Below are 126,566 nucleotides of genomic sequence, written 5' to 3' on the forward strand. Positions count from 1 at the left end.
ATCTTTGTAAGTTTGAGGCCAGCTTGATCTATGCAGCAAGTTCCAGACCATCTAGCAGACACTGTGTTTTATATGTGTGTGTATATAATTTGTATTTAATATATATGCATTCATATATATAAATAAAATTGTTTAATATAATTTAATATATATATGCTTAACATATATCCTGTTCAGTATGCCAATATGTGTCGGCACGCAAAATAAACATACATAAAAACTTTAAAAATTCATTAAAAAAACCTGTAATGTTCTTTAATGTATGTTTGGCACATGTAAATAACATGTCAACATATTACCACACACACACACACACACACACACACACACACACACACAGAAGAAGGCATCAGCTCTGTGGAATTGGGAGTTAATTATTAGCTGCTGTGTGTCCTAGGGCTTGGACTCAGTCCTCTGAAATAGTACCGTGCTCTTAACTCAGCTACTAAGCAGCACTCTGGTAAGCACAGTAAGCATGGCAAAGGCAGTGGAACCCGGCCTTTGTGCAATGGGACCACAGCAGCGACTTTAGGAGACTTTTTCAGCCTATTTGGTATCATCCTGGTTTTGTTATTTTTCAGGAAATGCGGCTTTCCCGTTGCTGCTAAACATGTGATTATGGTTATTTTTTTTCTCCATCTTTATTAAATTGGGTATTTCTTATTTACATTACAATTGTTATTCCCTTTTCCAGTTTCCGGGCCAACATCCCCCTAACCCCTCCCCCTCCCCTTCTAAATGGGTGTTCCCCTCCCCATCCTCCCCCCATTACCACCCTCCCCCCAACAATCCCGTTCACTGAGGGTTCAATCTTATCAGGACCCAGGGCTTCCCCTTCCACTGGTGCTCTTACTAGGATATTCATTGCTACCTATGAGGTCAGAGTCCAGGGTCAGTCCATGTATAGTCTTTAGGTAGTGGCTTAGTCCCTGGAAGCTCTGGTTGCTTGGCATTGTTGTTCATATGGGGTCTCAAGCCCCTTCAAGCTCTTCCAGTCCTTTCTCTGATTCCTTCAACGGGGGTCCCGTTCTCAGTTCAGTGATTTGCTGCTGGCATTCGCCTCTGTATTTGCTGTATTCTGGCTGTGTCTCTCAGGAGAGATCTACATCCAGTTCCTGTCAGCCTGCACTTCTTTGCTTCATCCATCTTATCTAATTGGGTGGCTGTATATGTATGGGCCACATGTGGGGCAGGCTCTGAATGGGTGTTCCTTCAGTCTCTGTTCTAAACTTTGCCTCCCGATTATGGTTATTTTAAATCAACTTTAAAAGGAGCTTGAGGTGCAATAATACACAGTTAAAAACAAGAACACGTAGCAGGTAAAACGTCTGCTAAACACAGACCAGCCTAATTGTAAAGATAAGCTAATCACGCTGGCATGCTGTCTACATGGGGCTTTTAGATACTAACATATCAAGGAGTTGCTGCGATTCATAGGAAGCAAGATATGGAATTTAAAAATGAGACTGAGTTTTTTTTTTTTTGAGACTGAGTTTTATATTACTGTAGTAGCTATTTCCAGTTTCCTCAAAATATATAAAAATTTAAATTTTGACTTTTTTTTTAAAGATTTATTTACTTATTATATATAAGTTCACTGTAGCTGTCTTCAGACACACCAGAAGAGGGCATCAGATCTCTTTACAGATGGTTGTGAGCCACCATGTGGTTGCTGGGAATTGAACTCATGACCTCTGGAAGAGCAGTCAGGTGCTCTTAACCGCTGAGCCATCTCTCCAGCCCCTAAATTTTGACTCTTGAAAATGATCTTTGAAGACAGGACTTCTCTGTGTAGACCTGGCTATCCTGGAACTCACTCTGTAGACCAAGAAGGCCTCAAACTCAATGATGCCACTGCTGGGATTAAAGGCAAGTGCCACCACCACCTGGCATAAAATGATATTAACATAAACTCAAATACCACCAACAGAAAATTGAGTGAATTGCTTCTCGGCCTTTTGGCTAAGATCAAGTGCAGAAAACTGAGTGAATAAGCTAGCCTTGTTAGCTTTCAGTTTCTGTAACAAACCCCTGAGATAGTAAGTGATTTTTTTGTCCTTAGCTTCAGTTACTTCATGGACTACAAAGATGACTCAGTGGACTTGCTATAACTGATGGTGTTTTTGTACACTGCACATTACTGATTAGAAAATGATGCGATCACTTACTTGAGGGGTACACACCATCTACATACACACACACACAGGCACAAATATACACCCCAAACATGAAGACACACACCAAACACCTACAGACACAATGCACACCCACTCATCACACCACATACATCTACATATCCAGGTAACAGACTTCACGGATGAAATAATATTTAAAATGTTTGCTAGAAGGAAGGGATATTGGTATAAGAGGGAAAGGGATCTTGAATGATACAGTTACACTATAAAACAAAATTAAAAAAAAATATGCAGCAATGCTTGAAAACTGAAACGGACCTAAATGTTCTCCAGTTGCTGCATATAACATAAAGGAACTACTCAAACAACTTCAAAACACATTTTGTGTCTCCTTAGTGGGAGCTACCTTCAAAGACAGGGAAAATTAAAAAACCTCCTAAGCTATCCTCAGCAACTGGACAGTTGAGTGAGGATCCTGGCATTGTGTGACAAGCCAAAGTGAGGACGCTACAATGAAATAGCTGATGCTGTGAGGGAAGAAAGCTTTAGGAAGTCCTAGGGATCTTCTGTAGTTCTCAATTTTCTTGGAAGTCTCAACATCTCTCTGGCACATCCCACCACACAGGTCTGTGTACAAAGGTGCACTTCTGAGTGTTACGGTAAAAATCACATTTATGAGCAGACTTTGAAATCTTTATTTAAATCAGATCCATGCTTATTTTACATTACCTTCATTTGGAATTAAAATATCAATCTATAGCTAAATTCATACTTTTAGCCCTGTACAAAATATGTAGCTTTTTCTTTTAGTTTAAACCTACCAAGGATAAGAAAACTTGGACCAGCTTTTTTGTAATGAGAATGAGAAACGATCCCTAGAGCTTTCATGTCTATAATACTAAACAGTAGTAAAAATAAGACATGTTAAACCCACTTCTTAAAATTTGGGGGCTTTCTTTTAAATACTACAAGTTGTGTGCATTTAGAACTTTTTTTTAACTTTATGTGGATGGGTGTTTGGTCTGCATCTATGCCTGTGCACTACTGTGTGCCTGGTGTCTGAGGACACAGGAAGAGGGTGCTGGATCCCTTGGGATTGGAGATAGAGATGGTTGTAAGCCACCACATGGGTGCTGGGAATTGAGCCCAGGCCTTCCGGAAGATCAGCAAGCGCTCTCTAGACCAAAATCATGTGCTTTTTAATAAGCCAAATCAAACTTTCAATTAGTGAAATAATTGATGGGAAAAATACTTCCTAAATATTTTTTACATTTACTTAACTACAAAAACCCAAAATCTTCTAAGTCAGAAATCATCCACACTTAGACTATTTTGAATTGTAATGTCGTGGATTTGGTACATTCCACATGCTAAATGCTATAGAGTGTTCTCAAGAGAGGCCCAGCAGCAGCAGTCTCCTCTCGGCCTCCCAGGGAGGCACAAGGGTATGACACCTCCAAACATCTGGCCCACTTAACTCCAAGTACCTGGGGTTTTTCTTTTTTCTTCCCCCAAGAATGGAAGCATCTAATTACAAACTATTTTATGTATTAGAATATTTACTAGCATATAGGTAGATTATTTTCAATAATATATAACAAAGAAAATTAATTAAAGAACCAATGTTTAATAAGTCTTTTGCCACTTACTGGGTTATTTACAAGAAATTTATTCAGTGCCCCTTATCAACTTGAAGTGTATTGAAAGGTCTAAGTATATTCTAGACAAAATAAAAGCAGTGTGAACATCAGCTATTACTTTAGAGGTGAAGCAAATATAAATGGTTGCATGTCATTTTATGAATAAATAAGTTGAAAACATTTTAAGATTTTAAGTGTGCTGATTTTATTAATGTTATTAAGGACCAAGAAAAAATTTAATGTTAATATTATAACATTTAGAATTTAATACAGGAAATTTTAATTTCAAAATCTTTTCTCCACCACATTTCCCAAATTATTTGTTTAAAAAGTATTTTATATTTCCCAAACTACCAGTTTCAAATGCTTGCCAAGAATTTTGAAATTCAGGTTTCCTGTCTCTTCTAACTCTATATATTTATTGCTATTAGATTTATCATCTTGCCCCTGAATATTAAAACAATTTAAAGCTATGAAAAAGTTATGAGGCTTCTTTCTACCACTAAAATACGGAAACTTAATTTTATGACTGTTACTTTCACCAAAAGAACATTTATTCACGCTACAGATCTGAACTCCCACAACAGAAACACAGGAACACGAGATAAACACAAGGTCACTTGAATATTCCCTAAAAATTCTCCATTCTGCAAGATGGATACTCACAGCTGTGTTCTGGAGCATAGTTTAAAACGTAACTAAAATTAAGTTTTTACTTGAAGTCCTATCTTCTCATAGGGGGTTAGACAGTTTTGACCCTAGGTGGATGTCTGAAACATTAAAAGCTACCCAACTTCCAGCAAAATTGCCAATGTTGACGTTCATCATCCCAGTAGAGGAAGCTATTCTGGCTAACCTCTGGCTTCTTCACTTGGAGCCAGTACCTGAACAGGAGTGCATCCACCGTATTACAATAGACCAATAGCTGAGGTGGCACAGTGACTGATAAGGGCTGGGGATGGACGGACAACGGAGTCAGAAGTGAGACGCCAGCAGGCTGCTCTGAGCAGCATACACCTCGACATTTATCAGCTCTTTCTGGAATTTCCATGTATTTTTGGATTATTTTTTACCTTGGCTGGAACCACAAAAAGCCAAAAAACAGATAAAGAGGGACTGTGATAAAAGCAATTAAATAATTTTTAAGTAATAAAACCTATCAAAATATTTTACAGGTTTATAACACAACCTGATTAACTTTTAAACAAAGTAACATTTGGAAGAGGGAAAACCTATATTCTAAAGAATGTTATTCTATACTACTCTTTGCTATTTTTTCATTTGTTAAAGGTTCAAGGAAAAAATGTTAAACTACACAAAATTACAAAATCCCCAATTTAAGTGGACTCCTATTACTTTTATGTTTCGCTATGCAGATTGTTTTAAAACATTCATTTTTAATGTTTGAAAATATTGTACAAAACTAGACAAGTAATTTTTAAAGAGTAAATTGACTAATTTTAAAAGTAAATTTTGTTAATGATTTTATTATGTTAGATTCATTTAACAGTGTAGTAAAATATTTCAAAGTTATCCGCTACTGATGCTATCTATCACAATTTATTATAAGCAACATTTCCTACTACCCAATTAAGCCTAGTCAATGTTTATAGCTTTCTTTGGATAAGTAACAAAATGCATTCACATTTGTTCATACTTCATTGTGGAAGATACATGGAATAAATTTTCAAAACAGAGATATTTTTTAAGTTTAAATTACTCTTTAAATTTTAGACATGTCAGTGTGACTTCTGCTTTTAAAGGAAAACCTTAGTTTATAATTTAGTAGTCATAGGCTTAATAACCTTTTTACTCAAATGTTTAAAACATTTTTAAGAAATATGTTGAAGATTTCAATGTGAAAGATTTCAAAATTTCCATGTTAACATTACTCTGTAAATCTCTCAATATGTACAAACACATACAAATTAGATACAATACAATTAATTATGTATCCACAATAATACGAAACACCAATCTCCTTTCCTAGCTGTACTGATAAGTGGATAAAGTAATAAATCTCTGTGCTGTTCAAGGCACCAAAAAGAAAAAAAAAGCTTTAAAAAATAAAATTTTAAAGAACAATTTCAAAAATAAAATTCAAATATTACATAAAATAATTTAACTGCAAATATCACTATGTACTATAAAAGAATTTTTAAAAAGTTTTTTTTACAATCTACAGCAAATCCAAGTTTCTAATTCTGTAGAAGAATTTATTGTACGTCTGCATTTATATATAAGTGTTTACATTAGTGTGATGGAACACAAACTTCACAAGTTAGCTGAGTCTTTGTCTTAGAAGTTCATCTATTTGAGTTTTATACATATTTTTTACATCTTCAAGATCCAGGCGAAGTTCCTCTGCTTCTTCTGCTTTTTCTCCATACATCTGCAGAATAGTGTTGTATCTTTGATCCAAATCCTAAAAAATACATTTATATTTTTTAATGATCATACAAACATTTACAGTTGTTATAAGTCACTAGAAAAAGATTGCAGAAGTTGAATAAAAATATAAACTCGTCTCTTTTAAAAGTTAAACTCATAGCCAGTCTATCTAGAACAAAAAAGAGGAACTGCTATTAAAAGTTAGATGGACGCCTGAGGAGCGGGCTCAGTGAGGAGCGGGCTCAGTGAGGAGGAGCACTGGCTGAACAAACACGAGGACCTTGCTTCTAAGCCTAACACTGACATCAAAAGCCATGAGGCCTGTAACTCCAAACCTGGGAGGAGGCTCACTGGAGCAGCTGGCCAGTCAGCCAGCCTACCCACAAAACAGCAAGCTCCAGGCTCAGCGAGACTGTGTGTGAAGGAAAAAAAAGGGTAGAGAGTGGTAGAGCCAGACAGCTACTTATTCTTCCCACCTCCTAGCGTGCATCCTAGCACATACGTATATAACACATACAAACAGAAACACAACACACACACACACACACACACACACCCAGAGACAGACGGACACACACACACACACACACACGCCAAACCATATTTCTCCATGAATTGTACAATTCTCTCCAAATAAGATTTAGTCAGTCTCCTTCCCATGAATTTAAGTATCCTTGATGAGCCTTTTGTCTTCCTGATTAACTTGGGTTAAGTTGCTTGGCATTTATCCCATATGACGAGTCTCCCCTAACAGTCAATATGCTACAGTGATGGGATGAAACATACACCAAGTCCAATACTATAAAGGCACACACACACAGACAGTTTAGACAGACAGTAACACAGGCAATAGAGTCATCTTTAACATTCTCTATTCAACTACTAACGCCTTAATTCTCAACGAAATTACCAAGTCATCCATATGCATTTTATGTAAATTAAAAACAGGAAATTTAATAATTGAATTAAAATATCTTAGATTTATCCCTAAGTGAAGAATACTTACTCGCAGCTGAACTCGAAGCTTGGGTATCTCTTTCACTTTCTCCTCAAGTTCATCATTCTGATTTGTTAATTTAACTAGCTCTTCGGACATTATGGATCGAGTTTTTTCTAGGTTACTAATTTCTAGCTGAAAAACATAATCACAAAATAGTTTCAATAAAAACATACCTTGTTTAATGCTCTTACTAACATAAAAATACTCTGTTGTCATTTTTTGAAAACAAACATATGTCAGTATATAATCCTAAAGTAGTGGGAAAAGAGGGGGCCCCAATTTTCTTTAGAAGTTTATTAATTAGAGGGTTCACGAAGCAAGAAAGAAAAAATTCCAATGATTTGTTGCAAAAATGCAACCAGATTTTTCTCTAACAGTGCACATTTCCATTCCTCTATGTTATCAGAAGCAGCCAAAGGCATGAGAACGTACTTTAATGTGGTCCTCCCAACTGTGTAGGTCTTATCGCTAAAAGCTGTCACTACTTTCTGAAAAATCTAGGTGGCACTCTCAAGCACAGCAGCCTGGGCGAGCACATCAATCCGTGTTAAGACTGTGCGAATGAGAATGGGAAGAGCTATTCATTTTCAGTGTATAAAGCTTATCACTGTAACTCATGAACAAGACTTCATACAGCTCCCTCCTCTGCGCTGTTCCTCCTGTGTGCAGGTCTCTCATGTTATCCCATCCTTGAGGAGCACGTTAGAGAACCTGTTTCTGTGCACACACAGGAAGAAGACGCAAGCGTGCTGTTTCAGCACTTCCTTTTTTCTTGTTGAGAAGAAGGCTGGGAAGGAGGGAGCCATTCCTGTTCTTAGATACCCTTAGTCCTCTCTGGGGAAGGCCATGGCACAGGCCCCCAGCATGTCCTAGGACGGAGCAGATAAATCTACCTAATTCTAATTCTGGCAGTAAGTCGGGTAGGAGAACCAATCATTTGACTCTAGCTTTTATTATTAATACGCGTAATACACAATTGGGTTTTATATATTACCAATTGATATTATTTTTCCAATGTGCTCAAAATTCAGGTGAAATGAGGGCTACTACTACTAACTGGGACTCATTATTTCATGGACTTCCTCAGCGTACTGAAGTTTTTCAATACCTGTAAATGACTAATTTCTCCTTCCCTCAGCTTTAGCTGAGACTGAAGATTTTCGATAATGCTTGATCCGGCTCCCATCCTTACAGCTTCATAAAGATTGCTTCCACTGGCTGACGTAGACATTGGCCCAAATGAATGGTCGTGAGACTCATCCTATTCAGTTGAAGAACACACACACACAATTAACATGTCCTATCATCACGTTCATTCTTGCTTTTTGAAATGTCTCTGAGTTTTCTCAAAAGGAGAAAATCATGTGTATTTCTTCCCTTCAATTAGCACCACCCTCCCCAACAAGGTCACGGTGACAGTCCATCTGGCAACTGCATGTTGCCTTTAGCCTTACTCAAGGGTGAGAAATGTAAGCCATTACCTGAGATAGGAAGGATGTCTGCAGCCCTGCCATATCTACTCCACTTAGAGAACTGGATCGTGACATGGTGGGAGTACTAGAAACGGAAAACGGCTTGTGCTCCTTAGGGGGAAAAAAACTCTGTAAGACTGAGAAGCAAAAAATAAAGGAAGCAAGAACAATTTCTAAAATTAATGAAATCAAAGGTTTTACATTCTCCATAACATGTTACAGATATGATTTCTCAAAGCCACAAGTCTTAGAAGCATGAAAAGCATTTAAAAATTAGGAGCTGAGCTGTCAAGATGGTCATCAGGTAAGGATGGGCGCTGCCAAACCTGAACTGAGTTCAATCAATCCCATGACCCTCATGGTAAAGGAGAAAGAAACAGTTCTATCCTCTAACATGTTGTCCTCTGACCCACAGGGGATGCGTGTACACATGTACATACACATACACACTAAAGTACACATAATAAAAACATTTTAAATTAAAATTCAAAGCCTGGGATCTGGAGAAATGACTCAACAGTTAAGAACACTGGCTGGGGCTGGAGAGATGGCTCAGCGGTTAAAGCACTGACTGCTCTTCTAGAGGTCCTGAGTTCAATTCCCAGAAACCACATGGTGGCTCACAACCATCTGCAATTGGATCCGATGACCTCTTCTGGTGTGTCTGAAGACAGCAACAGTGTACTCACATACATGAAATAAATAAATCAAAAAAAAAAATATATATCTGCCAGAAGATAAAAAGTGTGATTTAAAAAAAAAATAAAAAGAACACTGGCTGATCTTCCGAAGATCTTGAGTTCAATTCCCAACAACCACATAGTGGCTTACAACCATCTGTAATGGATTCTGACTCTCTTCTGGTGTACATGAAAACAGAACACTCAAATACATAAAATAAATAAATCTTACAAAGCCAATAAAAATATTTTTTTTAGTTTTAAGCCTGCCTTGATCTATTTATATTGTAATATACTAGTCAGGTTTGGTTTTGTTTTAAATGGAATCAGAATGCTTTGGTTGAAAGCCTGCAGAAGCTAACCAAGTTATATAACATATTACCAACTACTCTTAAAATTGCTAAAATTTCTGACTTATTCATTTTATTTTAATGGCCCCCCAAAAAAAAAGAAAAAAAAGGCCAGGCAGTGGTGGTGCATACCTTTAATCCTAGCATTTAGGAGCAGAGGCAGGCAAATCTCTCTGAATTCGAGGCCAGCCTGGTCTACACAGTAAGTTCCGGGGTCAACCAGGACTACAAAGAAAGAACCTAACTTAAAAAAACAAAACAAAAACAAAATACCTGGGGGCTGAACAGCTGGCTAAGCAGTTAAGAGTACCAGCTTAGGAGAACCAGGATTCAATTCCAGGCAGGGACACAGTGACTGGAAACACCTCTAACCTGCTCTGGGGAATCTAATGCCCTCTTGTGGCGTCTAAGGATACTGTATGCATGTGGTACAAAGACATACATACACGTATACACATAAAATAAAAATAAAATTAAAAATTAAAAAACATCCAAATATATTCAAAAGGTAATTTCCATTTTTGTGGACTTATTTTAACTTACTGTGCTAACTTTCAGTTTGTTACAATTCTTTAAGAATAGAAAAGATGTTTTGTAAAAATTCCCTTTAGGAGCTAAGGAGGCGGCTTAGTGCATAAAGCATGGAGACCAGATTTCAGATGCCAGAATCCATAGAAAAAACAGGCAAATGTAGCAGCTCCCTATAATCCCAGTGCCCAGGGGGTAGACATGGGATCCCTGAGACAGCTAGCTAGTTAGAGTAGCTCTAGGTTCAGCAAGAGACTTGCCTCAGTAAAACAAAGTAGAGAGTAACTGAAGACACCCAATATCAACTTTGGACCTCCACATACATGTGCACAGACACAACTGCACATATGCAAACACACATACGCATGTTTCCACACAATACACTAACACACATGCAAAACATAAATGACAACAACAAAAACCTCACTACATTTACTAATCAGAAAGGTACAACAAGCCAATTCATTCTCAAGTTGCCTTCGGGCCATTTACTACATTAGTTTCAGTGAGACATCACAAAAATTTTAAAATTTCAAGCATTTTTAAAAGTGCAAATGTTTCTATAATTTAGAACCTAACCACAGACCAATTTGAATGCACTCAAATGACTTCAAATTGTTCTCATGGAACACTGCAGTGCTACCACACTCAGCCCAGAAATTTTACAAGGGGAAAAACTTAAGACGTCAGTACTACTAAACGAACCCACAGTCACCCACAACAGCTTAGCTATACAAATTAGCACAAACCACCACAACTTAGTACCTTTTCTTTTAGTGTTTCTTGAGTGAAAATGGTTTTCTTCCTTTCTTGTTCAACTTTCATTCTTTCCATTTCTAACTGACTGCTCAAAAGTGTCTAAAGGAGAGAGTACAGCGAGATCATTTTGAGATACTAGCCCATGGCACCGGCATGAGTCAACTGCAAAGCTCAGAGTGTCAAGTACAAGCTGCCCCTTCCCCACTGAAGACAAGGTTCCTGCTCAGCCAGCTTAACTCAGCAGCAGCTCGCTGCCATCCCATCCATCTAAATGCAAGCCCTGGGGAGAGCGAACACCAGGAAATACCTTTTCTTTCCTTGCCTCTTCAAGTGTTCTTACATATTCATCTTTTAGATTTTCTAATTCAACCTGGTACCTAGTAAACCAGAGGGAATTAAACAAAACAAAAAGACAACAGGACAGACTATTAAAACCTCTCCACTTGTCAAACCCCAGTTAGTCAGTAGTCATTTTGTCACCAGCTGAGCATTGAAGGCTTTTCAGCTGACTGTTCCAGATCACCGAGCCTCAAAAGTTCTACTCCCCCAACCCCATATTTTAAACCAGTACTCAGAAATTTAAAATAGGACATTTAAACAGTAATTTTAAGTACCACCATTCCGAGCTCAAATGTAACAAAAAAGAAAAAGAAAGAAAAAGCAGAAATCAAGGGTAAAAGTTTATCTATTATGACTTTATGTAATTTCAGATAGATGATTTTACAGGCCATGGTTTTAGGAGAATCCAAATACTTATTTAGAGAAAAAAAATGGAAGACTACAAAGCCACCCCCACCCCACCTTTGCTTTCGTTGGTGGCATTGGCCTCTTTTTAAAAAATACATATTGATGGGATTTTACCTGGAAAACCACAACATAAGTAGAGCATAGCATGCAGCCTCACAAGACCTACAAGTGGATCCTTCCCTAGCCTGACGCATGTCACAATGACCCTGACTTTAAATACTGCAAGGTGTTCACTTTCAGTACTCCATGCAATGACACTGAGACCCAAATGTCAAGAACCACAGAGAATAACACATAAATATACTCACCGGCTATTTTCATCCTCTAGTTTTCTTAATTTATTTTTCTCTGACTCTAGCTGGGCCTGCAGTCTACTGTTTTCCTGTCGTAGTAATGCATTCTGCGACTCCACTGAAGACATCTGGATTTTGTTGGCTAGGAGTTCTTCCGTAGCTGCACGTTCTCTTTCAACTGCTGCAGCCAACAAGGTCTGTGATTCACCTGGTTACAGAGGAAGAAGAAATCAAACACATACACCAGGGAAAGATCAGACACCAGGTCGTTTCTGACCTCAAATTTCTAGTGATTCAAGTTTCCAGACAAAGACAAGTAGCCAGCACTGCTCAATGCACAAGTTAGCATTCTCTCCTCAGCCTATCTACTTGAAAACACTGTTATTCAGTTATTTAGGGGAATGAGTCAACAAATAGCACTGGAGCAACCACATATCCAGACAAACGTAGACTAGTAAAAGACAAATAGAATTAAAAAAAAAAAAAGCACAACGAAAGAGAGTCCTTCAAACAAACTTCTGTGGCAGGTAAAGAGGAGAGGAGAGAAAGACGCATGGGCTAAGGATGGAGCTTCCCTGGTTAGTTAGCATGCATGAGGCCATGGTTTCATCCCCAGCACTGCATAAACCAAGGTTGGTGGTGTACATCTATAAACCCATGACTTGGCAAAAGAAGCAGGAGGAGTTCAAGACCATCCTTGGCTACCTAGAGAGTTTGAGGTCCAGTTTCAGATCATTTTGATGTCAGTTTGGCTATATGAGACCCTGTCTTATTTAGTTGTTTGTTGGTAATATAAAAAAGACAAGGTACAAATTGGAAAAAAATAAATGCAAGACACATGTAGGCTTAAAGTACAGATAGAACTCTCTAGTTTAAAAATGAGCGAAAGCTATGAGCAAGCAGCTCATCCTACAGGGTGGACAAGTGGAAAACAAGCACATGAAACAATGATCCACATCAGCTCTCAACAGGGAAAAGAAAATTGAGATGATGAGATATAAGAATTTATGAATGATAAATTACAACAAAACAAAACACAGTAAGAACAGAGAAGCGAAAATGCTACCAAGGCTGTAAATAAACTGGATTGCTCCCACAGCTCTAAGCCCTGTGAATGGAGCCTTTTTTCTGAAGACTCAACATGAATGCTCACGTGTCCAGTAATTGCATATTTGGTCCTTTATTCAAAACTGTGAGAGTCTTTACCCCACATTCCCTCCTGAAAGGATACTTACAGCAGCTTCATTCCCCAGACTCCTACTCTGGAACCACAGCAGACATCCTTCCCCAAGTAAGTGGGGACTCAACTACAGAACAGACACCCAGACTAACACTCAGAAATCAAAGGACTGCACTAATGAAATGTTTCTAACTTTTTAAAATCCTATGTGTGGGGGCTGGGGATTTAGCTCAGTGGTAGAGCGCTTGCCTAGCAAGCGCAAGGCCCTGGGTTCAGTTGCCAGATCTGGAAAAAAAAAAAAGAAAAAAATCTTATGTGTTTAGGCTAGAAGTATATGAATAGAGTAATATTCTCTATTCAGTAATTTCCCTCAGCCAATTTCAATGTCCCAAAGTTTAATTAACAGAACAGGGAAGTTGCCCTGAACTGAACTCAACCCTTTGGAGTGTTAAGTTCTTTGTGCATTTCAGAAAATAACACTTATCAACCTCTGCCCTCCACACACCTGCACATACATGTGGGTACATGAATTGTCACACATACGTGCACATACAAACACACCATCCCCACATAAACACAACAAATGAAATGGCGGGCAGTAAAGTATGTGACACGCTGTGTAAGAAAAAACATTTTAAAAGAGTCCTAACTGAGGAATCCATGAAAAGGGGGAAGAGACACACCTAAACATGTTAGACGCAAATGTCAGCATGAGATCAGGTGAGTTTCAATGTCATACCACTATTCTACTTCTACACACAAGACAGAAACCCCCTGCATCAAACATAAAGTACTAAGGAAGTTACCGAGCCGATCAGAAAGATTCTTCTCTAGCATCTCCCATGACGATGTCTGGGATCCTAGAGTTGCTTGTAAATTTTCTATCTGTCGAAGCAAAGGTCTTGTTGTTGATGAAACACTTTGACTCAGCTCCTGGTTTCGATTCTCTGCTTCTTGGAGTCTCTGAATCAAAAAATTCCTACTTTATTACCACTGACTGAGGGAAGAAAAGGCTACAAACACCAGCAAACCTAAGCTTCAGTTAAAATTTTCCAAGAAAAAAATTTCTAGCTATCTTACTTTAAAAAAGAAAAGAAAAACAATATTGAATATACAGCAAGTCTATCATGATAAAATTACTTCCTTTAAAACAAAATTAGATATTTTCCTATTTTTTTCCAGGGGATCACTTGGTTCACATAAGCTACAAAAATTCGTCCACTGGTAGTAATGCTTTTGACCCAGGAATACTAGCCTCGTGAGTGGTCATATTACTTCAAAAGATACACTATTGACCTTGTGCTTGGGAAACCATGACAATACCTGCTGAAGTTCACTGATCTCATGGCGTAAGTAATCCTCTTTCCTGGCAGCTGCTTGCTCTGCCCGTTGCAGCGCTAGCCTAAGGTCCCCAACCTGCCGGATAAACAACACTGTCAGAACATTAGCGGTGACTTCCAGCTGACATGTGTGTTGATTAAGTAGGACACTTCATGCTAAACAATGAGCACACATCCTGCTCCTTAAGCAATGCCAAGGCTATGAACACGTTCACTACCTAACCAAAAGCACTTTAGCCAAGAAAAGTATGCAAATATGTATAGCCCTGCCATACTATGAGAGAGAGGGGATCAGAGCTAGACTGATGAAACAAATACAAATTAGGTACTAAACTAGGGGTGGTGGCATACACCTGTGAGGTCAGTAGCAGCGTTTCGATTTCCAGGCCAGCCTAGGCTGTCCAGATAGCTTTGTGCTACACAGTAGGCCCTATCTAAACAATAAAACAAAACTAAAAGAGAAAGAGTGTGATGGTGTGCACTTGCAGTCCAGCTATTTGGGAGTGTGAAACAAGTCGAAGGTCACTTGCACAGCACTATCTCAGTACAAGAACAAGGAACAGGGTGTCACCAACACAGCTACACAGCGTGTAACTGCCTCAACTATCTAAACTCTTATTTAAATCATATTAAATAATCTATCTGGTCACTGCAGTCCTGAAGACTTAGTCTGTGGAGATGCCCTGGGGCATTAGCAAGCCTGGCAACAACAAGGTGAAGGCAGAGCTCTAAATGGTATCAGTGTGAGATTTGTTTTCAAATGCTCATACATGAACATAAGCACTAAACATTACAATCAAGGCCAAAATACTTATTTATCCTAACTGGAAAGACATTGTGTCTATGGTTATCAATTATTAAAGAAGATCCTAGAAGGAGATAATGTTAACACAGTAAGATACAAATCAGCAGTCCTTCTATACCATGGTGGTTTCAAGAATGACAAACCCAGGCTGGAGAGATGGCTCAGTGGTTGAGAAAGAGCATTGGTTGCTCTTCCAGAGGTCCTGAGTTCAATTCCCAGCAACCACATGGTGGTTCGCAATCATCTGTAATGGGATCTGATGTACTCTTCTGTCATGCAGGCATCCAAGCAAATAGAGCATTTATATATTATATATATAAGTAAATAAATCTTAAAAAATAAAAAAAATTTAAAAAGAATGACAGTCTCGTACCCTATTTTTTACTCCAATTTTTCTTTATTATTACAATGTATTTTTAATCTGAAGAATTTTTAAATATTAAAAAATTAGGGTATTCGTGTGTGTGTGTGTGACATATGTGTATGACATGTAATACATACATACATACATACATACATACATACATATATACATACATATATATATACACCAACGAGGTCAGAATTGGGCACTAGACCACCTGGAACTGAGTTAGGGCAGTTATTAAGCAGCCATGTGAGATCTGGGAACCAAACCTGAGTTTGCAAGAGGAGTAAATGCTCCTAACTGCTGAGTCATCTCTCTAGCCCATTAATGTAAAGTAGTAATATTCTGTATATACATATTTCCTTATATAAGGTGGCCTCTTGAAAGTGACAGGGTGGCAGAAATGCATGGACCACAGCAAATTTACAACGCAAAATATTGAAAGCAATCCAAACCCATCAAAAATATACTTGGAAATTAATTAGCAAAGGGATATAAAACTAAAACTCTAAGTTTTACTATTATACAACTAGCAGAACATCTTAGAGATAGCTCAACCATTAAAGATTAGGTGCCAAATTTAAGAGCCATCCAGTGGCAACACAAAGCAAGTTGTAAAGCAGTGCGAGAAGTCATCTCTCCTGTAAGAAGAGTGGCAGAGACACAAGTGTGGCTGATGACTCCATCAGAATGACTGTCTGTAGCCCTGCCCTTAGGACAGAAACACTGAAGTGAGACTGACACTGATAAAGTGATGATGCTTTGACCAGGAGGACCAACAGGGTGGAACACATTAGAAACCAAGCTTTCATCCGTAAGTCATTTATCCACCAAATATGTGAAACAAAACCAAACGTTAACTGAGGTTGCTGAGAATAGCTTTGCGTGTTTTGAACAGTGCTTGGAAAACTAGATGTCTGTATACATAAGACCTACTGTGCAATGAAGCTGCAGTTCAGTAGGGCAACACTTCCCTAGCACATAAAATGCTGCATTAAAAGAATCAAACAAAACAAAGTATAATGAATATTTATAGCAGCATTATTCATGTTAGCTAAATGATATATCTCAAATGTTCAATATGTATAATATTATGTTTATGTAATTAGTTAGTTCCCCCCCCCCCCCCTTTATGTTTTTTTCCAGACAGGGTTTCTCTGTGTAGCTATGGCTGTCCTGGAACTCATTCTGTAGACCAGGCTAGTCTCAAAGTCAAATATTCATCTTCCTCTGACTCCCAAGATCTGAGATTAAAGGTATGCACCACCACTGCCTGACAATATTTGACAATTTTGTAACCACAGCATGCCAAACTTTCTTTCTTCCTTCATTAGGTTCATGAACTGCCAGAAATGTTGTTACATATATGTCCAAGAGTCAATTATATAATACAGTCTCTGGAAACTGTGTTTTAATCATATGCACATATATTACTCTGGCAACAGGATACCTAGTTTCATAAAACTCTATTTCCCCTGGCAGTGAGGGTTTAGCTCTATCATCGAGCTACATCCCACAACACCATATACTCATAAACATGTAAAAAACCACAGAAAGCCAAGAAATAAAAAATGGCAGTAACACAGTCATAGAAGCCTCCCAGGTATACTCTTAGAAGGACAGACTCACATTTGTTAGCAAACTGTTTCACTCTGCAGAAACATGCAAATATACAAAAGTTGGCTTTGACTACCACTGCCTACCTGAAGTGCTAAAGTCTCTTGCTGCTGACGGGCTTCTTCCTGGGCCTTCTCCAGTGCCCCAGAAAGTTCTTCTTTAGCTTTCATCTCACGCCTCAGAGCAGCTTCTTGTACCTCACTGTCCTTAGCAGCGTTGGCTTTGTGAAGATCAGTAAGTTCTCTGTAAAAAGTAGATTGATACTTTTCATTTATTAATAAAATGCAAATGTAAACACATACCTTGCACTGATTCAATTTCTATGTACTATAGAAATCTCAAAATAACAGCCAGCACATCCGTACAATAACTCTTAAAATTGGACTTGCTTTGTCTAATAACAAACGCACTCATAGGAAAATCTATAAATGTTGCTAGTACCCAGATAACAGAAAAAAGACAAGTTGGAGAGAGCACTCAGTATTTAAGAGTAGCAATCTCGTTAGGAATGTGGTACACAGACATGCATGTAGAAAAAATACCAACGCACATAAAAACTTAAAACAAAATAGAAAAGAGACTTCTTCGACCTCCCACCATGATAACAGACTCTAGACACGCTGCTTATTTCGTACCTGTAGGCACTGTCTAGGGCAGCCTGAGTACTTCGGCTCTTTTCTTCAAGTTCATTCATGTCTACCTGAAGTCGGCCAAGATCTTTTTCCTGGCGTTCTACTACAGAATTTAGTTTTTTAATGTTTTCTCTATGTTGTTTCTCAACCTCTTCTTTGCCATCAAGGACCTATGTTATCAAAGCAAATAAGAACACTTTTCAATAAGTGATGTCATGGTAGATGATGTATTCCATGAATCTCTTCACTCTGGTTATAGCGTGAATAGAAAATGTGGCCCACTGGCACACGTGTCTCAACACAGCTCTACTCAAGGTAAGTTTTGGAAAGCTGTTAGAACCTTGGCTGGAAGAAATGGGAGAACAGACCTTCAGGGTAAGCCCAGCTCTGCTTCTCTACATTCTGGTTGGCACCAAGTAATAAACACTTGCCACACACTGGCACCACCACCTACCAAGCCTCTGTTATACCTTCCCCATACTGATGGAATCTCATCTTTGGAATCTTGGGTTAAAGAAAACATCATCTTCAAGTTGTTCATGTCAAGTATTTATCACAGTGACGTAAGAGAACATTAGCTACTCATTTGTCTATTAAACTGAAACCCTTTTCTTGCCTGACATCCCATTATCATTCTGACTGCTGCACACACCATGGCCAACTACAGGAAGTGAGATCAATGCATTTTCAGAGCACAGTGACTGCTGGTCACCTGTCTTAAATGCTGTAGCTCCTCTTCCAGCTCCTTAGCTTTTTTCTTCAGCTTTGCAATAACACTTTCATTGTCTTTATCCTTAGCTCTTAATTTCTTAATCATGTTGGAATTATGCAGCTGCTGCTTCGAAAGTTTTTCTCCTGGTGATTGTAAAAATACAACAATGACAACAACAAAACCAGTGAGTGTCTAAGAACCTGCATCCCTTCAATGTTAAAACTCATTTGAACAGGAATTATCAATAAATATTAAAATTACCATGTGACGGGATTCTAGGTAACAAGATACTAACAGTCTTTATTTGATGTTTAGCCTCAAACTCAGGATCCTCCTAGTACCACAGCCTCCCAAACACTGGGATTATAGGTGTGTACCACCATATCCAGCTTATAGCTATATTTCAGAATTGCCTATGTACCTATAGTTCCTACTAAAAAAAAAGGGGGGGTTTCTAAAAGACAGGGAAGTATCTCATATCGAGTATTGTACCAAATAATATCAAACATATTTACTGATTAAAGGAATTCTTAGTAAGTAAAAAAATCAAAGGTGGGAAAAAGTTAATTTCAAATTAAGTGACTGCTTCTAATTGTCCTCAAATTCTATACCTGCTCCAAAACACATTTACGTTCAATAACTTAGGAAATGTCCGCTCCACATTTGTAATATGAACATTTTAAAAAGATCTAACATTAACAATCTTTAAAATAACTGCAATCTCGCCATACAGTGAGCTTTATACAGCCATCAGTAATAGTATACAAAATATTTAATTCTATAGTGACATGAGAAGGCTGCACATGAAATATACAATCTTAACTATGCTTGAAGATGCAAAGATACACTGAAGAAAAACTGACCTCCAAGAGTAAAAAAAAAAAAAATCCAAATAATTAAAAAAACAAAATACAAAAATAGTAAAAGTCATCAAATGTTAAAACCTCATCGTACTCAGACCAGGAACTCGAAGCCCTTACAGACCCACAATCACAGCTTTCCAACGTCTTTGTTCAGTGATGGACTCTTTTATGACAGTCACAAACTTGTAAAGGGCAGCACAAATTTCTGCCCAGTTTTTAGAAACTTAAAAAAAAAGGGGGTGGGGGGTGGGGTTGGGGATTTAGCTCAGTGGTAGAGCGCTTGCCTAGCAAACGCAAGGCCCTGGGTTCAGTCCCCAGCTCAGAAAAAAAGAAAAGAAAAAAAACTCTTCCTAGAGCAAAAAGCTACACAGCGTATTTTTCTTTCAAGACATCTCATCCCAGTCTTCCATAAACTGTCACAGACACTTCCGCGGTGTCCCTTCCTGGCTTTTGTTTCCCTCTCCTCCATTCCTTCCTGCTCCTCCTGCTCCGTCCTGCCCCTCCTCTTCTCTCTCTTACTTATTCACTGTTTTGGTGGGGGCTGTTGTGTTACGTTTATCTTCGCCCCCTGCGCTCAGCAGATCCTTGGCTGTACTCAGTGTTGCAGGACTACACGTGTGTACCACCACACCCAGCTCAAATTTGCTATTAGGAAACATGTTCTACCTATTATATAGTAAGTATTTTTCCTTTTCTTAGACTATTTTTAATAATCAACAAAATACCCACCTTCTTCCATTAAGCCTTGAATCTGTTCATCCTTTTCCTTCAGAAGGTCTGCAGTCTGACTACTATTTAATCTAGAGGCAAGTTCTTCCTTCATGGTTTTCATTTCCTAATTTAAAAAAGCTGGGGTTATCATAATCATTTTCATTCTATGTATACTACATTTTCCAGCCTCCCCATTTGAAGAAGCCACCCACCCATAATCTCATTCCAATAGTAAAATCTGTCAGTTTAGTCAACTCACATACGTAGTTAACACCAGAAAGCAGCTGTGAATACCACATGAAGTCTACACTCATCATCTCTATAAGCAAGTTTTACTATGGAAGTAGGAGTGAAAACAACTCCCTATACCGTTGTCTTTCTGTGTCTCTACAAATGTAATCTATAGGTTAGGCTTTGCATTGGGAATAACACAGCAATACAGAACAGGAAGAGGTTTGTTGGTTAACATCTCAAGTCATTGTCAGTGTCTAAAATGAGCTAGCTAATTAAAGCAACCAAGCACGAGACTTCATGTTAGAGTTCATATAGAAAAACAGTAAACTACCATTAACCAAGCATATAGCTATTATGGTTGCACACTTTAAAGTACCAATACAACAGCAACCAAATTACCATTACCCAAAAAGGAGGAAAGGGGTCCTGTGAAGTGGACTGGCAGTTAAAATCACTTGCCACCAAGCTGATGAGCTGTATTTGATGTACAGGATCCATCCACATGGTAGAGAGAGAGAATCACCTACTGTAAATTCCCCTAACCTTCGTATGTGGGCTATGGTGTGCCAAGTGAGTGCACATGCACATACACACGTGCATGCACGCACTCATGCCCACACAGAGAAGTTAAAATGTAAGAGAGTAAATCATCCTAACCTCAAAAAGTTAAATGCAAGCAGCAAGTTATTAGTAACTAGGACTCACATGATAATTAACAACCACAGTTTTTAACAGCTTAAGTATGTGAGTGCTCCCAATTAGTTCCTTAAGAGGCATGGCTTTGCTCCCAAAGAGCATATGGCAATCCGTGCAACTAAGCAGGGATGGCCGTACTACAGTGACCAGGAGAGGCTGAGGGCACTGCTAAGCAAAGCATCTAACAGCAGAGTAGCAGAGCCCATAACAGAATTAGCCTTCTAAATGCCACGGGATCAAAGGTGAGGAATGTCGGCACTTAGGCTTAAGTGTTGCTTAATCTGATGGAATTACCATTTTTGGTTACCTTAATGGTCTTTGCAAAGATTCATATATAAGTTACATAAAAACCTGTTTCGGAGAAAATGTATGTATGCATGTGCACAACGGTGGAGGATGCAGCAGCCTTCAGGAACGTCTCTGATTACCGCTCCACATTAATTTTCTGAGACACGGTCTGAACATGGAGTTCATTGATTTGGCAAGGCTGGCTGGCAGGCTAAAGAGCTTTTAAAGCATCTACCTATTTCTGAGCTCCTCCCCTAGCACTGGGGTTACTGACACCTGCCATTATGTCTGGCTTTAACATGGGTTCTGGAGATCCAAACTCTAGTCCTCATGCTTGGCTGATGGGTGTTTCAAAGCCTGCTGAGCCAACTCTCCAGTCTCTAGATTTCTCTAAAATATCAAAATCTACCAACTTTAATATACCAAAAATCTACAATTTATCTGTTAATATGCTACATGTTTCTAATACCAAACTATAGCTTCATTCATGGCACTTGACAGTGTTCAGTTCAGTTACCTTCTTCGCAGTGTCTCTCTCTTTGCAGGCGAGTTGAGCTTTCCTTTCTGCTTCTGCGATCCTCTGGGTAAACTCATCTTTCAGGGAAGAAATGCTACTACTTTCTTCTTTTACTCTGAACATTTCACTAGGTTTAAAATATATAAGAATGAAGATACCGTTTAACAGTCTAGAGGTCATGAGACAGCATTTTTTTCAACATATACCATATTAAAACAGAACTGGGTGAGGTCTAGTCCCTTTAATTTTGCTCTGTTTTTAAGACAAGGTCCTACAATACAGCACAAATGTCCTCTCTAACTTCATCCTCCTGCCTCTCTTTCTCAGTTGGGATTATACGTGGCATGTATGCCATCATGCCTGGCCAGACAGTTACTGCATCAAAGAAAAACTACTTGCAAAATTAACTTCATATATTATTAGTGTTGCTCAGGACTGAAGCCAGGGCCATGCATGCTAGGAAAAACCTGACTGATCACAAACCCGAATCCTCAGCCCTACCAAACCAATTTTATGAAACCTCAAATAAAACCCACTGGCGAAAATGTCACCAATATTAGATGTGCAAATCTAAGACAAATTCTAAATCTTTCGTGTCACACTTCCTCAATGGTCTCAAAGTAAACCAATTCAGTATTAACTATATAGTTTCAATTTTCATTAAACACATTTAAAATCTCTAATACTAAAAGATAAGAAGGTGTGTGTGTGTGTGTGTGTGTGTAATATACACATATGAATGTATTTTTATAAAACATGGAAATGTTAAAGGTAATATGGTAAAATAATTTGAGAAGGAAAATAAACTTTAAATGTTCATAATTGAAACACCATATAATTTTCAGTGACTATAAACAAGTTCAACTGTAAAATGTCTTATAAAGATTTATTTGCGTTTTTACATACATACATATATTACATACATACACACACGCATACATACAAGCCTGGTACCCCTGGAGTTATGTGGGTGCTGGGAACCAAACCCAGGTCCTCGGCAATAGCAGCAAGTGTTCTGAAGCACTAAGCCACCTCTCCAGGTCCAAACTGTGAAACAGTTCAATTTTAAAGCACCCAAGAACAGCGGCCTGCACATGCTTTGTGCCTGGCACATGCTTTGTGCCTGGCACATGCTTTGTGCCTGCACATGCTTTGTGCCTGCACATGCTTTGTGGTACCACTCGTGTGCACGGATACTTACTCCTTCAGGTTATCATAAGCTTCCTCTAGAAGTGCCTTTTCCTTACTAAGTGACAATAATTGAGTCTCCCTCTTTTCTAGCTTCTCATTCAGAAATTCAACTGTCTGGAACAAGAGAACAAACACGAGTCAATGTTTGTGATGCAGGTAAAAAGCTGTAAGAGGAAGCTGTTCCCAACTCCTAAGGCAACGCTGAAGACACAGGAGACAGACGCAATCTAGTCGACAGTTAGGAGCTCACAAACCAGAGCAAGCATGGAACTGGTAGGACACACAGCGATGAACGAGTCTGGGAGGACAACCAGGCAGCATATACTTGATCAGCGACCTGAAAATTCCACTTCTAGGCATACCTTACAGGAAGCATATGTTTATATACTAGGCGATATGCATATGACCATTTAAAGCAGTTTGTTTCTAACAGAAAAAAATCTAGGATAATCTATCTGTATAGCCACTAAAGAGGAAGAGATATAAAGTTAAAAAAAAAAAAAAGTCAAGTTAAGGCTCTAAACTATTGGTTATGTTTCACATCTGAATTTAGTTGTAGCTGGATATCCCATTATATTCTTACTACTCTGTAACCAAATGCAATTGTTTTTTACTATTATCCTCTATACTTAAAAATAAAAATTAAAAAAACCCTTAAGCATTTCTAGGATGTGTCAGTACAAAGCTAACAGAAGTAATTCTGAATATCTCCTGTCTTAGGTCTTGCTAAAGCAGTGATGAACTCATCTGTAAAAGGAGAGAAGGTGCCTTTCCAGCTTCAAAAGTGTCTTGTCTGAGTCAGGACAGACTAAAAATCACTTACCTTCCTAAAGACACTAAAAACATGAACAGTATCTAGTGTTGCCTTTGGGGGATTCAAGATACCAGCATATACTCTATGATTGCTGCTGCTTGTTCAAAAATATAGCATAGCGTTTTGTCCCTGAACAATATTAAACCTAAGGAACAGAACCTGCTGCACTCAAAAATGTTAGCTAAGGCAACACTGAGCATTCGCAGTGCATTCTCCACGTTCTATAAACACTTCAGAAGCCTATTAAAGATGTTAGCTCCTGTTCATAAACTCTGGAAAAACCAAAGCTGTGGTTTAACATTAAAGAACAGACACCATTTTCTCTTGTATGTATTAGGAAGAATTCACTGGTCATCCCAGGTTTTACTTTTGCTCCTTGGGCATTTCATTTTTTATTCATGTAAGATACCTATTAAAAACAGATTGTAAAAGTAACGTAAGGAAAAACCAAGCCAAAACATTGTAAGAAGCATACTTGCTATATCATAAAACATCAACATTAGAATATTAATCATGGGCTAGAGAGATGGCTCAGCAGTTAAAAACACTGACTGCTCTTCCAGAGGTCCTGAGTTCAATTCCCAGCAACCACATGGTGGCTCACAACCATCTGTAATGGGATCTGATGCCCTCTTCTGGTGTGTCTGAAGACAAGCTATAGTGTACTCATATACATAAAAATAAATCTTTAAAAAAAAAGATATAAAGCTTTTATATTAAAAAAAGAATATTAATCACAGGAAAGCATCAACAGTATTCATATAAAACCAAAAAGATAAAATCTAAAATTTCCCAAAAATAGAATATACATGCAAAGCACTTTGATATAAAGTAGTACCATTCAGATTGATGGATATTACATGTCTATCTTCAGAAGAACACTTTGTGACATAAACAGTCCTTTGCAAACAGACAGAAGGATGAACAGAGCATGAAAGAATGTTAAGTGATTAGGAAGCAGCAATAAAGACAGAAATGGAAACATTTTGTATAATATCTACTTAGTCTACCATGGTTGCTTTGCAAGCATTTCAAATAATTTAACATAATCATTCATTTTAAAGTCCTTAACTGCTATAATTTAAATGATCAAATATCTAAGCTCACACATTCATGAAAATACCTGCAACTCTGAAACACATCCCAAAGCCCCCTTCTACTCTGTAGTTACCTTGCCAACATCTTCTTGCTCCAGCTGTGGTGCTTTTGGGTGGTTTTCAGCAGCTTCACCATCCTCAGCGGCCGGTCCAGAGGCAGAGGGCCCAACATTTACTGGTGTAGGAGAAGCCAATGTATCTGGCTGGTCACAGTTAACTGGAGTAGCACTTCGGCCACTTTCCTCTAATTCTGCTTCCTCAGAAGGTGCAATTAATGTCTCGTTTCCTTCCTCTTCTTCAACGTTTTCCTCAGTAGATTCTACTACTTTTGTCTTCGGGGCTGAAGGACTCACGACTATAGGTACTAAAGCATAGCCTCTACCCGGCAGTTCGTCGTCCGAGTTGATTTCACTCACACTCCGGCTATCCAGAGACTGCACACTAAACGAGTCTATTCTCTCAAAAGCATCCGAAGAGCAGCAACTCTCACTGAGCTTTTGGAAGTCATCTAAGCGGCCATACTCAGGACAAGCAGATGCAGAGAGAAGCTGAAATGAGGTCTGCATGAGGTGAAGACTTGACTTTGCATCTGAAGTCTCTTGCCTTGAACTAGCTGAGCTCTCACTTATTACACTTTCATGATCTAAAACTTCAATGTCACTGGTGGTGGAAGTGCCTGACGAGAAGGAGCTAACAGGAGGAGAAGGTGTGTTGCTTTGTCTGTCTTCGTGTTTTTGTTCTTTAGGCTCCAAAGCCATATCCTTCGTTTCGGTCGTAAGAGACTGAGTGGATGTGGGAGATACATCTTCTGCTGTGTTTACCTTAACTACGCTTTCAGACGCCTTCGCTCTCACGGTGGGCACCTTCCCCTCAGACTCTTCACTAGCAGTTTCTTCACGCTTGCCTTCAGGGACAGGTGAGGGAGTGCCCACGGCTGGAGTCTCTCCCGAAACACAGGCAGAGTCTGTCGCTTCAGACTCCGCTGTCTCAGAGGTTCTGGACTGGCCAGGAGACGATGGTTCTTGTAAACTGCTTTTCACTTCTTCTTCTGGTCGCTGTGATTTAGCAGGAGGCTTTGAGACCACTGGACTCTTCTGAATGGTCTGCACATCCGATGGAGAGAGAAAGGCACTGAAGAAATTTTCAGATTCATCTACTACAGTCCTCCGAACTGGCTTTGTAATTGCTTGAGAGGCTGTTGGTGAACTCTGAGGTTCAGAGCTTGAGTTCAATCCCCAGGTTGAAGTATCCCATCCTCCACTCACAGAGGGACTTATTCCTTTGACAAAAATAAATTAGTTCATTAAGTAAAGCATATTAACATTAAGATAACAATCATTATCAGAGGTATCAACTGGGAGAAAAGAGAGCTTATGAAATGTACCCTGTAACTTGGAAAAGTTAGACTCTTTCCTTACAGCATCACTAATTAGTTTCCACGTTAACTTTGGGTATAAAAGAATAAAACCAGTATGGGCTGACCTAAGAGGGTCTAACAAACAAATACAATACCAGGCTTGGCTTTGCCTAGCCAAATCAAGTATGTTAACCCCTCTGAATACATGCTTAAAGTAGTGATAAAGATTGTATAGCTGGTGAGAAATCCCACATTCAAGACTCATCTCACGACAACAGTCCAAATCTTCACTAACAGGCACATATATTCACAGCACCATCCAGCACACAATCATTTTATTCTTGTAACATTAGATGATAAAACTTAATTATAAGCTAAGCAGACAACAATGCTCAAAACTCAACCTGAGAGAGTAGAGACAAGTCTTTTTCGAAAATCATAATTAAACTGATGTGAACAGTGAGTTCCAGTGAATAAATTCACTTTTGTGTCCTTAATGGCCAGTCTGCAAGTTCCTCTCTCTTAAAACTATTTTTTCCAAAATATTTTTTCCACATTTTTTAAGATAGCAAAAATCATCAAAACTCTGTGCAATTAGAAGGTGGTAAAGAGGGCACACAATAACTAGGGACTTCCTGAAGAAAAAACAAACAAACAAGAAGCCCTTTAATAAAATTTACCCTTTAATATTAAAGAGCCCAAAGCTACCAGGAATGAGGAGTGTTGGGGAAACTGAACTGGGGACAGAGTTTTACATTTATTTGTTCAGTGTGTAAAAACCAGAAAATGAAGCTTAAAACAAGATTAGGTCTTTGAGGTAGTTAATTAGCATCCTCATGGATACCAGGGTTTAAGTCTGCATCTTGAAAAATGTGGTAGGAAATTATAGTTACCTCACATCCACTTAAACTATCCCCATTCTTCAGACCCACGTCGTTTTGTAATCTAAAACACAACAGGTGATCAATGAAAATAGCATTTAGAAAGCATATTCCATTCCAGACAACCTGCCCTTAAAAATAAATTATATAGCACTATTCATGTCTCAGATTTCGCGCGGGGCAGGGAATAACGAGTATCTTTATATCTGAAACTAAACCCACGTTTAGTAACTCCAACTCTGGGGTCCAACCACAGAAATGTGAGCTACTCAATAGCAAGGTAACATGTGAAATGAGATCCCGACATACGTACAATCAGACATAAACTAAGATATCAACGACTCGGCTTCGGTCTCGAGTTTTCAACAATGTACAACTAAAACCAGAAACCAGAGTGGTCAACTACTCTTTTCATCCAAAGGTCTGCACTGTGTCCGTTGCTACACGCGTAAAAATGCTCAAGAATCCCTCAGACTTAAAGACACAAGTAACCGAAACCATGGAAAGAGTAATTTCAGCCAATCCGAAAGACCTGATACTGGAAAGACCAAAAAAAAAAAAAAAAAAAAAGAGCTACAGTTGGGAACTCTCAGAGCACTCTCTTGCTACTATGCCCAGTACAGTCCGGGCCTCACCTGGAGAAAGTTAACTTAAGCAATGAGTTTCGGTTAGCTCTTCTGTAGAACACGGGCACTACCATCCGACTCGGTTGTTTTGACAAGGAAGCTTTTTGTAAAGTCGTTGTGCCCATTAATCGCTACTCGCAGGGCTCCCTGACTTGGGATTTACACAGTTGGGACCTAGGACGCAAAGGCGGAAGATGCGTAGCAATTAGGGATCTGAGGGTGTGCTCCGGCCTGACTCTGTAGGAAGGGCCTGGGGCCAGGACCAGAGCTCGAGGTGACACCAGAGGTCAGCAGGACCCGCACTGGGACCGCAGCATGCGGAACAGGGGTCTGACGGTAGGCAGGAGCGACACCCCGGGACCCGCTTACCTGGCTCACCGTACGGGATGGCCTCGGCCCAGGCGCTCGGCTCTTCCTCCTGGATGTCCAGGACCCTGTCGATGGACTTCTGGGCCTGGGACAGGGCCTGCTTGGCGAAGCTGGACAACTGCGAGGCATTGAACCAGCTCATGGCCCCTCCTCAGCGCCGGGTCCGGCCGGCACCGGCGGCCTCAGCGGTGGCCCCGGCCCACCGCCTCCCGCGGCCGCCCGGCGTTCGGAGCCTCCGGCACAGCTGAGCCGGGCTCCGCCGCGCATGCGCGCGCCCTTCCACGTACACAACCACCAGATCCGGGAGCTGAGTCCCGCCCACACGGAAGGACGCGGACGGTGGCGTGAAGCCACATCCGGGAGCCGAGGGTAGCCCTTAGTTACCCGCAGACTCTAGGTTTCATGGCCACCTCCAGCCGCCAACGGACCCTGTCTGCGCCCAGGCCCAGACCTCCGGGAACAAAAGAAGCAGTGCCTGCCTCGCTGTAAACACGACGGCTAGGCCTCACAGTAATTTCTCTTGGCACTCGAAAAAGAGTTGACCAGTCTCCGCCTGGCCTTCATGTCTTTGCCTGACTTTTTAGGGGCACCGTCCCAGGTTCTGGAACATTTACAGATAAAAATCCTTCCTCACACAGAGTTTTGTCATCTGAATGGTGTTCATCAGCACATTCCTATGTTAAGAGGTGGAGCTTTTAGGAACTTCCTGGGTCACGAGATGGCAACACCCTTGGGAAAGAGATAAATGCCCTAATCAGAGGTCTGAGTGCCTCCACCCTTCTCAGCATCATACCAAGGCCATGCCAGCCTTGAGCCAGAAATAGGTGCGCCCTCAGCAGCTGTATTCATCTTGTACCTCCCAGTCACAAGAACTGTAAAAATTAAGTGTTTCTGTAGCCTATGAGCCAGCACTTTATGGCAATTTGTAACAGCAGTTTCATTGTCATATTAACCCATCAGTACATACTGTATGTATACACTGCTTAAAAGATATAGCTTGTATGCTCTTTTCCACACATGGTCATGGGAGGGAATTTAAGTCGATGGCCTGTCTTGTCCAGTCAACAGCTGTTTGGTTTGGTTCTAATAATGCTAAAGAAAAAAAAATTCTACCAGCATTTAAATTTAATTCAAACATCCAGAGTTATATCCATCCCTTGTGAAAAGAGAATCCAATCCTACACAAAGAACCACAGCTACTTAAGAAATGCTGAAGCTAGGAATGGGAGAAAAGTCTTCCCCAGAGATCATACCAATTGCTTACACACTACCAAATGGTCAGCCCTGAAAACATACAGATGGATAGGGTTGTACTAATGTACTTGAGAATACATATGTATACACATACATTTATATACTTAACAGTTAATAAAGACAACTTAAAAGATCTATGAAAAGGTTTAGAGGGAGGAAAAGGAAAGAAGAAATGATGTAATTTTATCCCTAAAACATTCCCAAAACAACTACCAACAGGGTGGCTTAAAATGACAGAAGTGCTTTCATAGTTTGGAGCCAGAAGTCTGAAGTTGTTCACCAGAGCTGTCCTCCCTCTGAAAGCTTCATGGAAAATGCACCCTGCTTCGCCTAGCTTCACATGTTTGCAGGCAACCCTTTTGTCTCCTGGTTACAGATACATTACTCCATTTTCTGATTAGGGATGCCTATATCAGATTTGTGCCCCTGTATTTGAGAATGACCACATCCTATTTATCTCTGCAATGACCCTATTCTCAAAAAAAAAAAAAAAAAAAAAAAAGTAAAGAAGGAAAAGTTACATCCTTGAGAGCTTAAGGTTCTGGTTCAGGGATGGCACGGCCTTAGTACATTTTGTTTTAGAGGGCAATGGCACCCTTAGACCTCTAAATAGGGCACTAATCCTTTTTCCAAAGGTGTTACCTAGTGACAAAGAATAACTGAACTAAAATTTCCTTTTGACAATTATTTTCACACTTTACAATTTTCCATATATCTGACAACTCATTCTAAGAACTCTGTCTTATCTGTCTGCTCCCTGAGTATCTGCTTTACACTGCAAGGAACTAGCTATAAAAAGACTTTTTTTTTTTTTTTTACAAAAATAACTGTGGCAAGGTATGACCTTCCAGTAACTTTATCCTATTGTATTACATTTTTTTGAGCATGTTAGTGACAGGCTAGTGGCTAGAGGGTGTTTACGTTGAACCAAGGACCCAGCTCTTCGAAAACCTATGTGTATCTGAAAAGAAAGCAGCATGGGGGTGGGGGCTGACATAGAAAATTACATAGAAGAAAGAAGGCCGAAGACAAAGCTGAGCCTGGGGGGTGAAGCAAAATCGGGCAAACAAGAAAAGCCAAATTATGAAGCACAAACACAACATGAGGAGCCAGAGAGCAGGAAAAGCCAAAAGATGAGGAGGAATCACAGCAAGCTGAAGAGTGCCTTATGCCATAGGCTGAGGAGGAGCAAGAGGAGGTGGCTTTCATAAAGAGAAATGTACAGAGTATATTGCCACAAGTGGCAAAGATGGCAGCTGAAGGGGTTGAAGAGGGGGTGAAGGGTCTTATGTCCTGTAACTTTAAAGCCTCTGTCCTTGGTCTCTGACTTCTCTGATCAGAGTATCACAGGCCTTGCCTGCCTTGGTAGATTTTTGCAGGCCCTGTGTTTTAACCTTAATTTTGCTTATCAGTATCATTATCCCTATCAGAAGCCTCTGGTTCAAACATCACTCTGTCAGCACAGGGTTTCAACTCATTGTGCATGTACATTAAAGTATTCAGACCCATGGGAAAATATCTATGCACGTTTATACTAATACTTGGTAATTATACAAGTTGTATAATTGTACTAAATAACCCAATTCCTTTCAAAGAGTTTAGCTGAGTATGTAAGGCGAGTTGAGGCCTGTTAGAATTCCTGTCCCAATACTTCTAAATGCACAGCACTGGGCAGATGATATAAACCTTTCAAAGTTATTTTCCAAGCTCTATGATGAAATATTGTTGCCTTTAAAATTATTACAGCATCTTTATGAAGGAGGCACTCAGTGTTAATAACCTTCGCTTTTAAAAAGGTTCAGCTCTTGGAAGGCAAACACAGGCAGATCTCTTTGAGTTTTAGGCAAGCCTTGTCTACATAGAATGTTACAGGACAACTAGAGCTGCACAGTAAGACCCTGTCTTAAAAAAAAAAATAAAGGGGGTGGTGGGGGGAGGTCAGGTGCTTTGCAACATATCATTATAATCCAGTAGAGAAAGAGGCAGGGGAAGAGGGTCACAAGTTAAAACCAGCTTAGACTACACAATGAGACCTTATCTTATTTAAAAAAAAAAAAAAAAGAAAAGAAAGAAAAGAAAAGAAAAGAAAGGAAGAAAAAGAGCCTTATTGAAGATACAGCTTAGTAATGGAATACTGGCCTAGTACAAGGCTCTAAATCTGATACTAGAAGAACCATAAAGAAAAAACTGTGTTGGGGTTGGGGATTTAGCTCAGTGGTAGAGCAAACGTTTGCCTAGCAAGCGCAAGGCCCTGGGTTCGGACCCCAGCTCCGGACCCCAGCTCCGGGAAAAAAAAAAAAAAAGAAAAAGAAAAACTGTGTTAACTCTGTAGCATTTTGGGTAAAGCATAGAACTGTACCCTATGTGGTTTTATAATGAACTAAATTTGTCAGTAGGTAGCTAGAAACTAGGGTATAGCTCTGTAATGGAGCATTTCACTGCATGGGGGAGGTCCCAGGTTATATTCCTGCACCATCCCCACACCAGAAAGAAACAAGACAGAGACAGATTCCACCCACTAAAAAATTGCAACTAAAAATGAAAATTAGGTTCTATTTGTTCCCACATTAAAACATTACAACTATATATTTTTAGTATTTGTGATCCACTTTGATTTTAACATTTTTGAAGAAAAAAAAAGGCATGTTAAGAAAGAAACTTTACGATAAAAATTAAGTCTCCATTTCATTTACCAATGAGAACGAATGAACCTAGTCTGTACTATGGAAATTACTACAGTAAATTTTTAAAAATTTAACTCAGGTGAATTAAAAGTCTGGTAATAATAACTATTAAACATTTAAAAATTATTTCTACATCACTATAAAATTATTTACTATTATTGATATACTTTAAATTTTTCAATAAAAAGTAGACAATGTACAATTTTATTAATAAATAGTGCAAAAGCATCAATGATAACTGTTGAAACATTAATTTCTTTGAACAGCCATGTCTTGGTTTAAATTTGTGCATACTGGTCTCTGTGGCATTGCAAATAAATACATGAAAATATTTTGTATTTTCATGCACAGGTATGACTCTATAATACTGTTTACAAATTATCATGGACAAGTTAAACTCTGCAATAATTAATACACACATGGACAGTCACAATTATATGAGTAGTAATGAAGAAATTGCCTATGTTTGATATCTCTAGATGTCAGGTTGTAAATATTTAATGTTCTTAAGACATAATTCCTCATTTCCATTCAAGAATACATTTCTATACAGGTGGATGCTCAAATGCAAGCTGAGGAATATGTTGTTTGACCATAACAAACTCACACAAAAAGACAGTGTTTGTCCTGCTTTAAAGAAGCAGGACATTTGTTCATAATCTTTCCTGGAGGCATGGTTTTCAATATTACTAAAATGAAAATGCTTACTAGCCCAACCCAGAAGTTCAGTCTTCAAGAGAAACTTATAAAGTTAAAAAAGAGTCATTCATTTTTTATATATATGTATATATAAAAAGTCAAATTCTAGCCACACTAATGCTAAAAATGACATCAATTAAATTTCCTTTCTTGGGTGTTCCCCTCTGCCTCATCTTCCCGGCTCTTCAATTGCATAACATTTATAAAGCATATTATTTCTATGAATTCTATTATGTGCAGATTTATTTTCCTTAAGTAAAATGAAGTTTGAATAGTACAGTTTGTGGTGTGGTGACGTCAGCAACAGCCAGTTCTTGTCCATCAACTAGTCCCAGTTCTAAAATAGAAAATTGTCATTAGACCAAGGTAAATAAATACCTCAACAACAACAAAAATGACACAAACACACAAATTATAGCTTTATAGTTCAGATACGTTTTTAAATTTGATTTCTTGGAGTTTTAATTTTTTCTATTAAAAGAGCCATCAACTCTATAATTTTTAGAGATATAAATAATTACAATTTGGTCATATTTAATTAGGAGTGAACCTAAGTTCAAAGCCAGACTGGGCTACAAGCAAGTTCAAGGCTAAAGACACACAAACGCATCCTATCTCCAAACACTGAGGGCTGAGGAAACAGCCAGCGCAGGGATAAGGCCCGTGCCAGCCAGCAAGGGTTGCCTGATTATGATCCCTGGTACTGAGCACAGACAGACACCACCCCCACCACACACACACACACCCACAAAGGGGGGAGGGAGGGAAGGAGGGAGAGATAGCAGACATTTACTAAAAAAGAAAATTATGTTAGGGTATACATTTACTTAAAATACCTTTTAATGTTTTGGAAAGATTCGGTCTCGTTCGTTCTTCAATAGACGTTACTGACTGGAGAACAACATTATTTTAATGCATAGCACATAAGAAAAAAAAACACAATTTTCTTCAAAAACATTAATGAATACTACTGACCTGTAAATAAAGTGTCCTGTTTTTCCCCTCTAATGTGGCTGTAATAGCTGGAGACTTCATTTGCCTAAAATAAAGTGGCAAACACCATCTTATTTAAAGAAAATAGTTCTCGCTTTGTTACTGTAAAGTTTAAAACTGACTTTTACAATATAAACACTCAGCACTTACAGAGAAGCACTATTGGTTAGATAGTCTAACACCTCTTGCAGTTTAGCTGATGGGGAGAACTGGATGTTTTGAGGAAGCTGGCTACACGCAGGGCAGTTCTCCTGCAAACGTAAAAGAGTCACACTGTCTCAGTCTCTTTTTAAGCAGACATGGAAATCGAGTTATTTTACAATCATGCATGTTTCCTATGAAAATACTTTTTGCTTTAAAGCCTATTTTGTAATAGATTATTTGTTCTAAATTCTTATGCTTTACAGCATCTAAGCTATCTAACAAAAGATACATATTATGTATTAGCTTTAGTAACTCACAGCATAATTATCTTCTAATTCCTAATAACTAATATATAAAAGCAAAGATTGTATAGTGAAGAATATTTTTATTACTTTAATGCTACTAACCTTTCTCTCTGCTTCAAATGTGTAAGTGTACAGTCCATCTACATCATTGAATACTAAGTAATTATTAAGGGGAATGTACGCACTGTAATGAAAAAAAAGTTCATTTTATCTAATTGAGCAAGGTTATAAGGAGGATTTCTACACATATTAAAAATAAAACTCATTACCTTGTAGCTATCTTGAAAACCTCAGTGGCACACACAGCTAGAGAAAAAAATAAAGGCATTTGAATTCAGTAAAAATTACGTACTTTGAAAGTCAGTTGTAAATCAGGTAAAATTGTAATTTGAATAGAAAATGGATTTTAAAATACACAACTTTAAAAACATAGGAAGGAACAAGTTTTGTATTTGTTTTATATGATCTAAACAATACAACTTTTCCTTCATCTCATCAGATCAATGAAAAGCTAACCCTATGAGTAAAAAGACATGCTAAAACATTCCTTTACTGTGAGCACTTTGTCTAAGAGAAACATAAGGTCCTGTAAGACATAATGAAACAAAAAATACAGAGGAAACAGGAGCAACCCACCCAAGAAGATATCAAATTCCTAGAACGCAAGTAACTACAGAAATGTCAATTTAGACATTAAGTCAGAATCAAAGCAAAAAGTAAAACTGAAAGTCTTTTTCCCTTACCTGCAATGACTGCATTTGTAGAAGCTACTGCGGGAATGATTCGTTTTACTACCCCTGAAAAATTTGCCAAATAAAATATGGTCATTGTTTTTTTTTCTTCAAGATTTTTAATCAGGTGTAGGGGAACACGTGTGTGTGTGTGTGTGTGTGTGTGTGTGTGTGTACTGCACACGTGTACATGTGAACATGGAAGTGGAGGGGTCCTCAGAATCCAGAAGCTTGCCTGGCCTCCTGAAGCTGGAGTTAGAGGTAGTTATGAATAATAAGCCAGCTAAGCCATCTCTCTAGCTCTGTGTTTTTGAAAAAAGAAAAGTCACTTTAAGTTAAAATCATGTAATTAAGACATTTAAAGTCTCGATTATGAAATACCATTTTCTGATTTTTCAGGCATTCAAATCAAGAGATAAAGTTGGGCATAGCCAGGCATGGTGGTGGGAAGCCGAAAAGACCCTATCTCCAAAAAAAAAAAAAGCAGACACCTTTAAACATGAACTATCATCTTTAATTCTCAACAGCCTTAGTGTGTTGAAACATTAAGCAACAGTACTGAAACGAAGTCTCTGTAGTTTTCCATAAGGACAAAGCAAAAACATAATAACAATAGTGTTTCCTTATACTACAAATATAGTGCGAATACTAAATATTATTTAATGTTACTGACATGGTGATGGTAGTCTCACCATCCTTGTTCTAAAAAGAAAGGAGACGAGGCTGAGAAATTAAATATGATACCCACAACATTACTCCTAGCAAGTACAGAAATGGGCTGTGCCCATACATGCCCACCCCACACAGTCTTATACATAGTACTAGACTCTGAAATGTCTTAATAAGTATAAACGAAGTTTCCTAATGATTCTTGATATAGTTAATTCAAGTCATTCCATTCACAAAATGTCACAATAGAAAAAAATACAACAACCTTTTAAAAGTATCTTTCTTTTACACTACCAACAGGACCACACAGGACAAAGCACAACTCTCTAGTTTGACTGATTCTAACTTTTCACTTCCATATTCATGTAAGCTATGAACAAACCATCTTCCATAATAAAAAAGGAAGACTCGGTCTTCCAACTGCACTTGAATCACTCACTCTAGAGAAACCACGTGAACCTGGAGGTGAGGCAGCACTACCAGATGTGTTCCCAGCATTCCAGCAGGAGGAGCACAAGTAGACGAACGTGAGGAAACAGGCAGTAGGCATGAACTGAATTTAAGGGGTAATACCAGAACGAGTAAAGAAAACAGTCACAGAAAAGAAATGACAAATTTGAAAAAAGAACAGACAACTCTTTCTAGAGACTATGGCAAAACTCCAAAAGAGAAGAACTATAACAAGACTGAACACTGGTCACCCAGGCTGAGCAGGACTGTTCACTGTGAGCCCAGGCTAGAGGAGGCACCTTCACGGACTCTGACTGACCCAGCAACCAGAAAATGGGAACACAGAACAACCAGGCTTTGGGGGAGCATCTGGAAAGGTCTTTCATGGTATCTTTGTGAAGACAGTAAAGAAGTCTGAGAGACTCAAGAAGATCTGACAACAGATTGAGACAAATCTAAAAAGGCTGCTAAGACCCTTGGTTTGATCTCCAGGACTAATACAAAATTTAATAAACAACCTCCAGAATATTGTTTCTGTGAGAAAGGGGATATGGGGAGGGAGAAACGGGGAAAGGAAGGCCTAACCACTAGATCTGTGAAAAGATATGCAAATTTTAATGAGTAGCGATGAATGTGAAGAGAGTATTAAATGCAAAAAGGGTTCGGCTCCCAATGCCCATATGCAGCTCAGATCTTTCTATAACTCCAGTTCCAGGGGACGCATGCCTTCTTCTACACTCTGCAGGCACCAGGCATGCATGCATGAGATGCACATATATACAAACAGACAAAATAGTCACATAAAAATTTTAAAATAAAAGAAAAAAGCAATTAGATTATGTAAGATACTGGCCAAAACTCAAACTGAAGAAGACACAGCTAGAGTAACTACTTGACAATCTTTCAACAGCTCTCCTAGAGGATAAACTCCTCGTCAGTGAAGATGAAGTGAACAAGTTAGACTTTGAAGATAAGGGCTCTTTCAGTTGTACAATTGTATAAAAATATGAATCAGTGGCACCATTCAATCTCCACTAGCTGAATAGCATGTATTCTCCAGAACACGGTTAGCTACTACCTTGGAATAACTGGAAAAACACTGCTTCCATAGTTCTTCAATTAGACTGCAGATGGACGGTGATGTCTTAATTACGTATCAAGCATTCTTGCCATAGAGAAGTGATTCTCAACTTTCCTAATCCTGCAACCATTTAATACAGTCCTTCATGTTGTGGTGACCCCCAACCATAAAATTATTTTGTTGCTACTTTATTGACTGTAATTTTGCTATTGTTATGAATCATAACGTAAATATCTGATACAGATGGTGTTAGGAACAAATCACTGCCATAGAGTATTTCCCTACCAATCCCACAACTATGACAGTTCACTAACTCACCTTGAGTGAGTCTGTAGGTAACACCTCTAATATTATATTGTGATGCTCTCTCTACAGACTTTTGGAAAATCCACTGAATATGTTCAGGGTCATCTCCGTCTAATGGAACCCCATCTGTTGTGGGGCAGACAAACATAAGGTAATTTTTAAATGTAATTTCAAAATGAGTAATATATAAAATACTTTTTAAGTCTAGATTGTTAAATTACCTCCAAAAGGCTGCTCTTTAGGCCACTGCAACATCCTTACATACTCGATACAGTGCTCTGGGAGCCTGGGCATAGATGCAATGGTACACATGGGGAAATTGACCTAAAAGCGCAAAATTTGTCTTTCTTAGTAAAATTTAAATTATGAGCTATTTTAAAAATGCAACGTCTAGTTCAGGTTTAGTTCATAGCATTCATCTCAGCTCTTCACTATAGGGCACGAAGACTTGTATACTAACAGGAGGCATCAGAGTCTCTCAGGGCTGCCCTGCCTGTAAAGACAGACACATGTGTCCTACATTTTTAGAGCTCTGTTGGCAATGAAAAGAAAAGTACTAAATAAATTCTGAAATGGAAGGGATTTAGTTTTACCTGTATTCAATGTAAAGGTATAATGCAAACTAGCACAAAAGCACAGAATTCAACCAACTGTAAGTTAATACTCATAGAGCTGCTAATGTTTACAAATCAAAACTGCAACCATCCTTTAAAGTGAGTGTGTATGCTATAGAGCTCCATTTTGACAAGATCATTCTTAATCCTAAACTCTTTATCACATTTACTTTGCATGTATGTGCCTGTGAGCACATGCTAGAGTGTACATATGACAGTCAGAAGACTTTTAGCTCCACCATGGGTGTCCTAAGATTAACTCAGCGTCTTTATCGGCTAAGTCACCTAACCAGCCTTTTGCCTAGGAGTTGTGGTCTCTGTAATAACTTCAGTAGACCTTCCTTCCTCATGAAAGGTATGCTCTAAGAGTCCAACAAATATCTGAACCCTATGTATATACATTTCACCTTAAGTTTAAATTAAAGGAAAGTATATGAAGAAAACAGACAGAATGTAACTTATCCCAACATATAACTTCGTAATTTCTCTTAAATTAAAAAAAGTAAGGAGCTGGAGCTCAGTGGTTTAAGAGCGGACACTTCTCTCTCAGAAGAACTGAGTTTGGTTCCCAGCACTATGTCAGGCATCTCACACCAGCCTGTTACTCTAGCTACAGAGGAATCTGTCACCTCTGGTGTCCAGGACCACTGTACTCACATACCTACACACTTACACATACACACATAATTAAAACAAAAACACACTTAGCAAAATACCAATTAAAAAAAGTACTAATACAAAACCACAAAAGCAGATCTGATATATATCATCTTCTCTCAAACACAGAAGACTATCATATTTTATTCGTCTAAGCAAATTTTGTTTTAAATTTTGCTCTTGTTTTGAGGCTGAAGTCCACTAGTTTGAGCCCATGCTGTCATTATGGTAAATACGAACCTATACCCTTAAATGATATATTTAAACACTTATCCTCAATTACAAACCCTAGACACTGACCAGATGTTATTCCAACACTAATTACCACCCAAGATACTAAGAAAGAGAGGTAGGAACTTTTCTGATTACCTGTGGTGGGTAAAGTTCCAGAGTGCACTCAATACAAGCGGTCATTCCAGGCAAAATCACTCGGGCATTCCCTTTAAAGCCTTCTGTGCCCCCATCTATCAAAGGTACGATGGAGCTTGGATCCAACACACCATCTTCATAATTTAGAAGAGATATCTAGGGAAATGTTTTAAAGGTCTTAAAAAAGAATAGGAAGTGGAAAAAAAAAAAAAAAAAAGCAACCGCAGCAGTGTATTTCTAGCAAATTCTAGAAGTTAGTTTGGGACTCAGTAGCAATCTATCAGAATGAACTACATTCCTAACAATAAACACATTTCATTGAAAATCAATGAAAGCAGTAACAATGTGTATAGCTACTCAATTTAAAATTAAACCAACGGTTCTGATTTGAAGCAAAGACCTTTAGAGAACCCGAACGATGAAGTGTTTACCAGCATTCCATTGATCCATCTCCTGGCTATGATAGAGTCCAGGCCACATACGATAATATGAAATTCTACAAGAAAAAAAAGCCACATGTAATTTTTAATATAGTCTATGTAGTCTAGGCAAGTCTCAAATTCTCTATCCTCTTGCTTCAGCCTCCATAGTGCTGGCCCCACCACACACACTAGGTCGGTCACTAGTGCTTACAAACACACACACTACTATACCAGTGCCCTAACAGGGGTTCATGGAGTGTTAACAATCTATCACTGCCAGTGGACTACTAGAAAGGAAAGTTTGCAGTGGAAATTTAGTAGTATCTGGTATGAACATCAGAATGAAGCAACTGCTTTTAGACATTCTTGGGCTTCAAAGAAGCCACTGTGATAGGTAGTGATTGTTTCCTGTGATTTGTTTGTCTGAAGGAGCTTCATAGACTCTGCATGATCTTAGTCACAGACGCTCTTAGCAAACCAGAAAGTCTTGCACTAGTGAGCACTGCAAATAGCACAGGAGGCTGCAGAGGTGATGATATGCTCCTTCGCAAAACACACGCATTATATCGGGGGCTCTGGTGTGAGGAACTTGCCTCACTCAAAGGCTAGCAGTCAACAGATATGCTTCTGAAAGGCTGCTTGGGCTTCAGTCCATTGAGGGCGACCCCCTGCTTTCTCAAGGCTTCACGGCATCTGCATGTCTCTCTTCCATCATCCCACATAACTCAGATTAACAAGGGCCGTCTGTGTGATGGGACAGAAAACGCTACTTTCCACCCACTTTTGCTGTGACTCTAAAACTGCTTTGAACACAGTTTACCAATTAAAATAAAGGCAGTTATGCAACGTAATTACTTTGTTTAAAAAAAAAAAAACATTTTATTAGAAGCTCCCCACCCTCCTAATCCTTTAGTAACTCTTAATTCAAGCAAGCAGCTAGTGGGATCTACTAAGAATCAGTACTGTGGTGTTTCAAGTACCCAGAATGAGGTAAAACAAAACAACAAACTGGAGAAATTAGTAAGAACTTAGTATTAATAAAGAACTTACGTCGGTAGAAAGTGTCGTTAAAATCTTGAATCTTGTTGAAATGTCTGAATCCAAAAGTAAAGGAACCTAAGGTCCTAAGTTTTAAAGTTCTGAAGTGAATTTAACAATGCCATAAGGAACACAGTTTGTTTATCCACACTGATAAGTAATCAATGTGGAATTCAGGAAGTCTGACAAAATGGGGTGGTCCCCATTTTCTGACAAACCAACGTAGGTCATTGACCTTATTTTATGCATCTGTGTCTGTGCACAAGTGGAGGTAGGTCCATCTGTCTCTCTCTCTGTCTGTCTGTCTCTCTCTCTGTCTCTTTGTCTGTCTGTCTGTCTGTCTCTCTCTCTCTCTCTCTCTCTCACCCACACATTAAATAAATGTGTAAACAAAATAAAAGAGTTATGGTATTTTTTTGTGAACTTTGTGTTTCATTTTGCTTTGACATTGTTTGCATTATTGGTCTTTTGCTTGTTTAATTTGTGTTTCAGTGGAGGGGTTCGATTTGTTTCTTGGGTTTGGTTTCCTTTTTCTGAAGAAAGAAAAAGAATATAAAATTGGGTGGGTAGGGAAGTGGCAAGGACCTGGGAATTGAGAGGGAAATACATGGTTAAAATATATTGTATGAAAAGAATTCTTTATAGCAAGAAAGAGACTATCAAAAAACTGTCAAGAGTTTTATATATACATATAAATGTATATGTGTATATGTAAGCCTTATATTAAAAACAATCCACAGAATTGCTAGTACAACTGGGTGTATTGGGTTTACTTACATAAGACCCTGGGCCTGGATGCAAATTATGCATTTTTTCTACCTCTGGTAAAAATCTGCTGTAGGTCTCTTTTCTAGCCAGTCAGCAACTTTTGGTCATCACCCTGCACTTGCAGACTATGTGGATCAGCACACATTTAGTCTCAGCACTTGGGAGCCTGGTCTACATGAGAAATTCCAGAACAGACAGGGCTACATAGAGACCCTTTCTCAAAAACCAAAAAAGCACAAGTAAATACAGAATGTGTTTAATTTTTCTAGTAAAGAAAACAAATGATACCACTCTAACAATGCCCTATGTTCTCAACAGCAACACAAAGAGGGACAACACACAACATGCTCATCTAGACTCCTACCTACAAATAAAGGTATTAAAAAACCCAGCAACTCGGGTCTAACCTCACCCATTTAGAACTCTATCCCTTTGAATGTAGCAACCAGCAAGGCACACTGAGAACTAGGTTGAAAAAGAAACAAAAGAAGCAGTAGAGGAGTCCCAACAGGGAAACTAGGAGGCAGCCCAAGATAGTCTCTCTTAGGTGGATATCTACAAAACAACTTTCCCAGGTCTCAACAACAGGGCTAGATGGAACACGAATATTCTCCCTTTTGTTTACTTACAAAGAGGCCTGTATTTCTATTTTCAAGCAGATTTACTTCAAATAAACAGATATTCACCAAAAGCAGTAAAAGCAGTACAGAGAAGCTATACTTTGAATGCTCACCATTTACAGAGTGCACTAGATCAACCCATAAAAAAGGCAACACTGGCATAGTACACAGCTACCCACGACACCTTCCGCCTTTTTTTTTTTTGTATTTTGGTATGGAGGGAGTATGCCATGGTATAATTAGGAGGTCTGAAGAAGACGACAACTTAGGGGAATCATTCTCTCCCTCTGCCATGGGGGACTTGAGAATCAGGCCACCAGGCTTGGCAAGAAGAACCTTTAACCCCTATCTTGCAAGCCTTGTTTCTTTGAGAGTCTCCCTATCTAACTTGAGTAGCCTGGAACCTCTATGTATACCAGGCTGATCTTCAACTTGCAGCAATTCTCAAACCATGTACCACAGCACCTGGCTAAAACCTCTCAACGTACATCAATATACCAACTCCCAACTTACACCCATTCTTTGGTGATTTCTAACCTGCTCTCCATCTTCCTAAGTGTCTCATTTAACAACAGGATATATATGTCCCAAGGACATCACAACCTCTTGAGGCTGGACATTTTCTCAAATGCCCATGGGCTCCATCCCAGGTGTACATGTTTCTTTAGTTGTTCCTTTTACTGCTTAGGAGTGCTCGCTCTACCGCACAGGTGACCACAATTCACCTATCAAGCAGGTCCTGGTTTGGAGTGTCAACAAATATAGTTGGTGTAAGCAACATGTACAGATTTTTCTGAGAATACATGCATTAATATCACTAAAGTGTCCCAAAATGAACCAACTCAGTAATAAAGTTAAATGCATATTTAGATTTTTTTAAAATGGTCAAACTATTTTCTAGATGATTATTTTACTTTCTGTCATGAATAACCACATTTTTCTGTTATTTCTGTCAGCCCTAGATACTACTCCTCCTCCTCCTTTAATTTACAAGGTATGTAACATCTTGTCCAAGCTTTTTTTTGTCTTTGTATTAGACTGAATTAGGGCCCCATGCAAACTAGGCACGTACTCTACAACTGAGCTTCACCTCAGCCCTTTAAACTTTATTCTGACACTGGATCCACTAGTTGTCCAGGCTGGCCTTAAGCTCCCTTAACAGTGGGGTCACTGAGTCTTCCTGGATGATGAGCACCTTTTATAAGATTTTGACATTGATCTCTTCAGTGAACTCTCCCTTTGCAATGTCCATCCACTTTTTAAATGGATGAGGTTTTTTCTGCTAAGTTTTAGAATTTCTTTAATGAACACTCAAGCTTCCATGTCTGAAGGTGTTCCATGCATAGATTCAACCAACCCTGGATCAAAAATACACAACAAAGGGAAAACTGTCAGTAGTGAATGTAAACCAACTTTCTTTCCATGGTTTCTCAGATAACACAGCATGATAACTATTTTTATAGCATTTAACAGTAGGTATTATAAAAGATATATTAAGACATCAGATATAGATAAATATCCAGATGTGGTCTGATGGTTTGTATATGCTTGGCCCAGGACGTGACAGTCTTAGAAGGTATGACTCTGTTGGTATAGGTGTGGCCTTGTTGGAATAATGTGTCACTGTGGACTTGGGCTTTAAGACCCTCATCCTAGCTGCCTGGAAGCTAGTATTCTGCTAGCAGCCTTCAGATGAAGATGTAGAACTCTCAGCTCTTCCTATACTATACCATGCCTGCCTGGATGCTGCCATGTTCCTGCCATGATGATAATGGACTGAACCTCTGAACCTGTAAGCCAGCCCCAATTAGATGTTGTCCTTGTAAGAATTGCCTTGGTCATGGTATCTGTGCACAACAGTAAAACCATAAAACATGTGGATAGCACAAATATAAAAACAGTATACGGTTGGGGATTTAGCTCAGTGGTAGAGTGCTTGCCTAGCAAGCGCAAGGCCCTAGGTTCGGTCCCCAGCTCCAAAAAAAAAAAAAAAAAAAAAAAAGAACCAAAAAAAAAAAACCAGTATACGTTTTAAGTATTTATTACATAGTACTGGGGGTTGAACCTAGGACTTCATGGAAGTGAACTACCAGCGAGCCCCATCTCCAGCATGCTACCTTTCTGCATGCAGACTTGAGGATCAGTAGATCTGGATTCCTGAAAGGGTCTGGGAAGCAATCCCCCACAGATACCCAGGAATAACTGAACTCTAGATTGGTTCTCTGTCGGCTGCTTTACAAGTGTTCTCTCCAGTACCTAGCCTGTCCTTTTAGTCCCATAACAGTCTTTTTCAGACCACAGCTATGAATTCCCATGTGGTCTATGTGCTCTCCATCAAGCCTCAGAACCCAGAGATGATCTGTACCATTCCCTGATATCACAAGCTTTATGAATTACATCTGTGATCCACTGTGAGTAAAGCGTGTGTCCAAGATATAAGGCATAGGTGAAGATGCATTTACTTAATACTAAAACTAGAAAAGCTGATAATGACATCAGCTATACAAATAATTTAAAAGTCAAGGCCAAAAACATGAGCACAACCACAAAGGGAAGACTGGGCTGGAAAGCAAAGGATCGGCATCTGCTCAGTAGAAAGGGGCAGGCTGCAGACGACCTCCGCACCAACAGCATTCTCTACTAAGCATCTGTCATAAAAAGGGGCGGTTTTAGAAAAACACTTTCTGTTGAAAGGATACGGGACCACGTTGCAGTTAGGAACTCTGTCATTCAGGAATTCTGCAGCAACTTCAGCCTTGGGTCTTCCAACATCTTTAGGCCTACAGAAAACATTGTATCAAGTTGTCATCCATAGTATGAATTTAGATGATCTACATAATTAGCTTCCGAATGAAAAAATGAACAATTTACTTATAACATCCTTTGGAAAAATACTAACTACGATTTTTTTATTATTCTTAAAAGTGTGTGTGTGTGTGTGTGTGTGTGTGTGTGTGTGTGTGTGTGTGTGTGTAGGCATGTACATGTGAGTGCAGATGCCTGCGGAGGCTAGTCATCAAGCTAGAATGACCGGGCACTGACCCTGAATCCTCTGCAAGAACAATCTGTGCTCTTAACTGGAGAGTCACCTCTCCATCAGTGTCTCAGTATTTTTCTATCAGTAATAAATTAAGTGTATAGTTACTACACCCTTGATGACAGTGTAAAAAGTCTAATTTTATTTAACTGAAAATATGACCTATAAACAGTAGGGTCTCCATCCTCCAGGGTTAAGCCTAACAGCAACATGTTTAATGGCTACTTCCAACCATGACACTTCCTAATATAGAAATATCCTAGACACAGAGCCTTCCAAGCATGCAGCTTGAATCCCAGAACATCAATCTGTTGTTTGGTTGGGTGAGACAGGATCTTACTCTACAGCTCTGCCTGGTCTTGAACTTAGTATACAGCCCAGCATGGCCTCTAAAATTTTAAGCAATCCTCCCGCTTCAGACTCTCAAATGCTGGTATTGTACTTGGGAACCACCATGCCTGCTTCACTGTGTTTATATGCTGGTCTTAGTAACTTACACACAAAGACATTCACTCTGGAAAAGAAAGACCCTCTAAGCGTTGCCTCCATCCTTTGTGTGCCACTTAAGTAGGAATCAGAGGTCCCTAAAGTATGGCAGGATTTGTTATGCTTGTTTTTTTGAGACAGGTATTACTACATAGCTCAATCGCATCCAGATCCTCTTGTCTCAGCTTCCTTCGTGCTGAGATTACAAGAATGCATCACTTCCTTAACCATATTTTAAAAGAGAGACTAAATTTCAAAGACAGCAATATTTTCAAGAAACTAAAAGCAAAGCTAGAAAGATCCCTCTGTGACAATTATCAGCCCATAAGTCCAGAAGGATACGAAGGGTCTCGTCAAGCGTGTGAATACTGTCTACCATCTCCTCACAGTTCCCATGGAAGAGTAAGTGCTTCACTGTAACTTCCTGGGACACACATACTCTAAACATTGAGCCCTGATTCTCTGTATCCTTCACACAGGGCAATATAAGATTTTTAAAGAGTAAAAAAATAACAAATCAAAATTTTATTTAAAATTAGAACTTCAAAGGAAACATTTAACCAGGTCAATTTTCCTCTTCAGAAATAAAGAATTTATTCTTTCCCTATTTAAAGTTGCTAAGAATTTTATTCTTTGTCCTTACTTGCATAGAAAGGTACTATAAAATAGAAACCTTGATTTGAATCCCACATTCAAGCTTTCTGCACAGACAGCTCTTCATCATATGGAAGAGGAAACAGTGAGTGCCAAGATTTCTAAATGTATTTTTGTGCTTTTATGAGTCTCACAAAAGAACTCCAGCAGTTTTAGTGAAGACTGTTACCTTAACTTACAGGATCAGGAGACCCGAATCCTGCAGCTTAAGACACTGTCATAAATAAGTCATCCTTATGGCAACAGCCTGTGTTAGTTACCTCTGTAAGTGTCATTATTATTGGAACTATGTTAGTTATAAATTAAAAGGTGAGGGCTGGAGAGATGGCTCGGTGATTAAGAGCACTGACTGCTCTTCCAGAGGTCTTGAGTTCAATTCCCAGAAACCACGTGGTGGCTCATGACCATCTGTAATGGAATCCTGTGTCCCCTTCTGGTGTGTCTGGAGACAGCTATAGTCTATTCACATATATAAAATATATAAATAAATCTTTTTAAAAATAGTTAATTAATTAAAAAGGTGTGGCTTGTTATTAACAATCAATCATCAGTCTATTTCAAAGCTGTAATATGTTAAAAACTTATCAGAAAGGAAAGGCACACAAAATGCATACATGTGCTTATAAAACAACCAACACCTAAATACTCAAATATGTATTCCAATTTCTAAAGTATAAAAGTAGCACTTCTTGGGGCTGGAGAGATGGCTCAGCAGTTAAAAGAACTGACTACTCTTCCAGAGGACCCAGGTTCAACTCCAAGAACCCACATGGCAGCTCACAGCTGTCTGTAACTCCAGTTACAGGGTTTCTACCACCTTTACACAGATATAAATGCAGACAATACACCAATGAAATTTTTTTTTTAAAAGTAGTTCTTGTTTTTGTAAAATCCATGTTAGACCCTTAGTAATTATTACATTACAAAGAACACAAATTCAAATGTTTATCAGAATTTTTAAAATGTCAAACTTACCTAAATAAAAACTGCCTATTTAAATTGGAAACATCTATAGTGTCCATGTCTATAACATGAATCTGTCTAAAACCAGACAATGCCTATGGAAAGAAAAGCAATCTAATTAGGCAACAGTTTCCTTTTAAAACATAACATTTAAAAAGTCTAGGTCCTAAATCCATACATTTTCAGTGATAAATTCTACATAATTACACTCTTTGGCTTAAAAAAAGTCTGTGCAAGGCATTTAAAAAATTTTTAAAAATTGGTAAAGAACAAAAATGCACAAGCACTCAGGTTTAAGTCTTCTCTAGCCAAGAGAAAACTCACGATCTCTACTGTTTTGTATCTGCTGACCCCTTTGCCTAGAGCCTTTCCTTCCCAATGTTCTTCTAGGACACTGCTCCTCCCTTATGAAAACAGCACCTTTGAAAACCCTGTCCTCACCACCAGGCTGCCTTCCCTCAGGCCTTCCTTTTTTCACCCATTTATTACCATCTGACATTCCATATACCTTCCTTCTCTTTTTTTTCCAAAAGAAAATCTGAGTTCCATAAACAAACATCTGTTTATGTTCCATTTTGAGCTTTTATCACCAAAAATTGTGCATGGCATTTACAAGAGGACACTCAATATACATTTGGTTAACCGGTAATTATTAAAGTGAGTTTCTTCTTTTTTTAGAGTGAGCTTACAGTGAGTAAAAGGGAAGTGAAAAAAATGCATGTCTTCTATGCTTACATCTAAAACAAGCAAAATAATAAATGATGAAATGAAAGGCCTACATTCTGTGAATGTGCCTGAAGGATCAGAATGTAGTGCAATGGTTCTCAACCTGTAGGTCACCTTTCACAGGGCAGGGATCCAAGACCAAATATCAGATATTTACATTACCATTCTTAGCCATAGCAATTTTACAGCTATAAAGTAGTAACAAAAACAATTGTATGCTTGGGGTCATCACAGCACGAGGAACTGTATTAAAGGGCTGCGACATTAGGAAGGGTGAGAACCAGTGGTGTAATAAGTAATCCTCAGATCTAATCTGAGCATACTAACATTGCACTGTACACTGTAATAGTAAATCATGGCTTCAAAATGAAAAAGTTAAGCCTTAAGGGACCTGTAAATGCCTAATTGGGGGAAAAAAAAAACAATGCCCAAACTCTGCAAACGCTTCCCTTTGGCAAGTTGTGAGTTTTCACACTAGAATAAGTCTGTCTGAAAGGGAGTTCTCATTTGGAACACCATACATACTATTCCATACATACTACTATTGATTTCATTAAGACTTGTCTTCCCAAACTTAAAATTCACTGCAGACAGAAACCACAGTGACTTACAATCCCCATAGAACTAACATTGCACTAAACAGAGTAAGTGTATTTCATTTTAAAACGTCGGTAGGAGCAACACTAGCGTTTCCTAGCCAATCAGTACGATTGTGTTGATAATAAATTTTAATTGCCAGATTGAAGAGATGGCTCAGCAGTTAAGAACATATATTGCTCCTACAAGGGCCTGGGTTTAGTTCTCAGAACCCATACGACAGGTCCCAAGTCTCTGTAATGCTAGTTTCATCTGACAGCCTCTTCTACCTCCCTGGGCAGCAGGCATCCATGTGGTATACATATAAGCTGGCCAAACACTCATACACATAAAATAAAAATGAACCTTGTATGCAAATGAATTTAACTCTTGGTAGGTCACAGGTGTCTTCCATATGGCTATGATCTGCTTACTATTTTCTATTTTTCTACCCAGTTAGAAACCAGGTATACAGCGGCTCTACATTAATTCTCTCCTTCCCTTTTTTTTTTTTTTTTTTTTGGTTCTTTTTTGGTTCTTTTTTTCGGAGCTGGGGACTGAAGCCAGGGCCTTGCGCTTCCTAGGTAAGCGCTCTACCACTGAGCTAAATCCCCAGCCCCAATTCTCTCCTTCCTAAATCTGTTAAATTGACAGAAACTTATGCAAAGCTATTTCATGGTTATAAGAACTCAATGAAAGCAATTACATCACAACTATTTCTAAATAGCACACAGAAATAGTTTTACTAAAGGCTCAGGTGTCCCAAATCATAGGCAATTATCATATGGTCATCAAAAACAACCGTCTTCGGTCATTCAGGGATTCTGTGAAAAAGGGCACAGTTCTTTATGTAAAGAACTGATGATGACTTGGATTAGAGTCTAGGAACTTCACTTTATTTCAGAAAAAATGAGGGAGTCTTTCAATTTTGCTGCACCTCAGTGTGTCATCTTGGATAAAGTGATAACAAAAACCGACAAAACTGGGTTATTGGGAAAAGCAAAAGAAATAATTATTTAAAATTACACATTAAAAGATAAAACTATCTATTCTGCTATTTAGGTCAATAAAATATTACCACTAGGCAAAAGGGGGAAAAAAAAGAAAAATATGACTTAATTTTAAAACTTTTAGAATTCCAAAATAATAGTATACATTTTTATTACTGTCTAGAATTTTACCTGCGAAATTTATCCAATAAATGTTCAAGAGAAAAAAATTAATAATCGTGAAATGAAGACATTCTTTATATGACAGGAACAAAAGAACTTATCTCTAAGAGAATAGAATTATACATATATAATTATACATATATATTACCAGATTTTTCAGTAGCTCACATCCTAAGCCACCAGCTCCAATGACTAGAACTTTACATGTATCTAACAAGAACTGGAGTGACTGTAACGAATAGAAAGACATATTAAAATCCAGGCGGTCACCACAAGAACCATGAATAAGGCAACAAACCACACAATAGTTGTTGGTGTAGGCACAAAAACACCAATTAACGATAAGAAACACACCTGACATGTTATGAAAGAGATGTAATTACAAATTTCAAAATCCTAGTAAGTTCAGAGTTTCAATTTTAACACTTTACTTTTACTATATGAAATTAAAAGCCTAGTTCTAACAGGAAAACTAGCCTTAGGGCTGGATGACTCAGCAGATAAGGCATTTGTTGCTCTTACAGAGGACCCAGTTTGATTCCCAACACACACACACACAGTGGCTCACAACCATCCGTAACCCAAGTTCCAGAGAAAAGGACACCCTCTTCTGAACTTGCGGGCCTTTGGCACATGAGGTACATACACAGACATGAAGGCAAAACACTGATAAGATAAAATCTAAAGAAATTCTTAAAAACTATCTCTAGTTATACCTTTTTTCAAGCATTGGTACACCATTTTATAGGTAATATAGCAATTTAACTACAGCATTCTCTATTTTCCTTCTCTCATTCTTTATGCTTTTTCTTTTAATTTTAAAATTTTAAGTGTTTGAAGGTCTAACAAAAATTAGATAAGAACAATTACACCTTTCTTTGAACAATGAGTGGAGCTTACAAAACTTGAGAAATCAGCAAATTCTAGATCAGCAGAAATAAAACTTGGGAACACTGCTTAACAGAAGTGACAACCTTAAGCTATTGTGCAGAAACACTTTCAAAGTACAAGAAAATATGATGTATAACTATATTATCCAAAGAAAGAATTGCTATTATGCATTGTATTTACCACTAAAGGAGGAAAAGGACTTATTTGCACAAGCTACTTAACCAAATTTGAGAGTTTACACAACTTTGAGTGGCGTTTCTATTTCAAAAATCTCTTCATGGGCACAAAAGGTCATACAACACATTATAGTGATTACTTTGTTCCTACTTTGTAATAAGAAAGAAATTTTATCTAATCAAATATTTGCTTCAAGTCAGACACAGTTTAAAAATACATATCTATTATATTGCAAGCACATTTTTAACATTCAATTAATTATAGTCAGTACTAAGGAAAGATTTCCAACTAAATTTTAATACCCAGGTAAGCATATCTTACAGTCTTATTAGAATTAATTTACCACATCAGGGCTACAGAGAAATGTGTCTTAGGAATCATTCTAAACTATAGAATTTTAGACATACCAGAATATGATATCATCAACTTATCCTATTCTTTAAAATATTTAAACTTATATGAAAATATAAAAATGCATCTCTAGTCATTTACATAAATTAAGTTGTAAAGATTCAACTCAATACTCATAAGATTCACAAAACAATTTTATTAATTATCTGTATTATAAGAGTAAATTTAAAAGGAAGCATCTTATTATTTTTGAAATGTAAAACTATTAGAGCAGTTCTTTAAAAATAAATATTTCTCACTTCAGTGCTCGGTTCGAAATCAGGGTGTGTGAAGGGTCCGGACCGCTCGAGGAACTTCTTTACATGGTTCCAGCGACCTTCCCAGTCTCCAGTGTCCCCACACCCACCATCAACAGCCATTCTGCACAGAACACAGTAAACTCAGCTGCAAAGATCAGTATGAAAAAGCCAGGCCCATAACTATTAGGTCTCCCCAAATGTAAAGGTAACCACACATCAGACCTGCTCAAATAAAAAGGAAAACTGACTTGTGAGTTTTTCCAGTTTTGGCTTGTCTATTGTGGGAAAGCACTCTTCACCTACTTGATGAAATAAATCAGCCTCTGTATTCCTAGCTTCCTCAGCACCCAAAGACCAAAGTTGGAACACTAAATGACTTGGTGAGAAAGGACTTCCCTCTGTTTGGTATTTAGTCTTACTGAATTTCCATCATCGGTTCCTTCAGTAGAAATACAAATGGATAGGGTGAGGGGGACTTGGAGAACTGTGGTGCTTAAATCTAATACTATCTATGGCTCCTCCCAAGTAGGAAAGATGAGGTCCACTGAGCATTTTTGGATGAAAGCAATATTCATACATTTCTTTCCTCAGAGGGGTTCCAGTAGTTTTTTTAAACAAAAATCTCTCTTAATACTGAGGTCCATTTGTTGTCACAAAACACACAAAAGAAAATGTTTAGATTAAAATTATGCCACAGATAGGCATTACCATCAAGAAATCTTTAAGGCTATGTAACTAATAAAATGGGACTCCTCTAAAAACAAAAGCAAAAAACTCAAATGCACTTTTTAAATCTCAGATTCATTCATGTTTGGTTGGGATAATTTTCCTGTAACCCCAAAGTTTCTACCTTCAAATATCTTAGTGTTATCAATTCTTTACAAACAGGATGAATACACATTGCACAGCTGATGTTCTGGTGCACTGCTGGGTTGCACTCCACAACCAAGCGCATTCTAACTTTGAGAAGATTCCTTAACTGTCAGAAACCTCAACTGTAGATTACAACTACTTCTGATGGTCATGAGGCAAAGAGATAATTGTGAATTGAACTCAGGGACAACTCTTGGCATACAGCAAGCATTCGAACTTTTTCATTTGGTGCAAAAAAAAAAAAAAAAAAAAAAAAAAAGGTAAGGACTTAAACAGTGGGAAATGAATGTGAACCCTTGCATTTGAAATTCAACCATAGGGAGGGGCAGGGAAAAGACCAAAGTACTACTGAGAACTGACACAGAAATTATGAATTCACCACACCCACTACAGGAGTATATTATTTTTTTTCCCCTTCCCACGGAGGGAGGAGAGAGGAATCCCGTATGATTGGCCATATGAAAAGAATTTTAAAACCTGTGGCATCAAAAAACTAAGTATTTGATACAGGTTGTGTGGTAATTGAGAGAGCGAGTTGGCATCTCCTTTAAGACCCAATTACCTTACAAAAATGACAAGTTTTAACACAATTCCTGGTTCAGAGTGTTCATAAAAAGTTTATACGACTGTCTCAAGTGTTTACCATGGACCCAAAACAGGCCTCGGGTACATTAAGATTTAGATTGGATTCACTTGCCACAAGGTCACAGCTCTGCCAATTTGGGTTGGAGGAAGAGGGGGGTACCGGGTGGCTTTTGCAGGAGCATAGCCAGGGAGCAGCCGGCGGGTGGCTCGGGCTTGGGACGGGGTCAGGGGTGAGGACGCGCGGCCTGCTCCAGGTGCACCCCCTCCCAGTCCCCCCGGGCCCGCTGCGGCTGGTCCCCTAGGCCTGGGATTAGGGGGAGGCGGGGGTCTCCGGAGAGGACCCCGGCCTCCCAGCAGCACTAACTTCTCAGCCAGCAGCTCCTCTATTCTCCTTCTTTTCTTCTCCCTAAAAGAAAGAGAGAATAAAAGAAGGGTCAGCATCAAGCTCCAAAGAGAGCGCCGCAAGGGTATGGGGGGCGAGGGGACGGGGCGGGGGTTGGGGGACCCCCGGGTGGCAGCGGTGACCGCCCACCGCCGCGCTCTCTCACAACCCAGCCCAACTCGGCGCTCCGGCAAAACCCCGATACTTACGGCTCCTCGCCATCCGCCATATTGTTCCCCGCCTCTTCCCAGAGGCCCTCGCGGCGAGCGGGTCCGCCCGGGGTGGGCGGGACTGCAGATTAATAGGAGGAGGGCGGAGCGGAGCCAGGGCGGAGGAGATGAGCTTCAGGTAAGAGAGTAAGAGGGCGCAGTAGGGCGGGGTTTCAAGGGGGGAGGCGGAGCTGGCGTTTAGTGGGATGAGGCTTTAAGGAGAAAAAAGGCTGAGCAGGCGCAGAGAGGGTGGACCAGCGCGGTCTTACTAGGCAATTAGAAAGGGTGAGGGGCGGAGCCAGTACTAGAGGCGTGGCTTCAGGGGACCGGAGGAAGGGGTGGGAGTATCTGGGTAAGCTAGTTGAACAGTTGGAAGCCATGGGTAAATTGGCTGCTTAGGTTCCCTTAGGCTTTGCAAGCATTTCACACTGTAATTAAAATCTTTGATTAATTGTGCCTACTTAAATAATGTTATACCATCTATCATGTTGCTATGCCGCATGAACTTAGATATGTTACTTATTTATACATTGATATGTTGACAAATGATTGCATAAAATGTTCCTATATTCTATTTAAAAACTGAAACAACCTCCCCAATATGCCAGTGCTTTCCTCCGGGAAAAATGGTGAAAAGAATTTCTGTTTTTCATATTTCAGGAAGATTCAAAATCCTTCCCTTCATGAGCATGAAGTTTAAACCTTACACAGACATAGGGTAAAGAATCTTATTTTCTTTGTGAAAATCCATATTAAACTTTAGTATCACACCATTTTGCCAGAAAACTATTGTTATACATGTATTCATCCAGATATATATTAGATAGATAAGTGAATGATAGATAAGATAGGTGATTAGATAAGAAAAGTATAGAGATTTATTATATAACCCATCACCTTAAGGCAGTAATATATAAATGAACTTTTTGACTCTGCTCTTCATAGTCATGTATTGTATGCAAATGAGTGATTCTGGTAGACAAGAAAGAATTGTGTTCATATATTTCAAATATGTATCTACACAAACATATCTCTTTTACTAAAATGAGATAAAAAAATTTAATATGTAGACTGAATTTAAACCCCTTACCACCCAGCTATTAACCATGAGACCTTGGGTATTTCCAGATCCTCGATTGTAAAGTGAGAATAACAACATTCACGAGTATGAGATTGAAAATTAAGTGAAATCTTGAGTGGTTCTCAAATATAGTTTTTGATTGGAATCACTTGAAGGTTACAAATTCCAGGTTTGAGTTTTACCACAACAGATGGTTTGAGGATGCACTGTTTGAAAATCAATGACAGCAAATAAAGCTTCCAGGGTGCTCATTAAAGGAGGCGCTGCTACTCACCTGTGGCATTTAATCTACTCTTTGTCCTATTCTCTATTGAACTTTAAGGAAGGCTCATCTGTTATGATCCCCCAGCTGTCTTCATCAATAGCACACATTGAGCTAAAAATTCAGTCAGAACCAGACAGTGAGAAGAGGAAACTGAGCCTTGGAAATAGGACAGAAATAGCAGAGGAAGAGGAGGAAGAGGAGGAAGAAAAGAAAAAAGAAAAAGAAAGTCTGGAGAGCTAGCTCAGCAGTTGAGAGCACTGCAGCTCTCCCAGGGGACCCAGGTTCAATTCCCAGTGCCTCACAATAGCCTGCAACTCCCTGGCACCTAGCACACAAATGGTGCAAATGTTCATTCAGATAAAACACCCAAAAGAAGTTTACAAAGATGTCTGTCCTGCATCTATGTGTCACCGTGACTCACCATTTTGACAGCTGACACCAGGCATCATTAGATAGGCCTATCTGATTAGAAATAGCCACCTCCACTTGTTAATAATGACAGTGACAGTGGCAAGTGACCAACATCCACTGTAGATTTACTTTATTTAATCATAAACTATTAGCATCTACTATAGTCTATGGCCAGACAGTGGAATAATCAGAATGGTGCTTACTAAAGTTAAGTCCCTGTGGAAAAGCCTCAAGAGAGTGCTTTGAAAAAAAAAGTTTATTTGTGTGTGTGTGTGTGTGTGTGTGTGTATGTGTGTGTGCGTGTGTGTGTGTTCCCACAGAAGCCCCTTGGAGCTGGAGTTACAGGTATTTGTGAGCCACCTGATGTGGCTGCTGGGAATTGACCTTTCCTTTAGAAGAACAGCAAGCACTCTAAACCACTGAGCCATCTGTCAGCATTTGTTGTAAGAGACTAATGCAGCGAATATCCTTACTCTTACTCCCCTCCCCCCACCTAAAAATAGTGACATAGCTGCTAATAATAGCTCTTAAACAGAGACAGGAGTAAAGTTGATTCATTTGTGCTCATTCTCATTTAAAATAGTTGGATGACAAGGTATAAAAATATAGAGAAAACAAAACAAGCAAACAAAACTAATCAAAAAAAAAAAATCTACCGTAGTCCAACCAGAGACAGAAACATACTCAGCATTTTCAGAGAAAGGGGGACTCATCCTATGAACAGAGAAAACAAAACAAAACAACAACATATACAGTCCTCTTTGGATTCTCTTCCTTTTTTATTTGCAGTAATGAGGGATGAAACTAGGGCTCTGTGACACTGATGCCTTTTAAAATTCTTACACTCTGGGAATTCCTCCACACCCTCTGATTTCCTGTAATTGAAGAAAGGCCTGGCATGGCTCTATTTAGCACTCTCCTCACTGTCTCCGAATGAGTATTTCCTACAGGGCAGGCCCTCAGAGGGCAGAGCAAGGCAAGCACTTCCCCTTTGTGACTTCCCACAGTGCCTTCACAAGGTTGGAAAGGACCTAGAATGCCTGCTGGCATGGTACTAAGCGTCTCAATAGTTTTCTCCTATTTTATCTATTCAGAGGTAACCACAGTGATCAATGGTCTCATTATGGAGAAAAGTCAGCAGGTGTTTATTATCAAAGTATAGAAAGCAGGTTAAAACACTATAAACATCAACCAGGTAAATTAAGGACTCTGCTAGCTCTTTGTTTTGTTGAGTTTATTGTTTGTTCTTGTTTGTTTGTTGTTGTTGCAATGATGGAGTCTGTACAAAGGACCGACGTTGCTAGGCAAGTGTTGATCACTGAAGTGTATATTTCTAGCACTCTTCTTGCTTTTTATGTTGAACCAAAGTCTTACCAACTTGCTCTGGCTGGCCTTGAATTCACTTTGTAGCTTTGTAGCCCCTACAAGCCCTCTCCTACCTGGGCCTCTGGAGTAGCTAAGCTTCTGGGTTTGCCTTACCATGCTAGTTTGTAGTATTACTGATAACAGTAAATCTGTTAATGCTACATATATTAAACATTTTCCAAGGATCCCTGATTTAGCCTCCATGGCAGATTTTCTACTAAGCAGAGTTTACATATGAAGAAAGTAAGGCTGGGGGAAGTTAAGACATTTCTCCACTAGCCTGGAAAATGACTCAGTGGTTAAAAGCATTTGCTGTTCTTTCAGAGGACGGAGATTCAAATCCCAATTCCCACATGGCAGCTTAGAATCTGTAACTCCAGTTCCAAGAGCTCTGACACGCTCTTCTGATCTCAGCAGGCACAAGGCTTTCAGGCCAGGCACATGCACAATGCAGGCAAGACATTCATTCACAATAAATAAGTAAAATTTTTTAAAAGGAACGGCTTTTCTCCAAAGTAAATTGCTGGATCCAGTTACCAAGCTATCTGAAACACCAGCAGGAGTTTTCAGAAAGTCATCATAATTTCCTCAACTGCCTTTCTAATCAGCAAGGACAACCAAATTTGACTTAGCCTCAAGTATGGTTTACTATTCTTTGTTTTAGGGGAAGTTTGTGGTCTTTGCAGAGCCCTTCAAGTTTGGTTAAAAATTACCAGTTGCAAATTTAGAAACACAGTTACCTTAGGCACTGACACCTTAGAAGTCCGCCTTCCAGAGTAGGAGCAGAAAACAACCCACAGAATAAACTAAGCAGGGCTCAAAGCAACTCACAGAAACTGAAGCAGTTAGCACAGGGTCAGCATGGGTCTGTGCTAGGTCCTCTGGTAAATGTTATACTTTTGTAGCTTGGTGCACTTGTAGAAAACCCTAGCTGTAGGAGGTTTTGTTTATTTGTTTGTTTGTTTGTTTGTTTTAAAGATATGTTTTCTTAGGTAAAAGTTATTGGTTTAATATTGGAATAAAACTAAGAAAGTTTTCTGGCCCGGGTATCCATGTTTCTGCCCCAAAACACAGACCACCCGCAGCAGCTGTTTGCTTTGAAGCTGCTAAGAGCTCACTCAGGAAGCAGTGAAGCCATCCAGTACCTATCTGATCATCTATCTATAATGATGGCACAGCAGTTCAGTAATTTTGCCACAGGACAGCAGAAATGGGGAGCGAAGAAAAAGGCGAGCCAACAATCAGCGATTCATTTCAGACAAACCCTCCCTCTCATTTTTCCAGTCTTATTTCACACAAAGTGACTCATGAAAATTGCAAGCATGTGTGGGGAGAACAGCAATACTGGACTTTCAGAGACTCTGAGGTCGTCTTCCATTCCTTTCCACTTAGATTGACAGCTGAACAGCTGCCTTTTTTTCCCCTCCCTCCAAGGCAGAGAACACACACAAACAATGCTTAAAAAGAGATGGTTTGTATTTAAACTGCCAGAGAGACTACTGACACCACCTTTAGTTTAGGTGGGGCATTTCCGCTGGTTACTTTTTGTTAGTACTCCGTTTTACATTTGGTAAAGCCCACAGTTTTCCGTCACTAACCACTTCCAGCCAATCACAGAAAGACCAACACACCCGCCCGCGGCCAATTTTCTGGGCCCTGCGGTGCTCTAACCGCAGAGCCAATCCGAAGGAGCCGCTGTCATCTTTCATTCAGCTGGTTGCTACCGCCGCCGCCTCCGGATTCCGAAGGCGAAGCTCGCCAAGCAAAGGAACATGGACGTGAACCTTGCCCCGCTCCGTGCCTGGGATGATTTCTTCCCGGGCTCTGATCGTTTCGCACGGCCGGACTTCAGGGATATATCCAAATGGAACAACCGTGTAGTGAGCAATCTGCTCTATTACCAGACCAACTACCTGGTGGTGGCTGCCATGATGATTTCAGTCGTTGGGTAAGTGGGGTCTTCCGCTTGGAGCATCTGTCCCGGGTCAGGACTTAGGGACCCCAGGGACAAGATCGCGAGATGCAAGATTAGGTCCTCACTGAATGCCTGTCCTGAGGTCCTAGGAAGTGGCCAACCCAGTGGAAACTTGTTCTCAGGGCGAGGCCATAGCTATCTGAAAGCTATCCCCTTTCTTTCTCCTTTTGCTTTAGAGGCTGAGACTTGACAAGGACTCTGGGAGAGAAAATGTGAGGGAAACGCTGAGAACTTGGGACAATGAGAACTACCCCCTCCCACGTCCCCCGTGCTGTGGTCAGCCGTCTGTCAGATGTTTGTAGCACAGTAGTTGTTTTAAAAATAAGAAAAACGTGGTGTTGTAACCTTGTCCTGGGGCTGCCTAGAAAAGCCTGGAGTGACAGGGTGTGGACCCAGGGCTGTGTTTAAGTGGCCTCTCTGTCTAATGTCTGTCAATATTATACACGGAACTGAGCTTCAGCTCAAGAAGGTGCAAGTCTCCTGGTGGCGCATCTTCCTCTGCGAGGTGGCTCTGGAAACGAGGCCCCCTGACATTTTGGGTTCTCCCTCCCCCCCCCCCCCAGAAGTTGCCAGACATGGTCGATTTAACTTTGCTCCTTAGCCTGGGGTCTTAAACATATCTGAAGGCCTTTTCAATGCTAGTTAAAAAGTTCCCTGTGATAAGTAAGGTCATCCATGAACATTCTGGTGCACTTACACGTACACATTTCCGCACCTGTTTCCCCAGAAGCTGCATTTCCTTGAAGTTTACCCTTTAAAAATGCTTCTCCCACCTTTTAACAAAATAAGTGATTATATTCGCCATTTTATTATCTCTTATACGAATTTAAATAGAAGACTTTACAAAGGACCCTCTTGCTCTAAAAAAAAAAAAAAAAAAAAAAAGTCCGTTTCTAAGCTTTCTCTTTTAGAACAAACACAAAGAGAAAGTGGCTGGGGGTGGGGGTGGGGGGGACAAAAACCAAAAGGAGAGAGGAGGGATTCATACTCAGAGTGCTTAGGAAGGGGCAAGTGATAAGATGCTGTCATAAGTTGGCCTGAGGTTAGCTGGCTTATTTACTTAGCTACCTCTGAGCACCAGACCCCATGCCAAGCTCTGAGAACACCAAGATGAATCAGACTTGAATTCTGGCCCAGAGACACATGGCATTTGCTGAGCCTCAAAAGGAGCAAACTCATAGCACAGAGGAGACTGGCAAGCTTCCTCATTTCCGGGCGTGGTTAGAAGTGGGCACCAGTTCTCAAATGCAGGCTCCATGTGAGATCTTTGCTGTGTGTGGCTGAAGGAACTGCCAACTCAGGGATGGCCTCATGTGCAGAGGACATAGGCTGTAGTGGACTCTGACTAAACAGGCAGCTGAGGAACCATTAGTCAGGGGAAGAAAGCCAGAGGCAGTTGTCTCTGAACCTTCCCCAAACTGTGCTTCGTTTCAGAAAGAAAACTTCACAAAGTCACTTCTTTAAAATTAAATAACTAGCTGGGCTGTGGAGGCGCACGCCTTCAGTTCCAAAACTCAGGAGGCAGAAGCAGTTGGATCTCGGTGAGTTCAAGGCCAGCTTGGTCTACAGAACAAGTTTGAGTATACCCAGCAGTACACAGAGAAACCCTATCTTGAAAAGCCAACAAAACAAACCAAAGCAAACCAAAAGCACTCTAGTAATAGGCTTATATCTCTTGTAAACTTTCATTTTCTTTTCTTCCTCTTTTTTGGTTATGTAGTTATGGGGTGGATTACCTCATCTTAAATAGAAAGATTTGACACAGAGCAATCAAATATACAAGGAAAAAGTTAAATCCCCCTCCCTCACACTCAGAGCATCATGTGTCCAGACTCCAGCACAACCCTGGTCACCTTGTGGCCTTCGTAGAACCCATTTTTCACAGTCAGCTCTTAACTAAATATAGCTCTCCCATTATGATCTTAGGTCACTGAACCCGGCAGTCTGGAATCTTCACCTTTCTCATTTCCATTTCACACAGAACTATTAATTGTTAGTGACGTCTCTGAAGATAAAGAGAAAAATACCTGTTGTTATATGTTTGCAAAGAGCCAGGCAAGGCATGGTAGCTCCTGTTTTTAAACCCAGCACTCAAGAGGCTGAGGCAGGAGGATTGCATGAGTTCCACACCAGCTGGAAATATGAAATTTTCTTTATACCCCAGGATAACTTGGACCTGTAACCTTTAATTGTTTTTTTTTCCTACGCATCTCTACTTTCTAGCTTTCCCCACAAATTCTTCTTTTCTTTCTTTATAATTAATAATAACAAACTTTTATAGAGGGCTCTGTACAATAAGTACTTTGCTAAGTACTGTGTGCTAAGTATTTTACTGTGTCATATAGTTCCACAACTAAACTACTATTATTTTCATTGTTAAACCTGACACCCAGAGAAGTTGAATGACATACTTACAGCCACAGACCTGGGCTTGTCCCCTTAACTACTGTGGCATCATCCTGGGAGTCAGGAGGTTTAGAATTATAGTGCCTGAAAGGTGGAAGAAATCCAATACCTTTGGGATCAGAGAGCGAGGCTGATTCTGGAACATTCCCTATTCTAAATAGAACTGTCCCTTTTGGGCGCTGCAGTGGATGGGTGGGTCTGGGCACTTCTGGGAGCTGCTTATCTGGATCCTCTGCTAGTGGGTCATAGTTTCTCATGATGAAAATGTTCAGTGATTCCCCTGCTGTGGCCAGGGAGCCCTTTAGGGACATTGGATGGCTCTTGAGGTCCTCTATTGTTTCAGATTGGCTTGGCTGAGGATAGACAGGGCTGTTTTGTCCAGATCTCAGCATGGGGGAGGGAAGACTCAGTACTTGATGAGCTCCAGAAGCACTAGGAAACTCTAGGCCAAGATGGAGATTGAGAGGGGTTAAGATAGAGATAGACGTCCATATTGGGTCCTGACCATAAGGGCTTGGGGGTCAGAAGTTAGGTCTTCAAGCAAGGCATGACAGTACATGTTCATTATCCCAGCAATAGGAGGAGAAGGGGGGCGGGGCGGGTAGAGAGTTTGACACCAGCCTGAGTTACATAGTGAGTTTCATGCTGTGTAACAAGACTTCATCGCAAAAAGAAGAGGAGGTTTGGTCTTCTAAAAACCATGGTTTAATTCAGTCCATGACTTCCGTGTAGTAAGTACACTGTGCATCTCAGATTCTGTGAACTCCTGCTGGTCCTTTCCTGTTCCTCCTTCCTTCCCCTCTTCTTTCTCCTCCTCCTCCCTTCCCTCCTCCCCTTCCTCTTTCTCCTCCAACTCCTCACTTCCCTTCTCCAATTTTTCTTCCTCTTCCTCCTTTACTTTCTCTCTCTCTCCCTCCTCTTCTTTCCCTATCCTCCTTCTCTCATACTCTCTACTTCTCTCTCTTCCCACAATCTGTTTTTTGTTTTTTTTAAGAAAAGGTCTTTATTTTGGCTGGCTCGGAACTCAAGGTCCTCCAGCTTCAGTCTCCCAAGGGCTACAATTACAGGTGTGCAGCACTTAGCCTCCTAGCTCCTCTTACAGACCGTTTTTATTGTCGTCTGTCTCTTTAGGTAGTATAAGTTAGTAGTTATGAGCCAGACTTAGTGTGTTGGAATCCCAGCACTAGCTGTATGGACACACTGCCTCGTCTTCACAGCAGCACCTACCTCACAGGCCTGCCTGAAGATGAGCCTGCGTCCTGTTGGTGGTGCTTACAGAAGAGTGCCAGCCTCCTCGTTTCTGCTGTATACAATACTGCTTATTTCTTAGCGCTGCAGTGCTGGCAACAAGAGCTCAGAAACACAGCTTCTAGACTAGTCCACCAGAGTCCAGCCTGGGTCTGTTTTCCCACTTCTGCAAGACTCAGCTTTGGTATCACCTCATGGCAAAAACACTGTCCCAGTGTGTCCCTCATTACCAGTGTTAATCTGTACTTGTCACTTTCCTGTTCTCCAAAAGTCTTTTGTGTATGCATCTACACAAGAAAAGAAAGATGTCTAAGGTTAGAGACCAGAAACTGTCTTCCTATCCACAAGAGCCATCCATGCATCAAGATATTATGTTTACATCACAACATGCCATTGTTCTATTGCTGTGAAGAGACACCATGACCACAGCAACCCTTATGAAAGAAAGGTTGGGGCTTGCTTATAGTCTTATAGATTTAGTCCATTATCATCACAGCAGAGGGCAAGGTGGCACACATGGTGCTGGGACAGTAGCTGAGAGCTACATCTTGATCCACAGGCCAATGGGGGGTGGGGTGGGGAGGCTCAGAGACAGAGGCTGAACCTGGCATGGGTTTTTGACACCTCAAAGCCCACCTCCAGTAACACTTCCTCCAACAAAGTCACACCTCCTAACCCTTCTAATCCTTTCAAAGACGTCCAGTCCCTAACTGAACATTCCAATATATGAGACTATGGGAGCCTTGCATTCAAACCACCACAGCAGTCTTTGCCATGGTTTTTGTTTCTGCCTTGTTTTGTTTTCCCAAAGTAAAAAATACAGGCAACAGTTAGTTATACTCAAAACCTTCGTACTAAGCCTGCTCTTCACTCTAGCTGAGGGTGAGGATTTCTGTGTGCTTGATGGAGTGCCCACAGAAATGAGCTGGAAAAGTCTGTTCAAAGACTGAGCCATGGACTGATAGCAGTTCGCACCTGGAAGCTTATCAGAAATGAAGACTCTCTGGTTCATTTCTGACCTCTTGGCTTTATATTTTAACAAGGATCTTGGAGGATTCATCCTCACATTAAAATTTGGACTACTCCGACTCAAAAGAAACACTGACATTGAATTAATAGCATAATTAAATGGCACAGTGACTTATAGCAATGGCACTTTTACAGATTCTAATTGTATCGATTTTTTTGCTAGGTTCAGGAATCTCTTGATTTCCCCACTCCTGACTCTCCAAGTGACTATGATATGTATACCCCAAATCTGAGTGAGAGCTAGGAATCCTGCTGAGTCCCCACACTTTTGGAAACATGAAGGTATGAGGTCATGCAGCCAATTGGAACCCAAACCTGGGTATGGTAGCTGAGGTGATTGCTAGCAGGTAAATTAGCTTTTCAGTCAAACCATATGGTAAATTTGCTAAAGTTCCTGCTTAATCAGATTTAACTGTTTGAAAATCACATCATTTTACTGCTATGCTAATGTATCTTACTCCTTCCTGATATGAAGTATTTTCTGGGGTGGCCTCAGAGTCACCAACCACACACTGTATTTGCAACTTGTAAATGCTTCTCCTTGCCTACAAGGCACATCCACACATTTCCCCCTCCCCCTAACACAGAATAGTGTCACTGCTGGGTGAATGAGCCCAGGTTTTCTTGGCAGGAATCGCTCTGTGTCCTGATCATTTGGCCCATGGAAGTGTTAAAGGAGGGTGGGATCAACAGCAGCTACTTTAGACTTCTGGCTTTGTCAAGATGGTAAGAAGTTTCTAGAAGGCTAGTAATTATAGACTTGGGGGGGAAAAGTATTAAGGTAATTCTCTTCAAAAGAAGTATGGCTCTGGGGGTTGGGGATTTAACTCAGTGGTAGAGCGCTTGCCTAGCAAGCTCGAGGCCCTGGGTTCGTTCGGTCCCCAGCTCTGGAAAAAAAAGAAAAAAAGAAAAAAAGAAAAAAAAAAAAGAAGTATGGCTCTGTACAGGCCCAAGGCATATATGGCTGCCAGTATCTAGTATTAAGAATGCTCACACTGAACTTTTAAATGCTACAAGGAGAAGGAACTGGTGGCCAGTTGGTGAGGGAAGAAAGAGCTAAGAAAATCCTGGGTGCCCTGCATGGGGATATATTTAAACATTCGTGGGAAGAAAAGGCTTGACATCTGTGTCCTCCCCTGCTGGCCTCTAAATAGCCCTTGATGCATGTATTAAGTTCTTGCCCCCTCGTAGCTACTGTCCTTTGCCCTGGCTTTGATCAGGTAAACCAGATCATCTTTTTTTTTTTTTTAATATAGTGAAAGGCAGACTGTAAGACAAAAGATTCTTGGAATTTTTTGTAGAGTACTGCCATTCATAGACAGTCAGTGAATTCTCCACAAGCCCGTTCCTGTTTTACCCATGCCTGTGTACTGACCCTGTGTGTAAGTTTATGCTGATAGCTTTGTTTGCTTACAGATTTGTTTGTGATTTTTTTAAAACTCCTTTTATTTTACTAGTGTAATGAATGGTACGAATGATATGAAATGGAAACTAGTGATTATTTTTATGGTTGTTTGCAAATTGAATAAATTGCAGTCTGTTTACGCTTTAAGATTAGTGAGTGTCAGCGATTTTTCAACGCATTCTTGTTTGTGTCCCTTCCTTCATTCACTCAGTGGGAGTGGGAAGCATGGGCAAGCTTTCAGACACTCCTGGGAGGAAGTGGGGAATAGTACATTAGGATGCCTTTAGCAAGGTTAAGGTCCAGAGGGGTAGCAAGACAGGGCTGAGAAGGTCAGAATTAACTTTTATACACATCGACTAAGCCTACGAAAATCCATAGCCGTAGTCAGGCGGTGGTGGTGCCTGCCTTTACTCCCAGCACTCAGGAGACAAAGGCAGGCAGATCTCTGGGTTCGAGGCCAGGCTTGTGTACAGGGTGAGTTCCAGGCAGACAGGGCTACACAGAGAAACTCTGTCTGGAAAAACCAAAAAAAAAAAAAAAAAAAAAGAAATACTCAATTCCACAGGTATACGGTATATGTCTTAATTCCACTTAGAATATTCAAAAGGCTGCATTGAAAGGGTGATTGCATTTTCATAATATAATATTTCAATCACAACTCACATCACTTCTCCCCCCCCCCCCCCCCCGCCACCCCACCCCTGAGTTGAGGACCAGGGCCTTGGCTTCCTAGGCAAGCGCTCTACCACTGAGCTAAATCCCCAACCCCCTCACATCACTTCTTGGTTGAGCAAATATTAAAGTGGATGCTCATCTGGAGCCCTGAGGTTAAACAGCCTACCTGCCCAATCCCTCCAGGTTTTATCTCCGTTGGCCCCATCATGGTTCATGAAATAGACTTCATTCAGGGAGGACACAGTACAGGTGGACAGCATCTGGTGGGTCTTGAGTTTTTTTCTGACTGCAGACCTTTAAGAAATCTGTCAACACTCAGATGTTTAATCGAAAGGTCTTTCATCTGAGCTGAGGGTGTGGCCCAGAGGGAGAGCAAGCTTTGCATGCACAAGGCACTGTGTTCTATCCCTTACAGGCAAAATTACCTCTCATGAAATGTCCTCTGTGGCATGTATGTCTCTGGTTCTTCCTGGCTTCTCTCTGTCAGCATCTCTTCTTTTTGTTAAAAGAATTAATTTACCACCCTGCCTGAGTCAACTAGTTGGCTTTTCTGTTTCCTTTTACTAGGAAAAGATTTACAATGTTTCTAGGTAAAGTGAAATAAATGTATTCCTCCTTCCCCTTCCCCTTCCCCTTCCTTCCTTCTTACCTTCCCTTTCCTTTCCCTCCCCGTCTTCCTTTCCTGCATGTATGTATGTGTGAGGCTGCCAAACCCCTGGAACTGGAGTTACAGAGAGTCAGGAGCTGAGCATTAAACCCAGATCCCCTGAGAGAGCAGTCAGTGCTCTTTAACTGTTGATCTATCTCTCCACTGGCCTCCTCTCTTAGAAGTTGGAGTTGTGAATCAATGTAGGGCTACAGAACTCTGGACAATGTTAGGATTCTATCATTTTATAGTATATTGTATTGTATTATTTTCCTCTGGACTGGTGATTTTTATCCTTTAGCACTCATCTTTGGAAGACTTACCCTTGACGTAGTGTCTGTTCAAGGAAAGCTTTTGCATCGTCTGTTGAAAGACAATACCTGCAGTTTGGCTCCAATTCAACAGTCATTTTCATTTCTTTCTTTCTTTTTTTTTCTCGGAGCTGGGGACCGAACCCAGGGCCTTTCGCTTGCTAGGCAAGCGCTCTACCGCTGAGCTAAATCCCCAGCTCCCAATTCAACAGTCATTTACTGTAAAAAGATAGGATTTCAGTTGCTTGCCATGAATAGCCACATGTCTCAGCCTTCCATTCCTTTCACTGGCAGGCAGAAAGGCCATTTGATATAGAAAATGACGTTTCAGTTGTTACTTTTGCTAACCAGATCACTAGCCCATGGATGTGATGTATAGGCTGGAGATTAGTGTGAGATTAAATAAGACAGTCATTCTTTGTTTTGTTGTGTTGTGTTGTATTGTGTTGTGTTTTTTGAGACAGGGTTTCTCTGTGTTTCCTGGCTGTCTTGGAAGTCATTTTGTTGACCAGGCTGACCTAGAACTCACAAAAATTCTCCTGCCTCTCCCAGACATTCTATAGAATGGAACTTTGTGTCACCAATCTCATTAGCATGTGTCCAATCCAACTTCCCTCCTTTGTCATGTGACAATTATTCTCAGGTTTTCCTTCATGGACAGTAGAGTACTGAAAGCATTCAGGAGGACCAGTTTGTCAATAAGCAAGTGTCTTCTGTCATTTCCAAAAGGAGTGTGAGCTAGGCAGTGAGGGGTATGTGAGCATCATTCTTCCCTTCTCTCCAACTGTAGGTGATGGAGGCGCCCTATCAGAGAAAGTTTAATTAGAGTTCTAACCCCATTTGACACTCTGACCCTGCAGGGAGTACTAGTTATGGTTACTAACTCAGGTCTTACTGATTGCTCATCAAAGGTAAACTTACCAGTGCTGGGTACAGAGAATGCCTCAGCGGGTAAAGTGCTTGCTGGGGGAACATGAAGATCTGAGTTTGGACTCCCAGCATCCATAGAACAGCCTGGGACCACTGAGACAGGATGATCCCTGGGACTCACTGGCTGGCCAGTCTCATCAAACTGGTGGTCAGTGTGATATCTCATTTCAAAAACTAGGATAGAGAGAGCAATGCAAGAAGACGCTTGATGTCACCCCGTGACTCCCATGTATGCATACGTGTGCACACAAGTACACGTACACATAAATAATACACACATTAATACATAAGCAAGTAGCTTAGTAAATGTCAGACGAAACACAGAGGTTAGCAACATATGCCTTGCTAGAAATACATTGGGATGCCATCTGCAGGGACTGCTGGGGGAAGAGTGCTTAATTAGGTGGTACAAAGCACACAGACACCATGAATTCTGTGGGCCTTGCTAATTCAACCAGGCAGAGAAATCCCACGGGTCATGTTACTTGGTCCTTCTGTGACAAGAGAGACGTACTCCTTTCCCACCTACACTTTCCTTTGTCCTTCTTGAAGTCTCCTTTACCCTGGTGATCCTCCAGTCCAGAGGCAATGCTCACACTGAAGACTAATTTCTGTCTAAAATTCCTCATTATTCTTTACAGTCAGCTATAGTTCTTCCAAGCTGGCTGGATTGCTCAGTGGTAATGGCACTTGAAGAGAAACCTAATAGCCTAAGTTTGTTATCTGGGTATGAGGAGAGAATTTACTCCTGAACATTGTCCTCTGACCTCTATAGCAGCACCGTTGTAAGTCCACACACTAAATAAATAAATGTAATTTTTAAAGATTAAGAAGGAAAAACAAAACAAAACAAAACAGAAATAGTCCTTGCCAGGACAGAAGCCATGACAGGAAAGCAAAACAGCCACTGAACACTTAAGGTGATCCTGAGAAACAGAAAGGACCCTCAGAGGACTGGTCACTGATCTTCCTCCCTTGTCACTGCTGTTACAGCCTGTGCTGGTCACACAGCCTGCAAAGGCACCTTCTAGAAAGCCCACTACCTTGCTTCCTCACCTAGTCTCATCATATAGGAGCAATCCCCCCACCCGCCCGCCCACCCCTCCAGCCCCGCCCCCAGTGGTGCTTTTCTTACTTGTCCCTTTAACAAGCTCTGTGAAGAAACGAAGGCTGGAACTGTTTCCCTGTCCAATTTAGTATACGATGGGAATAATTGTGGCTTGTCTATGTTAAGTCTCATGCTTCTTAATGGATGGCCACAGAAATATGCCGGACTTAGTGAAATGGTATGAAAACGTGTACGTCTCTTACCCCCCCCCCCCTTCATTGACACATCAAATGTGCTGTGTTACGTGCTAGGGCCAAAAGTGGGACATCTCTGTTGCTTATAGAGCTTCCTGTCTAGGAGGGGCTAGAGATGCGCTCAGTACTCACCCACATAGAGTAGAACTGCCGCTGTGGTAAGAGCTGCGGGAAAGCGGCATACGGTGTTCAGAGAGGCTGAGAAAAGACTGCTGAACTGAGCCTTGAATAAGGTTGGAGCGAACCAGGCAGAGCAAACAGCTCCTGCACGGGCCAGCGGCTGCCCCGGAATGCAGAGTGAACTCTAGCCACCTCCTGAAACCTGGGCATTAAGTGCAGAATCAAGGCATGGCAGCAGGAAGCTGGCGGGGAGGGCTGCTGCATGGCGGGTACCAAAAGGACCCCTTAGTAGATGGAGACTAAGCCAAATTCTGAGGTTGGTGAGTAGAGAGAGCATGGCTCTCATCCTGCAGTCATGCTCCCTGTCCCAGAGACCCACAGTCTGGGCAGACCTTGTAGAATGTATAGAGTGTTGTTTTTACTAAAGGTATGAGAAGCAAGAAAGTGCCTGGGTGTGTTCATAATTGCTGTGAGCCCCTGACTGGGTAAACACCACAGGAAAACCTCAGAGAGTAAACAGACCTTCTGCTCCCTTTCCTTGTGAGTCAGGCTTTTCCGGAACCACACCAGAAACAGCTTCTGGGTTAGAAGTCAGCGTGAGGCTGTTTCTGCTTAGGAAACACTTCTGGGCCTTGTGGGTCCTGCTTGGTGTGACCAAATTTACCAAATGTTCTTGTGCTGCTCTGAACCCTCCGCTTTCTTTCTTTCTTCCTTTCTTTTTTCTTTTTTTTTTTTTTTTTTTGGTTCTTTTTTTTTTTTTTTTTTTTTTTTCCGGAGCTGGGGACCGAACCCAGGGCCTTGCGCTTCCTAGGCAAGCGCTCTACCACTGAGCTAAATCCCCAACCCCAACCCTCCGCTTTCTTTAATTGCACTGGCAGCTCTGCAGTTGGTGGCCTTGGGCATGTACACTGACTTCCTTAACTCACTTCCTTGTGAACTAAGGGGGTTTGCAAGATCCTCCTACCTCTAGAATTTGGCGATTGGGTGGGAGTTTTCTCCCTCAGCAGTGTATACTGATGCTGTAGATCTGGCCAGCAGCACTGTGAGGACAATGTTGGGATGTATTTCACTACAGAGCCACCTTTCTTCAGATTCTCTCTCTCCCTTCCCCCTCCACATACTGGACAACCGCTGGGCAACTGCCATATTGCTAAGCTGCCCCTCGGCCTCTGCCACCTTCTCTCAGAGATAAGTAATCTAGTGTAGGGAGTCCCCTGGTGGAGGAGTAGAGCAGCTTGGAATGGACGGGTTAAGTCTGTGTGCATTAACCTCACAGAATGGTTGTACTGTGAACTCCAGGCCCAGCCCCAGCCCCACCCTGTCACCTCCCCTATGTCTCCCCCATGACCATGCTTTTTTCCTCTTCTGAACCACAGTTTGTCTCATATTGCAGATTGGGATTGTTTTTACTCGCTCTTTAAGATGACTTCAGAAACTCACAGTGGCATTCCGAATGTTTTTACAACGGAGAACAACCCCACCTCAGGGAAAGATTTATTATTTAATAGAATGGGGGTAATCTATATGCTTATGTTCACCTCAAATTGAAAACATATTTAATATTTTTAACCCGCATAATTAGGTTTTGTGTTCAACACAGAACAGAATCTCAAATGACCTGCCTATTTTCCATCTTTTATCTTCTTCTAGTAAGTACTTTCTCTCTCCCTTTTCCTCCCCGTTTCTTATTTTTCATGGATAACCAGTAAATAAACCCACACCCAGCAGGGCCCTGTGAAAGATGAGTGCCTTGTTTTTGGAAACCACCATTCAAAAACTGGGTTTTGTCTTGGCTAGTGTGTCTAACAGCCCAACCATTGGCATCCCGGACTATAACTGCTTCCCAGATTCTTGGACTTGTTGGAAAATGCAATTAGTCTTGTGTCTGGTGTGTGTGTGTGTGTGTGTGTGTGTGTGTGTGTGTGTGTGTGTGTGTGTGTATGTGTGTGTTTTTCATGTGTGCCTGTGTGTTATCGTGTTACAAGTGTAAGTGGCTACCAGATCATCTTGATGCTGCTCATTTGACTGATTTTCAGAATGGAGTTAGTTGCATGGACTCTGAATATGGAAGAAAATAATTTCTCCTCCCAGTAACTTTGTTCTTTTTCTTCCCCTCAGCTTGAAGCTTGAGTGCTTTCTAATTATAGCTTGTGGCTGGCCGTGTTGCAAGCTAAAACCAGTTCTATAGGGGCCCTGGCTTCTTTTCCCTTGAGCCTGAGCTGCAGGAACAGGTGAAGAGCAAATGTGGGATTGCTTGAGTCAGCTCTGGATTTTCCATTGTTCCTCACCCCAGGCTTTATTTAGACGTTCAGTTAGGATCTCTGCTCCACTTGTCCAAAGTAAAAATAGAAAAAAAAATACTTTATGTGACTTTTATTATACGCCTTACAAATCGTTATTTTAATGAGAATTCTTGAAAGACTTTGGTACTTTGCTGCAGACTCACCAGCTCTTGTTTGTCGTTCAGTTTGTAAGAGATTTCTTCAGTTGCAGACTTCCATCCTCGACTGTCTCTCTCTCCACCATTCACCCTGCTTTTGAGACAGTCTCTCTCTGAGACCTGGGCTTCCCAAATAGACGAGACCAGCTGCTCATTGAGTCCCAGGGACCTACCTGTCTGTACCTCGCCAGTGCTGGGACTACAAGTGCACACTTTCACACTGGCTTTTTTCAGGGTGCTGAGGCCCAAGCTCATTTCCTCAGGCTTGTGCCCTCCCTGGCCCTCCATTCTAGTTCTTTCTCTTAATTTTGATCTTGGTTTTCCTTACAGCCCAGAAATATTTGGATAGGTCCTGGGTTACAAGGGATGGCTGTGTGAGAGGAAATCTTTGTTATTTTTAAATGTCAGGTATTTGAACAATATAAAAATAAATGCTAGGCTTGGTGGCCCATGCCTGTAATCCCAGCCCTTGGAAGGCTGAGGCAGAAGGATTGCTATGAATTTAAGCACAGATGGGCCACAGCGGGAGACCCTTTCACAAAAATATACACAGAAAAGGAAGGAATGAAGAGGGGAGAGAGGGAAAGAGAGAGAACAACCCATGATCCCCCCACCCACTGTAACTACTGAAGTCTTTTGGTCTCATTGTCTGTCTCTGTCCCTGTCCCTGTCCCTGTCCCTATCCATCTCCCTCTGTCTCTGTCTCTTGCTCTTTGTACTAAGAATGACAGTTGTTAATCTGTCGAAGTTCCCTGGCTTTGACACAAGGCTAAGATTTGTTCAGAAGGATATACCTTTTGCATTGCCTGATTCTGCCTTTCTCAGATTAAGTCTTGGAGCATGTGCTCTCAATCCCATTTCTTGGAAGCTAAAGGCAGGAGGATCAGGAGCTTAGGGTCGTTCCCAGCTTGACACTGAGCTCCACTTAGCCTATGCTACTTATACACAAAGCCCTGGGTTCAATCCCAGTAGCACACTCATATATGGAAAGAACTTGGATTATATCTCAGTTGGTAAAGTGCTTGCTTAACAACTAACAAAAATCAAAGCTGGGATTGTGTCAGGAGACAAGGTATGACCCAGATGAAAACACACAGTAAAATGACACAGAGAGGCTGGGTCACTCTGGGTGCCTTCCAACCAGGAGGGAGGGAGGGAGGGCAAGCAGGCAGAACAGCCTGTGTGTGAGCTGGGTGTTGAGAGCTTGGAGGAGGTCAGATGGTCCAATCTGGCATACAGAGTACAGACAGACAGCAGGAAGCCAAGGTTGAGGTAAAGACAGAAAAGCCTCAAGGTGGTGTATGAACTCAAATCCCAGAAATGCAATTGGAGAGACACGAAGAGAGCACTAAGCCTGGGCTACAAACTGAGAAGCAATTGGTGTAATGGGAGCTTCTTTACCCTCTTTTTTATGTAGTCATCTTATTTTTACTAGGAAGCAATATACAAATTGTAAGTCAGATCAGTGGTGCAGGCCTGTAATCCCAGTTCCCAGGGGAGCTAAGGTAGGAGGACAGAGGTCAAGGGTAACTTGGGCAACATGCTGAGATGCTGAGACGCACCCCTCCACAGAGAAATAAAACAAACAAAACACGATAAACCAAAACCACCAATGTGAAGATACATCTTTTTTTTCTATCAATTATGATTAATGTAGCAATTTATTTTCTCCATCTTTATTAAATTGGGTATTTCTTATTTACATTACAATTGTTATTCCCTTTCCCAGTTTCCGGGCCAACATCCCCCTAACCCCTTCCCCTCCCCTTCTATATGGGTGTTCCCCTCCCCATCCTCCCCCCATTACCACCCTCTCCCCAACAATCCCGTTCACTGGGGGTCCAGCCTTGGCAGGACCAAGGGCTTCCCCTTCCACTGGTGCTCTTACTAGGATATTCATTGCTACCTATGGGGTCAGAGTCCAGGGTCAGTCCATGTATAGTCTTTGGGTAGTGGCTTAGTCCCTGGAAGCTCTGGTTGCTTGGCATTGTTGTTCATATGGGGTCTCAAGCCCCTTCAAGCTCTTTCAGTCCTTTCTCTGATTCCGTGAAGATACATCTTAATGGTAGAACCTTTACCCCCTTATGCACAAAGCCCTGGGTTCAATCCCAATAGCACACTCATATGTAGGAAGAACTTGGATTATATCTCAGTTGGTAACGTGCTTGCTTAACCACAAGGCCGTGGCTTTGAGGCAAAGCATGCATTAACTGGGCACAGTGGCCCACACGTTGCTCCTGGACTTGGGAGGTAGAGGCAGGGGGATCGGGAGTTAAGGTTGTCCTCATCTACTCATTGAGTTGGAGACTATGGTGGGATACATATGATCCTGTCTCAAGTGGGGGAGGTTGAAGAGGAGGAGGAAGAGGAGGAAAGGAGAAAGTACACCACTCTTACCATTGTCTAATTCTCTGCGTGCTCACACTTCCCCTCCCACCTTCTTCATTTTAAAGACAGGCTCTTACTTAGGCAGTACTGGCTGGCCTGAAACTCAAAAGGAAATGTAAGTGACAGATATTTCTGCTTTAGGGCTATGTCACATACATGATACGCTACATCTAACAGAGGGAATGTGTTAATCACTGTTTTCACCCACTCAATTTATTGTCTGTACCTCGTTGTGCTACTAATTATAAGCCAGATCTAGTAGTGCACGCCTGCATACTTCAACCTTTTAATCCTAGTTGCATACCTCCCAGTCCAGTAAAATATTGGTCACATAGGTTATTCCTAACAGTGTTTTATATACGTACCACCAGTGTGGACACATCTCATTCTTGGCCAGTTTATTTATTACTTCTGTGTTCTCGGGCTTGCAGGGTCTCAGCGTTGTCAAGGATTTTGAGCGAAATAGACAACCGTTATTGTCCTGCTGGGGATGGCACTGGTGGGAATGGATGCTCTGAAGACAAAAGAAGGGAGAACACAGTTCATTAGATACACTGCGGCGGCACGTCAACAGAGGGCAAGGCAGTGGAGAGAGCCCATCCGCACACAGCTGTTCTGAGAGACCGCTTTTATGCTGGGAGGGGAGTGAATTTCCATGCAGGCAGTCGGGCAGTAGTTCAATGTCACGGTGTCCTGGAGTAATTGCAGCTTGTTGTGATTAGCAGCAAACAGCCTAGCCTTGAGGCTGTAATGATCTTGCCCTGTGTCAGAAGTGGCTCCGAGTACTATCCTAAGCTGGCATCCATATTTTGTTGTGTCTCACCTTCTCTGAGAAGAGTCCTGCTTAGAGGCAACAGATTAAAGTAGCCATGTTCTGTGGTGAGACTGGCTCAGAACAGGAGTTGGCCCCGGAACAGCATTTATAAGTGTTATAGACTGTAGCGTGTTTGAGCTATAGTATACCACTCTTACCATTGTCTAATTCTCTGCGGGCTCACGCTTCCCCCCTCCCGTCCTCTCCCCCATCCACCTCTTCATTTTAAAGACAGGCTCTCACTAGGCAGTACTGGCTGGCCTGAAACTCAAAATGTAGACCAGGCTGTCCTCGAGCTCACAGAGATACACTCCTCTCCACTTGCTGAATGCTGAGATTAAAGCTGTGCACCACCATATCCAGCGATTCTTTCATTTTTTTTTTCTAAAGCTTTTCTTCTTCAAAGCAGTTTTACATTCATTCCAACCCCCTGACAGCAAGAATAAGAAACTTTCACTTTCTACTGAAATAGTGGGTGTTTCAGTAGAATCAGAGCTCAAGCATAAAGGAATCATTTGGAAATGGTGATAAATATATGTAACTATAGTACCCGGGAGGCTGAGGCAGGAGGATGGTGGGTTTTGAGGATAGCCTGGGTGTGTTAGCTACTTTTCAATATTGGGGATAAAACACCACGATAAAGGCAAGTGTTGTGCTTTTTTAGCTGTTTATTGGGCTTTTATGTTTACCGCTCTTCAACCCTTCTCCCACCCTGATTCCTTCCAACTTCCAACACTAGGTAGGAGAGAAATAAGGTTAGAGGGGAAAGGGGGCATAGACCTCAGTAGGCTACTTCCTGCTGATTAAAATTGGGTTCCTTGTGGCAAGTCCAAGCTGTCATCAGACTACAGTTAGCAGTCCAATAAGCCAGCAATCCAGTAATAGCAAATGCAGCAGCAGCAGGATGAACGGGGGTGGGGGGAAGGGGGGTTGAAGCAGGGGGGCACTGGGGAGGAGCAGCAGCCACACCAGGCCCTCTCAGGGATCATACCTTGTCTAGAGTCCCCAGAACTAAACTATCTGCAGCTGTAAAAAATCACACCCCTGTTAGTGCATGAGGCAAATCATAGTCACCTGCTGTGAAGCAGCATCTTATCCCACACCTGGCATTAAGACAGAAACATATTCATATAACCGAAAATTTAAAGAAACCAACATTCTCACTTCAAGCAACTTACAAAAGAAAATTTTAAACTGGGCTTGCAGTTTCAGAAGGTTAGAAGAAGCCTGTGGTGGTGAAGCAAAGACACAGTAGCAAGAACAGCCAAGAGCTCATATTTGCTTTGGCAAGCAGAAAGCAGGTGCCCTAAGAATGGCTGAGTCCTTTGAAATCTCAAAGCTCATCCCTTACTGACACCCCCTCCTCCAACAAGGCCATACCTCTGAACCCTTCCCAATTAGTTCTAATAAGTAGGAGCCATGTATTCAAACACATGAACCTGTGGGGACCATTCTCATTCAAACCACAATATTGGGCTATATATGGAGATTTTTGTCTCCATGAAAAGGAGGGGAAGGTAGAAGACTACAGTGTTGGGTCCTTGCCATCTATAAAATACTTGTCTTCTTCCTAGTATTTCCTGCATTATCCATGGTCAGTGACAGTTGTCCCATGATGAAAACCTTTGTCTTATGGACCAGTGAATTTAGAGGCTGTAATATTTGGATTGCTGAAGTTGACAACCTGTGTTGAGGATGGTTGGAGCCTCTGGAAAGTTCAAGTGAGGGGTGTGTGTGTGTGTGTGTGTGTGTGTGTGTGTGTGTGAGAAAGAGAGAGAGAGAGAGAGAGAGAGAGAGAGAGAGAGAGAGAGAGAGATTGAGAGAGAGACCATAACCCAATATTGCTGTGGGGCGGAAAGATTAGATTGTATGAGACAGTGGCTTGGATCACTTACTAGAAAAACAGACTATGGAGCATCAGCTTGCTGTAGGCTTTCGTGTCAAGGAAGCAATGGTGGGTAGGGAAGACTGGGCTCCACAGAAAGCTTCTGCTCATCCTCAGTGAGAAGGCTTCCAAAACTCAGCTGCTGGGTTCCAAAATGGAAGGTGGATTCAGAGTGATCAGATTTTCTTAGTCTAGTAGAAGCAGAAGTTACCCTTTGTTTTGTTTGTTTTGTGTTTTTTTTCCATAGGATTCAAATGAATACACTAATAAACACTGCACAGTCCAAACAGAAACATGACCATAGACAGGATCTTGCTTATGGAGGCCATTGTATGATCCCCCTACCCTATATGTATCCATCATGGATAGATGAATTTTTTCATCCATCATTTCTACTAAACATGAAATACTTGGTATTAAAACAATAAATAAAAAGGACAAAGCAATTGCTCAACAGTTGTGCCTAGGATGTGTGAAAGCTAAACACAACGCATCTATAAGAACACGGGGTCTTCAAATCGTGGGTCTCTAGTAAGATACACTGGCAAGTCGGGTGGGCATCGGACTCCTTGTGGTGGTCTTAATGTCTTAATTCTACTATTTCCTTTTTATTGTTGTTATTGATCATCCCTTCTTCCCCCTTTCACCTCTTTGTCACATTCTGTTTTGTTTTGGGGGTTGTTGTTGTTTTGGTTTTATTGTTGTTTTGAGTCAGACTATTGCTGTGTGACTGAAGCTAGCCTTGAACTCATGATCTTCCTGCCTCAGCCTCCCAAGTGCTAGGATTGTGTGGGTACCATGCCTGGCTAAAAGTTCTCTGTTTTCTAACTACTAATGCTGTTTCTCTATTTAGAGTCAGTCAGTTCTGTTTACTTCATAGGTTATGGGCTGGTGTTGATGAAGTACTTAGCGAGTTCTCCATGGTTTCCACCCCTCCTCTTCCCTTCTTCCCCATGCTCCACCTGCTCCTGAGCTTGTCATTCTTTGTTTCACACCCCAGGTTTCTGAGCCCCTTCAACATGATCCTTGGAGGAATCATTGTGGTGCTGGTGTTCACGGGGTTTGTGTGGGCAGCACACAATAAAGACATCCTCCGCCGGATGAAGAAGCAGTACCCAACGGCCTTTGTCATGGTGGTCATGCTAGCCAGCTACTTCCTCATATCCATGTTTGGGGGTGTCATGGTCTTTGTGTTTGGCATCACGTTTCCCTTATTGTGTAAGTAAACCTGCTTTCCTTGTCTCCCTTCATTAAAGTAAATGTAGACAAAGTTGGCCAGTGGGCATTGCATAACCTCTCGGAGTATCTAACGCAGTGTCAGAATAGTCTAAGGCAGCACATGAGAGCCTAGCAGTTGCCTATTTCCACAGATATATGTGGGCACTTGCAATGTATCATGTGGCTCTTCTTACTCGGCAAAACCAAAAAAAGCAAATGCAAATCCCAGTCACGTGACAAGAACTGGCACAACCTGCATGGCATCTGCATGGCGGCTCACAGCCATCCATAACTCTAGCTGCAGGGGATCTGATACCTTCTTCTAACCTGTGCAGTGCAGGCAGCAGGCATGCGTGAGGTATGCATGCATGCATACATATGTGCACACATAAAGTAAAACACTTATATTCATAGAAAAGTAGTATACCTGAAAAAAATAACTGGACCACAGTATAAACACTACATACCATGATTCCGGTAAACTAAATATTTTCTAAATACCTTATTGTCTAAGTCCTCAAACAGTATGAAATGAAACAAAGATCTAATTCCAGGTCTTGGCAGCAGAGATCCTGATGAAATGCTAGTGTAGTTGCTGACGAGACAGTGACCCTTTGCATTTGAAAATATTTCACCTATGCATGTTAAAGTAAATAAAACCATTTGCCGATCTGAGATCTTGTCAGGTCGAGCCCAGAATATTTACAAATGAATTCTACACTTTATTATTCTACACTCTATCAAACAGTAAATTCAAGTTTTGGGAAAGTTTCCCCAGATTTTCCTTGCTATACTAGGATTTAGTGAGGGAATGATTCTGTTTAAACACACGCTTGTTAACTATGGTCCCTTCTCTGCCCTAGAGCCTGAGATAGGCCAGAGTAATGAAATACAGCATGGAGTCAAGAGTCTCTATTTCTCTTGCTAGATTTACAGGACCAGAACACCATTGGTCATGCTAGGTGGGCTGTGTTCACCCATCTCTTAAGACAAGGAAGTTAAGATCAGTTATTCTCAAACTCTGAAACATGAGGATCATCTGCCAAAGAACTGTTTGGAAATACGTGTTTCTAAGCCATATCCCTTGGAGAGCCTGATTCTGTGGGTCAACAGTAGTGCCTCAAGTGCCTGATGCTTAGAAAGTGGCCCTTATCTCTAAAGGTCAGAGTAGTCTAGGGACGTCTAGTCTTCTGAGTCGTGCATAGTGTAGTATGGGAATTTGACTATAGTAGGCTCTTTCGTTTATGTGTTTATTATGTAGTACAAGTGTGCGTGCATATGCATACATGAGCTTCCCCATGTGTGGAAGGGTGAGCACGCCAGCCCAGAGTTCACATCAGGTATCCTCCACCATTGCTCTCCATTTCATTGATCGAGGCAGAGTCTCCTGATGAGCCACTAGGCTACTCTATCTGGCTGGCTTGTCCCGAGGATCCTGTTTCCTCCTTCTAAGTGCTGGGTCTGCAGGCTGGCTGCCTTGCCTGCCTGGCTTTTAGGTTAGTCCTGGAGACTCCAGTCCTTACACGTTGTACACTGAGTAATTTTCCTGTCCTTTATTTTTAATTTATAAAAATCGCATCTACTTATCATCCATCCATCCATCCATCCATCCATCCATCCATCCATCCATCTTACCCAGGAAACTGTGGTGGTAAGAGGACAACTCCTTCCAGCATGTGATTCCTGGGAATTGAACTCAGGCCACCAGGCTTGGAGGCAGACATCTTTACCCACTGAGCCATCTCATCAATTCCCCAGCCCCATTTAACAGGCTCTTTGGGTACTTCGTACGTACATGGACGAGATAGCCATTATAGATCACAAAGTGTCTTAGAATACAGATCTTCTACCCTATTCCCTTAAGGTCCCGGAACAAGTGGTCCGAGAAGAGGGACCATGGAATCTATTTCACAGTAAACAAGGCCAGGTCATTCCCAAGGACACCTTTAGAAAACACGCCTCTTCGGAGGCACCTAAACAGTGGGGTTTACCTGGATTCTCAAAGTACAGATAAACCCAGAATGCAAAAACTGTCCTCCCTGGGAAACCAGGGTGAGTGGATTCATATTCTGGTTGTAATCACGTCAGTGGAAAATTATGTTGAGTGTCATGTTGTTTAAGTAGCATTTGCAAAGTAGGGATTTCAGTGGGGACAAAAGAACGTGGCTGCCAGACCAATGGTCTTCCAAGTTAATACTGAGTTTTCTTCACACACACACACACACACACACACACACACACACACACACACACACAAAATCTGTGTGTGACTTGGTAAGCAGCTTCATATAAAGTCTGTGTAACCATCTGAAGATCAACAAGGCAAGCAGACCTGACACCTAAAAGACACAGTTTACTGTATGTGTGAGGGTTGAAAAGGGGATTATTGGGTTGGAGAGATGGCTCAGTGGATAAGAGCACTGACTGTTCTTCCAGAGGTTCTCAGTTCAATTTCTAGCCACCACATGGTGGCTCACAACCATCCGTAATAAGATCTGATGCCCTCTTCTGGTGTGTCTGAAGACAGCTACAGTATATTCATATACATAAGATAAATAAGAGCTTAAAAAAATAAAAGAACACAGAGGACCCAAGTTTGGTTCTCCGCATCTGTATTAGGTGGCTCACAACCACCTAGAACTCCAGCTCCAGCATCCAGAGGGACCAGATGCCATTGGCCTCTGCAGGCACCAGCTCCCATGTGCATAAACCCACAGACTCAGACACCCACCCACACACACATACACACACACCCCCAACACACACACACACATACACACACACACACACAAACATACACACACAGACACACACAGACACACACAGACACATACACATACACACACACATACACACACACACCACACCCCCCCACACACACACACATATACACACACACACATACACACACACACACGATTAAAAAAACAATAGAAATTTTGTTTATTTTACATAACTAAAGAGTAAAGGAATTCTTACTTTGATGCTGCCATTTCTTTCAGTGATGTTCATCCATGCATCCCTGAGACTTCGAAACCTCAAGAACAAACTGGAAAATAAAATGGAGGGAATAGGCTTGAAGAAAACGCCGATGGGCATCATCCTGGATGCCTTGGAACAGCAGGAAGACAGCATCAATAAATTTGCTGACTACATCAGCAAAGCCAGGGAGTAAGCACAGCTCGCCCAGTGACGGGGCCACAGCGGGCGGGAATCCGGTCGCACTTTCCCCTTGTTCAGACCCATTTTCTGTCTGTGGTTTTCAAACAGAAGGTGCACGTCTTACCACCCAACTCTCCAAGGCATCATGCATGCACAGGCCCACGGTTAAGATCAATGATATAACCCAAGGAAGGCCTCAGAAACTGCAAAAACACAGACCCACTCTCCCGTTGTGTCCGAAGTGTCCGGTGTGTTTTCGAAAGAGAATGTGGACTGGACAGCCACAGTGCCATTGTAGTGTAGGGAAGAAGTCACTGTAGAACTGGAGGCAATGTGGAGGACATTAAGTCATTTGAAGTCTAGGATGCTGTGTGTGTTGGTCTGTTTCTAATGCTGTCTCCTCCAAAATCCTCCCCTCCCCCAGACTCCGATGTGTCTGCTCTGGTAGTTTAGCAGGATTATCTTTGTTGTTTTAAAACCAGAGGTGGCTTCAGCGGCTGTTTGATGTGCAGCAGAAACTGGATCAGCCCGTTTATGTTCTGTTTACGAATATGAAGGTAGCTGCTTAGGACAATGTTTTGTTAAATTTTGTAACATTTTTAAAAGAGTAGTCATATGCTTTCACCAGCAGGTGTTTCTTGCAAACTAAATGTCAACCTCCTGGGGTAGGGTTGGGGGGTGGGGGTGGTTACAACTCTGTAACTTCTGTTATTCTTGTTAAAAATAAATAAAAATAGAACTTGAGTTCTGTTTATATGACACATTTTTGTTACTACAACAATAAAGAGGTGTCCAAGATAATGATGTTTACATGGTTTAGGTTTTTTACAGATTTATTTTTATCGTGTGTGTGTGTGTGTGTGTGTGTGTGTGTGTGTGTGTGTGTGTGTGTGAGAGAGAGAGAGAGAGAGAGAGAGAGAGAGAGAGAGAGAGAGAGAGAGAGAGAGAGAGAGAGAGAGAGGTGCATGCAGTGCCCACTGAGGCCAGAAGAGGACCCTGGACTCCTGGAGCTGGTGTTACAGGTGGTTGTGAGCTGTCCAGGGTTCTGGGAACTAAACTCAGGTCCTCTGGAAGAGCAAGAAGTGCTCTTAACCTCTGAGCCACCTCTCCAGCCCCAGTCAGTAGGTTTTTTTTTTTAAGTAGATGAGAGCATTTAAAAAGAAACGAGCATGTATTTTATTAATTGCCTAGGAGCTCAGAGAGCACAACCACAGTTGATCTTTTGAGTTCGCACAGCTTCCCTACAGGACCAAGCCAAAGGAGTTTAAACAGCTCCTGTAACTCATCAAGTTGTTGGCAGCGAGCATGGCAGCCACACACTTACATAAATAGCACTGGGATTGGGATGGCGGGAGCATATACATTTCACCACAGTTACCCCTTTAGGGGTAGATTTAGATTTAGAAATAGATGAGACGTGGGTGTTTGCCAGTTTAGTGATTTCACAGGTGAAATAGAAAACATTTAGGTTTTCCTAACATTGAAAGGACAACTGGTGAGGCCTTTTCAAAAGCCCCTCTGTGCGACCTAAATAATTCGTGACTACCTTGGACAATCTGACACCTTATCTTTAGCCCAGAGCTTCAGATAGGGTCTAGAGTCTGTAGCATTATCCAAATAAGAAGAATAAAATCTACCAGAAGCATTTTATTTTACTGAGAGTTTACTCAATGTATGTTTGTGTTAAATATCAAGAAACTCGGCAATAGCCTGGAAAAAACTGAAAAGACTTAATACTTCTACCTTGTATTTTGAAAACAGTTTAATAAAACCTTTAATGGGTGGTTATTTGAAGCTAGAAAAACAACTGAAGTTTGGCAGATTCCTTTAAACTTGCTGGGGGTTTATATACATTTAAATCCTGTGATGGTTTGTATATGCTCTGCCCAGGGAGTGGCACTATTAGAAGGTGTGGCCCTGTTGGAGTAGATGTGGCCTTATTGGAGTAGGTGTGTCACTGTGGGCCTGGGATTTAAGACCCTCATCCTAGCTGCCTGAAAGCCAGTCTTCTCCTAGCCGCCTTCAGATGAAGATATAGAACTCTCAGCTCCTCCTACACCATGACTTCCTGGATGCTGCCATGTTCCTGCCTTGATGATAATGGACTGAACCTCTGAACCTGTAAGCCAGCCTCAACTAAATGTTGGCCTTTATAAGGAGTTGCCTTGGTCATGGTGTCTGTTCAAAGCAGTAAAGCCCTAACTAAGACAACCCCTCCCCCTTTTTTGTTTATGTTTTTCCAAGATTTTTTTTCTCTGTGCAACAGCTCTGGCTATCCTGGAACTCACCTTGCAGACCAGGCTGGCCTTAAACTCACAGAGATCCACCTGCTTCTGCCTCAGGAGTGCTGGGATTAAAGGCGCATGCCACCATGCCTAGCTCATAAACCTCTTTCTTTTTGATGTGATATATTCTGACACAAGTGTCATGAGTTTGTAGGAAGTGATAGCTTGAATTTTAAAAAGATAGTCACTGCGCTCTCCAGCAGCTCATAATCAGGCCTGGAAAGATGACATCTTAGTTTCCCTTCCTGGTGCTGTGATAAGATACTCTGACAAATGAGTAGGATGAGGTAGAAAGGACCGGTTATTAGGTACTGATGTATTGATCTATTTAGTGATTTACTTACATCACTGCCTGTACTGCGTATTTGCTGACACGATTTCGCTGCCTGGAACAGAATGACCCGGAGAGACAGTGGAAAAAAGGGATCGTTGCCCTTACCAACCTGCTGACTGGCACTTCTGTAAAATCTCCCTCGCTTGCCCTGTCTCTCCTTGTGGTTTCATTGCTGTAGTTCTCAACCTTCCAAATGCTGTGACCCTTTAATGTAGTTCCTAAAATCAGGGTCAATGTTTTAGAGTCTAAAATGAGAATACAAACTGAACCCAGGACTGAGGTGTTTGACGAGATGTCCTGGCTTCGGTCTACTGCTGTCATCTCCTCTCTTCCACTCTCACTGGTGCTAGCTTACAGTTCAAGAAAGGTACAGTCCATCATGGTAGGAAAGTCAACACAATAGGAGCCTGAAGTAGCTGGATGTATAACATCCAGTCTGGAAACAGGAAGTGACGAGTGCATGCTGTTGCCCAGCTCCCCTTTTCATCTAGAGAATGGCGCCACGCACAGTGGACATGTCTTCCCTCTTTAATGTACTCGATGTAATCCCCCATGGGTATGCTCAGAGGTCTGTCTCCCAGGTGATTTTAGATTCTGTGGAGTTGATAATTTAACATTATCTATCACAGAAAAAAACATGGTGCATAAATCTTGTATTTTTAAAGTTTGCATTTATTTATTTTGTTCATTTGGAGGTTAGAATACAACGTATGGTAATCACTTCTCTTCTACTGCGTGGGTTCTGGAGACTGAACTCAAGTTGTCAGCCCTTGGCAGCAAGCATGCTTACCTGTTGAGCCATCCCCCTGGCCCTAATATTACCTCTTAAAACAAGTTAAAATCTCCAGTTAAGATTGTAGATAGACCAGAAGCACAGTGAGAACTGCTTCCTCTCTTTGTGTCTCTCTCAACCTTGATTTGATCTCTGGAATCCATATATAGGTGAAAGGGGAAAATTGATTCCACTGAGGGGTCCTCTGACCTTTCCATGTGCAATGATGTGGGTGCTCTCACACACACAGCTAAAAATAATATTTTTAAAGGGGATAACAAAGCTATTGTATGATGGCTATTTTAAAAATCACTTAATTGAAAACTTCATAAATTTGTACACTTCTGTATTCTTTTTTTTTTTTTTTGTTCTTTTTTTTGGAGCTGGGGACCGAGCACAGGGCCCTGCGCTTCCTAGGCAAGCGCTCTACCACTGAGCTAAATCCCCAGCCCCACTTCTGTATTCTTTATCTTTAAAAACAAAACGGAACAAAACCAGAAAGCCCACATTTCCTCATCGTTTGTACTTCCTACATGTACTGCCTCCAGTTTGCTCCATTAGGGCAGCATTTCTCAATCTGTGGGTCTTGACCCCTTTGGAGGTCAAACAACCCTTTCACAGGGGGTGCCTGAGACCTTCCAAAAACACAGATTTAGCATTACGAGTCATAACAGTAGCAAAATTACAGATGTAAAGTAGCAAGAAAACGAATTTTATACTTGGAGTGCTGTGCCAAGAAGCATTGGTGAACCCCAAAACACCACCAAGGAGCAGGCTCTCATCGGTACAAGGTTTTATACGAAGATGGGAGCAAGTGTGGGAGGGTGTCTATCCTGGCAAACACCTAGCTGAATGCCTAGTGTAAGCTGACAGGTGGGTGCTCCGAAGCCAGACCATGAACAATCACAGTCTGAAAGTCCATCTGAAACAATCACACTAATCTTTGATTAAGTGTTGTTAGGAAGTAGCCATGGAGTAACTCTGGCCAGGGACAAGCCATGGGTCCTTCCTGGTACTTGGGTTTAGCTGCAGGTCAAGTTCTCAGGCTTGCTCTTTTTCCGCTTAAGACGGAGGCTGGCTCCAAGATGGAGTAGGTTTGGTCTGCGGGGAGGGGGCTATCACAACATGAGGAACTGTGTAAAAGGGTCTGAGCATTAGGAAGGTTGAGAACCCCTGCATTGGAGAGATTCTCTCCTGGTCTACTTTACCTGCCTGCTCTATGTCATCTGTGATTGTGTAAAGGGAAGAGAAGGTAAGTTTCTCAGGTAAGGAGAACAGAAAGTACAACAAAACAAACAAACAAAAAGACTGGTGGTAGCACACACCTTTAAACAGCACATAGGAGGCAGAGACAGGCAGATCCATGAGTTCAAGGCCAGCCTGGTCTACAGAACAAGTTCCAGGACAGCTATGGCTATACAGAGAAACAAAACAAAACAAAATAAACAACAAAACAAACAAACAAAAAAACCTTAGAAAGTCACCACAACTTGTTTCCTAATTCCTGTATTCTCATTACTTAAAAAAAAAAAAAGTTCACCTAACTATAATGCATAACCAAGAACTGTGGAAACTTGGAAGGAGGGAAGGAAAGGGCTTGGAGATGTTGGGAATGTTTCTACAGAGGGAATAGAACCTGCCATATGGTTGGGAGATTGGACAGGACCTTCATAGATGGTGGATGTCTTGGGGTCTTCTATGGAAATGTCAAAAAGGACGACACACTGAGTGTGTAGGAGGACGCTCTATTAGGAGCAATCTAAGACTTTCCAGGGAAGAGAATGGATTGGTTCACCAGGGCCAGGGGACAGAGCATCCTGAAGTAGAGGGTAAGGTGTGTAATCCTGTAGACATGCTTCCTTTAGAGTGGTTTTGAAGAGACTCAGGTGTGTGTGTGTGTGTGTGTGTGTGTGTGTGTGTGTGTGTGTGTGTGTAAAAACTTTGCCAATTACTGTGTTATTTATCACCCCCGTGTTTTTATCTGTAAAACAGCATTGTCTGTAGCTGTCCCTAAGTTTGGAATCACAGCAGGGTATTTGAATGTGTGAAAGGTTTGCTTTTCTCCTGACTTTTCTGGTCACACTTTGTTTTCCCCACAGCCTGCTGCGTGCATGCTTTACTTCGGACGGACAAACTGAATACTTCAAAACATCACGGAGTCAGCAAGGACACTGAGCAGAGTTCAGGCTGATTAATCCTCACTGATAGCTTATCTGGATTTAGAATTACCTAGGAGGCTCACCTGTGGGCGCATCTTGGGGAGCTTTCTAGAGAGGCTGAACTCGGGAGAGAAGACTAGCCCTGAATGTGAATGGAAGCATCCCTGGTCTAGGGTCCTAGACGGAATTTCACCAGAGGATGCCACTGAATACTGAATCCATCATCTCCCTCTGCCTCCCGTGACTAATGTGACCAGCTGCCTCAGGCTCCTGCTGCCAGGCTTTGCCCAGGACTCCAGGATAAACTACACCCTCAACCCATGAACCACACACAGTAAACCCTTCCTTCCTTAAGTTGCTTTTGTTGGGTATTTTCTTATAGCACCGAGGCTAGTAATTAGCAGAGTGAGAGGAGGGATTTTTATTGGTTCTCCAGGAACTAGCAAAGAGTCCTTTACTCCAAAAAGCTGCAGAAGGCCTGCCAGGCACCCACTTCACATGATTTATTCCCTTTGAGACGCCATGCATTGAATGACAATGGAGGAGATGGGAGGAGAAAAGAAATGGGAGTGGGCATAGACTCTGACAGTTAACACTTCCACCGTTATTTATTGTTAATCACTAGGAGAAAACAATAGTAAAGTGTTTACCAAGAAGGGGTTAGCTTCTGCTTCTAGGAGCACCACGCTACAATTTTCACCCAAGGCAGTCCAACTCTGAGAAGAAGAATGTGTTGTCTGTGAACATCGATATTCTGTATCCTTCCCTTCCTCTTGGGCCTTTGTCTTCTCACAGCCCAAACCATCCCCAGCCTGGTTGGAGCGAGCCACCATTGGTCAATCGCAGTTCTGTCCTCTGCACTGTTAGTGAAACAGCCTCCAGCTCTGATCTTGCTGTTCTAGATGATTCTGCTGCCTCCTATGCCAATTCTTTTGGCAGTTGAACCTGCGGTTTGAGCATTCGGGGAGGAAAAAAAGTGAACCTTGGAAATATAAGAGCTGTAAAGCTAAAATCATTAAACTTACATGTCTTGATGGATGCAGAAGGCGTTAGAAATATTGGCCACAGAGCTCTCCAAAATCACCACAGAGGCAGACGAACCAAAGTCATTGTTTTGGGCATTTACCAATCCAGGGCTTGTTCGAAGGTCCGTGAGATTATGGGGAGATGGGTCACAGAAACAAGGGAAACTCGAAGCCTGGTGCCTAGAGTTTACCTGATGCTTGGTGGGTGCTAAGTGTCACTTTCCCCCCGCTGTAAAATGACAGTAATCCAGTCCATAGTGTGAAAGATTAAGTTATATAATGGGAGGGAGTGATAGACAGGGACAATTACTTTAAAACAAAACAAAAAACAAAAAGCCAAAAATCAATTCTTTCACTGTGTCTGTCCTACACCAGGCTTTGGAGGAGGAAGAGGAAGGAGAGGAGGAGGAAGAAGAGGGCTCTGAGCAGACGATGACTTTCCTGAGGTCACAAGGCTAGGGCTGCTGGAAAGACAGCTCAGCTGTGAAAACCAGCTCTGCAGACTTCCAGAATTCATTTCCCAGCACCCACGTTAGGCAGCTCCAGTTCTAGAGGATCAGGAACCCTCTCCCGGCCTCTCCAGGCACCCACGCTCACATGCACATAGCCTCACACAAGCATCTACGTATAATTAAGAATTATTATGTCCTAGGGGCTGAGGAGGGGATAGCTTCATTAGTAAAGCGCTTGAGTGGCAGATGAGTTAGACCTCCCCAAACGACATTTAAAAAGCCAGGTGTGGTGGCGCCTGCTCACTGTCTCAGTCTTCAAGGGATAGACACAGTGACCCAGAGGCTCACTGGCCGGCCTTCCCTGCCTGCTTATCAAACTTATAAGGCCAGTGAGAGGCCCTGTTTCACAAACCAAGATAAATAACGCCTAAGGAATGATGCTGGAGATTGACCTCTGACATGAAAATGTGAGTACTCTCTCTCTCTCTTTCTCTCTCTCTCTCTCTCTCTCTCTCTCTCTCTCTCTCTCTCTCGCACACACACACACACACACACACACACACACACACACACACAGTCTATCCTTCTCGAAGCACATTTCTAATATAATGTTCAGTAACATCTAAAAACAGAATACAGTTCTTAAGAAAATATCTAGGTAAACTTCACAAGGACGCAGAAACTACAAAGAGTCACATCTGTCCAACTCCAAACTCTACATTCAGCTTCTGTTGCATAGCTTCAAGTCTAGTCAGCTCTTAAAAGGTTTTAAGTGGTGCTCTGCCTTAGGAGGTGACTCGTCCATCCTGTGTGCATTTTTCAGGAGATGCTGACGGTGCTAAGAGGATCGGAGTGTGTTAACAGCTGAACATGTTTTCCTCTTCCCTGCCCATGTGCGCCTGTCAGAGTGTGGGATCTGCGTGCAGTCAGTTCTTTGTCCATGCTCTCTGGAGAGGAATGTTTCCCAGTGTCCTGCCCTCCAGAGGGGACATTCAATATTCTCTTCAGGCCAAGGGCAGTCCCCATGTGCCTCTCTGACCCTCTGCACTTCTGGTGTCAGATTTCAAGAGAAAGGGAGTGGCTGTGCCTGGGTAGGATTTACCCATGAAAACCACCAATAATTAAGAGCATTGGGATTTTAAAAAAAATACATGGAATACTTTAATTTGTGAAGCTGCAACAAATAGCTAAAACAGTATGATCTTTGTGTGTGTTGGAGGTTAAATAAATACTATTTTAAAAAGCAAAATGTGGGGCAATAGAGATGGGTCAGCAGTTAAGAGCACATGTTGTTTGAGGAGAAGACCCAGGTTCAGTTCCCAGCACCAATATGGTAGCTCATAGACATCAGTAACTCCAGTTCCAGGAGATCTGATGCCCTCTTCTGACCTCTGCAGGTAACAGGTACCTGTGTGGTGCACCTACAAACATGTAGGCAAAACATGCATGCACATAAAATAAAAATAAATAAATCCAAAAAAATTTTAAAGCAAAATGTAGCATTGGCCCACTCTAGGGACCAGGTCCATAACGCCATGTTCCAAACAGTACCAAGCCAGGGTCTCAGCGCATGGGATAAAGACCGAGTCACCAAATAATCATTAACTGCCTGGAAAAGATTAACAGGGCAGAGACCTTGCACCAGCTTATTTTCTAAAGTTCAACCCTTTAATTCATCCACAGCAGTAAGCCTTCTGGGAAAAGCCTGACTTTTAAATGAAGTTGTAAGAAAAGAGGAAGACATGTTTCGTCGTTAGAGATACCATTTCTCAGCAGAGCAAGCAGAAACCAAGGAAAAGATGACTAAATTTGATGTTGAAAAAAAAAAAATCAAACTTGAGCTGGGTGTAGTGGCACATACCTGTACCCTTAGGACTTGAGAGATGCAGAGAGGAGAAGCAGGAGTTCAAGACCAGCCTTGCTGCTTACAGCAACAACAATAGCAGCAACAAATTTTAATTAAAGGTTAAAATATCAAAATCACAAACAGGAGAAAATCAATTCCTGTTATTAGTAGGGATTCCTTTCTGTTTAACTCATTAGTTTGGTAATTTTTAAGTGTATTTGGGATGTATGAGCACATACAGCTTTATATAGAATACACACACACACACACACACACACACACACACACACACAGGGATACTGGGAGATGTGGCAGGATTGTAAGATTTATTTTAGGTGGTTATTTAAGACATTACCTTGAATCTGGACCAACACATCAGTGGGTACGCAGAATATAGAGAACAAGACATGCATTAAGGAATTTGAGAGATGTACACTGTGTTCAGAAGGGCCCTAACCCTGAAGCAGATTACGGTATAAAAGAAGTTCCAGATAAGGTAGTTCCAGACAAAGATGTAGAATGGGCACTATTGCTGGCTTGATTTTGTGTCTAGGAAGTAGCATTTGAAATAAGACTTGGAACTTGTATTGATTTCAATTGGTAGAAGAAAAGATCATTTGACCTATTGTCCCCAAGGATGCTGTAAAATTGTTGTCATCGAACTGTGGTCCCTCAAATAAGCAGCATTAATATCACTAGGAAGACGGTCAGAAGGGGAAATTCCCAGTCTAAGACCTACTGAACCAGAAATTCTAGGGAAGAGCCCAGAGATGTAAAGGAGATTCTGATAATAGATTTTACAAAAATGGTATGTAAAAAAAAAACAAAAACAAAAACAAAAAAACCCTTCCCTACGAATATTAGGGGAAGGCATTGACTCTTGTCTATTCTTCTGGTTCTATTTATTTTTCAAGTAGGTAAAAACTTGTTGGAGCTAAGTCCAAGACTTTTAAAGAAGAATGTGTGGGAGGGTGGACTCGCCAAAGGCCACTGAGTTGAGAAGCAACGTGGCAAGGCCTACACACAGGAGCTGGTGTGAGAACAGGCTGAAGAAAGACACTTGGAGAACCCTGGATTACCCAGACGGGACTGGCCTTGATTAGGTTTTACCCACACAAGAAGAGAAGGTGGTGAAGAGGCTCAAAAAAAGGACAGAAACCAAAGAACCTGGAGAAAAAGAAAGAACTTGATAAACAAAGCCAAGCGTGGGCAGGGACAGAGATGAGTGCTCAGATCTATCGTCTTAACCTCTGAAATTGCTGGTGTGCCACAGGGGCTCTGGTGAGCCAGGGCTGCACGTGATGCTATCACACTCAAGTCTGTCTGCAGAGAAAGCTTGGAGATGCTATTCCATTGCTGGCTTGGCTGGGAGCAGTCTCCCTGTGCAGGTGAGCCCAACGTGGAGTGGAGAGCATGTTTCAGTCCCCTTGATGAACTTGGCTCAGTTAACTTGCTGATTCTTATCTCAGTGAAAAGTACAAAGGTTTCTCTGTAATGGTAGGTGGTGAGTGAATCATAAACATTTTAAAGATAGATTAAAGAAAATGTGCATTTGTGGGGACGGGGAAACCTTGCTATGTGTTGGCATCAGAGTTACTGACAGCTATTAACATGTAGGGAAATGAGTCGGTTCTTACCTAAGAAATGCACGTTCTTAGACAAGACGTTAAAAACAGGAACAAACTAAAGAATTCTTCAGGAAACAATACACATGAATGAAGCGAGATGATTGAAGGTCAGACGGCATGAGAAAAACTGGAGAGGCCACTAACCAGCCTACAGAGAGGCCACCATGCAGAAGGAACTGCCTGGAGAACATTTGCCTAGCATGTGCAAAGCTCTGAGTTCAATACCCAGTAAAACACACACACACGCACATGCATGCACACACACACACACACACACACACACACACACACATGAACACATACACACACACAAACACACACACACACACACATACCACTTCTGCCAGGCGCATGAAAGTTTTACATGGCTGGGTTTAATATTTCAGTGGTGCCAAATATTTGAATGTTTTCCGTGACATATAGAATTTACAAAATAATACCTTTCCCATTTAAGTCTGGTGGTGAGTGAAGTCTGGTGGTAAGCCTGAAGTCTGGGTTGTAGCTACCAGGTTTTAACATGGACCCAGAGAGGATATTTCGCTAACTGAGTTGAGTTCCTGTCGTATGTAGCATTTGAGCAAAGCATATAGGTTTTTCCTTTTTTTTTTTTTTTTTTTTTTTTTTTCTTTTTCTGTTGATTCCCATTCAGAGATCCCAGGCCAGGAGCAGTGGTATTGAGAGAATAAGCTTTAAATTAAGAAAAATTAAAAATACAAACTGAGGGGTTGGGGATTTAGCTCAGTGGTAGAGCGCTTGCCTAGCAAGCACAAGGCCCTGGGTTCGGTCCCCAGCTCCAAAAAAAAAGAAAAAAGAAAAAGAAATACAAACTGATTATCAGGATATTCTCAAGAATACATAAAAACAACATTTCTAAGACTGAGAGGGAAAGGAGTGTGTTTTAAGGATTTCCAAGGTCAAAAGACTGACAGGTGTGTTTTGAACAGTCGATATTCTAATTTTAGGAGTTGCTGTTGTTAAGTTTCTACTGCTGCGATAAATATCATGACCCAAGGCTGCTTGGGGAGTGAAGAGTTTATTGCTCTTCACAACTTACAGCTGCTTCACTGAGAGGAACGATGGCAGGAGCTGGGGCAGAAGCTGAGGAGGAGTGCACTTTACAGGTCTGTTCCTCAAAGCTTGCTCAGTCTGCTTTTTCATGCAACCCAGAACCACCTGCTTAGGGATGGCGCCACCCACAGTGGGCTCAGTCCTCCTACACTAAACTCAGCTTTAATCAAGAAAACGTCCACAGGCTCGCCCACTGTCCAGTCTTGGGGGGACATTTTTTCAAATGAGGTTTCCTCTCCTCAAATGACTCTAGTCTGTGTCAAGTTGACAAAAAACCAACAAGGACAGGGCTTAAAAGCATGTGCACACACACACACACACACACACACACACACACACACAGAGGTATCAAAATTGTGTATTAATTTTCACCTCATTGTTGCACCTGTAGTTCAAATCCACATTACCTCCATCTCTCCTCTATAAAGTGGACCTGGTCAGGTCTCATATGACAGACCAAAGACAGACCTTTGTGCTGACAGTCATGACACTGCCATTGCTAGTGTGTATGGCAGTTGACTGAGTCTAAGATAGAGCTTCATGATGCTTCGGTTCCTCTGGCATGAGGAAGAACCTTGCAGTTGAAGGTGTTTACAGCGCATGCTACCATTGCCTCCAATGAGCCAGTGCCTTGGGCTCACAGCCTTGGGCAGCTGCATTGCATTTTAAGTAATGACAGCAAACGGGGAGAAGGTGATGGGCAGAGGTAAGAAGTCTGTGCTGGCTTTGAGCATCTGCCAATCTAATATTATTTCAAAAGACAAGATTTTTAAAAAGTGACAGCAAACCACTGAACTGAGAATGGGACCCCTGTTGAAGGAATCTTAGAAAGGACTGAAAGAGCTTGAAGGGGCTTGAGACCCCATATGAACAACAATGCCAACCAACCAGAGCTTCCAGGGACTAAGCCACTACCCAAAGACTATACATGGACTGACCCTGGGCTCCAACCTCATAGGTAGCAATGATTAGCCTAGTAAGAGCACCAGTGGAAGGGGAAGCCCTTGGTCCTGCCAAGACTGAACCCCAAGTGAACGGGATTATTGGGGGGAGGGCGGTAATGGGGGGAGGATGGGGAGGGGAACACCCATATAGAAGGGGAGGGGAAGGGGTTATGGGGATGTTGACCCGGAAACCGGGAAAGGGAATAACAATCGAAATGTAAATAAGAAGTACCCAGGTTAATAAAGATGGAGAAAAAAATTAAAAATAAATAAAATAAACATTTAATAGTAAAAAAAAAAAAGTGAAACACTTTGAAATGATTACTTTATGGTCTGGCTTTAAAGCAGACATCTGTCCTGTGGGAAGAAGACACAGAGAGGTGGGAGCAGTTGGGCGTTAGTGAAGCTCGTCCAGCAGTTGAACGATGTGTGTGCACGTCATCCTCACAGAGTACTTGTAGAACTAAATAGAAGAAGGCATGGGTCATAGCCGAGATAGATACATGCGCAAAGACAGACATTGCAGTCTATGTCAGGCAACTGAAGGCAAGAGGAGCTGTCAGGGGCCGGAAGTGCAAAGCCATTTCAAAGCACATGTCAGTAAGCAAGGCTCCCGTTCTGAAAGGCTTTCCCTTTTTAGCTTATTGCTGCTGTTGTTTTAAACAATGGCACTAGGGGCCGGCTCAGAGAGCAAAGTGCTGACTGTGCAAGTATCAGGACCTGAGTTCAGATCCCCGGGGCCCACATGAAATGCTGGGTGATGGCGCATTGCCTCCTGCAGCCCCAGTGGTTCACTCCTTCCAGAGTCAGGAGGTTTCTGCAGATGGTCACTTGAGCTCCTCTCCCTTTAACATGGACTCTTGTTGCTCTCAGTATATTGTTTTCTGACTATATAACACCAAGGCGGCTTGACTATTGTCCACCCATGACTTCAAAGTGACAGTTTTTACACACAGCACCCTTACCTACTCCAGCAGTGGTCTGGCTTGTGTCCTGTCCAAAGGCAAGCAGAGGACCGCTGCCTGGCCTCACGTGATTTCTAGCATTCTACAATGACACCTGTCCTAGGACCCATCCAGCTTTTTCCAAATTACAGAGGAAAAACGTCTTTGATGCAGGAAATGGGACAATGACAATACGTTTCTAGGAGATGGGAATTCAAGAGATTCCTACACGCATATGTGAATAACAGCAGTTACCTTAAGATTAGATAGCTCAGTAAAGCTGGGGAAAAAATCACAGACTCACATGGGTATTTGTGTTCTATATCCTAAAAAAATGGGAACCTCTATGATGAAATAATATATTGACTATGTTGTCCACACAATCTTAGCTCAATTACATATACACCTATTCAATATATACTTACATGTTTGTATAATTATGTATTTTATACACTTAATAGAATGTTATATTATGTAATGCATATCATAGTATATAAAATAATATATATTTAATGGCAGTCACGTGTCAATCAGCATGGCCCGTGGACATTGATCTTCGGCCTGTATAACTATCACTGTCATAATGACCACAAAATATCATTTCTATAACCTAAGCTCAGGTAGTAAAGCCATCTCCCTGGTCAGCTTTATCACAGACTTTTATAGAGACACTATGAATATTACAACAGAAATAATAGATATTTTAAACTCTGTTGGCTCATGAGCATAGTGACCTGACGTCTGCCATTTGGCTGGCTGCCTAAAAGGCAAACAGAAATGCATTCGCAGGTGGTCTAGCTTCGTCTGCTGACGAAAAACCGAGTCCCTGGACCCATTAGTCCAGATCCTACTTACAAATGTGCTTAATGTTTTTTCCTCATTCGCTCCTTCAAGGAGGCTTCTGGGGGTCTCTAATTCTCAGCTCTATGTGCTTAGAATGGTCTAGTTTTACATGTGCGCATTAAAGATTCAAAACAGCAAGCTAGGTAAAAGTTTGACACCTCAAAACTGAGTTTTAACATCAGTGCTACCACTCCCTAGCGGTGTCTGCTAGACATGCTATTAACTTCCCAAAGCATCTGCCTTTCCTTCACAAAATGGGGAGAATAACTGTGCCAACCTTCTAGAATTCCAATGATCAGATGAGTCAGCTTATACATGTATGTACTCAATAGACTTAGTTGCAAGTATTGTATATATTATACATGGGTCTGTCCCATAGAGGAACTAGTAATTTAACTGTATCGGTGTTACACCTCTGCTTAGGAACAATCAAGACCCCACGGCGTTAAACTAATGGGGCTAGGGCAGGGGAATAGCTCATTTGGTAATGCCCTTGCCTAACACGGACTTGCCTACTCCTGGACTCAGTCCCCACATAAGCGAGTCATGGTGGGGTACACCACCCTCAGCTACCTAGCAGATTCGAGGTCAGCCTGAAATATGGGAGAGCCTGTCTCTAAAATAAAATATAACATAGACAAGAGGGAGGAGAGGGAGGGGAAGTGGGAAGTGTTCGTCATTTCACCCTCCTATTACTTACAGGTTTTAGGTAGGCAACATTGCTGTGTCGGATGTCATTCAAGAGCTGGTCTCTGGGAGTGATTTCCACCAGCGGGGGCGGCCTATTTCTCGGCACTGGCTTGAGCGTTTTGATTACATCTTTGAGGTTGGTTTTCTCCTGCGACTCTCTGGCTTCCGGCATTCGAGATTTGCGTTGAATTCTCTTCAGCTTCACCACCCTGAAGGAGTCCGGGTCTGTCTTGTACTGTGGGGGTTGAGGCGGATTTTTGATCATTTCCTTTCTTGCACCGAAGGGTACTTCTTGAGCAGCAAGGGACCGCCCAGGTGAAGGCTGGAAGAATTCTTGCATTCTGGGATCGGGCATGGGTCCTCCCAGCCTCTCCCACATCCCAGGGGGCAGCCCCAACCCGTTCTCCAACATGGCTATCAGCTTTCTCTGCTCTTTAAGTTGCTGCTGCTGCTGCTCCTCCTGTCTTTTCTGTCTCCGTTTATCCTGGTTCCTGGTAAGCAGATTGGTTACCACCATTCTGGGACCCGGAAGCTCGAAATGGTAGCCCATCTTCAACAGGGTGTTGTTGGCCTTCAGAAGCCTTGATATTTCCATTTCGGCGTGGTGGCCCAGCATATGCCTCTGGTTGTGAAACCGAAGTTCAGTCAGAGTTTCGTTGAACTGGAGGCACCTCATGATGGCCACAATGCCCTTCCCAGTGATAAAGTTGGACTCAATATTGAGGGTGGTGATGCTCCTGTTTTCACGTAGCATGTTAGCCAAGGCGAATGCTACACTCTCATCTGCACCGACGTTGGCTAAACTGAAGCTTTTGATGTATTTGTTTTTCTTCATTGCATTGACAAAGTCCAGCAACATTTCTTTAGGGATGTTTTCGATGTTGTTCAGGTTGAGTTCCTTCATGTCAGGGTCGTTCTGTCTCACTCGTCTCAAGCTTCCGTCCAGGTCTGTCTGGTTCCCTGAAGGCCTTGCACTTACCTTCAGAAAACTGGTATCAAGAGCTAACTTCTTAGGGTCTAATTTGGCTATTTTCTTCGCACCTTTTCCTTTGGTCTCTGCCGTGTCCTTTTGCTCTTCCATTGCTCTAGTAGCCTTTTGCTCTTCCATTGCTCTAGTAGCCGGCTGCTGGCAGATGCTGGCATTATTGTGGACTTGTTCCTTTGCTTCATTTTTTCCTCTGTTGGCTTGTTCACCATCTCCATCCTCTTCATCTTCATCACCCTCTTCACCCTCATCCTCATCTTCATCATCCTCTTCATCTTCTTCATCCTCCTCCTCATCTTCGTCATCTTCTGTTTCTTGTACATTATTGCTCCCATTTGATTGTCTTTTCTTTGCAAGGATTTCACTGTTGAGCTTTTCTTTTAAAAACTGGGGCATGCTTGCAATGCCTTTCTCTCTTACTTCGTGCTGTTTTTGAGTATTTTCCTAAAAGATAGGTTCACAGCAGTTAGAACCCACAGCAGTGAAGAAATACAAAATGCAGCAATGTCTACCGGAGTTTAAAAATATTTTTTAGGGGCTGGAGAGATGGCTCAGCAGTTAAGAAATGATTGCTGCTCTTCCAGAGGACTGGAATTTATTACCCCACTTCCACCCCCACACGACTGGCTTCTGGCTGCTTAAAGCTGCTCGAAGCTGCTTGTAACTCCAGCTCCAGGGATCTGACGCCCTCTTCGGGCCTCTGTAGACACTGCATTCAAATACACTAAGGCTAGTCACACGCACACACACACACACACACACACACACACAGACACACACACACACACACACACACACACACACGGAATGCACACAATTAAATATAAAAAAAAAGTCTTTCAAAAATATTTTTAGGGCTGGGAAAATGGTTTCATGGGTAAAGTACTGGCTGCATAAGCATTAGAGTCTGAGGACCTGAGTTCAAACTTGCAGCACCCACATAAAGTAAGATGAAAGATGGGAGATAGAGACAGAGGAATCTCTGGAGGCTCAGGGCCAGTTAAGCCTGGCATGCAGTGGTGATTATGATACTAAGAGATCCTGACTCAAAGAGGTGAATGCTGTGACGCCTGAGGTTGTCCGGTTGTCCTCTCTCTCTCTCTCTCTCTCTCTCTCTCACACACACACACACACACACACACACATGCACACTCACTCATACACTCACACACACTCTCTCTCATACACAAAAACACATACACAAAAGATTTTGTAAAACCTTAAAGCCAGGCCTGGTGGCACCTGCCTTTAACTACCACCCTAGAGGCAGAGGCAGGCAGATCTCTGGGCTCTGGGCCAGCATATGGTCTCAATAATGTGTCTCTGACTACCCAGACCAAACTAGGGTCTTGAGAGAGACCCTGTCTCAAAACCAAACTAAACCAAACCAAAACTTAAATGAAAACCATTTTAAGTGAAATAACTCAATCTAATAAACCTTATGTATAATATTATTCTATGTATGTATACATACACATTTATATATGTATAGGAAAAAAGCTTCTAAACTTACTATGGAATTCCTGTTTTTGTTTTTGTTTTTCCAAGTCAGGAAGGTAACCCCTGGAAGAACTAAAGGGTCTGGGGGTGCCTGCTACTTGCTCTGTGTCTTTTGGTTTTAAGTTTTCCTTGTGTTGCTGATACAGAGGAGCCCACAATAAGCAAAAATAACCAAGTAAAGAGGGACTTTTGCAGACACATGCTTGGGATTGTGCCCATATATACATAAATATGCATATACACATTTCTATCCTGCATAACCACCTGTCCATATGAGAATATTTTACACTGTTTCTAGACCACCTAATGACTACTACAAATAATGTCAACAGGGACACTGTTTTGTTTTTAAAAAGACAAAGAAAAAGTCTGTACATATACAGTCCATGTGGCAAATAAATAATAAATAAATAAATAAATAAATCTTTTTTCGTGTTTGCAGTTCACAATTCATTGAATTCAAGGGTGGAGTCCTTGAGGGTACACAAGACCAAGTGCATTAAAACAAAAGCCAGTTAATTTTGCTTTTAGATTCTATACTTTTAAAAGTTGCTTCTTAAAACATATTTGGAAATGATACTGATTTTTACATCCCTGTATCAAAGCCTTTGTTCCCTGTGTCGTTGAAAGGGAGCGTTTGTATTCCACAGAGCTGTGTTAAGAATAGCTTTCTGCTGGGCTATGGTGGCGCATGCCTTTAATTCCAGCACTCGGGAGGCAGAGGCAGGTGGAGCTCTGAGTTTGAGGCCAGATTTGTCTACAGAGCTAGTTCCAGGACAGCTAGGGCTACAGACAGAAACCTTGGTCAAAAAAAAAAAGTTCCTTATACCCTTTTTAAAGGATCCACTGTTCTCATAGACATGCATGATGTTGCATTTCCTGAGACTATGAGACCATGACATGGTGCAGAGAAATGAGACTTCTCTGATAATCTGGGGTGTGTTTTAAAACCTTGGTTTGGATCCTGGCTCTGGGAAAACCGCCTTCATTACTCACTAGTCTCTGAAGCAAAGAGCCTTGAGGGAAGAGGCAGCCTTAAAATGGAACAGGATTAGGGTAAGATGTACAACTCTGCCCTGTCTGGGAAGGGAAAGTCTGTCAGATCAGCGTTCACCAGTTTCGCCTGCATCGACTGCTCCTCTTTGTGTGCATCTGTGCATCTTGCAGGTGTAATTCCCAAAGCTCATGGAGAAGTCTGACACCCAGTGTTCTGAGCAAGAACTTAATGCTGACGATACAGGGCCAGGTTGGATCTGACAGTTGACAATGCCGGCCTTAACTACCTCCTAAAACCTATAACATCCCATGCCTCGGCTGTCCCAGCAGGGGGAGCCAATCGTCAAGCTGTTTAATGCATGCCGGGGAAGGAAACAAGAGCACTGGTTCTGTAGTCCTCCTAAGGCTGGTCTTGGTGTGGAACTGTCTTTGAACCCATGGACCTGCAACTGTAAGAGGTCTGCAAATGACATGGCCAAGCCCTAGCCTGATCAAGCCGGAGATTTATTTCCCGGACTTCAGTTCCTGCTTAATGTTCACTACTTCCTTCCGTCACACCAATGTGATAAGATAGACCTGTAGGTGGGCCGGAAAAACCATACTAGGGAAATCTGTCTTCTGGTTTTTCAGTCATTTTTAAGTGCAACATTACAATTTTCCCTTTAGGGCCATCAAGACAGTTTATCAGGTACCTGCCACATACCTGACCTTTACACACACACACACACACACACACACACACACACACACTTATGCTCACACAGAGACACACACATGCATGCACACACATATGCACGTACAACTAATAATAAAATGTAATTAAAATTTAACTGTGGTTTATACATAGTAGGTTTGCAAAGCTCATGCCAGCTCTAGCTTTTAGACTGAAGTGTCTCAAGAGAGGACTATGTTGAAGATGCCTTCTTAGCCACTGATTTCCAGATGTCACCACTGATGCCCGATAATATACAGTGAGCCCACATTTTCAGTCTTGGGTTTGGTTTAGTGGGCATGGCCAGATTTCCTCAGAAGTGGGGAATCTTTGATATTATATGTAAACTATTGTATGTGCATAAATACTCTGGAGAAATGGGGAGTAGAGTTTGGACAAGCTTCTCAAAAGGAGAAGCAAAAATTTAAAAAAAGTCTTAAGAGCTGTTTCTGAGTTAAATCATTAATTACGTATCAGGGCTACAGACCACAGACTCCATCCACACAGAGACCCCAGTGCCAATGTTGACAGAGAAACACTGACAAGAGGTTATCAACTCCCCCTCCCCCTTGCAATTATACCATTTGTCAGAAAGTTACGGGTTGGGATAGAACTTAATACTATGATTTAATTTAGATGTGGCAAAATCTAAAACAGAACCACACACTGTGGTCTTCAGAAATCACAATTGCGAAACAGTCCCTGCCAGCCCAGTCCCGGCAGCCATTTGTGTCCCACACAGATCCCTGGTTACCTCAGACTGCACAAAACTGACAGGAACTCGTTCATCTTCCAGCATGCGTCTAGACGCCTTTTGCAAATACATGTAATCGACGAGAGACTTATGGTCAAAGTTTCCTGTGGGAGCCTTGTCAGTTTGATCCTTCTGGATCATCCCCACAGGAAGGTGGGGGTCAGGGGCCATGACTTCCATCTCGGACTGCAGTTCCTTCAGCTCTTCAGGGGATAAGTTGGCCAAGATCTCATCTTCATCAAGCTCCTCACTGAGGGTGTCTTCTTGATCTGAGTTCCCACTGTGCTCCGACATCGTTGGCTTTTTCTATCTGTTTCTAGATCACCAGAAAAGAAATAACCCAGTATATGTTTTTAAAAATGGACTCAGTATGAAAACTCCTCAATGTCTTCTAATCAACAAAGATCTCAGGCCAACCCACCCTTGGGAGATTTTCTCACTCAATGGTGTTGGTTGAGCTGCTGGGAGTGTCTATAGCTCAGCTCATGTGGGATCTATATTAAGCAAGGTTTTCTGGGCAGAGTCAAGTCGTGGAGCTACTACATGACTCCCTTTTTGGCAACTTGAGTCATCCCTACAAATCCATCTGACATTTCAGTACAGCTGCTGTGCGGGACAGCGAGTAGCTGGTCTATGGAATCTCTGCAGGAATAAACCAAATTCTTTTCCAAAGTCCTCCCGCCCCAGGGTCCAGTTCCACGCAGCCCACACCCACATGCTCCAGGGCGAGCCTGCGGCTGCTCATTTAAACAACTCACAAAACCTCAGAGTGAAAATCCAGCCAGCAAATGCAGTTTCTCCTGGAACAGAAGCGTCCCTTGTAGGTAGAAGGTGAGCTGGGCTTTGCCGGTTCTCTCCAGCAGGTTCTGGTAACCGTGCCACTGAAGGGAACAGCTCAGGTCTTGCTGTGGTATTCGCCCCTGTGTAAGTGAAACGGTGCAAGCTGCTGTTATCTGCATCTAGATCCTGTGACCCGACAGATGGGGATACAAGGCCCTGAATTTCCATGTAAGGAGGGAGGGGCTGAACGTCTCAAACCATTTATGTCTTTAGTAAGTGTTTATCAAAGCTAGCTGAATTAAGATGGATCTGAAGAGAATTTTTTTTTTTAAATCGTACTGTTGAATTACTGGGCAAAAAGGGCTGTGAAGAGAAACTTTTTTGTAACCTGTGCGGGAGGGACACTAATTTTTTTTCAAATTCCTAAAATACATTTATGTTAACCCAGCAACTCTACTTTTCAAGGTGTATCTCTCAGACACACTCCCAGGAAGTTGAAAGCACAATTATATACATTAATTGGCTACAGAAAGCTCTACAGCTGCACAAGACAGGATATTTTTGAGACAATAAGTTATAAACGAATGAATGTATTCAAATAAGAATAAGAGCTGGGCCGGGTTCTGAACACCTTTAGTCTCAGCGCTCAGGAGGCAGAGGCAGGCAGATCTCAGAGAGTTCAAGGTCAGCCTGGTTTGCATAGTAAGTTCCAGGACAGGGAGTGCTACATAGAGAGACCCTGACTCAAATAGATAAATATAAAAATATCAGCGAGGTAGATCATTGAAAAAAAAGAAACCAAACATTTCAAGTATTTTTAGGGAGAGGCATGAGTGTCTGAAGGGCTGGGCTGGGGAAAGGCTTTACCATTATATTTGTATATATTTTTATATTTTTTCCAGAGACAGAGTCTTTCTGTGTAGCCCTGGCTGTCCCGGAACTCAGTCTGTAGACCAGGAAGGCCTTGAACTCAGAGATCTGCCTGCTTCTGCCTAACAAGTGCTGGCCTTAAAGGTATGTGCCACCATAGGCTAACTTTTGTCAAATTCTGAACGTTGCAATGCTTTTCTCAGGAATTTAGATATTTTTGTACAGACTGGAACATAACATAAAGAGCTAGAGAGAAAATGAATTTTCCACCTTGTTTCCTGGTTGAGAGCAACTGCAATGAGTGCTCTGGCTGATTTCACACATTTCTTAGAAACAGGGTCTCCGGTCATTGTGTCATCTATATAGCCTTTGGCAGTTTGAACATGGAAGTCAGCTCTGCCCTCGGCTGCATCCCTCGCCCTGTGTTCTTTGGTTTATTGTTTGTTTTTGACATAGTGTTTGTTATGTAGCTTTGGAACTCACTTTTTGGTGTGGCTGGCCTTAAATTTGCAGCTGTCCTCATGCCTCCAACACCCAAGGGTCATGATTAAGGCAAGCATCACCATGTCCAGTCTGTGTTTTCTTGTTGATTAGATGACTTTTGAGGCAATTCTATATTTCTAGAACCACATAGTTTTTAAGATCTCCCTATAAAGAGCAAGTGCATAGTTCACATAACCAATCCTTAGTAGTTTCATAGCTAAACTGTTTTCACTTATCAGAAGTACAAACAGTTCTTCAATGAACATCTTTTTTTAAAAAAACATTATTTATTATATATAAGTACACTGTAGCTGTCTTCAGACACACCAGAAGAGGGCACCAGATCCCATTACAGATGATTGTGAGTCACCATATGGTTGCTGGGAATTGAACTCAGGACCTCTGGAAGAGCATTCAGTGCTCTTAACCACTGAGCCATCTCTCTAGTCCTTCAACGCACATCTTACTAGCTACATACTTGTATGTACCCAGGTTTATTTACTTAGGTTAAGTTGGATAAATTCTAAGAAGTCAGATAAATTGCAGGGTCAAAAAATATGAAGAACTAAATGCATTTCAGTGAATGTCTAAGTGGTTCTCTTAGTGTTATCCCATAGTAAATTATATCCATATGTTACTTACACACACACACACACACACACACACACACACACACACACCCCTCCATGCTCTAGAGTTCTTCTTCCAGAGTCAACAAATCAATAGATTAAAAAAGCTTTAGAGAAACAATGTATCTGAACATGTATGTGCTTCCCCACCCCCAGTCATCATCCCTTCAAACAACACAGTGTGTCATGTTTCAGCAACAGCTACAGAAACAGTTAAGGAAAAACACGAACAAGGTATAAAATATAGAACATTAATAAGACATTAAAAATGCTTCCATGAAAGAAAACATTATATTAACAGCCATGAACGAGAGGCTTTAAAACTGTTGGCAATTTTACAGAAAGCAGCTGAGAGCTTTTAGATGAAATTGCCTCTAAAGAACACAGAAGCTCAGCGTTGAAAGGGAGACAGGAAGCCCTCTCAAGAAAGATAATCCGAATTCTGCTGACAGAGAGGGTTTTGCAGGTCTCATTAGTTTGACACTGAGATGAGTTAGCTGTGTTTGTTCTTCATGGTGCTTTACAACTGTCACCTCAGCATCCAGCATAAGCACAAAAGCAAGCAACTACCTGTAGAGGGACATGGCCCAACAGGTCACAGATCAACTGACTCTAGATCAGAGTCTAGAGAAGAAATGAAATTGACTCCCTCCTAGAAGCTGCTGAATCAGAATTCTTTTTTTTTTTCCCCCCCGGAGCTGGGGACCGAACCCAGGGCCTTGCGCTCGCTAGGCAAGCCCTCTTCCGCTGAGCTAAATCCCCAACCCTGAATCAGAATTCTTGAAGTTGGGTCTTGGAATCCGTGCTTTTGGCGGTCAGGGGACATCCTCTGGTGATTCTGATGTGGAAATCTAGAACAGCCCAACCCAGAATTGTACCTGCCTCAAAGACGTTGTTCATTCTCCTCCCATTGCTTTTCACAGGTCTGTGCTCATCTCCCAGACTTTAACAAAACCAGAAATGATTGACCCTGTCCTGGGCCTGGGAATCCCAGGGCAAGGGCCAAGCACTCATCTGTCAGGCCAGGTTTACATAATTCAAGACACAATGTTTGGTGAGCACCTGCTTTGTGTCATGCACCATGTTAGGTAGCTAGGAACGTGGCAGAAATTGAGGCAGAGAAAGTCACCGTATTCTAGTGAGGGAGACGATGGCAGTCATTTCTGGTTGCATGAAGTGCTGAGGAAGATGGATTCTATGTGTTAGAGAACAGCAGCAGAGAGCGATTCCACCTAGGAAGGGGAGTCGGAGAGAGAAGTGCAGACCTAGGAAATGCAGCGGAATGGCACACGCAAAGTCAGGCAGGGCAGATCTTGGAATGTGAGGTGACCGAAGCCTCACATGACTGGACACTGTTGGGCATGGGAGATTTGGTGGCAGGGAGGAAGGCAGAGCTAGGCAGGGTGTGTCTTTATGAGGAGGGCTAAGTCGTCCATTCTAAGCATCACCAGCAGAGGGTTTTACATGGAGCCTAGTTTATGCTTTCAGAAGGCCACTTTGACTACTGCTTAGAAAGCACATTGGAGGAATTCAAGGACAGGCAACACTAAAAACCAGATGAGTGGAGACCCTTGCCTTCAGATAGTCCTTAATACTGAAAGAATGTAACATTTTGGAGGTATTGGAGGTCTAACTCCATAGTATCCCTCTCCCCCAGAGTGCTGACCTTTAGTGACTGCAACATTTTGGTGTATGCCCTGTACTGCAAACCCCGCCCCCTGCCCCCCCCCCCGCCTCCCCTGCCTCAGGAGAGGAGCACATCTAATTTTAATGGAAGACAGAGAGATGGAGGGAGGGGTGGGAATGAAAAGTAGGAGGGAAAGAAAACTGGATAAAGAGAGTAAGGGAGGAAAAACCACATCAAAGAAAGCCACTTGCTGTCTAGTCTATACATCTCAAATGATCTAATTTTTTTTAAATAAATTAGGAAAAAGGTTAGATACACACTGACTTATCTCTGTAAGAAATTAATACACACAATTTGTGTGGAAAGATAATAATTTAATTATATATACACACACATTTACTTGAAAATGGATTTGGTAACTCTGGAAAGCTGAGAAATGGACACTTGGCTGTGGAAGCTGAAGGGAAACCTAACCCTAGAGGAACAGACGTAAAACCCGCCGTCCACAGGATACACATTTGTATTTTGAAGTGTGGTGACTCCTCTGTGACATGAGGTTATAGGATTCCTGGCTTTTAATCAACCTGAAGCTTGCACATGTGCATTCGTGTGTGTGTGTGTGTGTGTGTGTGGTGTGTGTGTGTGTGCATGTGTGTGTATGTGTGTGTGCATTTATTTATTTATTTATTTATTTATTTATTTATTTATTTATTTTTCACCATTCACTGAGGTCATCTCCTTTCCAAGGGCCCTCCCTGATCTCTAAAACTGGGCTTGCATTTCTCTCAAGTCCTTGTCTAGAACAAGGCACCTGCCCTACAGAACTGTCACTACTAGTCACCCCTCAATCCCTCCCCTCCAGGCATTTTTTAACCTGCAGCCCTGCTACCTACATAACCACAGAATAGCAATTAAATGGAACCTAATACAAAAGGTAGAATTACTTAAAATATTATGAATTTTTCTGTGATTTTTATTCTAACTCAATTCTGCAGGTCTTAAGGGTAAACTGTATGCCACAACAGAGTCTTAATGTCAAAAAGTTGGACACACACGCTGAAAGGAAAAAGTTTAAAATTGCCCCCTAGACAAAAGTAGAAGCCAAAAGCAGGCCCTGGAACTGCCTGTTCCAGAAACTAGCTGATCACAGAAAGAGTAATTGCACCAGCTGGTTCAGCCACTTTGTTCCGGAAACTAGCTAACCATAACAGCAGCTGACCATAGTAGCAGGAATTGGTTAACCATAAAGTTAGATTAAAATCTTAAAGAACAATCATGAGAAACAGGTTCTTCCTTGTGATTCGGTATGTTTTTTTCCTTTAAACACCCCTTCTCCCAACCATTCGAGGTCAAACTCCTCCTGTGTGGGATATGAGTCTCGACCCCAGTGCACTGGTTTCTGTTGACCCTATCAATAAACCTCTTGTTAATTGCATCAAGATCGGTCTCTTGTGAGTTCTTGTGGGGGGGGATCATGTCATCCCGAGACTTGAGTGAGGGTCTCCCCACTCTGGGAGGGTCTTTCAATGCACCCACCCCACACTTACTTTGTAGAACACTTGGGAAAAAACAATGATATAATCGGTAGTAACTTAATGAACATTAGCTATTAGCTGTGTCCAATATCTAACAACTCTGCTCAAGACTGAGACTAGAACGCCTTAATCATATTATTCTCTCTAAAACACATACATGATACTCGTACGAACATATGAAATCCTCCTAACATATGAGAAGTGCAGATCGCCGGAGAAGACAACACATCCTTCTTGGTCCATTTCCTTTTTTAAGTTTTTCCTCCTATATTGATCCTGGTTGTGAAGATGGTAGGTAAGCCATCTCTTGCTTCAGCTACATCCCCAGTTAAAAATGGACACAGCCTCTAGAGTAACTTCCAAGTGGTGCTAAATAAATCAGTTGTGACCTGTTTGTGGTATGCTACTCTCTTGTGCAATTCTCTTTGGATCCCCAAGGCCCTGCCGACTGGCTACAAATTGCCTGAAGATTTCATGAGTGTCATACAAATGCCTGGCTCTGCTCAAATTTCCCTGACCAGTAGTGCAGGCCCTCAGAATGGCCTCTGAATTGTACAAGGCAAAGGTTTCTCTAAGGTCCAGTACCTAGCCTGCCTTGCCAGATCAAGTTCAGCTACCTTACCTTAATTGTTTTATAAGCCAGATCAATTTTTTTTTTATTGAATTGTAGCTGGAGGGATGGCTCAACAATTTAGAGCACTTGTTTTTGCAGAGGAGGAAGGCTTGGTTCCCAGCACCTACATGGTAGCTTACAACTATTCATAACTCCATTTTCAGAGGATCCAGTGACCTATTCCAACTTCTCATGTATATCCACACTGTGCATATAAATACAGGCAGGCAAAACACGCATGCACATAAAATAAAAATAAATATAAAATTAACTTTTAAAAATTAAATTGTGTCTATTTTGGTTTTATTCCAAAGGAGAATGAGACTGTTACCACAATCCTATTAGGGCAATGGTATACATTGACTACTGCAGTTTAGCACTGCCCTTCTGATCACTGTTGCAGCTGCTACAGCTGTTTCTAGTGATACCATTGTTACCAGTATTGTAAAGATCCTGCTGCTGCAACTGCTATTGATCTCAATGCTATTCTGTTAAACTTTATTGAGTACTTACCACTCTTAAGCATGTGAAAGCATTTCTTTTTTTCTCTCTTTTTAAAAGAAATATTTATCTTACTTTTTTTAAATCTTTATTAACTTGAGTATTTATTTACATTTCGATTGTTATTCCCCTTCCCCGTTTCTGGGCCAACATCCCCCTCCCCCTGCTCCTCCCCTTCTATATGGGTGTTCCACTCCCCATCCTCCCCCCATTACCGCCCTCCCCCCAACAATCACGTTCACTTGCGGTTCAGTCTTGGCAGGAACAAGGGCTTCCCCTTCCACTAGGCTATTCATTGCTACCAAGAGGTTGGAGTTCAGGGTCAGTCCATGTATAGTCTTTGGGTGGTGGCTTAGTCCCTGGAAGCTCTGGTTGCTTGGCATTGTTGTTCATATGGGGTCTCAAGCCCCTTCAAGCTCTTTCAGTCCTTTCTCTGATTCCTTCAATGGGGGTCCCGTTCTCAGTTCAGTGGTTTGCTGCTGGTATTCGCCTATGTATTTGCTGTATTTTGGCTTTGTCTCTGAGGAGAGATCTACATCAGGTTCCTGTCTGCCTGCACTTCTTTGCTTCATCCATCTTATCTAATTGGGTGGCTGTATATGTATGGGCCACATGTGGGGCAGGCTCTGAATGGGTGTTCCTTCTGCCTCTGTTCTAAACTTTGCCTCCCTATTCCCTGCCAAGGGTATTCTTGTTCCCCTTTTAAAGAAGGAGTGAAGCATTTGCATTTTGGTCATCCTTCTTCAGTTTCATGTGTTCTGTGCATCTAGGGTAATTCAAGCATTTGGGCTAATAGCCACTTATCAATGAGTGCATACCATGTGTGTTTTTCTGTGATTGGGTTAGCTCACTCAGGATATTTTCCAGTTCCATCCATTTGCCTATGAATTTCATAAAGTCATTGTTTTTGATAGCTGAGTAATATTCCATTGTGTAGATGTACCACATTTTCTGTATCCATTCCTCTGTTGAAGGGCATCTGGGTTCTTTCCGGCTTCTGGTTATTATAAATAAGGCTGCTATGAACATAGTGGAGCATGTGTCTTTGTTATATGTTGGGGCATCTTTTGGGTATATGCCCAAGAGAGGTATAGCTGGATCCTCAGGCAGTTCAATGTCCAATTTTCTGAGGAACCTCCAGGCTGATTTCTACCAGTCTGGAATCCCACCAACAATGGAGGAATGTTCCTCTTTCTCCACATCCTCGCCAGCATTTGCTGTCACCTGAGTTTTTGATCTTAGCCATTCTCATTCTCACTGGTGTGAGGTAAATCTCAGGGTTGTTTTGATTTGCATTTCCCTTATGATTAAAGATGTTGAACATTTCTTTAGGTGTTTCTCAGCCATTCGGCATTCCTCAGCTGTGAATTCTTTGTTTAGCTCTGAACCCCATTTTTAATAGGGTTATTTGTCTCTCTGTGGTCTAACTTCTTGAGTTCTTTGTATATTTTGGATATAAACCCTCTATCTGTTGTAGGATTGGTAAAGATCTTTTCCCAATCTGTTGGTTACTGTTTGTGACAAGCATTTCTTATACAGGTCAAGTTTTCCTAGACAACCTTGAAAGAATTAGAAAGAACCACAACGTTTGTCAGAAATGACATAAATATCAGGGATACAAACAAAACAAAACAAAACAAAACAAAACAAAACAAAGCAAAACAAAACAAAACAACTCATCATTTATCTGGGATTGCCCTGTATCCTGTACTCCTCCTGCCTCAGTCCTTGGAGTGCTAGGTTACGGGTATGTGTCTGAAGTCATAGCTCCTAGGCTTCTGTTGCCTCCTATAATTTGTCCAGTACAAATGCATTTAATATCCAGGGCTGAAATCACACAGCATCGAAGGTGATTATTCAATTACTGTGTGTGCAAGTGTGTGTGCATGTGTGTCCATGTGTGCCCATGTATGCAGAGGACAGAAGTCAACCTCTAGTGTCATGCCACAATGCCATCTAGCTTGGGTGTTTTGTTTTGTTTTGTTTTGTTTGAGGCAGGGTTTCTTATTGGTCTAAAACTTGCCAACTAAGGGTTTGGGGATTTAGCTCAGTGGTAGAGCGCTTGTCTAGCAAGTGCAAGGCCCTGGGTTCAGTCCCCAGCTCCGAAAAAAAGAAAAAGGAAAAAAAAAAAAACTTGCCAACTAGCCTAGGCTGGCTACCCAGCAAGCCCCAGCCAACCCCCTCAGCAAGCACAGCATCGTGCCTATTTTTTGTTTGTTTGTTTTATGTGTGTTTGTTGTTTTGTTTGTTTTGTGTTGTTTTTCCGGATAGAGTAGGGGACTTTCTAAGGATTGTACTCTGGTCCTCATGCCTATGTATAGTACACTAGCACTTAGCTGAGTCATCTCCCCAGCCTTGGTTTGCTATTTTATATAAATCATTAGAGATCTGCTGAGGATGTCAAGACATTGGCTACACACACACACACACACACACACACACACACACACACACATTCTTGAGTGAGGTACGTGGCTGTGTTATATGCCCTTTGGGAGGTAGAGTCAGGCAGATCTCTCTGAGTTCAGGGCCAGTCTGGTCTTCAGAGCAAGTTCCAGGAGAGCCAGAGCTACAGAAAGAAACCCTGTCTCAAAAAAGAAAAATCGGATCACACTGGTCTGGAAACAGACATACATGATGGCAAAACACCCATAATACAGAATTTTAAGAGGGGGGAGGCAGGGAGAGAGGGAAAGGTGGAGAGAGGGAAGGAGAGAGGAAGGGAGGGAGGGTGGGAGAGAGTTGACACAGTGGGTGGAACTGTATGATGACCCAGGTGCTTGCAAAGACAGTAAAGATGGTGTCATTTAAGATGAAGACTGCTCTACCAGCATCGCCTCTGGGATTTATCCAAAAGAACAGAAAGCAGGGTTGCAAAAGAGCCAAGCAGGTTGTCTGTCAGCGAATAAATGGGTGAGTGGTACATGCTATCTACACGTGAACATGTAAGAACTTGGTTGTACCTCTAAAAAGACAACAGCACAAGTGGGCCTTGATAATAGCATGTGACATGAGCCAGTCACAAAAGATTCCATCCCTGGCAGGCTGGCGCGGTCACTCCATAGAAGCAGACAGCACTGTCGTCATTGGCAGGACTGGGGACATGCGGAGTCTTTAACCCGTACAGAGGTCAGTTCCGTAGGTGAGAAAGTTCTACCAAGCTGCACTTTTATTTTTCTGTGATGATGAATTTTGTATTATACATTTTTTTTAGTTAAAAATATTAATGTAGGCAGAGCAGATTTCTGAGTTAAATGCCAGCCTGGTCTCTATAGTGAATTCCATAACAGGCAAGGCTACTTAGAGAAACTCTGTCTCCAATATGTATGTACACGTGTGTGCGCGCGCGCGCGCGCGCGCGCGTGTGTGTGTGTGTGTGTGTGTGTACGTACAATAAAAGGATCTGAAGCAGCTGGTGTGATGACAGCACTCAGTAATCCCAGTACTCAACAGAGAGAAGCAGGTGGATCTCTGTAAGTTTGAGACTAGCCTGATCTACATGAATTCCAGATCAGCCAGAGCCTCATACTGAGGCCATATTTTTTAAAGAGAGAGAGAGAGAGAGAGAGAGAGAGAGAGAGAGAGAGAGAGAGAGAGAGAGAGAGAGAGAGAGGAAGCTAGGCGATAGTGTACAACTTTAATCTCAGTACTCTGGAGACAGAGATGCATGGATCTTTGTGAGTTTGGCCAGCCTGGTCTACAGAAGGAATTCCCTGGACAGTCAGACTCAAAATTAACCAACCCATTAACCAACCAACCAACCCATCAACCAACCAACCAACCAACCAACCAACCAACCAACCAACCAAGAAAACAAACAAACAAAAGGAAGGAAGGAAGGAAGCAGGTTGGCAAGTATGGCTTTGCTACTTACTAATATGTTAGCTGTGTAACACTCTATCTACCTGTGTTTACCATGTGAACTTTTTTATTTTGGATCATTTCCCAAAACAAAAGCTCATTAAAAATACTGGAGGTAGGACAATGGCTTGATGGGAAAAATCACTTAAAAAAATTAAAATGATTCATAGCATTAAGTCCACAACAGGGTGAAGTAGACTAAGGTAGAAAAGACTAGTTATTAGATAATGGTTTATGGAGTTTATTTAGTGGTTGGCTCAAAGCGGTGCCTGTAGGTCTATTTGCCAAGCCTCACTTCGCTTGCTGTCTGGTACAGAGTGACCCAAGGAACAGCTGAAACACTGGGCACTGACCTTAACAGCCCGCTGACTGCCATGCACCCTTCTGAACAGCCTCAACTGTCTGCCCGCTCCACCTTGTGGTTCTAGAGTATAAAAAGAGACTATAAACTGGACCCAGGACTGAGGTGGTTCATGAGTTGTCCTGGCTTTGGTCCACCAGTGACATCTCCTCTCTTCCACTCTCACTGATGGCAGAGGGATTATTCCAGAAAGACTTCAGCAGAAAGGCTGAGGGATGCAGCTTTGTCCTTAGAGTTTGCCTAGCAGGTCAAAGTCTTAAGGGGTCAAGCCCTCGCACCACTGATGCTGGGCATGGCACTGCAGGCCTGCAATCTCAGCACTTGGAAAAGGGAAACGAGAGGATTCCCAAGTTCGAGGTTGCCCTTGTCTATATATGGAGTTCAAGAGAAGCCTGGGTACCAGGAGACCTTGCTTTGTTTTGTTCTGTAAGTCCACCAACAGAAACACGAATCAAGATATTCTTACCCAAGGAATACGACGAAAGACTTCTCAGTAATGTAAACAATCAGGCAGTGTTCACGGCAACACCTCCACATTTCAAGGATATCAAGCTGAATGGAAAAAGCCAGACAGGAAGAACACACGAAGAGTGTTTTTTATGAAGGTCAAATTCGAGGTCGCCTGGGGAGAGTCAACCAAGAGTAACTGCTTACAGAGGGTGGGACTGACTGGAAAGTGGGTGTCAGGAGCATTCTCAGGTGACTGTTGTATTGGGGTGCTGGATACATAGGTGAATGCATTTGCCAAAGCTGACCCGTGAGAGTACTTAAGATACAGATATTTTGTTCAGCATAAATTATGTATCAATATGTCAATGAAATTTTAAATAAAACATGAAGGTTAAAAAAACAAAGCAGGCTAGGTGTATACTGACACAGGGTATGAGCACTTCAGCTAATTGAAATGCAAGGAGAATTCAGATCACACAGGTGGTTACTCAAGAAGCAAGAGAGACATCGGAGAAAAGGCCAAAGCAACCGGAAACCTTAGCAGTGTAACCAGGAACTGCGTACAGTGTCTCAGGAAGTATTTTTATTGAACTTTACTAAGGTACAACAGGCTTTTCCCTTTGTCTTTTTCCAAATATGTGTTTGAAGATTATGCTCAGTAAGTCTGTTTGCTCTCTGTCTTTAAAATAGCCTCTTTTCAAGTATAACCATATATATTTATTGTTTTAAAAAAGCAGAAAATACAATATGTGGACAAGGAAACCCCTGAAATAACAGGCTACATGATGATTTTGCTCACTGTGTTGGGGTTCCTCTAGTCCCCTTTATTTTATTTTATTTTATTTTTTAGGATTTATTTATTTTCTGATTATGAATATTCTATCTGCATGTTCACCTGCTTACCACAAGGGGGCATCAGATCTCACGATAGATGGTTGTGAGCCTCCATGTGGTTGCGGGGAATTGAACTCAGAACCTTGGGAGGAGCAGCGGTGTCTTTAACTGCTGAGCCATCTCTCCAGCCCCTGGGCTCCCTTTTAAAGGCTGCCTGAGTGTTTTCCTTTAAAACAATTTCCTGTCCTCCCCCATCACATGATTTATTCTCACTCTGCTGCAATTGTGGCTGTCTTTGTTGAGGACGGTCCAACTGTGATGATATAATTAATCATGCCTGCCCCTACCTCCACCCACATTGGTGTCTCTGGAAGTCTGAAGCCTTTTTCTCTCTTCATCTGTCCCTCCTTTCTCTTCTCTTTTTGCTTTCTGAGGTAGAGTCTTAAGATGTGGCCCTGGCTGACCTGGAAATGGCTGTATAGTATCCAGGTGTCAGATTTATAGAGCTCCACCCACCGCAGCCTCTGAATACTTGATTTTCAGGCTTGTGCTACTAAATATGTCGGGCTCTCTTTTTCAAAACTGGATCGGTTGTTACCAAAAGGGAAAAAAACGTCTTTCTTAATTGACCATTTTTTAATAATTGAGCATGAGTTTTATAATTTTGAGGGAAAGTACTTATGCAGGAATGTGTTTTTATAAATTCACAAGGCCAATTCCATAGACTTGTATGTGAAGCATAAAGTTCAGTTGCGGGACGACACGTTTTACGTATGTGCCAGGTGTATAAACACAAACGAGCTTGTTCCCTTCTGCCCCTTCAGGAAGTCACTTAGCTGGTAACTCTGTCAAATCATTTTAGCAATACTTTTTTGAGATTTACCTTTTATCTTGGGTGAACTCTATCATAAACTGCAAGATACACAAGCTCAGAGATATTGACTGCCTCGTCATCTTTCTCTAGGACAGAGAAAGAAAAGCTCAAAACAATCTATTAAGTGGATGGATGGATGAATGGATGGATGGATATGTGTATGTATGTATACGTGTATGTATGTATGGATACATGTATGTATGGATGGATGGATACATGAATGGATGATGGATGAATGGATACATGGATGGATTAGTGAATGAAAGGTACTACCTTTCTGTTTATGAAAGGCCAGTAGATTGCTGGAATAATTGGTAGTTTCCTGTGATAACTATTCACATCCCTCTTTCTGACATCCTGTTGTTCTTTTCTAGGTATGTCAGTGGGGTTTTCAAGAAAGTCATGAATGAGGGTGAAGGTAATAAGAGGTAGAGTTGGGGGAGGGCAGAAAAAAGATACTACAAAACCTTGTAGGACATTTAGTCTAAATGCAACTGCTTTTCAAATGCCCTTGGGCTGAGGGTGTCATTCAGTTGGTAGAATGCTTGTCTGGTGTGCAGAAACACTGAGTTCATTCCCAGTACCCAGTACTTGCCTGTGATCCCTGCAATCAGCAAAGGGAATTGGGGAATCTAAAATTCATGGTCATTCTGGGTTACACAGTGAATTCAAGGCCAGCCAGGGCTACATCAGGCACTATCTTTCATAGACAAGAAAGCTGGGAAATGTTTTCAGAAAGTTCAGTTTTTAATTCAAATTTCAGTGAGTGGGTAGCTGGATCTGGCTGTCTATCCACAAAGGCTTCGTCCAATGAGGAAAAGAATGTGTGTGTGTGTGTGTGTGTGTGTGTGTGTGTGTGTGTGTGTGTGTTTGCACATGTACTCAAAAGCACACTATTGTTAGGGGAATGAGAGATTGCAGATTAGAAAAAAATAAAGGAAAGACAAAGACAACAGTTAAATTAGGTTGATTATTAAGTATCAAAGGGCTTAGGGCATCTTTTAGGAAAAGCCTCTGATGTATTTAAGCAGGCCAAAACTGGCTCTTCAGGAATGGACATGTGCAAAAGAAGCCTACTCATCCAGCTGTTATGTTAGAAGCTACAATATCCAAGTCCTCCACTTAAAAGAATCATGCAACCTCCAGTAAGGCATGCCCATCTATGCCTGCACAAAAGCACTCAGACTCCCCCTGTGCTACTCAACCAGCAGGAGAACTCTCTCCCTCTCTTTCTTCTTGCTACCAATTTCCCTGATGCCAAGACACTGGAAAGCAGAAGTGAACTTGGAGAACTGGCCTGCTTGCCTGTTGACCATATATAATCAAGCCTTTTCTGGTTGTAAAAGTCTGGTGCCCTAATGTTGTTTTGTATGTGTGTTGGGCTGAAAAAACCTTGTTCGGTATCATATTTTCTGCGTGCTAAGCTTACAGCCACATCATTGATCTTCTGTAGAAGAAAGGTTTTATGGAATATTAAGTGGTTGAATACATTAGGTTCATCTAATAAAATTACAGAGTAACATACAAGTCGAGAGTAGTGATATAAGCACCTGTAATCTCAGCACTTGGGAGGCAGAGGCAGGTTGATCTCTGTGAGTTTTAGATAGGTCAAGGCTACAGAGTGAGATCTCACTTCAAAACTAAACAAAAAATAAATAATGTTTTCTCCCCAATTCAAGTTCAAGCTGTGCCTTGCATTGCAATTCTAATAAGTTTGCAGCATTATTATTACTATTCAACAGCCTAGTTGAATAATAAAAATTACATTTTCTTCAGATTGCCTGGAGCTACCATTGCCATCTCATTCTCTCTGTTACCCACGTACTTGTGGATGCACACTGGGAATGGCACCAGCCTTTTGAAACCTCAAGCCTGCCACCAGTGACACACCTCATCCAACAAGGCCACGCCTCCTAATCCTTCCCAATCAGTTCCACCAACTCGGGACCAAGTACTCAATCATATGAGCCTATGGTGAGCATTCTTATCTAAACCATCACAAAAACAAAGCAACCCCCTAACAAACAAACAAAAACAAACAAACAAACAAACAGTACCCCAATAAACTATGTTCTCCTGGGCGATCCCAGCTCTTCAGTATGTAGATTTCCCATATCTAGATTCATCAAAGGCTCACAAATTTTGATGCCATTGCTGGAGCCAACTGAGAGAGTGTGTGTAGGTGTTCAGAAGGCGAAGTGCTACTCAAATGCAGGTTTGCTCATTAGCTCGCACTGTTTCAGGGTTAGGGATTCTGATTTCTTCCTGTGTTCTATAACATTGTCGGTCCTGACCTCCTTGCTTTTGGACTGGGCCACATTGTCTGTGTCCTGCAATCCCAGATTAATTATCAGCTCCTCTAAGAAGCCTTATCTCTTGGCCTTGCATCAGCCTGTGCTACTTCTAATAGAGCACAGTTTTGTGTACTGAGCGCATACATGGAATTCTCTTGCTAATTCTATTTCTTCTGGTGCTAGTCCGTGTTGTGATTCTGCTATCTTCTTCCATTCAGTCGCCTTGGTCAGACACGGGGATGGGGGTTTGTGTGCACTTGTTCTTTGTTTGTTTGTTTGTTTTGTGTGCATGTGTGTGTATGCACTCGTTTTTACATGCAAGATTAACTAAGAGTTTGTTGTGACTCCTAACTGTGTCTTTCTTATAGTCTAACTTTGGGATTATGAGTAAGGGCTATGAAGGATACCGGAGAGAATATGCAAGTGGTTTTTCCAATGTTTTTTGTTTTTTTCCTTTTTTTTTTTTTGTTGTTTTTAAGCAACTCCCCTTTCACTGAGTAAAAAGGGGTGAAATGCAAATACATAAATGATAACTTAGTAAAAGTAAAATGGTTGTTATTTTCTTTATGCTAAAAGATTTGCCAATATTTCTAGAATGAGGAAGCTTTATACAAACAAGGACCAAATCTGTTTATTCTATGTTATCAAGGTTCAGTCCATCCAAAACTGGTCAAGTATGTCGGTGCCTTGAAAGATGAGTTGTTAAGTGGTTGGGAAGAAAGGTAAGATATATACGGTAAAAATCACTGAACGAACATGCAGGGTCATTAGAAACACCGAGAACATCACAGCTCACGCGGCTGCTCCTGCACTGAACTGTGGAATTGGCCTTCTCTTCAGTTGCTACAGAGGAGTGTGTACACAGAGGGCATTCACCTCCCACTCGGTCAGGACATGGATATCATCACCTTGCAATTGTATGCAGCCACCAGCGTGTCAGCTTACACAGCAAGGCCATCGGAGGTTGTGTGACTTCGTTGGAACAACCTGCACCAAAAATAACAAATCAAAGTCCAAAATAGCCAACTATACTGTAGCTGGTTCTTGCCCTGCAGAAGTCACATTTCATTCGCCTTGTGGGAGCTTACCAATCTACATAGAATGGTAGACAGGGCTGAGAAAATGCTACAGCCAAGCAGAAGTGAAGCGAGTCCATTTTGCCCCTGGTTCTGAAGGCATAGCCAATAAGCAGGATGAACTGAGCTTTTAGGCAGGAAAGCTTCAACTGTCTTCAGAATTTCCCACTTAACCCCACCCCCCAGAGTCTGAATATTTTTACCCATCCAGAAATGCGAAACAACCATTAAAACTCCTAGGAAGCTTAGGACTAGAAATTCTTGCATTCTTACACCACCACCACTGTTATTTTAAGTCACCGTCTGACCCTGTGACAAATGGGATTCCTTAGGTACTTCACATTCTCCCGGGGTCTATTTTTAAATGAATGAAGGTAATATACGCTAAGTGCTTCCAAAGAAGTTTTACCCTGTTGGTTTTATTTCTAATATTTTATTTATTAAATCACTCCTTGATTGATTTAACCATTGACTACTGCAGTAGACTGCCAGCATCTCTGGTCTTTGCTTACTAACATCATTTGAGAACAACAAAAAAAAAATAGTACAGATATGATGGAGGTTTCTAAAATTGTGTATATATATATATATATGCATATATATTTGTGTAAATGTAGTCCACTAAAGGTTACGGAGAGCCTAGCCAGCAGCCAGAAGGGTATCTGTGAGAAGCCCTGTATGTACCTGATGTTTTGAAGGTGGTAGGCAAATTATTTCATCATCATCATCATTATTATTATTATTAATATTATTTTACTAAACAGTTCTTGAGGTTTTCCCATATGTTATATGTTATAATTCCAGCGACCATGGTCTTCTGATGCCTTTCAAACTATGTGTTCCTAAGGTGAAGACAGATGGTATTCCAAAACTTCATGAGAAAAAAATAAAAACAAGAAAATCACAAGCATACTTTGGTTTAATGTACATCTAGCCCTTAAATTCATCCTGATAGAGCTTTCTTGGCATCAGAGTAAACATCAAAGCTTACATTCTTTTTAAGAGCTTGGACACAAGGTTTTTAAATCTGTTCACTTATTAGTCCTTTAAATAAGAATACAAATGTTAATGGCGTAATAGTAATTCTTGCACAGTAGGCAGGATAAATAAATAGCAAAACTGCTCTGCTGCTACCAAGGTATCCAAGCAGCTGGCCAAGGCCATGCCAGGGCACGACCCAGCAGAAAATGACAACTACGACTGGGGCTTATGTTACAGATCCGTGATGACAAACACCACTCTCCTTTGTCATGTGGATGGCAGACATCTCTAATCGATCGTGGATCTCTAACCTGAGGCACATCCGCCACAGAGCCTCATACCAACCAGCCACTCTCAAACAAGCTGCTTTCTGAGATAAAACCTGTGTTTAGCCACAAATAAAATAACTTATTTAAGGAGTGGGTGTCGTTCTCTTTTGCGATTACTGTCTGGGCTTTGGGATTCACACTTTTTTTGGTGATGCATATGAGGGGACCAAGAACGGAAAAGCAAAGTCAGATGTGAGTTTGTTCTGCAGAATCTGTACCTTTTGAAACCTCTCTGAAGGCAGAGGAACGAGAGCAGGAGATGGAGGAGGGGAAACGGGAGAAACATCGGATGAACAGGGCAAGTCAGGCCTCAAGCGGAGCTTGCGGACCCTACCTCTTCCTCTAACAGATATTAGCACACATCTCCAATGCTGATCGCAGGGCACCTGACGCCGCCATGTCACTCAGCATCATCCCAAGCTTTGAGGAAGCTTGATTATTAGAAATCATGTGTGCAGAGCTGGCGCGATGGCTCAGCCGGTTAGTACAGTCGGTGCTTGTTGACGTGGGTTTGATCCCCGGGACCCCAATGGTGGATGGGAAGAACTGACTCCTGCGGTTGTTTTTTGAGCTTTACGTTTGTGTCAGGTCTCACACGTGCGTTTGCGAGCATACATACTGATAATACAGTTTTGGGTTTTTTTTAGACAAAGAATTAAAGATTGTGTGAGTGAGCAGCAAATCAGAACTCCAAGCACGCCCTGGGCTGAGGTGAGGTATAAGGGAGAAACATGAGGTAGGGTAGGTGCACAGGGAGGCTCCCGCCTCTCTCCAGACCTGAGGTGTCTGCGTAGGGTGTCAGTAGAGCCCACAGATAGAGCTGTTGTTTCAGGCCAGGTCAGTGGGGTTGGCTTGTGGTAAATCCTGCTGTGTGGCTCAGCTAGGCTGGAAGGGGTGAGTTGTGAGATCTCCCCCCTCCCCCCATTTCCTTGTAGTGTCTCCCTGGACGCCGGGCTCTGGCTCCTTGGTGTGATCTATAAAAGGCAGCCCCCTCTGGGGGCAGGAGTGGGGACTTGACACTGAGACACAAGATAAAGCTGAAGTGATAAAGTGGCAGCAAGTGGTTAAAAAAGAAAAGGAAAGAGGTGGAGGGAAGGAAGAAGAGGAGGAAGGAGAGGAGGAGGGGAAGGAGGGAGGAGGAGAAAGAGAAGGAAGAGGAGGAGGAGGAGAAGAAAGAGAAACAGGAAAACATCCACACTCCAAGGATACCTTTGTTTACATCATCCAGGCTGTGCCTGCTCTAGAGGCAAATGGGACTTGTGGACGAAGGGCTATTCACTAGGCTGGAGTCAGTTCATAAACTTGACTTCCAGATAATCTATAGAAACTAAGATAGAATTTTATTTTTAAAAAGTAGTTGGCATTCATTTAAATAAAATTTAACTGGCCATCCTCTATTTTTATTTCTAATTCTAACCTGGGCGTGTTACAATTTAAAATTGTGAGATTTTAGTGTAGAAGGAAGGGAATGCAAATGCTGAATACAGGACAGGCTACAGCTCCAACAGAGAGTGCTGTGCTTATTGCTATCCTATAGACTCAGGAGCTGGGAGAGAGAGAGAGAGAGAGAGAGAGAGAGAGAGAGAGAGAGAGAGAGAGAGAGAGAGAGAGAGATTTTCATTTCACATTTTACACAGCTAATAAGAGACATGGTATTGGATTCCAGAAGGCTAAACTCTGACCAGTTCACTATTGGTCCATGTGACCTAAGAGCCTCCAGACACCAAAGAGCCCGGGTTGAGAGTTCATTAACACAGTGACCACCCCATGAATGAAAAGGCCCAAGGTGGGCAGACTGTCACCGTGACGATCACACTGTCTCTAACTTGACCAGCAATGCTTCCCATTAGAAGAGTGGTTCTCTACTTGAAAAGAGGTGCCCCTTTAGAAGACATTGGCATGATGAGGTACAATTCTGGTTATTAAAAATGGAGGAGTATCATTGGTGTCCAGAGGTTGAGGCCAGAGATGGGGCTACATATTCTGGAATGTAGATCACCCTTCCTAACAAAGAAATACCTTCTGGAGGAAATGCTGAGAAGGACCAAGAATTTCCTAAAGACAGTCTGTCTTCCTGTCTCTCTCTGTCTATTTGTCTGTCTGTCTCTGTCTGTCTCTGTCTCTGTCTCTGTCTCTGTCTCTCTCTCTGTGTGTGTGTGTGTGTGTGTGTGTGTGTGTGTGCATGTGTGTGTGTGCGTGTAGGGACTCCCCTTACCATAAACTTAGAGTAGAACACAGCACATGATACTCCTTCTTAGATTTATACACCGAACTTCTCTTCATTCAGGAGTGGAAGTGAAGCATGGCAGGAGAACATAGTCAAGCACCACAGAGACCTGGGGCCTCACAGGGGACGTTAGTATTTGTACTCGTGAGAGCCTTTCTTATTGCAGAACCACTGTGGAACTGCGGCTTGAAGATGAGTAGCACTATGCACCAAAGAACTTAACACATTTACCTGCCTCATAAACACAAACAGAGCAACACACTTAAAGTCACATTTACTGCATGAGGGCTCCAATTTGAGTTAGTTTGTATTAGCCACATTATCCCTGTCCCCACCTCTGTGGTACCAGGCATCATGCTCATAAGCTTGAGATGCATACAATGTTGGCTTTGTTTGTTTGTTTGAGGCGGGGCTTCTCTATGTAGCCTTGGCTATCCTAGAACTCACCCAGGACAACCTTGAACTTAGATATCCCTCTGCCTCTGCCTCCTGTGTGCTGGGATTAAAGTCCTTCACCACTGCCCCCTGGCTTTCGTCTTATTTTTAGTTCGAGACCAGCCTACACCAGAGCATGCTTATCGGTTCATGTTTGAAATTAATATACACATATAATCTTTTTCACAGGTCATGCAAAAATAAGAAGTAAGAGTTGCCTTGTTGATGAATACACTACTAGTGGCTTGCTAGAAGCCACGGTTCTAGTGGTTAAAAATATATTGTTGATCAGAATCTGGGTCCTCCAAGTTAGAAGCTATTTTCTTTCTCTTCCAGAGTCTGATTACCTTGCTAGTCTCCTCCATGGTAACCTGTGATACGTCCCCAACAGAGACACTGGGCTAAGGATGTGCATATCCCTTGAGATTCCTGGTGCAGGTCCAGCTCAAGCCTTATTCTTCTGTGGAGACCATACCAGACAGACCATAAATGTCACAGCTTCTGAGCTTCTGGGGAGTCCGCTGGATCTTCTTGACTACCCTGACAGTCTTCACGTATCTAATCTATGCACCTAAAACTACAAATTACCATGTGGTTATCAAGTTGCCTGCATTAACTGGAGCCAGAAATTTAAGTTTATTAGTGACTTGAATTCCACGAAGCTCTTCCAAACGGGACCTTAGCCAAAGGATTAGTTACTGAAGGGGGCTCATTAGTGATTGGGCTCATTTCTAAAGTAGCCCAGTGGCATTGTTCCCAAAGAAAAGGGCCAGTAAGCCCAGATCACTGTCCCATTGGGGACTGTGCGTTTACATATTCACTGTCTACCTTTCACAGGGACAAATCTTTGTCCCCATTCCCAGATGAAAGAGGACCTCCGGTGTGAAACCGGATGAGTATCTGCTTGTTTATCTGTGAAAGGGAGTTGTGAGGTACCTTGAGGTACGCTGTGAGGATGAAATGGGGTTGGCATGATGCACCAGTTCCGGCGGGCTTACCTATTACTGTTCTTGCCATCATTGTGTCTACTAGTAAAATGACTCTCAAGTCGCTCTACCACTCAGGGTAGCTTGTGACCTGCCAATCACAGGCACCACCATGTTTTCAGTTATTTGCAAGCAATCTTAGGACAGCTTAGGACTTGGGCACACATGGATCTTCTTCGATTTCTCAACTTTTAACTTACTGCCTCATTTCAAGAACTCTCTCCCTTCAGCTCCCCCTCCAAATGAAGGAAAGATAAACAGGCCATTTGGACAAACTCCCCCTCCACTTGAGACATTCTTTCCTTGGGATTTGAAGAAAATTATAATTATTTTAATGTGATACACTTGATAGCAGACAATAAAGAAGCCATTAGAGGAAGGACAGCCTGTAACTATTGGCCCGGAGCGTAAACCCTGTAATTGGCAAGTAGCCTCCAATGTTAGTACCACAGAATACTCTCTGCTGACTGCTCTTGGACAGAGACCACCAGTATTCCCTGATACTCGGCGAAAGGAAGAGGCTAACAAAAGCAGTATCTTTTTATTTATTTATTTTTCTCAGGACAAAAGATTGAACCTCAGTTCTCACACATGCCAGAAAAATACAATGTTTAGATCTTTAACTCTGTTTTTAAATTTTTATGTTGAAGCAGTCTTTTTAAATTTAATGTATCATCATCATCATCATCGTGTGTGTGTGTGTGTGTGTGTGTGTGTGTGTGTGTGTGTGTGTGTGGTGTGGAGGTACGTGTATACTTTAGCATGTGTGTGGAGATCTGAGAACAGCCTTCAGAGCATCAGTTCTCATTCCATGTAGGACCCTGAGATGGAATTCGGGGTGTCAGGTTTCCATTTGGCCTCCACGGGTTTTAAAAATGAACCCAGAAGTGCCTTGAACTCACTGTGTAGCCAGGCAGGCTGAGAACTGGGATCTTTGTGCTGCGGCCTCTTTAGTGGCTAGGATCGCCAGCTTGTATATCTGCTCAAATACAACATTCCTTCTCTGAGAAGATGTAGGACTACTGAGTTTGCATCAAAATATACACAGAAGTTACTTCCTCCAGAAACTCTACCTGGACTCCAATCAGACCTGTAGTCACTTAGGTGACTGCCCACACCCAGTGGCCTACTCCATTAAATACTCTTCTTATTGCTATGACAAAAGTGACTTACAGAAGGGATTATTTTGACTCACAATTCAGGGACACAATCCATCTGGAAAGAAAGTATCTTAATTTTGTTGTAAAGAGTCACTAAGGCAACTTATAAAAGAAATTATTTAGTGGGAGGCTTGCTAACAGTTTCAGGGAATAAATCCTTAGCCATCCTGGGAGGGAGCATGGGAGCAGGCAGGTAGCATGGCACTGGGACAGCAGCTGAGCTTACTTCTTACTAGACAGTTGGAGACACACACACACACACACACACACACACACACACACACGCACACACACACATGCACACACACATACAGAGAGAGAGAGAGAGAGAGGGAGAGAGAGAGAGAGAGAGAGAAAGTGCGAGCTAATTGGGAATAGTGTGGGCTTTTGAAAGTTCAAAGCTCACCCCCAAATAGCACACCTCGTCCAAGAAGGCCACATCTCCTAACATTTCCTGGACAAATCCAACCATTATAGACCAAGCATTCAAGTATATGAGCGTATGTGGACCAATCTCATCTAAATACCACAGAGGGCATAGAGCAAGAGTTGAGTCAGCTGGCCTTTGCAGTCACAGCCAGACACAGAAAGAGTTCTGCCTCTCCTTATTCTGTCTTAGCTCATAGAATGGCCTGATCTTCCCACCTCAGTTATTCTGATCAAGAAATCCCTCATAGTCAATCCTAGAAGTTTGTCTCTAGGCAACTGTAGATCCTGCCAAGCTGACAACCAATGTTAACCATCACATGAGTTAGGTGCAGGGCACATCATGTTTTATAGTTGCCTGTCAACCTGGCCTAGTACTGGAAACCCCTGTGGGTGGACCCTGAGTGGGAGACTATTGCCTCCCACTACCTAGCACATAATAGGTATTCTGCAATCTTTTACTTGTATTTTATGTGTACAAGTGTTTTGTGGACATCTATGTGCACCATGTGTATGCAGTGCCCGAGGAGTCCAGAAGAGGGCAGGTGCTGGGAATGGAAGCTGGGGCCTCTGAAAGTGCAGCGAATGCTCTGTCCCCAAGCTCCCTGACGGCTTACCTATTACCTCGCAGAGCCCGTAGTGCTTTCTCCTGTTTGTCAAAGATGCTAGTGTTGGAGTGTGAGCTACACATGCAGGATATTTGAACCAGGTGTGGTACTGTGCTCCTTCGGTCCTACCACCTGGGAAGAAGGATCAGGCAGATCTCTGTGAATTTGAGGCCAGCACAGAGCACAGAGTATTCCAGGCAAGCCACAGCTACACAGTGACACCCTGTGTCTCAAAAGAAAAAAAAAAAGATATTTGAGAACCTTTAGCATTATAAAATGCTCACATTTAATAGTCACAGAGAAAGAGAGAGAGAGAGAGAGAGAGAGAGAGAGAGAGAGAGAGAGAGAGAAGGATAATAAAAACAAAACAAAAAAGGAACAAACAAAAAAAACAAAAAACAAAAACCCCAAGCCTTTGAATTGTGCTGGTGCTTCTGCTACAGAGAGCTTTGTTGAGCTTTTGTGGCCTTGGAAATCTGAAGTCTGAGTGGGCACCAAACAAAGCAACACAGCTGCTTCCTGTCCAGGGACAAGGATCCAGATGTGACTCAGCTCTCTTTAGTATCAAGATTCAAGGGATTCTGAATGAGAATTTACCTCTCAAACCCTTCCTTCCAGAATATATGCTAAGCTGCCACTGCTGTTTTAAAAACAGAAGTTGATAGGCTACAGATTTTTTTAAAAAACAAAAACAAAACAGAACAGAACTTTATTGTTTCAGCATTTGGGAGACCAGAAGTCTGAACTGCAGGATTTGGTAGGATTGGTATTTTCTAGAAGCTCAGAGGAAATCCCTGCTTTGTGCTGGTCTCCTGGTTTCTGGTCACCTCCCATGCTCCTTGACCTAAAGGCTCTGTGATCTGCATCCTTTCTCACATGGCTGCCATCCCTCTTCGTGTTTGCCTCTGTTGACTTACAGTTTTTATCTCATTTCAGAACCTCAGAAAGTTGACCTCTAGATTTGGATGATGTTTCTTCTTGAAATGTGTCCCCAAGAAGAAAAGTTGTTGTCTTGCATTTTTTTTCAACTCGAATTTTAATGGCGGTTCTTAAATGCTTTAACCTCCCTTCTAGCCCATCGCCCAGCAGAGGTAGTGGAAAGGAAAGGTTATTAGGATCCAGGGGAAGTAGATCTGTTTAGAAACTGTTCTTTGGAGACATCTGCACTGATGGGAAATCAACAGTTCAGTTCACATCAGCAGTAATAGCCCCATCCACTCGCAAACACTTCACGAATCCACCAGCAGTCCAGTTCAGTAGAGTCAGGAGAGCAAACACGAATCAGCAGGGGTGGCACAATCTAGCAGAAACAGCAGGAGCGACCAAGACCAGCAGGGATGCCAGAAGTTCTCTGCCATGCCTCTCTCCACGAAACAAGAACAATGAAGCATTGCAAAGCGTTGCAGCAAGCCGCTGTCACTGCTCGTTGAGTCCTAGTTATACTTCCTCCAAACATCAGTTGTCCTCCCACGGGTCTTGCCTCATCATGTGACTCTGTCTTAGCAAAACTCCCTGTGAGTCTGTATCAGTTGACATCACTCCACCAATTGGCCTGAGTCTGAGGAAGTGGCAAGAAGTCACCAGAGCACCACCCGAAGCTCCTCTTTTTATGAAGTCACAACAAGAAGAGCCCAACAATACAATGTAAGATGAACCAATGCTTGCACACCATTAGCGAGGAATCCTTCATCACGAGTCCTTTCACGTGTCTGCTTTAGCCTGTGTCTGCCTCAGGAAAACACTCCTTCACATGTCTGCCCCATCAAAACACCATCTCACACAACTGACTTCCCAAAGAAACCCGAAGTTTCCACTTCAAAAAGTCTGTTCCAACACCTAAACTCTACAATCTCAAGATGTGACCTTATTAAAACTTTAGAGATACAATCTCAGTACACTGAGATGGTTAGGGTGGGTCCTGGACTCACACAATTGGTCTTCATAAAAAGGGGAAGTTTGGTCACAAAGATTGGCAGAATAAACACCTGGAGAACAGGGAGGCACAGGCCAGGGTGGGGTTTGCACAAAACCAGGGCCAAAAAAGACCTCTATTGAAGATAACAGGCACTAGAGAAAGAAGCGTAGAACTGACTTTCCCTCAGAAGCTTCGGGGAGCATCGGCCAGAACAGAGCCCG

At 41.7% G+C, this 126,566-nt stretch overlaps 5 protein-coding genes and 1 non-coding gene across 15 annotated transcripts; 1 reads left to right on the forward strand and 5 right to left on the reverse strand.

Annotated features, from left to right (window-relative positions):
- Positions 1-3,955: 3,955 nt before the first annotated feature.
- Tmf1 (TATA element modulatory factor 1) lies at positions 3,956-28,555 on the reverse strand. Of its 5 annotated transcripts, none has more exons than XM_087655539.1 (18): positions 28,293-28,555; positions 27,310-27,361; positions 25,134-26,338; positions 23,159-23,262; positions 21,958-22,084; positions 20,241-20,346; positions 18,649-18,791; positions 17,940-18,106; positions 17,391-17,547; positions 14,499-14,591; positions 13,982-14,138; positions 12,011-12,203; positions 11,263-11,332; positions 10,962-11,054; positions 8,648-8,749; positions 8,275-8,427; positions 7,173-7,298; positions 3,956-6,200 (listed from the first exon to the last, which is right to left on the reverse strand). In XM_087655539.1, exons 3-18 carry the CDS (start codon positions 25,815-25,817, stop codon positions 6,057-6,059), a joined length of 2,619 nt encoding a protein of 872 aa, XP_087511665.1. In that variant the 5' UTR covers positions 25,818-26,338; positions 27,310-27,361; positions 28,293-28,555; the 3' UTR covers positions 3,956-6,056.
- LOC120102630 (small nucleolar RNA SNORA36 family) lies at positions 13,491-13,621 on the reverse strand. The gene has a single exon (XR_015687330.1). It is a non-coding gene; the product is annotated as a small nucleolar RNA SNORA36 family (small nucleolar RNA).
- A 3,848-nt stretch (positions 28,556-32,403) lies between the features above and the next one.
- On the reverse strand, positions 32,404-53,504 carry Uba3 (ubiquitin-like modifier activating enzyme 3). Of its 2 annotated transcripts, NM_057205.2 has the most exons (18): positions 53,478-53,501; positions 53,251-53,292; positions 51,429-51,549; positions 49,859-49,939; positions 47,249-47,331; positions 44,796-44,876; positions 40,721-40,764; positions 39,680-39,744; positions 39,249-39,404; positions 37,830-37,932; positions 37,621-37,734; positions 35,115-35,168; positions 34,641-34,677; positions 34,474-34,555; positions 34,073-34,173; positions 33,905-33,968; positions 33,766-33,820; positions 32,404-33,266 (listed from the first exon to the last, which is right to left on the reverse strand). In NM_057205.2, exons 1-18 carry the CDS (start codon positions 53,495-53,497, stop codon positions 33,181-33,183), a joined length of 1,389 nt encoding a protein of 462 aa, NP_476553.1. In that variant the 5' UTR covers positions 53,498-53,501; the 3' UTR covers positions 32,404-33,180. The 2 variants fall into 2 exon arrangements, with proteins under 2 accessions (NP_476553.1, XP_087511813.1); XM_087655687.1 differs by lacking the exon at positions 53,251-53,292 and having other exon boundaries at positions 53,478-53,504.
- Positions 53,505-58,345: 4,841 nt separating this feature from the next.
- On the forward strand, positions 58,346-81,354 carry Arl6ip5 (ARF like GTPase 6 interacting protein 5). Of its 2 annotated transcripts, none has more exon segments than NM_023972.4 (3): positions 58,346-58,547; positions 77,174-77,391; positions 80,394-81,354. In NM_023972.4, coding segments are annotated over 3 exon segments (567 nt in total). In that variant the 5' UTR covers positions 58,346-58,371; the 3' UTR covers positions 80,567-81,354.
- LOC147994989 (uncharacterized) lies at positions 64,507-68,828 on the reverse strand. Its single transcript, XM_087659781.1, has 5 exons — positions 68,659-68,828; positions 67,216-67,398; positions 66,307-66,346; positions 65,504-65,631; positions 64,507-65,176 (listed from the first exon to the last, which is right to left on the reverse strand). The coding sequence occupies exons 2-5, from the start codon at positions 67,388-67,390 to the stop codon at positions 65,070-65,072; spliced, it is 450 nt and encodes a 149-aa protein (XP_087515907.1). The 5' UTR covers positions 67,391-67,398; positions 68,659-68,828; the 3' UTR covers positions 64,507-65,069.
- A 5,146-nt stretch (positions 81,355-86,500) lies between the features above and the next one.
- On the reverse strand, positions 86,501-101,451 carry Lmod3 (leiomodin 3). Of its 4 annotated transcripts, none has more exon segments than NM_001431837.1 (4): positions 86,501-87,048; positions 95,554-96,972; positions 100,491-100,806; positions 101,249-101,420. In NM_001431837.1, coding segments are annotated over 3 exon segments (1,740 nt in total). In that variant the 5' UTR covers positions 100,785-100,806; positions 101,249-101,420; the 3' UTR covers positions 86,501-87,021.
- Between the last annotated feature and the right edge of the window lie 25,115 nt (positions 101,452-126,566).

Source organism: Rattus norvegicus, chromosome 4 (assembly GCF_021556685.1).
Source record: "Rattus norvegicus strain SHRSP/BbbUtx chromosome 4, alternate assembly SHRSP_T2T, whole genome shotgun sequence".
Lineage (NCBI taxonomy): Eukaryota > Metazoa > Chordata > Mammalia > Rodentia > Muridae > Rattus > Rattus norvegicus.

What these genes read in the sequence shown, in the direction of transcription:
- Tmf1 (XM_087655539.1), bottom strand. Translation starts at nt 25,817, where the DNA reads ATGGCTTTGGAGCCTAAAGAACAAAAACACGAAGACAGACAAAGCAAC. An exon ending in AGAGAGACACTGCGAAGAAG is followed by an intron (nt 20,347 to 21,957) that starts GTAACTGAACTG and finishes TTTTTAAATTAG; the next exon opens with GAAATGAAAACCATGAAGGA. An exon ending in GAGAAATTAGTCATTTACAG is followed by an intron (nt 7,299 to 8,274) that starts GTATTGAAAAAC and finishes TATGTTTTTCAG; the next exon opens with CTAGAAATTAGTAACCTAGA.
- Uba3 (NM_057205.2), bottom strand. Translation starts at nt 53,497, where the DNA reads ATGGCGGATGGCGAGGAGCC. An exon ending in TACCTACAGACTCACTCAAG is followed by an intron (nt 35,169 to 37,620) that starts GTGAGTTAGTGA and finishes CAAATTTTTCAG; the next exon opens with GGGTAGTAAAACGAATCATT. An exon ending in CATTTGAAGCAGAGAGAAAG is followed by an intron (nt 34,174 to 34,473) that starts GTTAGTAGCATT and finishes TTACGTTTGCAG; the next exon opens with GAGAACTGCCCTGCGTGTAG.
- LOC147994989 (XM_087659781.1), bottom strand. Translation starts at nt 67,390, where the DNA reads ATGAGATATCACACTGACCACCAGTTTGATGAGACTGGCCAGCCAGTG. An exon ending in ATTCTCTGTACCCAGCACTG is followed by an intron (nt 66,347 to 67,215) that starts GTAAGTTTACCT and finishes GTCTTTCAACAG; the next exon opens with ACGATGCAAAAGCTTTCCTT. An exon ending in AACCTGGAGGGATTGGGCAG is followed by an intron (nt 65,177 to 65,503) that starts GTAGGCTGTTTA and finishes TGGTTTTTCCAG; the next exon opens with ACAGAGTTTCTCTGTGTAGC.
- Arl6ip5 (XM_087659180.1), top strand. Translation starts at nt 77,193, where the DNA reads ATGATCCTTGGAGGAATCATTGTGGTGCTGGTGTTCACGGGGTTTGTG. An exon ending in CATCACGTTTCCCTTATTGT is followed by an intron (nt 77,392 to 80,393) that starts GTAAGTAAACCT and finishes CATTTCTTTCAG; the next exon opens with TGATGTTCATCCATGCATCC.
- Lmod3 (XM_087658866.1), bottom strand. Translation starts at nt 100,784, where the DNA reads ATGTCGGAGCACAGTGGGAACTCAGATCAAGAAGACACCCTCAGTGAG. An exon ending in TCAGTTTTGTGCAGTCTGAG is followed by an intron (nt 96,973 to 100,490) that starts GTAACCAGGGAT and finishes CCTATCTTTTAG; the next exon opens with GAAAATACTCAAAAACAGCA. An exon ending in ATGTTGCCTACCTAAAACCT is followed by an intron (nt 87,049 to 95,553) that starts GTAAGTAATAGG and finishes CTCAAACCGCAG; the next exon opens with GTTCAACTGCCAAAAGAATT.